This window comes from Xylaria bambusicola (genome assembly GCF_022495145.1).
Source record: "Xylaria bambusicola strain CBS 139988 unplaced genomic scaffold F5B22scaffold_15, whole genome shotgun sequence".
In the NCBI taxonomy this organism is placed as follows: Eukaryota; Fungi; Ascomycota; class Sordariomycetes; order Xylariales; family Xylariaceae; genus Xylaria; species Xylaria bambusicola.
The window spans coordinates 1-128,840 of NW_025953568.1; the positions used below are offsets into that span (position 1 = coordinate 1).

The window sequence follows — 128,840 nt, forward strand, 5'->3', positions numbered from 1 at the left end:
TAATTTATAATTTATTTATTTATTATTTAACTATTTTTTATAATTATAATCTTTTAATTATTTAATATATTATTATTTTTATATTAAAGTATAAAATAATTTTTCCTTATTAAAATAATATATAGTAAAATAATTTAATTATATAATAAAATTATTTAAATAATTATAAACTATTTTAAATTATTTAATTAAATAATTTATAGTTTTTATTTATATTTAATTAAAGTTATTATTATTTTAAATATAATTTTACTTATTATAAACTTAATTTTATTAAAATTATAAATATTTTTTTTTAAATATTATTTTTATTTATTATCTTTTATATAAAGATAAATTAAATATAATATTTAATTAGATTTTTATTTAATACCTATTAATAATTAATTTTTTAATTAAAATATATTTAAATATTTAAAGTTTATTATATAAAGTTTATTATTTAATTTTTTTTAATTAACTTTTAACCTTATAATATTATTAATTAATTAGTTATATCTTTTATATAACTATATAAAGGTAGAAATAATTTTATTATAAAATTAAAGATATATTATATAATTAATTTTTTTTTATTTAAAATTAATTAAGCTTTTAAAGGTAATATTTTACTTATTAATTTAAAACCTTTTATTTAAAGGGTAAATATTATATAAAAAATATTATAAATAATAATAATATATTAAATAGATAATTTTAGGTTTTATTTAATAGTTTAAAATATAAACTATAGGTTGCTTTTTTTATAAAGGGTTTTTATAATTATTGTTAAAAAAATGAAGGATTTTTTTTATATATATATAAAGGTTAAAAATGTGGCCAGGTTAATTAGGTAACTAAATTAAATAGGAAATATATTATATATTAATAAAATATATTATAATAAACTTAATTATAATAATATATTTTATTAATATATAATTATTATTAATATATAGTTATAATCTTAAAACTTTTTACCTTTACATTTTAACTTTTATTTTTTTTACCTATAATAATAAATAATGCGTTAAAAGAAATTAGGCTATAAACCATTATATATACTTTTAAACGAAACCCTTATCTTTAAATTATAATACTTATAAAGATATATTACATTTTTAATATTATATTACGTTATTAAATTATTAAAATTATGCTTAAATGTAAATAGCAGCCTATTATTTAAAAACTTACTAAAATTAAAAAGAAATTAATTATCGAATTTATTATTAACTTAAATATATAAACATGTCCTTTTTAAATATATTATATTTAAAATATAATTAACCAATTATTAATTAAATATAAAGGTATACTTATTAAACTAAATTAGGTTATATATTTTATATAATATATACTTATTATAAAAGTATATTTAAATTATTAAATTAATTATAGCTAAATCCTTTATAAAGATCCTAATAAATATAATATATATTTTAAATATATAAGGGTAACTATTAAATAGAAAGGTATTATAAAGGAGGATATTTATAATTTTAATAAAATAGGATTTATAATAAGTATTAAAAGGTAAAATAAACTTAAATAAGCTTAATTTAATAATTGGAATTAATTTATAACTATTTATTTAATTAATTTTTATAGTTAAATAATATTACCTTTCCTTATTTTATAAAAAAAAACTTACTTAGCATTTTATAATTATAATAGCTTTATATTACTTAATTAATATATTATAGTTTTAAAAAATAGCTAGATTAATAATAAACTTAATTTAAAATAGATTAAATATTTTAATAAATATATTAAGCTATATTTAATTAATATAAAATACTTTTTTATCTTTAATAATTATAAAAGTTATTATTTAAAGGTTTTTAAAAAATATTATTAAAAAAATAATATTTATACTATAATAATATTTACCTATTCCTTTTATAAATTTTAGCCTTTAAATATAATATATTTTAACCTTTTAAAAAAGGCTTATAATATTAAAATTAGCAATTTTATATATATAAATATAATGTATATTTTTAAGGAGAACTTTCTTTTAGCATTTTTTAAAGTATATATAAAGTTAATAATACTTAAAAATATTATTAATAGATTTAAAGCTATTAATATTATACCTTTTAATCCTTAAGTTATAATTTTTAAATTAAAGGTTATTTTAATTATTTTTATATTGTTATTACTTTTTAAGTTACCTTTAATTATTTAAACTTTAAAAACCCCTATTAATATTAAAGAAGCTATTTTATAATTTATTTACTTTAAAGATTAAATTAAAAAGTATTAAAATAACTTTTTAATTAAAATTATTAATATTATAACCTTTTTATTAAAAGCTATATATTAAATAATTTATAAGTAAATATTATTATTAAATAAAGTTATTAAGCTTAAAAAGGTTAATAATATTTTTAATAAATGCTAGAGAATTAAAAATAAACGTTTATAGGTTAAAAAAATATTTATTTAAATTAAGGGAATAGAACTTTAGGTTGTTAAAAAGGGTAATGGTATTATAGGTTAAAAAAATAATAAAAGTAATAGTTATTAAGTAAGAGTAATTAAATGCGTATACCGTTATAATATATATAGTAATATTAGTTATAATATATATATATATATATAATAAATGTAAAAACATTTAATAAATTAAATTTTAATTAATTTGAATTAATTTAATTATATTATAGTTATTTTTTTAAGATATAACTAAAATAGGTTTTAAAATTATAACTATATATTGGTAATAACTATATATTAATAAAATATGTTATATAAACTTATAAAAATATTAATTATAAAAATATTTAATAATTTAAATTTTAATTAATTTAAGTTAATTATATATATAGTTAAAGGTTAAAAATATAATTAAGTTAATTAGGTGGCCACGTTATATAGGAGATGCGTTATATTTATAATATATATATTTTATAAGAGATCCGTATCTACTTGCTTCTTTATAATCCCTCTTACCTTTTCCCATGAATTCTCCATGAATATCACCCGTTTCTCCTTATGCAAGAGATCTTTGAACTCTGCAGGGAGTACTTGCTCGTTGAAATTGAAGTTGGAGTCGTCTTTCAGTGCGGCCTCAACAGCACCCGAGAACTTCGCGGGATGGGCTGTCGATAGCGAGATGTGTTTCACATCAGCCTCCGCGATTGACCTTGTCGCCGCTGCTACGCCCACTGCTGTGTGCGGGTCCAGTACGTATTTTGTCCGGCTATAGCATGACTGGATGGTCTTGAGTGTCTCTGCATCGCTCACGCGCTCGCTTCCAAATGTTCGCCTCCCGGCTTCCAAGATGTCTGGGTGCACTGGTCCAAATCCACCAGACGCCTTTAGTGACTGATACCACGATGTGACCTCTTGCCCCGCTTGCTTTTTGTTAAATTGCTCATCCATCCCGACAGTGGAAGCGAAATCTGTCTTGGGTTAAAACAAATCGTGTAAGACAAAGTAGATTAAGCTGAAACGAACCTTCTGCTAGAAACCACATCAGCCTCTCAAAGTTGCTGGATACTAAGATATCCATGGCCGGGCTAAGAGTCTCTTTGCAGCCGTCACTGTGTACATGTCCTTCTTTGACCGCTCCATTCGCGGCAGGCTGCTTCTCGTAGCGACCTGTCTTCCAGAATCGGTACAGAATGTCGTTCCTACGGATTTCAAGTCAGCAAGCGAGGAGACACTGGCATGCGTATGCGAGCAGCGAAGCATTTCCAATACAACAGAAATTTTATTATCTGTGGTATGGGTTGCATATTGAATACCCGTGGAATATGGTAAATCGGCGTAAGTCTTGAACTCACTCATTTGTTGCCACTGTAAGCATATTAGAGATGGCACATGGTGAGTTACGCTGCGAGGTCACATACCAATCAGCTTGTCTGCAGGAAGTCCCATCCTAGTAGCTAAGTATCCAGCCAGGATATTTCCAAAGTTGCCGGTGGGGGTGACGAATCGGACTTGATCTCCTACTTTGAAAGAGTCGGAGGTCATCGCAAGCGAGAAATAGGCATGGAAATAGTAGACTATTTGGGCGAGAATCCTCGAGAAATTGATCGAGTTCACAGCACCAAGTTTGAGTACATCATTGGTCTCCGGGTCGCCGAAAAGTGCTTTCACAATATCCTACACGCCCAGTTATTGGCTAACCGCCTCCAAGGCTGCTGGGCTGCCGACGTACCTGGCAGTCATCGAATGTCCCGGTGACGGCAATATTGTGCACATTGGCATCAAGGCATGTTGTCATCTGGGCCTCTTGGATCTATTGTCAGAGTATTCGCATTAGTACTACCAAGCCCATCTGGATGAGGATAGCCTAGTATTTTCCCGGGTATGATTGTATTGTTAAGGTGACTGTGGCCTTGTAGCTCACAATGATACCCTCGTGATGGAAGATTGACTTACTGGGCTAACACGGTCCTTCGGGTGTAAAATGAACACCGATACATCTTTCTTGCCTCTAAGACCGTAGATGGCTGCGGAGCCAGTCTAGCGTGTTGTTAGGTATACCACTGGGTTGCGGATTCCATATGCAAGGGTATTTACATCACCACTGGTTGCACCAACGACTGTCAAGTGGTGTCGGTCTATTTCCTAGTCAGACTTCCCTAGGTTTGGGTACGTCCTGTTGCAGGGGCTAGGGGTTGTTGCATCTTGCTTAGGAGAATTGAGCGGCACGAGAATCCTCACCTTTTCCCTCTTTCCCTTGATTTCTTCGCACCAGAAAATACTCAAACAGGTTGCCAAGGAACTGCAGAGCACCTATGAGATCTGTGAGCGTGGTTCGATTGGACGGCAACAACAGCAGGATGCGACGCACAATCCTTGAAGGAGTAGCTGGGGCCGTGAAACAGCTCGAGGAGGTACAAGTTGTTGTCCTGTAAATGGATCAGGGGTGCTACATTGTCGGCTCGGAAAGTAGAGTAGCTCCTCTCAATGATTGCTTTCAAGTCGTCGGATGGAATTTCATCGGTCGAGATGAACAGGCTGAAGATGCGAAAGGCAAGTTCGGTGTACGAGAGGTCTTTCCACTCTTGCTAATGGTCGATTGTCAGTGGCTTTGTGCCATGGCGCGTCCTGAGGGATGCGCAGAAGTGAACAGTAGTGGTAACTATACCCAATTCTCTACCCGAGGTATTTGATGGGGTAGAAACAGGCCACCGTCGGCGGCAAGGCCTTTTAGAACGACAGTCTCGAAGGAAAGCTAGGCAAGCAGGCTGATCAGTAACGGGGACCCAGCACGGGCCGTGATGCTAGGATAGATGAGCGAGGACATGCGTACGCCATAATCGCCGCCTCTGGTGGAAAGGTAGCTTTGTGAGGCAGTGTGGTTCGGGCTTGCTGTATCCTGATACATGTTGACGTCGCTGCTATGCGATGTGTCTGTCAGGGTTGCTTGTCGTCGTCGATTGGGATGCGAGAGACGAGAAAGTGACTCTCCAAGTAGGTGCATGAAGGACGAAAATGCGTCCACTAGCATCGATGCTAAGCCGGTCTAGAGCTATATAGTTATAATTTCCTTTGCCCCTCCAAGGTGAGGTAAGGATTCGAGCTCCTACATCGGCTGCCCCTCCGGAAGATTCATCACCCGACCGACAGCAGCTGTCAACCTTCAACCTTCAACCCTTCAATTACATACAGTATTACCTATTACCACATACTAACCTGTGCTATATGACCTCGCAAAATGGAAAGCCTCCTTGTGAATTATCATCAGCCACCAGCTCATCACAATATAAATTCTGAGATTTCACAGCTCTGACTGGCATTCCTGTATTATTGATAGGTTAGATATCTACATTAACCCGTATGTTTTGTCCGAATTGAAGAATCTTGTCATAAGTACGTGTTATAAGACCACTACTCAATGCTAGGGTTGATTTCGTGTAGATTGCCATCTCGTTGTGTTTATTTTGGCGTGTCTATATATACGATTTAGGGCATATAATATGAAGCAGCTAGCAGTTGATGTCCCAGGCGGCCATTTTTCTTCTACCCTATCTATAGTAGCCTTGGTCTTGAGTTTTCTTGTTTTGGAGTGGAAGGGGTATTGCCCAGCACATCTCTACTAACCCATTTGCTTCTGTATCTGGTCAAGTTGAACATAGTTCCCCAACGTAGCAAGTGGATTCTTACGCTATATATCTTAATATCCCAACATTCTGCAACTGGACATTTCAATGCCATCTTGCTCTTCAATTTATCTTCTTCTTCTTTTCTCACTTTTTAGTAGTCTATCGAGATTGCGACCCAGGAAGGTTTTAGGAATGTTGAACATTCAATAGGTCGTCACTATTATTGTTGGCTTCAATATCCAGTGGGCTAGAGTCAGAATGATGTCCCCATAATATGACCTGGCTCCATTTGCCCGTGAAGATAACTACGGCTATATCTGGCTCGGGATCTTAAGGAAATTACCTCAACTATACTATATCTTTTTTCGTTCATCCTTGCATGTGCAGGGAGTATCTTAAATAATTCCTCGCCTGACGGGTCATATAGGCTTCGACATGACCGTTATGTAAAAGATATCGCCCGACAATCATTCATAAAACTATGAAGCACAACTTCCCTGGACTGGTTGCTGGTTTCCCGTTATGTCTTGGGCGCTGTTGATGACCTATAAGAGAAAAGGAACTGAATGTATGTACCTGTAAGGGTCTGACTACCTTTGCCTCTAGTATCTTAACCCTCGTGTGGCAATGAATGTCTGCTGTGTATTTACGCCCCTAACGCGACCCATGATAGCCAGTATGTGGTGTCAAGTCTATTAATACCAGGTTCATTACCACTAGGGTACTGTGTGGGAAGCATTATCGTATAAGGCTTCTACGAGGCCTAGTGTTATAAAATAGGCGCTGTCTTTACAGACGTCAAGAGCCGTGAGATTCACTCCGAAGTCCAACCTATGTAACTGATGATAGGTGATTGGATATCAGGTATGTCAGCCAGGCGCCCACTCGTCAGTTGGAATTATTGGTGGCTGTTACACGTGCAACCTCTGTGCCAGCTTAATATGCAGTTCGCCTTACACTTCGGCCGTACGAAGGACCATTGCAGGCTGTTCATGATCTTTCAAGACATGCAGGCAATATTGGGCAACATTGGAAAGTGAGGTTATACAGACTTCGCCTCTTGAAACAGACCCCAGAGACCTAGGCGGTCTGCGCTGGCAGACCATTTGTATATAGAGGCAAGTCAAGCCACCAACAACCAAGAAAGAGTTGGTTGGCCAAGGACTTATGCAGCCCTAGTTGGTCATTGTAATTTGAATTGCCTAGATTCCAAGCCCAGTATTACTGCCCTTGTTATAGTGGCTCATGGCATCTTTATTTATTCCGCAGGTTGGTAGTGATTCTGGTTACGAGAAAAATACAATCAGTATTGCAATACAAAAGTAGACAATATTGCGCCCTATTATCACGTAAGGTTTTCTCATTTGCTGCATGGGTGCCGTCCATGTCGAATGCCGTTCTTAGTCCACGGGTAATAGAACCGTGGCAAATAAGAACATTTCGTGCCAGTGTACAATGAGAGCAGATCTAATTACTAACATCGGTTTAGTGTTTCGTAATATAATTAATCACGATAGTTAGTAGGCTCTCGTCGTCTTCTGGTTCCGGAGTTTCCAAGGATACATAAGCATAGTCCCATATCCGTTGCATCTTCAATCGGGTTTGGAGTACTGCCATATACACCATGGACTGGCTCTTAACATAGATTTTTCACCTAATTGCCTTGGCTACATTGTGAATTGGACGTGTAATCCTATTGCGATTATTTTTAGACGGCAGCCATGTCGAGCTGTTATATGCCAATACATTAGGCGTATCTCATCCTTGACCTGCAACCGCTCAAACTCGACGCGACCCTTCTGTTAGTGTAAGGCTGTGGATGAAGAGCGTAGCTGATAGTACATCTATCGGACCACGAGATCTATTCGAGTCCCTTGACGCTTTTTCCACAATTCATCTGGACGTATGATCACTACACGTAATTCCACGGAGAGAACCAAACAGAAAGTAAAGATAATACCGGCACAGGAACATAACACAACACCACACACAATCAAAACAAACGAAAAGATGTCGACTGAGAGGTGACCGTTTAATTTCATCGTGTCTACAACTTTTTTTTCTCACATCTAGATCTCTTTTGTTGAAAACTAGGTACAAGGTTTGAGAGAGGCTACCCTGGAGAGCGACCCAATCGCTAGCAACGCAACCCCTCCAGCGCAACTTGTCATCAAAATACATATCCCTTTAGACTACCTGATATACATGGTTGTCTCAAATACTATCACATACCGCCTTTAACACAACACACATGGCCACTGCCCACCTATCTGCCTATAGTGAATACAAAACTGACACCACAAGTAATAAGCCTGTCAGCGCAATATGAATTGCATCATAGCGATGGGGCACTGTCAAGAAACCCGCAAACGCCAGAGCGACCACAATGTTATATTTTACACTCTAGATAAACATTACTTGACGTGACCGAATGAACAATGTACATCCCATACAAAATGCCCGAGTCTTCTCTTATAGTAGCATCTTACGGGGATCCTCGATATACTCTTTGATCTTCACCAAGAACTGCACAGACTCCCGGCCGTCCAGAAGGCGGTGATCGTAGGTTAGGGCAAGATACATCATGGGCCGCACCTCGACCTTGCCATTGACTGCGACAGCCCTGTCCTTGATGGCATGGATGCCCAGGACGGCGGTCTGGGGCAGATTGATGATAGGTGTACCCATCAGCGAGCCAAAGACACCTCCGTTGCTTATCGTGAACGAGCCGCCGGCCATATCCTCGATTGTCAATTTACCGTCGCGAGCCTAGTCCATTAGGTTAGTCATGAGATGTAGTGGACAAGACCAAAAAACCCGACACGATGGTGTTAGGATATCAAGGAGCACGTACCTTCTTGCCCATATCGGCAATAGCCTTCTCGATGCCAACAAGATCCATGGACTCGGCGTTGCGAACGACAGGTGTTACCAAACCTTTTTCAGTGGCCACAGCTACCGAGATATCAACGTAATCCCTGTATACGATGGTGTCACCGCCGTTCTCGCCCTCTATAGACGCATTGACTGTTGGGATATCACGCATGGCCAACACAGCAGCGCGGGCAAAAGCGGACATGTATCCAAGCTTCACACCCGTCTTCTGAAGAACTTCGTCCTTATACTTTTTGCGGAAATCTATCAATGCCGACATATCGACTTCGTTGAAGGTGGTCAACGATGCAGCAGTGTTCTGCGACTGCTTTAGGCGCTCAGCAATGCGGAGACGCATTCGGTTCATCTTGACACGCCGCTCTTCGCGGCTGCCAAGTGTTGGGCCGGTAGGAGCCGAGGTTTCCTTGGGAGGCTGCGATTGCTTAGGAGCAGACTCCTTCTTTGGTGTCGACGGGGCTGGAGCCGGGGTAGAGGGCTCCGATCGGGACTCTTGTTTAGGTTCCGGCTTGTTCTCCTGCTCGGCGGGAGCAGGCTTGGCCTCAGTAGAAGCATCCTCTTTCTCGGGGGCGTCTTTGGACTCGGATTTTTCAGCACCCTCAGGGGCGGCGCCAGGCTCAATCTTGGCGATTTCCTGGTCTACCGTGACAGTGTCCTCTTCGTTGGCGAGAAGCTCTTTTAAGATACCAGCCTCAGGCGCATTGACGGCTACGTCGATCTACAGCGAACAAGGATCGTATTAGTCAGTTGGCGGCCGACGGCGGCATGCATGGAAGCAGCAGTTGCTGGAAATCTCGACAGTAACATACCTTATCAGTCTCGATGGTGGCGATCTCTTCGTCTAGCTCGACGTAGTCACCAACTTGCTTGTTCCACTGCTTCAAGGTACCCTCGGTAATGGATTCGGCCATCTGTGGAACTTTGACAATAGTCTGGGCGTACGTTCGGACTTGGGACATGAGGACTGGCAAAGGAAGCTGGCTTCGCAGCGGCTGGTGCATGGGCTGACGCAGGACGCGCGCAGCTGTGAGAAGCCGTCTTGACATCATGTTGAATGTGGGAAGGTGGGAACAGCAAGCGAGTGTGTAGATACGGCGGATAGAACAGAAATAACGTTTGTCGAGCAAGTTTCCGAGCCGCAGCCTCAGCCTGGGGTTGATTGTTGGTGGGTTGAGAGGATGATTATTTTCTTTTCCCTGTCTTGTCCAGCATGCAAGGCCGGGGAAAGCGACGGCGACGAGGGCGCAAACAGCAGCTCCAAATGTATCGTGGTGACCACAGGCGCAGGATACAGTGCCGTAAGATATTATCCGCTACGGATGGTGAAGGCCGGGTGGAGGCGAATGCAAAGATGACGGAGGAAAGGAGAAGAGGAGAGAGAGGAAGAGAAAGGAGGATGGAGACCCGAGGCACTTGGAGAAAACGAGGCTATTACGTTGGGACGTGCGAAGATTGAAACGTGGAAACGATGGATTTGGATTGGTTTAACACTACCGCAGATTCCCGGCAAGCGACACAGCGGCCTTTTTTCTCCTTCCTGCCTGTCGCGCCAACCCTGTCTGTCTGTCAAGCCTAGCAAGCCTAGCAAGCCTAGCTACCCAACCCTGGTAAGTGCGTAGTGACACCAAAGCGACCGGTTGACGGCGAAAGCGCTGCTGTTTACCGAATTTACCCGTCGTCATACACAAACTAACCCACGAAAGTAGGTGGCTAGCATCGCCATGATGTAAAACGCATCATCGCAGGTGCTGTCAGCTGTGCGCTCCTGCCACGCTGTGCGGCTGTCGAGGAGTTGGAGATGAGCCAATGACCAGTGGCCAATTAAAAGCTTATGGGGCACCCCACCCACCCCCAATCATCGTGCGCCTTGGAAGGCCTACCTGCCTACCTCCAACTAGAGACGATATAGCTTCAACAGACGACGCCTTTGGCCCTCTCCCCTCCCCGACATCTCGTCAAACATCTCCACTCTCCGGGCTGTCCGACCTGCCATCTGCTGCGATTGGCCTGCCCCCGAGATTCGCATGAAAGGGGCTCGATCGTCTTCTCATCCACGCTCGCCCCAACGCCGTCGAGGCATCATAACACCGCACTCAAGTACCCCCCATATCGAGACCCGCGACGTAGGACGTCTTAGCCCACCATGTCGAACGGACGAGCTGCATTGTGAGTTTAATTGGCCTCGCATTCGCTCGCTGTCATCAGCTTTGTCTGACCCAGTGCATTCGCGGCCACCCATAGGTCACTTTACCGGCGTTCCCTTAAGCTCGCTCTCGACTGGGCTGTTCACCGACACCTGTGGCGTGGTCAGGCGCTCTACATCCGATCGCTCTTTGAGGCCAACCGCAATATTGTAGATGTCAGGAAAAAGAAGGTGAGCCGCCCCCTGTCTGTGCGCGCAGTTTACACATACTGCGTGGATGGATTTGGCAAAGAGTTGCTAATGACAAGGGAATGCTCCAGGCGTTACTGAGCGAGACGGAGAAATTGCTCGAGACATGGAAACACCCCGATCCTTATTGTCACCCGACTGCTCCTGGAGGTATGCTACCAACAAGAGCGAAGACCTCCTGTCTCGTTGTGCTCCTGATTGAACCAGGGATACGGCGGGAAAGAGAGACATTCTTGGCTGACGCTATTTATCAGGATCCAAATTTGAGAGAAACCTCCCAGTACATAACACAGCTCGTAAGTTCATGCTCTAATTGTCAACCATTTTTCTAAGAAACCACGGAGGTGCTAACTGTGACCATCACTAGCTCCTCCACCGTTGAAATTTTAGACGAGGGGACATCAAGACCCGGGGAAGCATAGGTACCTTATATCAACCTGTACATAGACTTGTAATCTGCGCATAGAAAAAATATTGTCTCGAATTACACCACAATATGGGGTTCGTGTTAGACGAAGTGATGAATATACGCAACTTGGCCTAATATTTGAATTCACCGCCAACTCTTCATCTGGCTTTCCCTGAACTGTGAAGGAATGTTAATCACCATCATGCGTAAACGCCATACATATCTGCCACCCAACCCAAAGCCCGCGAGAAACTGCTTCAGATATCGACATTATCGCAAGCGTTGAACCATTTGGCAAATCACTGTGAAACAAGGAGAATGAATAGTTTAGAAATTTGTTCTCAATTGTGCTCATTCGTATCCATGTACCAATGGATTATGTGTAATGTACAACCCGTACGCATGAAAAAGCAAAACCGTGCCCAGCCGTGACCCCGTGGTTCATGAAGCATCCCAAACGACCAACTAGAAAACAACAGAAATCAACGCATCCACATTACAACTCTTGACTAGCATTCTTACCGGGCTTTCCGGTCTTCTTGGGTAGCAAGTCTGAAATGGCAATTAGTAACTAAACACACGAATACAAATAGCGATGAAGCTTACTCTGGTGAATGTTGGGAAGTACACCACCCTGGGCAATGGTGACGTGGCCGAGAAGTTTGTTCAACTCCTCATCGTTTCGGATGGCAAGCTGAAGATGACGGGGAATGATACGTGTCTTCTTGTTGTCACGGGCGGCATTGCCAGCCAACTCGAGAATCTCGGCAGCCAAGTACTCGAGAACAGCAGCGAGATAGACAGGAGCACCTGAAGGCATGTATTAGAAGTGAACATGGTGGAGTGTAACGCAGATGGAGAACATACCGGCACCGACACGTTGAGCGTAGTTGCCCTTGCGGAGGAGACGATGGACACGACCGACAGGGAAAGCCAAACCGGCCTTAGAAGAACGGCTATGGAAGAGTTAGTTATGTTCGAGAGAAAAGACTGATGTGTGCAAGACGCGTCTTGAGATCCGAGAAAAAGGGCGAAAACACGCGACAACGTGGGAAATGCAGGCTGATACACAAAAGCGAGGGAGACATACGATTGAGAGTTCTTGGCACCGCTGGCCTTGCCGCCGGATTTGCCGCCTCCAGTCATTTTGATGGTTTGTGGGTTGGTGAGGGAAAAAATTGAAGATTTGTGGTTGATCCGAGATCGTGAATGCTGGATTCTAGCAGATGATGCGTAGAGATGGATGCTGGTAGCAGTGGTGGTGGTTGAGAAGCAGATGGATATGGGAGAGGAAACGGAGGAAGACGTTGAAGGTTTGGTGGGGGAGGAGCTGTTTAAGTATGCCCGGGTCGCGTCTGCAGAATCAGAATCACAACTACCAAATCACGGTGTCTGGGATCACTCTAAAAAACCCAGGGGTGGATGGATTCAACGCTAACCCGCGTTGGGATGGATCTTATACAGAGGTACATGGGGTGGCAGGCGCGACCTTGTGGAATGAATGGCAGGCGGGGTTTCTTACCACCTATCTGTGCCTAGGTAGGTACCTAACCAGTACGGTAGGTACTTACGCGCGCCCATGCACAGACGCCAGGAGATAAAGGCAGATTGCCTATCTGGCCTACCGCACGCCTCTAGCTCCAACGAGGAAAGAAAGACCTTGCTGGACATGTAGGTACCTGGGTACCTACGGTCAGCCAATAGGTATCTGGAGACACTTCGAGCTGTGAGGCTTAGGCTTAGACGCATGCAGCAAGAGACTCCCCAATTTTGCATGTTGACTCCCGAGATCCCCAGACAGCCGAATCCATCTCTGTGCAATTTATGATTGGCTGAGGCGCAATTACAAGTTTCGCGTTAAGCCATTTATGTTGATAGTACCTAACATACTACATACCGGTATGATATCACTAGTAGCTTACCTGCCGACCTGCATACCTGCATACCTACCTACCTACCTACCTACATACCTACCATTTAAATTTGCTGCAATCAATGGTATCTCTATTGAGAATCTCCATTGTCGTCTACCTAGGTTAGGCAGTTGCTCCCCTATCTCTGTATAGTCTGCATTTCCTCTTCGTTCATGTGGGGCTAGATGATCCTCGTCCCGTGCGGATATAGATCTGGAATCACTCCATTTGCTATGATGGACCACTTGAATCTGATTCACAGCTCGGCGCGGTAGCTTTTTCTCATCTAGTTGAAGTTCTACTAGCAAGAAATCGTTGTCCTACCCAGCCTTGAATGTCCTCAATGATTCTCTGATTGGGGAGAGTTCCGATGTTGCTGTGTGTATAAGGTAGATAGCATAAGTAGCTACGATGCTCATATACTTGGACTTGACCTCCATTACGACGTCCGGCCTAGGTTTTGAAGATATGATCTAGATTTGGTTTCCCGATAAAGTAATGGATTTTATATCATAGCCCTCTCATCAACTTTAAAGAACGACGCCTGTAATATTAGTGTACCCCATATTTACCCCTGGCTTCCTAGTGTATAACGGGATGCACTCAAGATATGGGGTATATCTAGCACGGGAGGCTTATGAAGCAGCATTGGAACACTACAGTATTTACTATACAACGATTCAAATGAAAAGGTAAAAGGAAACTACCGAGGTAGGATCTAAGGGGAAACCTTAGGCACACAGTATATGGATGCACCAGGTCTTAGTTGTGCAAGCTTGCATATAGCAAATGGGTAGAAATGTCACGATAGCTTCGTGTTTCCCAGATTTGGAGCAGGACGAGCCACACCATCTATAGAGAGCCCTTGGGCTATTTGGCCAGTCATGTTGATAGGACAAGTACAAATATAAGCACATAGAGCTACTCCATTTTCGTGATACAGCAGGATGCATAGAGATAATTCGATGGCCTTACTGCGCCTTGAGCATGCGCCTGGAGCAGATGGTGTCACAGTACGCATGCCCGGCAACTTGGAGTTAATCATGATACCTAATTGTGCAAGGAGTGCCTTACTATCATGATGCAGTGCTACTGCTCCAACAAATAAAAGAGTTTCTCGAATTTGTGATTGGCCGCCTTTCTGGCAGCATTCTCGACTATTACCTTATTGGGAAGAGAGATTGTTTTTCAAAGTGGGCTACTTACATACCTAGGTAGGTATGTTACGGCGCAGGTAGTGACTGACCCTGTGGCTCTTGCATCTATGTAGCCTGCTAATGCTATTTTGGCATTTGACACTTGTGGGAAGGTTTGACTGAACGCGTACCGAGTAGTAGGGATTTCGCAGGGCTGGCGCAAAGGACGCGTTGCGCGTGTCAAATGGATGTCAATGTTGTCAATGGGAGGATTTACTTGATTGCACGGTAGTGGGGCCAGGGTGCGAGGCGCCTTGCTACATGGAGCAAGGTACAGACTACCTACAGCTACCTAGTAGGTAGTAGCGTCCTGCTTCAATGGCGCGGTACGGGGGTACCTACCACACTAGCCCCAGCCCAGCCTTCTTCCCTCCGTCCCTCCCTCTCTGTCCGCTCTCTGCTCTCTGCTCTGTTCTGCAGGGCAGGCAGGATCAAGCTGGATCGGGCTAGATCAAGCCCCGGGCGCAACGCGTGCACTGACTCCCCGGAGCCAGCCATCAGCCATACACTGCTGCACCAGCCAGTGCTGCTGCGCTGGGCTGTAAATCACTGCAAATCAGTAACCAGGCTAGCGCGACCGCATCCCACCTACAAAAGGACCTCACCACCCGCACCCTCTCTTCCGCCAGCAACTTTTGACTTCTCCATCTGCATCTCTCATTCTCCCACCTCATCACACAACAACAGCACTCGGATAACCACTTTCATCCATCTCTACTCAACAGTAGCAGCTTTTTGCATTTCCATCCAACACAAACCAAATCCACAGTCATCACCATGCCTCCCAAAGCTGCCGACAAGAAGCCCGCTGCCTCCAAGGCCCCCGTTGCCTCCAAGGCTCCCGAGAAGAAGGATGCCGGCAAGAAGACTGCTTCCACTGGCGAGAAGAAGAAGCGAACCAAGGCGCGCAAGGAGACATACTCCTCTTACATCTACAAGGGTAAGTTTGGCACACCAAAACAACACACACGCTTTTGTAGCGACGCGTCACATGAGATGTTTTCTGAGCTTCGGTACTCTAAAGCTTGGGACATCGCATTGTGTGCCCATCGTGTCTCATCTTGACAGTGACCCTTCCTCGACCCCACTTCAATTCCTGGGCGCGTCTTCAATCGCTTTGACCATTCACTAACATTGTACTTCTAGTTCTCAAGCAGGTCCACCCTGACACTGGTATCTCTAACCGTGCCATGAGCATCCTCAACTCTTTCGTCAACGGTAAGCATTATCGACCTGGTTATTGAAACCACATTGCCTGACATTGCATACAGACATCTTTGAGCGTGTCGCCACAGAGGCCTCCAAGCTGGCCGCATACAACAAGAAGAGCACCATCTCTTCCCGTGAAATCCAGACCTCAGTCCGCCTGATCCTCCCCGGTGAATTGGCCAAGCACGCTGTATCGGAAGGTACTAAGGCAGTCACCAAGTACTCCTCATCAACGAAATAAGTGCTTGCGCGTGTCTGCTTTGTTTGTGTTTTGGGCGTGGGTTTTTTCTTTGCTTTGGCATCATGACGAGACCTGGCCAAAGTTCACTCCGGGTCCCTACATTTCGGGAGTCTCATAATGCGTTACGGATGGTCTGCTTTTTTCTAGGGGGCAATGTCTTTGCACACAACACGGTCTGGGGTTTGCGGTTGTACAATACACTTTGCCGATAGGGTTTTCGGAATGAGAATCTGGACATGAACAAATTTCAATTAAGATCTTGACCTACTTGTGAACCATGCTTGCATTTTGAATCTAGGGACATCGGCATAGTCCGCGGCGTTCGGTTGCAACGAGCCTCCCTCAAAGTTTTCGACCCTACAAAGCGATTGGTGTTGGGCGCAAGATAATCGCTGACATTGAAAACTCATTTCCGCCATCAGTCGTTCTTGCCCTTGCCTGAGTACCAAATTTTCGGACGGCAATATACCAGTCTAGCAATCAAGGCATAAATTGATATTCATGACACGGATCACTCGTGGATAGTTGAGGCATTCACGTCATAGTCCGCAGCGTCAAATAATTTCAAATGCAGCGGATACTGGGACGCCTTGGTGTCAAACGTTCAAAACTTGTCTAGTGACTACAGCTCTGATATGGCGAGAGAGACAGCATTTCGAAATGGCTGCAAAGAACCGCATGGCCAAATCGGTGGCTGGGCATACAATTTATTCTAATTCAAGCCTGTTTCGCTATATAATTCAGTGCGTCGCAGCTGCGGTCAAGTGTTTTGTACGGAATGCTACTACGACGTCACCATGTGGCTAGGATATAAATGTTCAGTGTTGTAACGCAGTATCTTATATTTCTCGGCTAGCCGGGACATGAGTTTTCGATACAGGTGATTTCTACACTGTTCTGTTATCACTATCTGTACCATCTGCGTAGGACGCCCCCTCTATCTATGTATTCATGTAGTCTCGTGACAAGAATATGGAACATGGCAATAACACAATGGGGCAAGAATCAAATGCAGACTCTCGAACATGTGTACAAGAGTTGCTTCCACCCTGGGGGAACGGCATAGATTCTCGTCTGGCGATAGTAACGATGATGTTAAAATAAAGTCGTACATAGATCAGATATCGCCCAGACCAGCCTTTGTTTTCTTGATGACGTGTGTCAAAGGCACGGTAATGCCTTGAGTTTCAACTGTGCCTAGGGACATGCCCTTGCTCCAGCCCATCTTCTCCAGCATGGCTCTGCCCTTGTTTTCGATACCAATTTCAGAGGCATGCTGCCCGACGATGTCTCCCTCGCGGAGAATAAGCGACGATCTGCCAGCTTTTGATTTGCCAGCACGGGGTTCAGCTCGCTTGAGGACACGAGCCGCATGGACTACCTTCTCGTCTACATCTACACGCGGAAACCATGTGCGTCTCACGCGGCTAAAAGCTTGCTCGAACAAGTCTTGATCATATGGCAACGTGGCTTTAGAGCGGTAGAGGACGGGGTACCTGCCACTTCCCGCGCCAGCTGATTTGGATTTGATATTGAAGGTATTGGCAATGGTGTGGACAATTTTACGAGCCCCTTTGTCGAAGGGCGGCAGGATGAGCCTAACTGGATTAGCCTAACGATTTAACAATAGTTCATGTATGCTCTGGAATAACGCACTGTTCTCGGGTGCTCAACATGAACACCTCAATTTCATCAGCCAAGTCATCGAGGGACATGCCTCCCTGATACTTAACTCGAAGATCGTGAGGATTGACGTTCTTGCCCAGCAGACCTTGTGACCGAAGTTCCTCACGAGCCTTCTTCTTGTCTGCCTTCTTAAGGCGATCTTTTTTGATGGCAGCGTTTAAGGCGTCTTCTAACTCTGAGTCTGATAAGCCGAAGGAAATAGGGCCTTTCTTTGATTTTTGTAAACGAGAGCTTTGCATGTCCATGAGATCTAGTTCATCAAATGCCTCGGCCATCTTCGTGGCGTTCGGAAACTGACTGCCTCCCTGGAACATCCTAGATTTCTTGGACCCACGTTTCGACTTACGGCGAGGCATACCCGTGGCAGCCATCCATCCATCGTCGGCATCGGCGCCATCCAAAAGCATGACATCACTTCCACCGAGACCCAACTCTTCTTGTTTAGCAGGCATATGTGCTAGGCGCTCATCTTCGGACTTAAGTTGAGGATTTCTGTCTTCTTCTTCCCCGTCATCATCCATCTCATCTTCTGAGTCACCTTCGCTAGAGGGCTGACTTGAGAAGGCATGGCTATCCGTACCACCCAGATCACGTAGTATGTTGAAGGAATAGGAGCCAAGACCAGGATGTGTGACATCTTCTAAGTGATCATCTTCGTCATCATCAAAATCATCCTGCATGTTAGCGATATAGTCGGCGATAATGGCAGCTTCTTCATCATCCTCGTCCGAGTTCCTGTTCAGGCGGTGTCTATGGGAGGATATAGATCTGCTGCGATCCGGTTTCAGGGATATGAAATCTGGCTCATGAGAACCTGGGCTGGAGGAGATGGTAACATCCACGATTTCTCTGACTACTCTGAAGTCCAGGCTCACCTCCTGCGGCGAAGCGGCTCTAGCTTTCTCGACCATGCTGCTAGTAGGTCTTGACGGGAAAGTTTTCTGTTGTTGACGAGCGGCATCTCGACCCTTGAACAAGATGACCTCCTCGCTTGAGTCCGAATCGACATCTGATTGCGCCGCTGGGTGCTCATATTGAAGCTGAGAGGACTTGGGCTCAGCTACCCGATCAATGACCGGCGACTGGATGGGCGAGACTTCAGGTTCGACGGCATTTGAAGCCAAGCTATTGCTCTGATCATAGATAGAGCTTACTGCTTTCTCTTGTACTGGTAGACTGGAATGTTTGGGTATTTCAAAGTCTTTAAGGGGGTCCATGACTCCCGAAGAAATGAAGAGGACTGGTTGGTATCTTAGCTTGGCATCGCGGCCACGAAACCCACGACGGTTGCTAGCCGTATTCCTAGCTTCTTCTGCAAGGGTATAGCCTGCTGAGGTTAGTAGAAGCTCATGTCCACCACTGGCGGATGTTGATGGGATAAAATACCATGGGAACGAGCAAAAGGCGAATCACTACTGTTACTGGCCGGGCCAAATCTTTGGCGTATGTGTTGTGGCGGCGGTCCCTTCGCTTTCGGATGCGTCTTCGCTCTTGGCTTATTCTTCTTTTTGACCATGGTAGCAGCAGACCAAAAGCAAGCAATAGGCTGGTATGGACGAGTACAAGGTCACCAGTAATGGGTGATATTACGTTGGCGTATATGAACAAACCGTAGTCAAGACCGAGGAATACCTAGCACACATTTCCTTCGTAGGTTGTATATTTGACAGGTGTGTTTCCCCTGGTTGAGGCTGATGTCGCCACCTGTAGTTAGACGGACGGTTGAAAGTTGCAAGTCAGAGGCAACAAAAGGAGAGAGAAAAAGAAACAGAACAGCTGTATCGCTCAATGACCTAATTGTACAGTGTATGGAGAGGCGAAAGAGAATGGGTTGAAGGCACAAGAGATTTAAGCTTGTGTGATAGAAGGACTTGGACACTAATTCCGGGGCTGTTTACGTGTAGCTTGACGAAGGTCCATATGGAGCAGAGCACTCGGTCGGTATATAAGCCTACTAACCTTTGAGTTACTGGTATGATGGATATAGACATAGTACAGTGCAAACTTACAGTACGATGAGTACTTCTTCATACAGTGGGGTGGTGGGGGACGCGGGGGGCAAAAGGGAGTAAGTAGTACCTACTACGTACATACTTCGTACCCGTAGCAGCTTTATCGATAGGTAGTCACGGCCTACCATTATCGTACCCTCTTATAGTGTACCTACTTAATACCTCTCAATGCCTTCGAAGTATGACGGCATTCATAAAGCAAGTAGACATTATGCCAACCCGGGATGACTTATCTCTGGGGAATATCAAGTGTTCGAGATTCAGAATGTGAAGGTTTGACTGACTTACCCAACTTCTAACTTGAAGCACGTTCATATGGATAGGGGATGGACCTACCTAGGTACTCACTTATACATATCTACCTAGGTACCGGTACCTATGTACTTAGCAGATTAGGTACTTAGTATGTATGTACATAAGTAGGCAGGCATGTATGTATTGGGTACCTTAGGTTGCAAAAGCCTTCACCCCGCCACGGTTTAGCATGAGTTGCACCGCCTATCTAGGTAGCCTGGTATCTGGTATGCAGACAGGTACCTATCTGTACTTACTGTACTCGAACCGATGCCTCAACTCTGGTGGTGAGTCTCAGAGTCTCAGGTGACTGATTACATACATACCCATACCTCATACCTGGGTATAATACCGAAATACACAAGCCTACCTACATACATACCTACCTCTTGCCTTCTTACGAGTCCAACCTTGCTGTTCACTTGACCTTGCTGCAGCTCACAATCCCATCATTCTCTTTCTCATCCTTATGTATAACACTACGCTCTAACAACGATATCAACCGCATCCCCTTGTGTTCACCGTCGGCCCGGGGTTATTATCTAGTGAGCGGACAGGCGAAGGAGTCCATCATTAATGCCCGGGCTTCCTCGCCGTGGCTTCCTTACGCCACCTGCTGCCGGCTCCATCGACTACTAACCTATCTTTCACGGTAGTCCTTCTCCTTGGCAAAGTGGCAGCTTGTTCTTCTTCCTACTTGTCTGTGCTAGTCACCAACTCCAAACCATCAGATTCGACATCCGTTTCTGTCCCACTCAGACTCAAACAGCCGAGTAGTTCATCGAATAATCGCTTCGTGTGATACTACGTAATACGTGGACATCCTTGTGTCAATCGCCGCCCTCTCAGCTATCTATTTCTATCCTATTCTAGGTCGCTTGTTCACGCTTTGCGTGACCGTGACCGTGACTCCATTCAAACCCCAATCCCCAACTTGGCCAAGCCTGACCCAGATCCAGACACCGACTGAAGCTGTAATCTGTTTTTGAACGATCTTGAACCGGTGTCCATTTGATCAGTATGGATACTACGGTCGATATCGGACGACGCCTCGTCCAAATGTTCTGGGACCCGGAGCCCACCAACGACGTCATCCGCGATCAGCCCGTATGGTGTCTCGGCTCGCGTTACACTCTGAATAACAACAACACCGGTCTAAAACGTGAGCCTACCGTTGCTACCGCACCCGACCCTGAAGATTCGACGAGGAGACCAGACCCCTCCCCCGCCCAACTGCCCGAAACCCCACCCGACTCGATATCCAGTAGCTTCGATGAGTCCTTAGCTTATGAGGAAGCCCCTCGGGACGGAGGTTGGCCCCCAGCCTTCCTCGATGATTTCGAATCTAGAATTTGGATGACCTACCGCTCCGAGTTCGACCCCATACCAAGGTCCCATGACCCAAAGGCCCTCGCTGCCTTATCATTCTCCATGCGAATCAAAACGCAGCTGTCTGACCAGACTGGCTTTGCCTCGGATAGTGGCTGGGGCTGCATGATTCGGTCTGGTCAGAGTCTACTTGCCAATGCTATGGCTGTACACCGACTTGGCCGAGGTTCGTTATGCCTCAAAGACTCCTCTGATCAATAATCACCTCCTCTAACCCTTTTGTAGAATGGCGACGGGGCGCGCGGGAAACAGAAGAAAGAGGGATCTTGGCCTTATTCGCAGACGATGCGAGGGCTCCTTATTCAATACACAACTTCGTGCGTCACGGTGCGTCAGCTTGTGGTAAATACCCGGGTGAATGGTTCGGACCCTCAGCGACGGCTAGATGCATTCAGTAAGCAGTCGGTAGTCTTATCCTATGTATCGTCATGGCTGCTAACCAGTTGGGTCCATCTAGAGTTCTGACTAATACGCAAGACCAAAATCTCCGTATTTATTCTACGGGTGATGGTCCAGACGTCTACGAAGATAACTTCATGAAGATCGCGAAACCGGAAGGTACCACTTTCCACCCCACCGTCATCTTGGTGGGAACGAGACTCGGCATAGACAAGATCACACCTGTCTACTGGGAAGCGCTGGTGGCTTCGTTACAGATGAAACAGTCGATAGGCATAGCTGGGTAAGTGTTGCTCAAGAGTACTCGGAATTTTAAGCATAATAATCTATGGCATCTAACGATAAAGATAGCGGTCGGCCGTCCTCTTCCCATTACTTTATCGGAGTTCAAGGACTCCACTTCTTCTATCTTGATCCTCATTATACAAGACCCATCTTTCCATATCGCGAGGACGTCACGCAATATACTAAAGAAGAGGTTGATACCTGTCATACCAGAAAGTTGCGCCGCTTACACATCAAAGAGATGGACCCTAGCATGTTGATCGGCTTTCTCATTCGCGATGAGGAAGATTGGCTAGATTGGAGGCGTAGCGTGCAGCATGTCCAAGGCAAAGCCATCATACACGTATCCGACCATGATCCCGTCGCTCAAATGAAGGAGCGCGGGAGCATTATAGATGATGTGGAGATTTTGAGCGACGAGGACGACGCCGATGACCAGGACACAGCCTCAAACGATGATCAGTCAAGGGATGAGCAATACCCATAGCGTGGAATGAATGCTCTTGCCATTAACGAGGTATACGATAAGATAGTATGAGGCGTTCCTGGGTTGAAATGGTTTTTTTTCCACAGTGGCGCTGAGTCACGGCGGCTTTTCTCTGGATATAGAGCCGTCCTAACAAGATGTAGGGCGAGTAGAGCAAGTTCATGCTAAACAGAAGCCCTGCGGAGAATTCGCGGTTGAGAGAAGCATTGTTCTGAGTTGAAGTAGCATAACACCATGGAACATGGAGGAGCTTGAGAGCGCTGGTGTGGTACCAATTTATACCAAAGCTGCGATTCGGCCTGCTGCTGACTGGTGTAACCCAGGTGATAATGGTTGTGTCTTTCATTGCCCATAGTAGCTAGTTGACGTAGCCGCCACCCGCGCATATTATAATAATAAATATCCCACGCCAGGCTCGTGAACGTAATTATTCCATTCATATGATCTATTAAATGGAACGAAGGAGAAAGCAGCCCGTTGGCATCTCGGCGGATAATCTGGCTTTCTCGACAAGTACATTCACCGTCTTTTGCCGCCCGATTTACCGGGCTTACTTGTTGACTGATTTATCTTTGGTGCTGCATGGTCTGGATTCTCTTTGATATGCTTGAAGAGCCCGCCTTTTGAATCATATGTAGAACGACATGTTAGACACTAAGTGATAAATATGGTGAGTATAGCCATTCATTGGAAAGGTTGCGAAAGCGAATGTGAAAGATCAATAAAACATAGACGAGGAAAGAATGAATTACCCTATGGCCCTCTTGTTCGGCGGCAGCTTGCCGGGCAGCCCTCTTTTCTTTTTTGGCCTTGGCCATACCCTTCTTTTTCACATTGCGGTTTTCCTCGACTACCACCTCGGCCATTTCAGTGGTCAACCCTTCAATAGTCGTCTCATAATCGCCGGTTAAACGTGCCTCTATGGCATCCCGCGGGGCATAATCGTCCTGTTCGCTTTCGTCATCCGATGCGGACGTTGCAGTTTTAGGCAGGGCAAAGTCGACATGGGTGCGAGATTCAGCTTCAGGTGAACTATTGGATTTCTGGATGTTATCGTTCTCGGCATCCTGAACATTACTATCTACCCCTGGAGCTGCATCTTTTAGCAGACTGTCTGTATGTGGCCTTATCTCTTCATCCAGGTCAAAGTTCGCGTCCTCCTTCCTCATCTGACGTTTCAATTGCTGGACGGCCTTTATGTGCTTCTTACTCTTCTCATGAGCCTCAAACTGTTTCTCACTCTTGAAGGTCTTATTACAGACGACACATTCGATTGCCTCGACCTCAGATTCGTCCTCACTTTCTGAGAACTCGCCCGCGTGGTCGTCATCGCCGCGAGACCGGGCCCATTCAGGGACCGCTTCAGCACTGTCCATCTTCTCCTGGTGAGCAGCGCGTGCTCGGGCGGCCTGGGCGGCAGCCGAGTCCCGCAAGATCTGCTGGCGCTCAGCCTCAGACTGGTTGTTCGGAACGTAGCGCGGATCCCGCTTCCGCACGAAGATGACAAGGGATCGCACAGCGTCGTTGAACTCGCGGATGGCGTCGTCGCGCAGCTTCTTATTCTCCTTCTCCATGAGGCGGCGGACCCTCCGGTCAGGAGCGTCGGACAGGCGCCACTTGTCCTTCCACGAGAAACTGAGGCGCGTAGAAAAGCTAGACCAGCGGCCGTAGAAAGTCTTGGCTACGGCATCATTGTCGGTAGACTCGCCAAACGATGGGTATTCTGGCGTGTCGAGGCCTTCCCAGTCAGCCGCGGCCAACTCGCCATCGGCCAGGCGATCGAAAGTCTCGCGTAGTATAGTGAAGAAGCTGTTTGGTGAGTCGTCGAGGGGCACGGACTTGTTGAAGCGGCCCATCAAGGTGTATATCTCGTCGGTGGTGGTCAGGCGCACGTTGCGATACTCGGGGGCGACGCCGGAGTCAGCGGGGTCGTCGCCACGGAGGATGGCATCACTGTGGGAGTCGTACCATGCTCGCTCTTGAGGGTCGGACAGAACCTCGTAGGCAGCCTGGACCTCGGCGAACTTGCGGGTAGCATTGTCGACATCGCCGAAATTTCGATCGGGGTGTAACTCTAGGGCCTTTTTCCTATAGGCTTTCTTGATTCTGATGTGGTCGAAGGGACGGAATCAGTCAAGAGAAAGGGAAAGGAATGGAAGGAAAGGCAAGGGAGAGGAGAGGAGAGGAGAGGAGAGGGACGTGGGAACTGACTCGTCGTCGGTAGCGGTGCGGTCGACCTCAAGGAGCTCATAATAATCCGTCTTTTTGGGCGGGCTGTTGGAAGTGGCAGTGCCCCGCGCAGACGACTGTTCGGCACCCATTACTGCTGATGGATATCCCGTCTACACTCGGTTGCGCGGCCGAATAAGAGGCTTGGTAATCCTCTACATAGGCTGTAACTAGTGTAAATCGCTATCGCGAAAGACGGATTTTTTCGGATCGGCTTACATCTGCACGAAGCTCGCAAGATGAGAATTAGGTACATGGGGGTTGCATACTTGTAAGTATGCATGCATGGGTAAGGGTAGGTTACCTAAGGTACGGTGCTGGCCCTCTTGACCCCTCCCCCCTCCCCCTCCCCCAGAGCCTGTCCGTCAGGGGCCAGTGACCTGTAGTGCTACATAGACCCTGTATCACATGCATAAAGAGGCGCATCATGCTACTACCTACCTACGGTACCTACCTACCTATGTACCTACAGTAGCAGGGCTTCAGTCTCAAGCACCTCCATCGTCTAAATCGAGCCATCCATCCTAATGCGTTCCCAATCATCTATGACGTTTCGTTCTTTTTATGGCCAATTGCTACGTGGCCCAAGATAGCTGTCCTATTCCAACACGCATCCAACGGGAGAAGAAGAAATAGTATATCTACCTACCTACCTACATATGTAGGTAGAAGCGAGTTAGGATGAAGTTTGCTCAGGAGTTTCGTAAAGCTCTTCAACGAGAAGGTAGCCTCCTCTACCCGCTTGCTTTTTTGCCCTTTTTGCTTTTCATTCTCAGTTCCACACTAATACACACACACACACACCTCAGCCTTCCCGCGCAGATGGGTAGATTGCGCCATTCCCTATGGCCAGCTCAAGAAATGCCTAAAGAAAGTCACCAAGGAGCTTGAGGAGATTGGCCTAGACAAAGAAACCTTGACACGCCTAGCAGTCCATCAACAACAGCCCTCATCCGGCGACAGCAACGCACCCGTCGACCCTGGCTTCAAGTATCAGCTTGCTATCGACGGCAGAGATGATGAATGCGGCAGCGGTGGAGAGTCTGTCCACTTTCGCCCAAAGTTGACCGTTTTTGTCAAAGTAGAGGACGGCATCGCCGTCGACGCCACATTATCACCATCCACGAGGGAGTTCTTGCAGAAGCTTGCGCTCAGCAGCACAGCGTTGACGACGGACGCTCTACCTTTGGCGGACACCTCGTCTGTGGCGTCCACCGCGCCGCCATCCCTGACCGCTAGCAGCGCCACCGACATCCGCCAAGTTGAGGTCCCGCTAGTATTTGATGCCGAATTCTTCGGAATACTGCAAACCGATGTGTCCAACATCAGGACACTAGAAGAGGAGGAGCAAACGAAGCTGGAAGGCCAGATCGTCGCGCTTGGGGAAGAACTTGGCCATGCTGTAGAACCATCTCGTGGGCGAAGAGCTAGAGGTGATTTGGAAGTCTGGCGTCAGATCTTTGAGCTTTACTTGGACGCGTGCATCTTCTTCTCTTCTCGAGAAAGTGATCATGGCGCTCGGACGAGTACCCAGGCCGTTGAACAGCTCCATTGGTTTCAAGACCAGGTAGTCCAAAGGAAATTAGTACAGAGACTAAGGTTGGACACAAGTCATAATGCATTTAACAACTTTGTCAGCATCAATACAGCTCTGCTATCCATCCTTAAATTTCAAGAGATCAATCGCCTTGCCGTCACCAAGATATTGAAGAGTATGAGACAAATACCCAACTGATTGTTATGTGCATCAACTAATCATGATTATCCTGTTGGGTAGAGTTTGATAAACGAACATCTCTAGGTGTTTCGAACAATTTCCTATTTGTTGCGAGATCCGATCGCTCTCTTGCCAACAGCGTTGCTCAAGATGTCTGTGCTCGAAGTATGTATCACTCATTATTCCTTCCCGTCATGACCATCTTCATTTAGTTAGCATTCATGCTCAGTTCTGTCACAGCCTCTCTGTGAAGCTTGACTTGAAAACTCCACTGCTAACGCTTAGTACCGAAGTGTCCACTGAGCTTATGTCTGTTGTCCCGCAACTAGACGACTATCTTTGCCCTATATGTTTCGCTATCGCATACTGGCCGGTTAGACTGCATTGTCAACACGTATTCTGCAGTCGATGCCTGGTCAAGATGTCACGAAAAGGCGAGAGACATTGCCCTCTATGCCGCGCGGACACCATTATGCTGGCAGGCCTAGAAAATTTCGATGCTGACCGGGCGGCATTTCTCCGGAAATATTTCCCGAAAGAAGTCAAGGAGAAGGTACGCGCCAACGAACGTGAGCGTAATCAAGAGATATTTGGCCCGTCTTACAGGACGGTACATTGTTGTATGATGTGATTTCAATGCTCTCGGCTTCGTGTATAACGCCCCGTATCAAGCTGCCCATCAACTCGTTAGGACAGGTCATGAGCATACTGTAATATCATGGCACATGGGCCAACTCTCCGAAAGTTCAATTCCTCGCAATTCGTCTGCTTATATCAGCAAACTGCATCTAGCTGCTTTACCCGTGGCATGCATACAGTATCCAACAACAAACATTCATTAGTGCCAGCCATATCAAAGGTGAGGTTCAGAAACTAAGAAGCCATTCACCTCACAACGGTTCGCAAATTCACCTCTGGCGGATCCCAGACAATATCTTTGAGATTTAAGCGTTGTCTCTGGGCAATAGTCATCTTAGATCGACCGTGGCGACCTGGAAGTTCCGCCACCGACTCGTTCCGCAACAAGAGATACCCGCGCAAGTCTTGGCCCTCATGAATTGGGTCGTATCGAGAAACATCCTCCAACCCGATAGCCTTCCTCGCCCTGCTACTGATACAATCGTAAAGAAGCTCCGCATCCTCAACAGTACCAACTTGATAGATTCCTACGGCCCACGATGCAAGTTGTAGTGGGTCCCCAGTCCCAAAGGGTGTAAAAGCATTCCCGACGTTGTTTATGCCCAGACAAGCGGATAATCCGAGTTCTCTGATCATGGAAGGAACGTGCATCGTCCCGCGGGGTCGATCGTGACTCCTGGATTCGGTTGATCCAGGCCGGCCCATCATGAATATATCACTAGTTGGCAAACCAATGAAATGGATAGGAAGTCTACTTGCAATGACGAGCTCAGCTAGTGCTTTCCTCTCAACATCATCAAACATACTAAGCTGGGTACAGTGACCGAGAGCAATGGTTTTAGACTTGTCGGCGATCTGTGCCCAGTTGTGCTTGAGAAGCAACTCCACTGCAGAATAGGTGAGAGGCTTCTGGGAGGGGAGAGACGAAGGGAGCTCCAGCGTATAATCCAAGTGAAAGTCGAGGTGTATATGATGCGCTAGGGCCTTTGTGATGGCCCATTCGATATTTGACAACGAATCTTCCCTGGACATCTCAACGTAAGGGGTTGTCCCGAGCGCCCCAATGAACGGGGCGAATTTGGCAAGTGCCTCGTCGATAATAGCCCTGTTTGTATCGCCATGAGTAGTTGAGAAGATGGGATCTTGGGCAAACGCACAGATCTGTACTTCGAGCAAATGGGCAAAATCCTCCTTGAGACGAATGGCGGTGGCTAGGGGGAGCAGGCCTGTTACGTGGTCTAACTCAACGAAGGCTCGCATAGACGTCACGCCTTGCGCATAGCTAGTAGCTAGCAACTGCGATCCGCGCAAATAGAGATCCTCCTGGGTGTAACGTTCCTTAGCTTGTGATGTATTTGTCAAGGCCTCAGCGAAGGACCCTGACTTAGGACATAGATCCGAGTAGTCCGGATGCCGCGAATTGACACCATTGTTACAGGTTAGGATATAGGCTTTGTCAAGGTGTATATGAGGATGGCAAAGGGGAGGTAAAATGAGCTGTGGTGGCTTATCAAGGCTCGATCTTGACGGGCGAACGATGCTTTGGACGCGTCCATCATTTATCTCTATGTCCCATCGCGCCCCTATGCCATCTCGAGCATCAGAAACGACGACGTTGTCCAACATCATAGTTCACGATCCGATTACTCTGCGTTCCTATTTGGTTCGGTCCCAAGGTCTGGTTATTTGCTTAAAGCACTACAAACTACTGTATGGCATGGGAACCTGTGGGGGGTGGCTTTGTGTGACGTCGAGCTTAAGAGGTGCACCTCGTCCTCCACCCCTCACGTTTGCTCATGCCTTAACCCCCCACACTATAGCTAGCTTCTTCTCCGACTTCGAGATATGGGTACTCAAAGCCAATACATAGCAAGTTCAGGAGAAGGATTCACAGAAGGGGATGTTTAGCATTGTATAGCATTACGTAGGCTGAGAGGAAGATGCGATTTCCCTCTGTCTCTTGTAGCTTAGTGACTTCACTTTAGCAGGGTGATGCCTTTCAGATTTGCACCTCGACGAGTCACAATTAAGTCACACACGTTCGATCCCGTGAGACAGAGGGGAACCACATTCACACTCAAAACCTATGCCGTTGATGTTTAGCGTAGTCTAACATTGTCGTAGGAGATTACTGCAATGCGATCACGGGGATAGTAATTAGATTGGTAACTATGATTCGACCAAAAGAAAAATTGCGGTCGATGAATGAGAACACGAAAGAAAGATGAGCCACTAGGCTACTTCATCGCGACAGTACAAAGCTTTTGTAGCCTTTGGTAGCATCTTTCCGCTCTGGATGGCTGGAGAAGCTACCCTAGGTTAGACAGACCATAGACATTTGCTGGTCACGAGCTATATCGCTAACGAAAGCAAAAGGGACTAACAAAAAGGGTAGACGAAGAAGAGGGCGGGGGATAGGTGGGCAAGCCGGTTTGGAGTGCGCCTTGTCTTTCTTAGCTCCGATCCCGGCAACGGCGAACCACGGACCCGATTATTATCGACGGTGCGTGACAGCCTCTTACATGAATACAGTAAATCATTGAATTGGATACACATCGAATCAATCTCCTATATCAATCCCTCCCTACCTTTATTCCCTCGAGAGTAGAAACGTAACGGGTTATCTAGCCTGCCTAACCTGAGTTCAAAGGCGAATTCGCTTAGAAATATCCCTAGGGAAACATCCTACTCGGGCAGCTCTATCATCGAGACAGAAGGCAACGGTGGCGCGAGGAAGAAACAAGGTGCTATAGGGGACTCCCAGGCTCAAATAGAAAACCAAAAAAGAACAATTATCATTCACAATAGGTTGTCCAGTCGCCAACTCTAACAAGAAAGATGCCGTTCATTGATCTGGGAGAGTCAATTCCTCCCAACACTGCTCACGTGAGTTGCTATCGTGGCGCCTCAACCTGCTCCTCATTGACATTCTGCTGCAGGCTGTCAGTGTCTCGCTTCCGACATGGAAAGCAAATATCGGCTATGAGGAGGGACAGGACTGGGTCGTCGGTACCATGGTCACGGGCTACCCTAGATTTTTCATTCACAAGTCAATCCAGGCATTGAGCACCGACATCGTCGCCAAGTACTGCCGTCCCGGCCAGTCAGGCATGCCATCGGCCATGCTCTTTCCCACAAGGCGGACCGCGCAGCGGTGCGTCGACTTCATGCGGGAGAAAGCCGAACCATCCACCGTGGCGGAGCTCTCCATCCTGCGCCTCGTGCTGGATCCGACGAAGGAGTTCGCTGAGCCGCTGCGGACCATATCGCCCTCTATCTCTGCCGTCATCTTCCCGGAGCACCTCTTTCCTATCGCGAAGCAGTATTGGCAGCACTCCGGCGCTGGAGTCTCTAGCCGACGTGCTGAATTCTGCCATGGCCTGTTCCGCGACGATCTACTGGTCCTCGACGACCGTCCACCCTCACCGCATCCGCCACAGCTGAACAAGCTGCGCCGCGGGCCAAAGCGGTACCAGCGCACCGCCTCCATCGACGAAACGAAAAGCGCCGGCACAAACGGCCGGCCCAGTCCACCGGCGGAAGAGCTCGCTGACAATCTCGAAAGCTCACGCTTTCTCGAGGAGCGCTTTGGTCGCAATCTTGACGTCTCGCTTGTGGAGAATGCTAAATCCGCTATTCGGCGTCGTATCGCGGGCGTGCTCACGACAGACCTGGACCTGGCCAGCAAGTCGCTGCCCGTCATGGAATCGAACGCGCGCGGCGTGTCAAACCTGCAGGAGCACGACATATACTTGACGCCGTGCGGCATGAACGCCATCTTCACAACGCACCAGGCCCTCCTAAAAGCGCGTACGCCGGAGAAGAGCATCAATTTCGGCTTCCCTTACGTCGACACACTGAAGATTCTGCAGAAATTCGGACCGGGTGCCATGTTCTACGGCCACGGGACCTCAGCGGATCTCGACGACCTCGAGGCCCGCCTCAAAGCCGGCGAGAGATTCCTGGGCCTATTCTGCGAGTTCCCAGGCAACCCGTTGCTATCGTGTCCAGACCTGACACGCATACGGCAGCTAGCAGACACGTACGACTTCGCCGTGGTGGTGGACGAGACGGTAGGCAACTTCGTCAACGTGAACGTGCTTCCCTTCGCCGACGTAGTAGTGAGCAGCCTGACGAAGATCTTCTCGGGCGACTGTAATGTCATGGGTGGGAGCTTGATTCTGAACCCGTCGGGGCGGTACTACTCAGCCCTGAAGGCGGTCATGGGCGAGGGCGTCTTCGAGGACACGTACTGGGCCGAGGACGTCGTTTTCATGGAGCGTAACTCTCGGAACTTTGTGACGCGCATCGACCGCGTCAACGCCAACGCCGAGGCCATCTGCGCCGTCCTCGAGGCCCACCCGCTCGTGTCCAAGGTCTATTATCCGAAGTGCAACGAGTCACGGCCCAACTACGAGGCCTGCCGCTTGCCGAAGGGCGGCTACGGCGGTCTTCTGTCATGCACACTGAAGACCCAGGCCCACGCCGTCGCCTTCCACGACGCCCTCGAGACGGCCAAGGGGCCGAGTCTCGGGACCAACTTCACCCTGACATCGCCCTATGTCATATTGGCGCATTACCACGAACTGGACTGGGCTGCCGGTTACGGCGTCGACCCAAGTCTCATTCGAATCAGCGTTGGGTTAGAAAGTAACTTGGGTGAACTTTTTGCCAAAGCGCTCAAGGCGGCGGAGGCAGTTCAATGAGTTAGTTGTTAGCTACCTAGTTGGTGAGTACACCATAGTAAATGATCTTATTGGACAGACAGCATCAACTGCTGCGCGATGGAGAGTCAATAAACGAAGAATGCTGTAGGCGTTGGGCCACTGCCAACCTCTCCTTCACCCGTGCCAGCCGTGCCCTTCTCTTACTCTGCTTAGTAAAAATAGCCCAAAGCATAGACAAGAAGCCAAGACACTCCATGGCCATTGTGGCAGGTAGTCGTCAATCCTGGCAATTATTTGGAAGATTATGGATCTATATCCACGCATTCTTACTACAAGTGCCATTGTATATGTATTGGGCCTGTACTATGTTAGTTAGAATCGAGTTGGTATGCACCGTGTAAAAACGAGGGCGGATTACCCAAGAACTGGAGGCAATTTACGATGAGGGGTTACCCAAATAACAAACCTTAGTCCACGTGCGTTTTTTTTTCCTTTTTCTTTTTCTTACATAGCTTCCGCATCTTCTCATAATACTGACTTCAAATTCACTGGATGGAAGTAGACTTTCATTAGAATGAAGTTATATTCAAAATGCCAAAAGCAGAACTATGTGCAAAGCCCAGCCGACCTAGCAACAAAAAACGCCTCTATGGTCTAGACAAGATCTGACTTATATACAAAAGGGAGTATCTCACAGAGAAGATAACTCGACGAAAAAATATCCAAAGAGAAAAAAAGAAAGGTGTTGCTTGCAATGCCTCGAGACTCGGCTACAATTCTGCGCCCATTCCGCTACATCGTGTATATATACTTGACAACTAACGAGAGTAAGCGTCATCAAAACCAATAAACATGTAGTAACATATGCGAGTGGCGTGAAATTAGAAGAGGGCAAAGAGTCCGAGATACAAAGTAAAGGTTTTGCTCGTATCTTCTATTCTGCTCTTGTCTCCTATGGTTGATGTTTTCCCATCTTCTCTGCGAGTTGGGAGTCATGCAGCATGTCCTATTGTGACCAAAACAATCAAGGACAAATGCGTATAGTTTCTCTGTGGGTGGGGTATCTCATAAATAAAAGGTCGCCTCGTCTTGTCTTGTGTCCAAAATGCGGTGGAAGAATTAATGATGTGCGTTGGAGGATTTCATAACCTATCTCTTGTTTAAAAATTCCACTGCTTGAGCCAAAGATCTACCCAGTCGTTGGTGACGGGTGTCAATTTCCGCATGGTCTGACTCTTGCGCGAGGTGACGCCAGTTTCTAGGTTGAATGGTGTGATCTTGACATCCTCAGGCAGAACGAGGCCTTCGTAGAATTCAAGTAGCTTGAGGCCGGGAAGCTCCTTGGCTGTGGCGGTGCGCTGTGCATCCTTGAGGGCCTGCACCCATTCCGCCCAGGGAACCGACCGTGTACCTACAGGCATCTTCTTCATGATTGTCGGTGAGATAACTTGCCAGTAGCTGAGTTTGGGGTTAACAGCGTGGTAAACCTTAAGCTCGTCGTCATCTTCCTCAAATTCACCTTTCTTTGCACCAACGCCAGCGAGCTCGACGACCATGTCTGCCAGCAAGTCCACAGGCACCCACTCAATACGATCAAGTGTGCCGAGATTGGACGGAAGCATTTTAAGATATTTGGACGATTCGACGATGGTTGGGAACCACTCCTGCTTGTTCCACTCACCCTTGTCGCCAGTTGTTACGGGACCTGCAATTTGACCTACACGGCAAACCGATGCGTCGACACCAGAAACCTTGACGGCCTGCTCGAGCAAGTTCTCGGCCATCAATTTAGATAAACTGTAGCCTTGCGCTCCGGCAATGGTCAGGTCATGGATGGGTTTCTCGGGAACGGGTGAGTCATCGGCCCATTTGGTGATGCTTCCAATCGACGAAATATAGAAGAGAGATGAGCCGTGTCGGCTCTTCTTGGCGAAGTCGACAAGATGGCGGACACCCCGAATGTGAGGTTCGAACGAAGAGAGATCCAGGTTGAAGTTGACAGGCCATTGGTTATGAATGATCTTGGTAACCCCCTTAAGAAGGACGTCGTATTTGCCCTGGCCGAGGCCGAAATCAGGCTTTGACAGATCAGCGGTGAGGAACTGGACCTTTTTGGCGGGCCAGACCTCAGTCAAACCCTTTGTCTTGAAACCGGCCCGTTGCCTTTCCTCTGCGTCGGCAGATCGGTTGAAACAATAGACACGTCTGACGGCAGGGTTTTTGACCAGTGTATTCAGGAGATATGTTCCCAACGAACCAGTCGTCCCGGTCACAATGACAGTATCACCGTCGATTGGAAGATCACGGGTATACTTGGCAACCATATCCTCTGCGAGCTTGAAAGTGGCTGTAGCAGGGTCCTCGCCCGTAGCGTCGGAATACAGAGTTGAGTAATAGGCCTGCGAGAGCTTCTCCAGGGTCGGGTTGCTGTAGATCAGAGTTGGGCCTAGCGTCACATTGATTTTCGCACGCTCGGCGGCGGTGCGGAGACTACCCAAGATCTGGAAAACGAGGAGTGAGTCGAAACCAGCGCTGAATAGGTTATCGTCGTCATTGAGCTCCTTCTTGAGCAAGACGTTGATGATGTTACGCAGACTATTGGCAATGCCCTGAGCGGAGCTGATATCCATGTCGCCTGACAAGGCCTTGGCCTCTTCGGCTTCGAGCTTCTCATAGAATTCATCGATCTCCTTTTCGTACGACCTTAGCATAGCAGGACGTTTGACCGTTCCCTTATCTGTGCGAAGGAAGGGCTTTCCAGGGACGGTGAGCATCATGTTGGATCGGAAGATACGAGCATGCGAGGGGGAAGCGGCGTTTGCTTTCTCGACAACCTCAGCGTAGATCTTGTCGAGTAGCGACTCTAGGCCTTCGGCAGTTGGTGGTGGTGGGTTAGTGAGCTCTAGGAGCACGGCCGGGTGAAATCGTCGGTTTCCAACTACTAGAGCAGCCTTCACTAGGGGATGCGAAGAAACACAGGCTTCAATATCGACGGGCTGGACCTTCTCGCCGTTTGAAAGAACGACGACGTCGTCAGCACGACCGACGCATAGCCATCGTCCAGGTTCCGTCGGGTGCGGTGCGAAGAGATCCTTGGTGGAATACTCCGTGTCATCGGGGAAAGTGTAGAAGAGACCTTGCCATCGCTTATACTGGAGTTTTTTAACGAAGAACAACTCATAAAGGCCAGGGGTGACCTCCCGCAACTCGGTGCCCAACTCTGGAGGGAACTTGAATGTTCTCCAGTCCTTGCCCTTCTGAGGTGCTACCATAGCCCAGATACCTCCTTCAGTGGAACCGTAGACATTTCGTACTGGAACCACGTTGTTGACGACATCGCCCAGCTGAGATGAGAGAGAACCTCCTCCCGTGATTATGTATTTGCAAGCACCCAACTTGGGTAGGGTCTTGGGTGTTTTAGCAAGTTCCTCAACAGTCGATGGAGGAATAAAGAAAACCTTCACTGGAAGGTTAGAAATAATGCGATCAATTGTATCAGCGCTGATCACTCCATTGGTGGGCTCTGTAACTACGGTCGAACCCAGCCAGAAGTTGAGGCCAAGCTTTACCATGAGACTGGCAGCCTACAGCATGTGTCAGTACAACTCGCCGCATAAGCTAGCCCTCGTAAACTAGGGTACTCACGTGGAACCACGGGAATGGGTTGAAAACTAGGTCTGAAGAAGCCCATGAAGGTGTGATTTCTTCATCTTGTTCAAGAGCGATCTCTCTGATAGCGTCGCCGCTAGCAATGGTGCCGAGGCGCATAACAATGGGCTTGGGGAGACCAGTTGAACCAGAAGTGTGAAGAACAGCGAGGGGGTCCAAGTTGGCCTGTTCCCAGGTCTTGGTGTAAGGATACTTGGCAACAGGACGAGGATCCAACAACTCTTCGAGAGTGGGTGTCTGGAGAACTTCCATAGGCCGGGTTTCAAGGATCTGGTTTACCAGGTCACTGTTTTCGGTCGACTTGGCCCAGATTCGACATTCCGTCCTGTCTATGACAGCCAAGCTACCTTCCAAACTGTTTCGAGGCGATACGAGAAGCGCCTGAATACACCATGAGTATTGACGAAATATTTCTCAAGCACGTGGTTACGCAAACATACCTTGTAGCCGGTCTTGATACAAGCCAGCACCAAAATGGGATAGGTCAAGTTGTCTAGCAGCGAGATGAGCATTAGAAAGGGACAAAAGAGGCATCTACAAAAGGTAGAAATGACGTACGGGGTCCAATATAGCCAATGGCCTCGAAGTTCTTGCCCTTGCCAAGAACACCCTCGATCCAGCGACATGCCCGGTTTACAGCATTGGCGAAACGCAGAGCGGTGATGTCCTCGAAACTGTCGCCATCGTCGGTCAAATGCGGGATTGTGTAAACGACCCGGTCCGGGTTGTCGCGGGCTGCTTCGTCGACAACATTGGGAATTAGGCGGTTGCCAGCAATTGTGCGAACGTAACCCATTGTGACTTGAATCTTTCTTCCTTCTTTTTCTATTGAACGGCGTCCTCCGTCTATAACACCCTGGTTGCCCCGGTATTTCGTCTTAGGCGTCGTCTATGAAATTTCGATCCGAGGTCCCGAGACGAATATACGAATGAATGTACGGCTGTGGTGAATAAGTCCTTGTAAACAAGAATGAGAATACAGAAATGAAGTGTATAACAAGAAGTGAAAGTGAAGTAAAGAAAACACCACGGCTGACGAGATCCAGATTGACGATCAAGGGGGGTCAGGGAATCCATATTATATAGATTCCGAACATGCCTGGATAATGGCTAGGCCCCGGCGGCTTTGACGCGCGCGACCTCCGGGGATAGGATGTAAGTCCCTGTTCTCTACGCTGAGTACGCTACACCATAGTATCGCATGCAAGTCACGTATGGAAGTATCCAGGTGGACCTGGGCAAGCTGAGTGTGTACAGTACGCTTCCCGGGACCAAAGATTGACGCTACGGGCCCATGTCCCAGTATTAGTGTGTAGTGTACACTCTATTTCGATGGTCATTGAAGGGTTGTCTCGTCTAGATCCGGTGTGCAGGTACGGCGAATACCTATACTAGTAGTGTACCTACACTGCAGACAGGAACAAGAACCAGACAGCCACATGGTCCTGGGTTCGACGGAGATACCCCTTGGCCAAAGATCCAATCAGAGGATGAGGACAGGCAGGCTGTCACTGAGGGGGTAGTGCTCGGGGCTCTATGCGGGTTAGGCCCAACAGGCCAGGGACACGGACATGATGGGAGAGACTGGCCGTTGGCTTGACCATCAGTACTGGATACAGTATGGGCGGTGGCTGTGGGAGGTCTGTACACTCTACCTACCGTCCACTAGCTAGTGGTCGTGGAGTGTCATGGAGGGAGGCAGCGATGGGGACAGAAGGGGGAGGGCAAGCTGACTGGATACCGGCCCAGGGTTGGGTGGGCTAGTTGAATGATTTGGAATGCGTGCCGGTTCGCTGACAGATGAAAAAGGGCAGCGACACGAGGCTTATTGTGCCGCCAAGAGGCCGGAACTGCATGCGTGGTTCTGTTCTTAGGTTCAATGCCACGCGTGCGCCGTCATTCCACTTTTCCGTCTGGTCTGAAGAGTGTAAGCAAGCGGAAGGGGGAAAGCACAGGAAGCAGAGGAAACAGAGGAAGCCAAACGGAGACGTGGTGGTGTGTGCAGTGTTTACTAGGTAAGTACCATGCAGCCATGATCATCACATCATACACAAAATTAGCATTGCGCTTACAAACAGTTGGTTACCCACATAGCAGCACTCTTCAAGTACTGTAAGTAGGTACGGAGTAGGGCAGACAGAGAGAGATAGAGAGGCATGTGACAAGGAAAAGGCGGCTCGTTCTCTATTCCGGACCTTGTACTCTGTCTGTATCTGTATCTGTACTCTGCACTCTGTCCGACCTCTCTCTCTCTCTCTGTGCAGGCACGTCATTGCCCGGAAAGCGTGGGCTTCGGCTGTCGGCGGCGGGGCGTGGAGGGAATTAAGTTAGGTACACGTACTTACAACTACTAGGTACTGTAGTACGGAGTATGCAACAATGAAAAAGGAGACGGGTTCGGCACTCGCGTTGTTGTGCGCTCATATGGTGGGCAGGTCGTAATAAGCTTAAAAGGTTGCTTCAACGCGAAGGATGGCATGCTGGTATCGGTACGCAGCTGTTGCGCGTGGTCGAGCCGCTGTTGGCGGCAGCTGAGAGTAGCGGTACATAGGATCATTAAGTATAATAATAGCATGCTTCAGCTCCCTAGCGCGGCGCAGCATACTTACTTAAGTAGAAGCCTGTCCCCAGATTTCTCATAGTATCCTTCACAATTCACACAAGTAGCTTTGCGTCATCCACACATGGCCCACTGCTACGTGTAGATGTGTACCATGCATGTACCTTATCCAGCATATGTCTTTTTATATTGGGCATGTATCTCGGTGGTTGATCTCAGATTTTCGATGCGCACTTGTTCTCGAACGATAAATTCCGCCATATATGGCAACTACTCTGTAGGTAGTGGGCAACAAAGCCAACGTTGGACCTTTCCTGTCCCGCCAGCCATGTTGCCTATGCAAGTACATGTGTATGGTATGTACTACATAATATGTACATATATTTATGTATGTCGATCATTGCTGTACCCATACTAGGTAGATAAATAATCTACTAAGAGATACATAGGGAGGTACTTACCGCCGACGTACCCACTGTACGACCGGTAACCCCGGTAGGTCGCAGTGTACACTAGGTACTATACCTAGGTACCTAGTGTACATGTCTGTGTCGCATGTGCCTGCAAGGTACGCCTCTGCTGAAGTCTACTTAAGTACTGTAAGTCTGCGAGGGGCGGATGGCATTTGTACTTCGTACTAGTACACAACGTACTCGTCGAGAAGGCTAGTTACAACTCTTCACGACGCCTGCATGATGCCCACATGCTAGGTATAACCTATAACCACTCCCTTGTTACTACTTAAGTAAGTATGACTTTTGCCGTATTCCCTTGAGAGGCCGCGCTATGTCGTGACACGGGCCTGGGAGTGAGGGACCACACGATCGGGCCCGGTCCTGCATGCATCACTAAGAGAGAAGGAAGCCGAAGAGAGAGGCACATCACATCGCACGTGTCGCGGAGTGGCATGTGGGATGTTGCATGTGTACAGTAGTGTACTTGGTGTAGGTAGGTACCTAGTGTAATGTAGTTAGTGTAGACCTCGACCGGCACGGTTCCCTCATCTCTGCATCCAAAAGACCCCTCCAGCATCTGCATTCCTCGTATGGAACAGAACGCTTTTTCACTTTGCCTCCTATGTATGTACTGGCCGGCGCGTGTAAGTAGGTACGTAGTAGTGTTCGACAGTCCATAAACTACTCAGCAGGCTGTGACGTCCACGGCGTCGCTATCTTCTTCGTGAAACCTACAGTAATCGATCCCGTCCTTTGCTCATTGGGGGAGTGTACTATGTTGCTCCTTTTCCTCCGTCCAACGATTCACTATTATAGAATCGGACATCGTCGCCACGTACGATACCAGTATGGTTAGGTACTACGTTTGCCCCTCCAAGATTGTGATCCATGTCTCACTACTACCGTCTTTCTGCAAGAGGTTAGGTACCTACCTATTGAAGTCTGCCAATGGTCTGCAAGATATGTATAACTTGCGGATTATGAAGAGTCCAAGGCTGGATCAGGTACTTAGTTATGGAACAGAGTATCACATACCCTGCGTTCAACTCTAATACCTACGAAGTAGGTACACCAAAGTGGCATCGGGACGACGTCTCTGCCAATATGGTACAAGGCTACCATTCCCAGCAACCCTAGTGATGGTTTGCGATCAACACATGGGGTTGTACGATTTGCCATAAGTAAGTACACTACAACAGATGCTAACTACAGATCTAATCAGGGAACCACAGTAGGTAGTCTGTATACATAGTAGGTGTACGCCTGCTACGGCTTGCCTAGCTTCCTTAATGTGATCTAGAGCAGCGCAGTGCCTGTAGGTGTATTGGTCGGTGTACGTTGACAGAGAGAATACCTACTGTTCTAATAATAAAAGGCTGGTTTGAATATTGAGGAGACAATCTAGGTTCTACCATTGACAAAGCTGGTCTAATCTGCTCAATCTAACCTATGCACAGCACACAATCTTGGTCTCCTGCAGCTACTCTATGATGATTGGGGCTGAGGAGAGGAACTACCTACCTACACTACCCAGCTGCCCACTCGCCCTGCCTAGTAGGTAGCTGTACAGGTACACATACTTGGGTGATAATATCGGTGTGAAGTGGAAAATTCCGCGTCGATATAAAACTTGGCCACGAGGTTACATACGCAAGCCTACTTAACAGCGGGGTTGCGAAGAACGAGGAGATTGGCACTATGATGGTATGCATAGGTAACGTAGATTACCGCTAATTTTGTACAGAGTACACTATGCCATGCCCAAGCGATCAGCCTACCGTAGGTAGGTGCTCAATACCTACTAAATATGTTGTATCCTGATGTCGCTGTTGGTTGCCGTTTGCATGAAATCGAACAGGGCCAAAATTACCAGTAGGTATCCTTATTATATGCCTGCCATATCAGTCGGGTAGTTAGGTGCACAGGCGTTCTCTTGCCGGCCGGCAAAGGAAACCAACCACTCGTAGGAGAAAAGAAAAAGCATATGACACAGCTGCAGGGCAGACTGCGTTATCCCTCGGTTCCCTGAATTGTGTTGTAATGGAACCGCGGCGTTGTGCGTTGTACTACCCAAGTAGTGGAATGATGGATGGTTCTGGTTGGTGGCTGCAACATCATGGCCCAGCCATGCCCATCCATGCCTGCAAGTCGATAGGTAGGTAGGACAGGTACCTAGGAGCAGATGGTTAGGAGGAAGAGGCGCGCATGTCTCGTCTGGCTCATCTGGATGGAGTCTGGATGGAGTCTGGATGATAACACCATGTGGCAGCCATCAGCTAAGCTTACAGTAGGTACCTAGCTTGCCTGGTATGGGCGTATCTCGGTTGGCTCGGTCTCAGCCACCCGATAGCTCGACAAGCGGATAACGACCGGATAAGGTAGGAGTCCGGACGACAACGACAACGACAACGACGACGTCTGCGGTGGTTCTGAGGTGGTCAGGGAGGGGACGGAGAGGGCACACGCATGGACACATCTACACTAAGAAACTACGTTGTTGCTTTACTCGAGTAGGTGTAGCGTTCTCGGCAGATCGAGTAGCGCGGGTGAGCATCTCAAATACTGAAAACCCAGCTAGACTACCTAGTGCACGCCCTATCGCCTTCTCGAGCGTCTAATCGAGAGCTGCCTCTAGCGCAAACGTGTAGAGGCTGGGCTAAGTCGAGATAGCGCAGAACCCGGAGCTGCACGGCTCGTGAGGAAAAGAAGCTTTTTTCTGTCCACATCTCGCGCCTAAACTACACTTCACTACATACATAGTACACACTATATTACGCTAGGTACAAGTACTCAGTACCAACGTCACTCTCAAGTTAAACATTGCTGAGTGTAGTTCGCAGATCTGCTAGAATTAGAAGGGGCGGTACGTTGTTAGATAGCTAGATTCTGGCAGATCAATTTGATGAGTAAAAGAAGCGGAAAGGTGCAGCTTGCCTTTCTTGGCTCATATACTTGAAGTACTATCATACAGTGCCAACGGGCAGAGTCCAGGGAGTACTACCTAGGTATGTACTAGGTAGACTCTGGTAGGTAGTGTGCACTGGAGTCAGAGCTCGGTCTCAACGGTCGGAAGTTTCAAGTTGCAAGTTTTGTAGCAAGAAATACAGTGCGTCATACGGTATATGACACAGACCCGGAGGTTACCTACGATGATGTGATACGGTACCTAGGCAGTACCTAGGTAGCGTTGTGCAAAGTTAAGCTTAAGCTTACTTTAAGTAGTCATACCTTAGTATCGCCAAGCAAATTGAAACCACACCTCTTCTCGTGCAGACACGCAGTAGGTATTCTGACCAGTACCAGTATGGACACTTACCAACACAACCAACACGACTAACACGATACGCAGACCGTGATACCAACTACTGCTGTCTGGCTCGTGTACCGGGTTTTATCAGTTCTCGCCACTCGCGTTTCTCCTGGACCCGAACAGGCAGACTACTAAGTTACTAACTGAAGTGTGCAGTTAGCCTGAGTTGGCCCCATCCAGGTCCCCGTACAGACCCCCATAGTCGCTGCTGGTTGCAGTAATCTAGGTTCTTATTGACGCAGTACATACCTACTGTTGGTGATGGCGTCTTCTCGTTCGCAAAGGAATTTCCCGTACCTCTAGCCAGCCCACCACTTAAGCACTTACTTCGTAGGTACTTGCCAGTTTCGTTACCGCTCCTCTTTGGGGATCGACAGCTATATCCGGAACACCCAACCAACACTCTGCAACACCAAAACAGTACAGGGTTACTGTTTGAGAGCTGCCACTTTGGGAAATGACGTCTGCATTGTACAGTGCACCTTAACATGATTACTTACGACCGTTGAGCCGAGCTGATCCAATCACGGGCAAGATGCTAGCGAAATACCACCAGACAATCTCCCAGCTTCATCTCGTCTCGTACCATTCTCCATTTGATGTCCGCCTATCCTTAATGTCTTAGTAATGTTCACAGCAGATGAAAGAAACAAATTGCCTACCATACTTAGTAGGCCAAAGTTGCCGCCCAACTAGCAAGCATCAATAAGAGACTGGCCAAAGCAGAAAGGGAGATATGGTAGAAGGAGTGACACGGCTGAAGTCAGTCACAGCAAAAGTGTTGCATACTTCCTAGGTACTTATGTGCTGCGTGGCCCACATCCCCAAGAATTTTTACCTTCTTCTCTCCTTCTCTATGAGAAAAGAGAGAGAGAGAGAGAAAGGGAAGAATATCTCCCTATCTTGCTGTATCTTGGCTCGATCGCCCCGGTGCATGCTACCCCATACACAGCTAACCACCTTCCTACACAAGTACGAGGTTGCACAAACAGCGAGTATAGGATACAAACAATGTAACATTGTAACAGTAAATGCATGAGCGACATGCTGAAGACGTTGATTCAGTTCAACGACGTTTCGTCGGCTACAGGAGACCTGGTATGCGCTTCCCGCGCATTCCATCCATACCAACCATACATGTCGTCGGCGAGCAGTGGACGATCATCGCACCACATGCCGCCGTACACTAAGTAACAGTCTTGGCTGTGCTGCTGGCACAGTCATCTTTCTTTTGCAAGCTTTGGAACAATAGACGCTGATTCTGGTAAAGTTCCTTGATAGAGAAGTTGGAGTCTATACTAGGTACCGAGCCTTGACCTTGGCTACTGGGTACGCAGTCCGATATTCGAGCTCTCCATATAGATGCAGGTACCCAGCTACTTCGCATGCAATAGGTAACGCAGACAGATGCATGGCAGATGCGAGAGACTATCTACTCGAAAAACGCGACGCCGCACGACACATGCGAGAGGAGCGGTCAAAGTCTTCGTAGGTATACATACGGTCACATTGCAAAAGGGATGGCAATACGTGCAGATAACTTACGTAGCAGTGTAAATTGATGCCCTGTCACATCCGACTGCTGATAATGTAGGTATGTAGTAAGCCCATAACGGAATACATATATACCTACCACGAATAGTTACAAGCCCGAAGATGCAGGTTTTTATCGGTCGGGGAAATTACTTACGAACGTAGAGACGGAGGGCCACAGAAGAATACCTAGGCACCAGAGAGAGACTAGACTCTACCTTCAACCGATTGATAACTGTCCATGATGAGTAATTACCCGTTTCCCATCCTTGTTAACAACAAGCACCCGAGGTAAAAATAAACAGATATACATAGGTAGGTCTTATTAAGACGGGAAGCCCCTTCTGTGCATCCTCCATCAATCTACCTAGTATGTACTATGTATAACCCTCAACACCAAGCTTTTTGACCTTGGGGTCTCCACACACACACATATATACCTACATTACAAAAGCTTGCCATGGAAGAGCCCAGCCCATGAGAGAGAGAGAGAGCCAGGGCTGAGTTTCAGCTAACGACGCCGGACCGAATCGGACTAGCCGGAGCCTGCGGGAAAGCCTCAAAATCGAGAAGGCGTCTGCAATTGGTCCGATGACGAATCAGCCACACACGCTAAATCCAGCTGCAGTCACGCACCACTACCTACCACCAACCATCGACATCATCAAACATCAGCATCACGAACCTCATTCTCCTCATCGTAATTCTGTTCTAACCGTAAATCATCGCGATCTTTCCACTAAGTTTAACTAACGCAGCAATTATCATAGTGATAGGCAAAGTAGGCAGGTATAGATCCAGCTGAGAGATAGGTAGTTAAAGTATGGTAGCGTTGGGAGTAAAGGGCGTTGGGATTCCCCGACTTCCCAATACCTAACACCAGAAATAACTATTCACTAGACAAACACATGTTATCGAATGACAAACGGCCGTTTACGGTTTAATAAGTCGCCAAACACACTCACATCTCGCAATATATATACTAATTATCAATCCGTCTGGGATATACAAACCACAAGATCGCCAGTTGGTTGTAGTGTGTACAATGTGGACAAGGCGGACACAATTTCACGAACGGAACAGTTGGTTGGCTAATACTGAATACACAATTCGAAATAATACTATATCGTAAGTTCTATGCCTGTAATAATGCTCAGATCTAAATATAAACAACTAGTATACCCAACCTACAGCTTATCAGGTTATTTATTATTCATCTTCAAAATACATACGTACGTCAACCCCTACACACTAAACAACAACACCGAGCCGGAGCCCCAGCTTACATCGCAAAACCACGTGGTAGACTAGTATCCTAACCTAACGCCCCATTTTCTAGGCTTGTTCAACGGCCATGCCCCTAAAGGGCTGACCGTATGCAAAACCGCATAATGGTAGGTCGGTCGGGAGATGCTCCTGCGGGACAGTCTTGTATAAGCATGCTAGAGTGGCCTTAAGAGTCATTCTTTTTGATCTCATGCTGTAATAATGTACACCTTGACACCGTTGCTAGTCCTAGCCTCTTGCGCTGCCGCTAACCCCCGTCACCGTCTCTATTATGTCTACAGGACGATTTAGAAGTGAATCGCCTTCGAGTATGTCGCCATGGCCGCCTCCTTGAAGGCCTCAGCTAGTGTCGGGTGTGCGTGGCACGTGCGGGCGATATCCTCGGTCGAGGCTCCATACTCGAGAGCCAGGGTAGCCTCCGCAATCATCTCACCTGCATTGGGCCCGATAATGTGGCACCCCAATAGTCTATCGGTTTCGGGATCGGCCAGCATCTTGACCATGCCATCCGTGTCAAGGTTGGTCTTGGCACGCGAGTTGGCACTAAAGGGGAAAGTGCCAACCTTGTAGGGAATGTTCTTCTCCTTGAGCTCCTGCTCGTTCTGGCCGACCCAGGCAACCTCAGGGTGTGTGTACATGACTGAAGGGATCACACCGTAGTTGACATGTCCGTAGCCCTTCTTGATGTACTCAACAGCGGCCACAGCCTCCTCTTCAGCCTTGTGAGCCAGCATAGGTCCGAAAGTGACATCGCCAATGCAGCGGATGTGAGAGGCCTTGGTGCGGTACTCGGAGTCAATAACAACGCGGCCACGTTCGTCAACCTCGAGTCCGGCATTTTCGAGGGCAAGGCCGGACGTGTAAGGGCGGCGGCCAATAGCGACGAGGACGACGTCGGCATCAAGCTGTTGTAGGTTTAGGTTAGATTCAATCATATATGTAACGGTTACAGAGAAGACCTACTGTTTCAGGCTTGCCTCCTTTGGCAGAGTCGACCTCGAGTTTGACGGTCTCGCCGCTCTGGTCGCCGCTAACAACCTTGGTGCCAAGCTTAAACTCAACACCCTGCTTTTTAAGCAGTTTTTGAGCTTGCTTAGAGATTTCGGCATCCATGCCGGGGCCACCAATCTGGTTTAGGAATTCGACGACGGTAACCTGAGCACCCAACCTTGACCACACGGAACCCATTTCCAGACCAATGATACCACCACCAATAACAATCATTTTCTCAGGTACCTTCTCAAGGGAAAGAGCGCCAGTGCTTGTAATCACACGCTTCTCGTCAATCTCGAGGCCAGGGAATGGGGTGGCCTCACTACCGGTAGCAATGAGAATATTCTTGCCCTTGACACTGGTCTCGCCACCCTCGTTTAGGGCAACCTTGATTTCATGTTCGTTGACGAACGATCCAGTACCTTTGATATATTCTACACCGTTCTTCTTGAAAAGAAACTCGATTCCCTTGGTCAATCCCGTGACGGACGTCTCCTTGGCCTTCATCATAGCCTCAAGGTTGAGCTTGACATCGCCGACCTCGATACCACGGTTCTTGGTATCATGGAGAATCTGGTGGTACAGGTGGGAGTTGTTGAGGAGCGATTTTGAAGGGATACATCCGACGTTGAGACAGGTACCACCGAGGGCTCCGCGCTTCTCGATACAGGCAACCTAAGGTGAGGACGGCGTGTTAGCAAGGAACTTCGTATCCGGTATCGGGTTGTGCCAGGAGAGAGGATCGCGCAACACACCTTAAGACCCTCCTGTCCTGCCTTGATAGCGGCAACATATCCAGCGACACCACCGCCAATGATGACTAGGTCCTTCTCCTCTGTAGCTCCATCGCGCTCATCAGTGAAATGTTTTCGGCTAAATCGGCGAGGACATAGTCCAAGAACACATTGCGCTTACCTGCCTGGCTGGCATAGCCTCTTCTCCAGCGCGACACGGGGGAGACGACTGTGGGGAGGCTGTATTCACGTTAGCAGACTCGTAGATGGTATAGAAGCGCCATTGGCAAGGATTGTCTAGGTACGTACGAGCTCTGGGAGCGGAATGATGATCGGATGGCGGTCCGCGGTATTAAACGGCTTGAGAGCATGGCGGATGTGATGGGCAAGGCGGAGGGCGGCGATAGAGTGATTCGCGCAAGACAAATAGGGATTAGAAGTATACGGATACTGCAAGAGAGGGGACTGGGTCGCGCCGGGCGGAAATGAGGGTATCTTGGTTAGAGTCGGGACTACAGGTACGTGGTGATAATTTGGTGGATGGGTCGGGTTGACTGCTGGGAACTGGGAAATTTTGGGGGTCCGAGTCGCTGGGCTAAAAGGCCCGGAAATATGGGGCCTGGAGGTGAGTTCTGCCACCTGCGCGCTCTCCAATTCGCTGGGGGCAAAAAGCCGCTGTGGCCAAGCACCGAACATAGCCGCGTGACGGGATACGTACAGAGACGGCACGGCCTGCTCACCTTGCACTCGGAGCTGAATACACGATGATTAATCGGAATGCGTGACCTCATTTCTTGATATACGGCCAATGACTGTTCACCCAGGCCACGCGAGGTTTGCCCAATCTTTCCGTGGAACATTCCTTCTGATAAAGCACACATATCGGTATCGAAGACAAGAAGGTTCCCATAGTTCAGAGAAGGGCCATTACACAAAGAACATGGGGCCTGATCAATCGCACATCACTCTTATTAGAGCCTCGGAGGCGGCGTAAGCCAACTGATCATGGGTAACCTGCAAAAAAACTGGACACACGCCTAGTACCTATACTCGAGACCTTGTACAATAAGTAGCTTAGCTCTGTATCGGATACAAATCATGCGTAGTTTGCCTGTTCTATCTATGCGCAGCGGTAATACAGCATCAACATATCAAAGCGAAAGGCAGATACTATGAAGAATATTACGCGTCGTCGATGATGAGGTACCTAGGTGCTAGTATAATTTGGAAAATGGCATTTAGTACTAGATATATGTCAGTTTTTTTGTTCTCGAAAGTGGATATTCGCTGCTGGCTTTTCGAACACCCCTCATTAGACCCAAGCAAGTCAAGACTATCTACAATCATTTCACATAGGCAAATACTGAGGTTGACTGTAAATATTTCGAAATAACTTTCCAATTTACATGCTAACTTCCCCATTGAAACGGCTTGTCTAGACTCAATGGTGATTGTTACTCAAGAGATCGGAAACAGTTGACGTCGACTTTCACATAGAATATGATGACATGGTAATGTTTTTTCCGCTATGTTCAAGGCGTCTTCTCTAATTGTCGTCATTATTGATATTGAGGGTGGATGAGACCTAGTCTTCGAACACGAGCGTCGTTATATACAATAATCAAATATCTTTTCTTACCAAGGGCCATCGTCTCCCAGCGTCGCTTAACGCTGCTCAAGGTCTTCCTGGACTAGCAAGGAATCCAACAACTCAAGTACCTCATCACAACGCTTCCTCGCAAGTTTCACGGCCTTCCTATCATTCTCAACAAGCTGGGTTGCACGGACATGCCGCCTTAGGAAGTACTGCACGCCACGTCCAACGTCCAAATCCGTGGCCAGACCTCCAAATATCTCTTTGATATCTTTTGCCCTGGCCTCTTGCAGCACGGTAAGCAGCAACACCTCGGTGAAGATGTGCGTCTTCTCTTGAAGGGCCGCAAGATTCCGATATTTGAAGACATCAGCGAGTTTAAGCGTTCGCCATGTAACCAAGTAGGCAAATAACTTGGCTGTATTGAATAACCATCTCACGCCCTCGTCAGACTCGCCATCTAGCTCGTCATCTCCGGTATCACCATCCCCGGTATCGACGTCTTCGCCCATCTTCTTATAGCGAATGGTCAGACACCGGCGAAACTGGAAACGCATCTCTTTATCATCGCTGAATCTATCAGCCAAAAGGGCATAATAGTGGTTGTATACGTTCTGTCGCTCACCGCTGCGGACGATAACCTCGGCAATTTCTTTTCGCTGGTGCTTGTTGAGTCGTAGTTTCTGCACAAGGAGGTCGGCGCCGTCACAGTCCGTAGCCGCGTGTAGAGCCACAAAGATGCGTTGCCTAACTTCTGTGTTGAAACCCTGCTCTCGTGCTAGTTGCCAAAGGTCAGGTATACCTAAGTCGTCGCCTGCCTGCATGATAGTCTCATTATCGAGGCCATCATCATCGTCCTCGCTGTCATCATGCAGGCTCTTATCCTTTCCCTGTCCACGCTGGTTTCCCAGCCAGCTAGCACCCACGAGCCACCATTTACCTTGTGTCTCCGAGTCCTGTATATCCTTTAGACCGACGCGAAGCGGTTGCACGTCATGGCTACCCTTAAGTGTACCTATTTTCTTCCTTAGTAGAGTGCGCTGTTCCGCAAGGTCTTTATTCCTCGCGACGGCCTTGGCCTTGTTGCTTTGCAACTTCTTCATCTCGTCAATCATAAACTTCGTTCTGACTGACATATCCTTCGTGTTATTAAACTGTAGGCGATTAACGATGTCGCGTAGCGCGCGTGGGTCATCGCGCCTCAGAGAAGGCCCGCAGAGCTGGATAATCCTGAGCAAGAGCTCTGTATTGAGCTCCGATGGTTTTTCTAGGAACAATCGAACGTAGTCGAAGATGAGGTTACAGCTGATGACTTGCATATTGTAAAGCTCGGCGATCAATGAAACCAAATGCTTCGATCCAGCATCAGACTGATCCCCCGATGCTGCAGCGGAACGCTCCTCCAGCGTCTCAACGAGCTGCTGTACGAACTGGGCGCTCACAGCCATTCCCATGGTCTTGTGCACTGCAGCAATGAACCCAGCAATCATCGTAAAAAAGGAGTCTGGTCGCTTCTCGGGAGAGCAGACAAGTGCCATAATCAGGTCGATAAGGGTAGAGGTCACGATCTGCCTAGGGTTTGTCTGGTACAAGTCCGTGACGTCCTTGAGGATGCCTGTCATGTTATCGTTTGTAAGCCGGTTGATCAATCCCTGGATGCGCCTCTTGAGCTGAGCTTCGGATTGATCGGCTGATCCAGACTGTTTGCGAAGTGAAGGTGGTACGTATTTGGCAACATTAGTAGTCGGCGCAATATACGGGTTCTCCCGTTGGCGTGGAGCTGGCTCTTCTTCTTCTTGTAAGCTTTCGAACCCATCAAATTTATCTTTGTCATCTTGACTGTCTTCGTCGTCTTCACCGTTACTATCGCTGCCCATGAGAGATACATCGTCCTCATCATCGTCCTCCTCGAATCCATCTTCGCCTATGCTCCCCTCAGTGTCCTCGTCATCCTCCGCAATGACAGTGGTGACAGCCGACGAAGCTGCCGCTGCTGCCTCGGCCTTTCGCCGCTTTTGAGCCAGCCATTCTTCAGCTTCAGCTTTGCGCTTGGTCTTCGACAAGGGCCCAGTCTCATCATCACTATCGATTCCGTCTAGGCCTTCCAATAGACCGCCAAGACCGTCTTCGTCAAACGACTTTGGCAATTTTTTTTTGCCCTTGATCCCAAGCTTCTTTTCAAGTTTTGCGATTTCCTTTTCGTCCTCCGTAATTTTCGCCATATCTGATTTGGATAGCTTAGGCTTGTTAAGTTGTTTTGTTCCACTCCCCTCATCGTCATCCTCGTCTTCAACCTCGCTCTCGCTCTCATCCTCGTCTTCTCCGCCATTGATACCATTTTCCTCTAAATATTCGTCATCAATGTCAAAATCGTCTTCATCGAGCTCATCGTCGCTACTGAACGGTAATCCGTTGTCCTCGCTCTTGGGCGAAGCTTTCTGATGGCGGGATGCAGGTGACTGGCGCGCGGGTTGTGTGGTTTGCCGAGACTGTGAACTCCTAGCATATCTCTTCTGAATGCGGGCCTCTTTCCTTTGATCTTTCCTTGAACGCTGGCGTTTGTTACGCCCTGAGCCCCCTTGCTGGATGTCGAGCTCGTGAAGCAGAGAGGATGGCAGTGACAGCTTTCTCTTAGCACCAGGAGCCATCGTGGGAATTTATAAAATAATACGTGTTTGGTACAGTTTAAGTTATATAGTTTCCTCCCTAATCCACGATCTCGGTTTCTTACTATGTAACTGTTCAAATTGTGGCTTTGCTGTTTGACATTCTCGCGGGTTTCAGGGGATGAAATTATAAAAAAAATTAAAATTTACGCGACAGATGTACCTACTAAGGTACTTAGAGAGAGTTACTCCCACGGTACTTAGATGTGCGGCAGACCCATAGTTAGACTGCGGCTATTTACCCAAATGATTAGGTGCACTTAAGTATTTCTGTAGTACCTACCTTGCTTATCTGTATCTAGTACATACCCCAGGTTACTTACTTACTGCCCAGTATTACCACAGCAATAGTACCTAGGTTAGGCATTTCAAAGTCTCCGTGAATCCGTCGCATTGATATGTTTTCTAGGGATCTTGCCTACTAATGAGAGTCATGTATAGAAATATGAATTATTACACCTTACTTCTACATATCTCAACCTTGATCTTTCGAGTCTTCTTGAAAGAGGTTTGCTTAGTTCAAATATGGTCAAGACCCCCGCCACTCAAGGCATGAGCTCAATCCACCAACCTTATAGTATACCTACACACGTAGGTACTTTTGGAGGCGGGCGGCATAGGCAGCCCACAATTTCCTCCTTCACTCGACCGTTCGACTAGTAGTGGGACATATAATACAGGTTACAACGCACCACGCAATACACTCGTACATTTCACGAGATTTCGTTTCAAGCTGAGCGCGTGGCGTATATTCCACTCGTAGCTGTATTCGTAGCCCTCGACCATCAGCACATAGATAGCGACGAGGGCATAGCCCGCATTGACTGTTCGCCATGGGTCACCTGAGCAATGACGAGGTATCCTCAACCCTCTCCTAACCTGTAGCAGTACATTTATGGAGAGAGAGAGAGCACATGGTGTAAAACCTACACAGAAACATGTTCTATAAGCTTCTGCTGACCAGCCTTCCGCATCATTCCAGTTCTTCGCGAAACTCACCGGGCTCTTCGACTCGGCAAAAGGCAAAGACCACGGGTCTATCGTCCTAACACAAAAGAGATGTACGACGACATGGAGAATCATACCCAATAGCAAGTTATAATACCCTGGATGGACGTCCGATGCTAACGAAGCCATCTGTTGCTTAAGTATCCTACGATCAGCCTTTCCCCGAACCCACAAGCGATGGCGTCCTACCGGACCTACAACCTCCCCGCCCATTACCGATCCTGATACGCGCGACAAACAGTAAGGGCAAAGAGGATCGCAAGGCAAATAAGAAGATCAAGTTCTCAACCGTCGTAGAGCCTGATGTGCTCCCGGCTTTTTTCGAGAGGTACGCTGAGACGTGCAAGCAGGGTATGGGTTCCCTCAAGCCTAGAGATCGGAGCAAGCGGAAGGGTAAGGCGAAGAAGAAAACCAGAACCGCCGTTGGGGCCACAACGACGACAATTCCCTGAACTATTCACTGTCGGTATACATTAAGTTGTTCATCTGAATCTCAGCATCTGCTGCGGAATCATCAATGCTGCAGGTACTTGCGACACAATGAAGGGTTGTACTACGAAAAATGAGAGGGGGCGCGTCACTTAATCCTGGATTGCTGCTGATTGTCATCAACGCCACCCGAGTCAAAGAGGCAGGAGGGGGAGATAGGCATGCAATTTAGGGCCCTAGCGGTTAGATCGAGTGCGCGTCCACTACGCTGTGCTATCGGCGGATGCGACACCAACATAGTCGAATCGTGACAAACCATATTACAAGTGCCCAGACCAAGTGCCTCAACAACGTATTCAAGTGTTGATCGTACAACCGGGATAGGGGCTGTCGCCGGATCACTGTCTCCGCTCCGCTCAAATAGACGCAGGGTATCGCATCGATCATGCTTAGGCTCGGGGTCGAGGGGTAGTGTGCGACCCGTCTATGAAGACTCTTGGAAGACACAGGGAAAGGAAAAGTAAAAGAGAACCTTAGTACATACGATTGGCGGTATAAGTCATGAAATGACACCCCATGTTGTGAACTCAGGAGTGCACAAGTTCAGAAACCCCGAACCAATCACTTAGATCGTCTTCCTTGCCTTCTCTCTTTATTTCCACCCACCTCCAATCAAGCAACATGTTTTTCAAGCTTAGGCCTCGCAAGTAGTACTGCATGGCCGGCAGGTATGCATAGGAAGGCAAGTTGTGGATTCAATATATCTATATGGCTGTAATGGTGCGCTTGTCATTCAGCTGATTATTCGGTCGCAAGCAAGTAAGCACGAAGTAGATTACCTGTGTATTTAGAAACATACTTTATAATGCTTAACCTGGTCTCCAAGGAAATATGGGTGAAGTCATCCAGCAGCATTCCTCACCATGTCTTCTTGCATCACTAGGTAGGGACCAACAAGCAGAAAGGGGTTTGGGATATATCAGACATTGCGCCCGGTACTGATTATAGCATCAATACACTTGGACGCTGTACAACATAATGAATTTTTTAAAAAAAGAGAATACTATTCGGCAAACAATCTATTTTCGCGCATCCTCTCTTCTCGGGCCCCCACGCCGCACCACTTATGGAACCCATACACCCCACTTGTGTTTGGCTTAACACAGCAAACAAGCAATTAGCAAAAGAAAAAAGTCAAGGAAAATTATGAGGCCCGTAGCGCCTTAGTTGTAGACATCTCAGTTTTTGTAAACCCAGTTGGACCCCAAGCCAATGCTGTAAACACGTGCGCCTTTTCCCCCGCTTTGCTCAGTTATACAACCGCAAAGCGCTGCCCACTCCGAAACCCTGGCATCGGGTCGTGATTCTCTCTCAAGTCGTAGTTTGGCCATGGCGATCAAAGACCCTTGACAGAAAGCGTTTTACAATGACCAACCCCCAGGGAAGGAATATGGAAACAAATACGATGTACACGGTTGGTTATAGCAGGCGTGAAGCTGGCCTCGGGATCCTTAGAAAAAAAGAAAAATCGTTGGCTTTTGGTACTGATACTTTTGTCCCAATGGCTTTTGGTTCATTCGCGTCCCTGGTGAAATTCGTTCCATCCGAGGCTTAATAAAGGTCGAAACCTGGGACCTTACATCATCTGTTCTTGTGAGAGGCCACCATGAGGATCTGTATCCATGCTGTCACCACCACCAGGGGTGATGTACTTGACGTAACTTAGACCGAGAGGACGGCCGCCATACTGGTAACCCTGGAATTTAGTGATCGATGTCTCGGCGGTTGTCTGGCTGTCAAACCGAACGACGCCAGTTCCTCGGGAACGTCCGCTTGGTTCATATTGAATCTCAGCTTGGTCAACTTTTCCAATGGTAGTAAACAGCTCGACGAGGTCTTCGTTGCTTGTAGACCATGGGAGCTAGATCATAAAGTTAACACCGAGTCGAATTCACACGAGATAAAAGTCTGTAAACTCACATTGCGAACATAAATGGTATCGCTAGGCTCGGTACCGGACGTTGCATGATCAGTGAAAGGGTTCGGTGCAGCAGCAGCGGCAGCGGCAGTGTTTTGGTCGTAGGGTCCACCTCCAACACCACCGCCGCCATAGCCACCACGTCCACCATAGCCTCCAAAACCACCGCGTCCTCCGCCAAATCCTCCACGACTACCGTAACCGCCAAATCCTCCGCGGCCGCCGCCAAACCCGCCTCTGCCATATCCACCACTGCCACCTCCTGCGGAATTAGCAAAGCGATCCTCACGGACTTCTAGCAAGCGGCCTTGCCATTCATATCCATTGAACTGTTGGATGGCACTACGGGCATCATCTGGGGACTCGAACATAACAATCCCAGAGCCCTTAGGCCGACCGTCCGGACCGAGGTGAACATCAGCGCGAATCACAGTACCGTTTCGAGCTATATTTCTTTAGTTTAGTCGGAGGCCTGTAAAATGATAACCAATGCAAAGGGGGCGCGAACCTGCTTGGCGGAAGAGGTCTTTCAAATCTTGCCAGCCCACGGTGTATGGAAGCTATAATTACAGTTAATACAGAGGCAGATGCGATGGGGGTGTCGACATAGGAGCGGAAAGACAAACGTTAGCGATGTAAAGCTGGCGACTACCGCCGCCCATGCCGCCCATGCCACCACCGTAGCCGCCGCCACCACCGCCGCCGTAACCACCTTGCATACCACCACCGCCGAAGCCACCGCGGCCGCCGGTTGCTCCAATAAAGCGTGGCTCGGCCTCACGGTCCTATTTCCCGTCTTCAGCACAATATCAAATAAACGTTTCCATCGGAGAAGTCTTACTTCGCGTACGTAGACGAGCCGGCCCATCAAATTTTGGTTGCTGAGGGTGGCCACAGCCGCTTGTGCTTGCTCCCTTGTAGCATATTCCACAATTCTGCAGTCCAAGTTAGTTCAGGATCTCAACCCCTGCCACGTGTGGTTCGCCGAAGGCATAGGTGCATTACTTACCCGCATCCCTACATGACCCCATGGACAAAGGTCCCAACCCGTCAATCCATCGATCCCAACAAAGGCCAGAGAAAGAAAAACCAAAAAGAAAACCAGCCAGAATCACGTGTAAAGGCCCACCTTCGACATTCCATTCGGAAGCTGTAAAACATCGGCAAAGAGAACCTCTCCAGCTAGAATTTTTCATACGTCAGTCAAACATCCCATTAACACTACAATATAGCCTCGAGTGTGGATAACTCACCCTGTCTCATGAAATCCTTAAGATGATGCCACTTCACATCGTATGATAGGTTACCAACGTAGACACGCCGGTCCTGTTGCGAAGCGTCTCGAATGTTACTCATCATCTGTTCGCGAGCTGCGGCACGCTCCTCGAACGATCGTTGAGGTGCAGCTCCAAATCCCGATCCCGAACCTGGTCCTCCAGCCGGTGCTCCAGCGCCAGTCATGGGAGAACGCGACCGCCTGTCTGCTCTACGATATTCGTCCCGGCTCCTAGACCGGCTTCGAGGGGTGTATGAACGGCGTCGGCCCGAACGACCTGGACTCCTAGATCGACCGCGGCGGGGCGAACGAGTTCTTTCGCGCTGCAATCTAGTATTAGCATCCTGCAATGACGTACTGGACCTTATTTTGAACCTTGTCCGGCTGTAGCCGGTGTGATTAAGGGTAATTTGCTTTTGACGTTATATGGAGAGGGAAATGGTCAGGAAGAGAGTCTGTGTTCGGCTGAGGGAATGCATCAATTCAAAGCAAGGCGAGGCGAGCTCTGGGTGCTGCGACTCCCTAACAGGACTCATTGGCGTCATTTTTCGAAAGCTTCTATCGATTGACCCAGAGCCGAATCTACCTTGCCATTTCCATATTCATGTTTAGGGTAGGGTCAAGCCTGGCGGTCATGGCCACCAAGGTACTCAAAGTTTAGACTAGCCTCATATGATTCAGAGTCTTGCTTTTTAGTACCGCAAGCACCTTGCCGTAGCCTAGGCAATGTCATACCGATGGGTATGCCGACTAGGATTTTACATGGAGGGCAGAAACGTATACTCTTTCCGGGAATGCTGAGAAAAGTATGATACTTACTGGGCGATAAGTGTCGCCAGAATCAGCTGTTGAGACGGCCAGGTTAGAAGCTAGATTCCACAAACGAAGAAGCAGGGAAATTGCTCAAGAGTACAAGGAACAGTCAGGTAATATGGTTTGCGGTAGTCCCGCAGAGAACAACCAAGAGCGTTGTGAATCTCTCGGGCCGTGCTTGCATACGGGGATCAAGAAGGTCAAGCCCGTTAGTGGATCGGGGAAGGGGGCAAAGGGTTCAGGGAGTGGGGGGAAGCAAGTAATGGTCGCGAAGTATAAAAGGAGAGGCGAGATGTATATGTAGAGTGGCTGCTAATAGGTATAAGACAGCCAGAGTGAAATCTGTAGAGCCCTGTGGAAAGTCGAGTGGAGGATGCTGATTGGGCAGAGCGGAGAGCGGGTAATACGGTGATGTGGGCACTGCTACCACGGCAAACGATAGATATGCCCACGTAATGGTAGGCCAAAGCAGTAACACGTCAAGACCTAGGCAGGCAATGGATTTTGCATCCCTTGAACATGCGGCTAAGGGGAGGGGGGGATTGGTGGGAAGCCCCGGCGCCAGGTTGGTGGCCAGGTAGGGCGGGATTAACAACGGGGCCTGTGAATGTGAGTGCAGGAGGAATATGTAGGCTGTTATGTACGTGTACGCTTACAGCTTCTACATGCGCAATGGAGGCAGGTAGGCAGGGAGGAACATGCGGGAAGGAAAAGCGGGCAATAGCATACACACTCACTCACTCGATCTCTCTCACTCACGCACATACACACAGACACACAGACACAACTGTATCTGTCTCTTGGGGAGGCTTAATGAGTGAATAAGGCTGGTCAAGGAGCCGAGAGACGATATGGGTAAGGCGGGGAGCAAAACTACCGAGATAGAGAAACAAGGTACACAAGGAAAGGGGATTGGCTGACCGTAGCCAATTCTGATACAACACAGACGTATGTGCAATGAACTGCGATACTCTGTCGATAATCCAATGCAGGCAGGACAAGGATGAAAAGCGAAGGGCGAGGAAATGCAGAAAAGGACAACCGTGTAGACAGGTGTGTAAGAGAGAAATGATATGCGACTTACCCATGGTAGCAAGTTGATAGGAGGTCCTGACTTCTTGTCCTACTTCGCTGCCTTTCGAGGAAAGAAAAAAAATTTTCTTTTCTTTTCCCTAAACAGAACAGGACTTTGGGGATAGGACAGCACCAATAGCAGCAGCACTCAGGCTGTGTAATCTGTATGGAGGGGTGAGTGAGCCTTTAGAAATGACAAGGAGCAGGTCATTATGCAGGTGTTGGGGAAGAGCTGGGAGTGGGTGAAAAGAACGGGACGGGGCTGGATAGGGCCTCTTCAGCGCTGTAAGGTACCTCGGTATGTGTGTATATAGATAGGCAAATGGAGTACCTAAGACAAAAATATACATCAGAAAAGCCGTACCAGCCAGCGTTGTGTCCACCATCTACTGTTATGAAAGCAACGACGGGAGCGCCGCTGCGCCCCTGTGCATTATGTGGCTCATCACATATGCAATTGTATGGGTTGGGGGCCGTCCATCCAACCCAGAGCCGGCAACGCGAGCAATAACATGAGGTAGGTATGTGGCCATCGGAGCAGCGAGAGCCCAGGGTAGGTAGGTGGTAATGTGCCATGGCATGAGGGTGGGAGCTGGGTGAGGGGGGAGCAGGACAGACAGGCCGGCCATGGGAACACAATACGAGCACACAGGCATTACACTATAGTGCGCAATAAGGCTGGATGGCTGAGTATAGCGTGTATCGCATGGAAGCCGGATGGGATGTGTTGGGATGAGCTACCGGGATTGGGCAGATGGGGTCTGCAAGGCAACGCCAACTCCTTAAGCTCCAGAGGTCCCGCAACAGCTGGGCGTGGGCGTGGGCATGGGCGGATGTATCGAAAGACGTAGGTAGATGGGGAACTGTGGTGGTGTAGGTATGTGAAGCGCACGTAGGTATTGTATGTGTGCGTGTGTGTACGTGCTAGTGTTGCAATGGAGGAGGGCGGATCATGCAAAGTACGAAGTAGGTAGGGTCATGTACCAGAGCCGGGCGCATATGCGGCCTCAAATAGGGCCCTCCGGATAAGACTCGACGGATGGGGAATGGATGGGAAATGGATGGTGAATGGATGACGGAGCACGCAGACTGGCAGATGCCCAGCAGCAGGCGCAGCAGAGTGGTCGTGAGAGGAGACGCAAAGAAAGAGAGAGTACATACCTTTTCCAGCAACCAAGGTGGTGCGCGGTAGACAGAAGGTGACGATGAGGCGACGAGATAGGTAGGCAGACAGGGACGGTAGACAGGTAGGCAGGTAGGCAGGTACTACCAAAGGGCGACACAAGACCCCAAGACGAGCTGAGTGGTGTAGCAGGCGTTGTTGTACACACACTCGCAGACACACACGGAAAGAGGCACACAGAACTCTCCCAAGCTTCAAGAGATCCACGAGATCGTCCAATGAGAAGGAGAAATGGGCGACTGGGAGATGAACACCCTGCCGATAGGGCTTAGGTTAACTTCTGTACGAGATGGGACGGAATGAGAGGTATGTAGGTATGTAGGTATCGCGTTGATGATGGTGCGTGGTGTGGTGTGGGTGGTGGAAGAGCGTCACGTCACGTCACGTCACGTCGGTCAGACAGAACAGTCACTGGCCGGTCAGAGACTGTTGTAGGTAGGTTAGGTAGCTCTGTTGACTTGGCCGGTGGGAACAACAAGGTGGGCAGCGCTGGTTACTTAATCAGCGACTCTCGCTCGGGTATTAGGTAGATAAGTAAGTAGGTAGGTGGTAAGTGGATAGCAGGTAAAAGTAATCGGGCTAGACAGCTTAGGGTAACTGGGCATACGAAGTAGGTACTTTTGCTCAGGCTCGGCTCACCCTGTTGTCAGTCAGCTAACTTCCAAGGCTGAGTGTATAATTTATGCAGAAAGAAACAGTCCTCAAAACGAACCCCCGAGATTTAACGGCCAACTAACGATTGTACACAGAATATACACAGAGTGAAGAGTTCGTCTTATCCCGTGCCCTCAGTTTTGGCGCTTATGGCCATCATTCTTTTCGTTTCGTGTACCATTGGTCACGAAGTGGACCCTATCATCAACCTGACGAGACGTGGATCACTGCATCTAGCTCAAAATACAATGCCACCCCGTTTGTTAAATCCTTCAACAAACTACTACTTGATTGGACGATTTATTGAGAGCAAAATACAATCCTAGAGTAGGTAACATGATTTTGTTACGAACCAACAGAGCGATGGCCTATCGGACCTAGATCAGCAGACAACCCGCAGCCGGGAACGCCACAAAGTCACGTGATCAGAAAAAGATCACAGAAGCTCGGTGATCCAAGCCATTCAGGCTCACCTACGGGAGAGTGGATCAAAGAGCTTGCTAGTCTATTAGTAGAGGAAGGAATGTCGATATATTGATATATATCTTATATATTTATCATTACGAACCAACAGGAAGCCGGCCTGTGTCACAGCCAGTACAGACTTGTAACGGTCGTACCTTGAGCTTGGCAGCTAGTGGTATCCATACTATCTACAAATATTCTAAGCTAGAGAAAGGAAGAAAGAGGCGACGAGGCTTCTGTTATGAACAAAGTCATCATAGAAGAAGTGCGAAGGAGGTGGACCAGCTAGCTGCCGTCCGTTCACACCCGTCAGGATAGTCAATTCATGTCCTAACCGTTACAAAACCTCTTACATATTAAGCTACACCCAGATGAGGAAAGTATTTACATTTACACGGGGCAAATATGGATATAAAGAGATACTGTCTCGTTGTACCTACCTAGTTATTCTTTTCCCTTTCTGTCTTTCTTTCCTTCCTTCCTTCTTTCTTTCCTTCTTGACTCTTGATGGCTTTCGTTAATAGAGTAGTAGCTCCTACTACTAGCTATATCCTAACTTTTAGTACGTTCGCCGTGACGTGATATTAAGAGCCCTAAATTATTGATCAGAGACAACTTTGGCTCCTCAATTGTCGAAGACGTTGTTGCAGCGTGGTTTATCTCGATCGAAGTGTTGCAGCCGCACTTCGCAGATATTAATTTCATATCCTCAACAGTACAAAGCGTAGAAAAGAATGCCAGACCTCCACTTCATCCACCGGGCTCATGATCTTAGGCAAGTATTCCCGCTTCCATTCCAGCTCATAATCGTAGTAGAAGCGGTCGTCTGGCACCTTGAATTGTCGCGCCTTGCAATACTCCCAATATGCAGGATCCCATCTCACCTAACCCTAGTCGATGATAGCTGCTAAGTTCGGACTGTTTCTCTTCACGAGAATGTTGCACGCGACGAGGCCGTTATGCGTAAACACGACGGGTCCGGGATTTGTAACATCGATGCCAGGTGTGTCCTGAAACTGCTCGACTGCACCTACACCTGGAAGGGACCCATGACTTGTTCATTCATCGTAAAAAAGATATGTGTTAGTGGCTGTTTGTGTATACTCCCTGATTCGTGGTTCAGCCATCTGAGTCAAGAGTAGTATAATATGATGTTGTATACATGCATGTTCGCCATTGACCAATGTAGCAAGCGCCTTCGTCCTGCCTCAAGTTGCGCCACGCAGATACCGCCGTCCTTGCCGTCCTTCTCGTTCAAAGCACGGATCTGAGCCGGTGTTGGCAACGAAGCGGCTCGTTTCTCGTGGGCTGATCATTCCTATAGTAAGGTAAGGTAAGGTAAGGTACCTAGTATATTTGTGTCTCTGTATGTCTTTGCCAGGTTCCTGGTAACACACGTTACGGGAGACTGGGGAGGTTGGGAGGTAGCGAGTACCTACATACTATAGGTAATATGTAGTTAAAGGTAGATACCTAGGTAGGTCGTGATGAGAAACATTGGTACTGTGCTGGTCTAGACTTCTCGATCCCAAAACTCCATGCCAGATTGGACTTTGCCCCGTTGCAGGATGATGCAGCCTGGCAAAAGCGGAAATGCGTAAAAAAAATTATGCTGGCTGATGCGCACCTGCGCTGCGCACACACCTCATTGGTAGTGGAGATGCTGTGGGTAAGTATGTATGTAGATGACTCCATGAATACCTCCGGTAGGTATGCCGCTACTAGCACATCATAGCAAGGGCATTGGCCTATCATCGTGCGCACCAGCTAGCCCGTACGAAGTACTGCCCGGCGATATGCGGTTCGACCATCTTACAGAGTACAGATTTCAGGGACTCGCATGCCTTGCCGAGCTTGCCTAGGTATTGTGAATTCTCTGGTGGGCTCGTACTTAACACTCTGTGTCTAGTTAAAACCGAGTCATTTTCCCCGTTATTGTTTCAAGAGCTCCATTTGTGCATGTTCACCCCTCACTTTCCAGAAGTGATATTACATCAAGTATACGGGTGCATATAGCTTTAGCTCATATCTGTGGTATCTGATTAGACTTTTGGTCGTTTGCTTTGTTCTGTAAACTCAGGTATGTATAAGTAGGTAGTATATTTTCGCATATATATGGTCGTCATATAGGAGCTAATTATTGCTAGCCTTAGATGTCAGCCACATAATTATAGACAACCAACATTGACAAGTAGCCTGTTTGGGTCTCCCAGGAAAAAAGAGGCGTGATTTGTCTAAGGTGAGCCAGTTGAAAGATGATTGGACCTGGATCGAGGGCATTTCATGGAAAGATTTCAGGTTGATGGCTTTTGAACATGCAGCCTCGGGTTTCCTAGAACTTACTTACCTTACGACCCTTGTCTTCTTGCGAGTTTCCACTATCGGTCTCCACAACTTAGACCTGCCTACTGTACAATATGCTTGTTGCAAGTCAAATTCTTCTTCAACCCAACCATCTAAATGGAGGCGATTCACGGCCACGTGGGTTGAGGATACCCGCAGAGAATACGACTGTGATAAGATTATGGCCATACGGGAGTCGATGAACAGCATATGACAGTCGGGCTTTTCTTGGCGCTTATCCATAAATTATCTATCTCTGCTACAAGACTGCATATGTATGTAGCTGCCTAGTAGGTGCTCAACTACCTTTTGCTCTGTTAACATTTCCCTTTGCTTCGAGAAATAGCTACTATGTTTACTGGGTTATACTTAGTTTACACTATTAGCAGCCGAAGTTGTGGTCCGTGTTTGCAGGCTACAAACCACAGTCAGTGTGAGTTTACGGATGCTACTTATTGCACGACAATTTTCCGGGCGAGCGAGAGATCGTCAATTTCCGTGTATTGTGTTCCACGCAAATCTCAACACCCTATTCATTAGAATATCCCTCGGATAGTGGCCCAGTGGCTCTGTGCGCAAGGGAAAAACACTTGGACGCTGTGCACCTCACATCACCACTCGTTTTGACGTTCCTTGCTCGCCACACAACGTGGCATATGGCCCTGTCAATCACTCATACAGATGCTATGTGACATTGAGTTTTTATTACTATTATTTTATGCTCAACCCCTGTCCGAGAATCCATTGGGGAAAATCTTGTGGCCTGGTTTGGCCGTACTAGGTACACATGTGAGTCACTCCTCTATTAATCAGTTCCCGTAATTTGACACTAGAATTACTGTACTAGCACCTGAAAGAGGCGCTGACACAGCATCTACTACGGCTTACATTGGTCAGCTCTTCCATAAGACTAGAATATAACTAATCGCAGGGAGAATTAACAGTGAGTGAACAGTGTCCAATATCTATCTCCTCTACTATATGTACCGGTCACCATAGAAGAGCAGGTACCTGCTTATATTAGAATTTCCAGCGTTAACATAACACTGTGCTTTGGCTTTCCGTACATGTGCAATTATCTACACCGGTAGTATCTAAACTTTTTATTGGTAACAGAAGGGCTAACTGATCTTGCCGTCGTGGCCAGTGATTTGTCAATTTTGTCACTGTAGTTTCTAGGCGCCATGAGATACTTTTCAGTGCGGGAATAGGTAGTTGCATGCCACCCACGCTTTGGTCTCGCTGTATGGGGGCATAGCTTGAAAGAGGGTCACCCTTTGACGCACCTAGTATTATAATCTATCGATGGAGTTAGGACACCGGCGGGAGTATGCAGAGTTTCGTACTGCAAAAGACACAGATTATTACAGTCTCCTGGATACTAATAATGAATACATGCAGGATAGTGGCCCCCAAGCCATCGAAGCACTCCAAAGATCCTGCAGTGGCACTCACAAAGAGATTACGAAGGCCCATCTATGCCTAGGTAGACGCCAGGAGGACGCCAAAAGGAAATGAGACATCCTAGGTCCTACACAGTGGTGTACTGACCAGAGCGATGTTCATGCAGCACATTGATAATTACTTGACAACAAAACTTCTCAAATACGGCCTCGTAATATACCTACAACCCAGTGTGGGACGATAAGTAGACGATCAAGAAAGAAATTGAATCGATTCTTCCCATATGAGCCTTATATCGAGTCGAGCTGCGGTAGAAATAGGACCCTCATCAAATGCGACTATTAAGACAATCGGGTTTTTAGCGAGACACTGAATTTGCAGCTTTGATCTGCATTATGCATTGTACAAATTGTTGGTGCACAACCACCGATTCTCCGGTAGCTTCCGTTGTCTAAATTCCATATATTTAAGTGTTTCGGTTACTGGCAACGATATCTATCCAAACCTCATAAGGTCCAACATTGACAGTCTACAGTTCAACTAGGCACATGTGCTGACTCCGAGTAGCACTCCGCTCGATTGCGAACTTAGGAATGCTGTATCAATAGCTCTGTTGAGTAGGGCCTGCATGGCTAACACCTGGAACGAGACTGACAGATAAACAATGTCGAGCATGAACTCACCGCCTTCAGGCAAACGACTGCCCTGCTGCCTACAGCTAGCAGGTCAATATACCCGTTATCCCTGCCGACCTACCTACGAATGTCACCATTGGTGTGGGTTGGAAAATGAACACGAATTATATCTCGAAGCAGCCGCTTCACCATGCTTTAGTGAGATGTGGCTAAAGACTCTCCAGGACTCGGTACCTAGGTACGCAACCAACCTGCAATCTACCTGCTCAAATTTTGAGTAGCAGTGGTAATACAATCATTTCCTGGGCAGGCTTGTGAGCCATGTACCTGCCATGTAGTCTCATTTTTCGTTCACCGACATTGAGACACGGTCCATATAACCTAATCATTGTGAATGAATGCGTTATGGTTTTCACAAGAGATAGGACTGACCTATCCACCTCGGAGCTGGTTCTACAAATTAAATTAAAGTCGTGTAACACTGCCTTATTAAAATTGAAGACATGGGGATCGATCAATATTGAATCTTTCAATATATTCTTATTGGGAACGGCACGTTCAAAGGGCCAAATGGCGGATATTAGGGTAGTTACTTTTTATATGGCACAATTCCTCCACAGCTCCGGCCGCTTGAACTTGCTATCAAAAAAGGCTCTTTGTATGGTAGATCCTGCTGAGGCAGAGGGTGGTTGGCTGTCTATGAAGAAATGAATCAGTAATACATACCTCACAGCCGCCGATGTGCTTCTCCATGGCCCTCCGCCAATAATGTCATGGAGCCAGGTATGTGGTGAGTCACCTCACCTGACCCTGGCCCAGACCAATCATCCACAATAACCTATATAACCCTTGCTTCAACCTACCAATAGCTGGGGCGCCGGCTGCTTGCTCTCATGTACGTCGATGAATTGTTAGTTCGATTACCATGGATGGCAGACAGCCTTGTACGTTGGCTTATTTCTCAAGTTTCAAGATGGTCTAGGTATATTATAGATGGCTCATATAAATCTTGTGCATTACCCGTAGCCTAGTTTTCCTCCCCAACAGTAAATGATAGTACCTAGCTGTGTTATGATAAGACACCTTGCCATGATCCTAAGAATGTGATGACTAGACGTATTTGTACCGTAGCTTTTTAGCATGTAGAGCTCTTGGCAGAAAGATCCCGTGCTTCGGAACATGTTGAGGCTTGGCTTGAAGGACGTTGTTGAGTAAACACCCGTGAGCTGACGTACATACATATGTAATAAGTGGATACCGGTGAAGTACATGGTGCGAATCTTAGTGGCTTATCGGGGTATTAGAACTTATCGGATAGGTATTCAGACAATCCTCATGATGTGATTTCGGGAGTATTGAGGTTTCGCTCTGAAGTGGCCAACATCAACGCACGTAGTCATTGGCATTCCTCCACATACATCTACAATGGCACCGTCGAGGGCGCTCGCACGCCTAAACCTACTTCGCCGAGCCCAGCCAGCAGTCCGACGGCCCTACCATTCTTACGACCACCCAGCGCCCCCTGGTGCCTTCAACACATGCGAGCAATCCATCCTCTCCGCGGCCTACAAACACGTCCCCGAACACGGCTTCACACAGCACGCACTGTCTCTTGGCGCCCGAGATGCTGGGTATCTAGATATTAGTACCAATTTACTCCCCCAGGGCCCCTTCAGCCTGATCCAGTACCACCTCGTGACGCAACGAGAGGCGCTGGCGCCTCGTCGCGACGCCATCTTCGCCGAAGATGCGAGCGCTACCACTGTTCCTGCGCGTGTGGAGCGGTTGACGTGGGAGAGGTTACTGGGCAACCAAGAGGTGAATCACAGGTGGCAAGAGGTCTGAGCAATGCCCATCTCCCTTCACATAACTCGAGACTAAAGTGCCCAGGCCCTGGCTATAATGGCCCAGCCAACCCACGTACCGGCATCGCTCCATGAGCTCGCGCTCCTGGCTGATGAGATACACTTTCAGGCAGGCGACACCTCCGTCGATCCTTCGTGGTACACGAAGCGCGGCGGCCTATCCATAATCTACGCCTCGTCCGAACTGTTCATGACGAACGACCAATCGCCGGGATTCAGAGAAACGCGAGCCTTTTTACAACGCCGCTTCGCTGAGGGTAGCACTTTATCCAATGCTGTCGGTGGTCTCACACAGTGGATTGGCTTTACTGCCTCGGCTGGTGTGAATGTGCTGAGAAGTAAGGGTGTGAGGATATGAAAAAGACTTGGTTTGAATTAGAGAGCTTCCATTAAACTATGTACTATTAATTGTCGATATGAATGATGGTAGATATGGACTGCTAGATGGAGCTATCCCGTATATGTATAAAGCATGTCTATTTCTGTACCAATAGCAGTTGGGAAGAGATTTTCTCACCATGTGTCACATATGGATGCATAGGAGCAGCTTCAAACATCTTGTTGCATATCAAATAGGCGATCCACTAATAGTAAAGCCATCTCGATATAAGGCTGAATCGAAGCCTCTTTATCTATGGTACTCACTCTAAACATGTCATACCACCAGACGCGCCAAAAATGCTGCGCGTGGTCTATCAGTGGCATTTGCCGCGTAGCTAGCCCGAACATACCTGCTTTCCATGAGCGAATATTGACCTCCGAAACGAAACCCGGGTCCCCAACTCCGTACATAAGCTATCGTCAACCAAGAAAGAGAATTCACGGATTCGATCTCAAGACATTGATGGATATTTATTGCATCATCTCGGGGAGACGTTGTTGACGAGGGTCAGTGAGCCTGTCAGCATATTAGTTTACGAGTGGCTTCACTCTTTGAGTTTGCATCCATACCTGATGATCTTGACATCCTTATCAAGCTTCGCTCTGCCTTCAATGGCGTTAGGTGTAATTAGGACAAACTGTTTGCCTACCGAGCGACGAGCAGCACCAATCTACCCATTGGTTAGTTTCACCGTTGTATCATTGCATCGTGTCGTAAATGCTTTACTTACAAGCATGTTTGTGCTAATTGCACGGTTGACGTTATCCATGAAGACGTCAAACTCGTCCAGGCAACGTAGTGGAGAGCCCATGGCATCCCAAATAGCGAGAAGAAGACAAATAGACGAGAAAGACTTTTCGCCGCCCGAGAGCGTCTTTGTATTTCTTCCTCGACCGTTCTCTCGCGTCTTGTCTGGCTCAACAATAACCTCAAGTTTCCGGGATCTGTGGTCGAGGAGAAGCTGGCCCCTAAAGCCACGTTCGCTTAAAAGATAGCCAAAATTGCACCGTGCTTGTGCCGATACATGCCTCTGAAATTCTCGATACTTGGCCAGGCGATCCATTAAAGCCTTCTTCAGCGAGTCAGACGTCATCCGGATGTTCTTGACACCCTCCTTGGCGTCACGGTACTCCTGAGTCGCTTGGGTGGCACGAGTGTTGATTTGTTCCTCCGAGGCACCCATCTGTTGTCTTAATTTACTCATTTGCTCACGTATCGACTCATACTTGCGCTCGATGCTCTGGTAGGTTTCCCCTTCGGGTATGTGTACCCGCGTGGGCGCAATATTACTAGCTTTTTCAATATAGTCCTGGACGAAGTCGGCTTGGCGATCCCGAGAAGTTTCGGCTTGTGTTTTCGCCACCTTTGCAACCTCATGATTTTCGTGGGCCATATTCTTCTCACTTAGAGCGATGTGTCTGGTTTCCTTAAGTCTGTTTACCTTATCCTTGGCTTTGAGGACCTGCGCTTTATGATCTCGCGACATCAGTTTAGCGTCATTAATCTCTTGTTTGAGATTTTCGATGTCCGTATTCATCTCTCGCTTCTTGATAGCAACTTCGGCATACTGATTGCCATAGTGGTCTTTCTTCTCTTGCGCTTCTTGAAGATCATTTTTGAGACCTTGAAGCCTATCGTCGATACCTTCAAAATTGTCGAGCTCTGCCTCGATACGATGTATGGCAACTTGGGCATTAGTGAATTCGTTGTTTAGCTCTTTGCTACGTCGGCGGTGCTGTGCGACTGCTTGCCTAGCACGTTGAACTGCCTGCTCTGCAGTTCTTTTCGAACCTTCGAGATCCCGATATTCAGCCTGAAGTTGCGTCACCAGATCCTTATAATAAAGAACTTGACTATCTTGATCTGTCTTCATGCGTGGTTTATGCCCAATATTAGTCGTAATAGGACTTGTAGAAAGATTGCCGCGAATGTTTGTGATACGGGTACCATGGCCCTTTTTCTTTTCCTGGAAAGCAAGGCATACCCCTGAGTTTTCGGGAAGGCCATCAAACATCACATTTTCTGCCTCAGCTCGGTTTTCAATAAGAAGGGTTTGCTCGATTTGATGATTGATGATCATATGATCACGCACACGTTTGTCGTCAAACTTCAACACCCTCAGTATAGTATTAAATCTTGCATCTGGCTCTCTCAGATTGTCTAGAGATGCCTTCCCTATGAAGACAGGACATCCTTGAATCCGTAATCTGTCCATGTGACCCATGAGACGTACCTGATCTGGCTTACTTTCGACGATAAACCCACTCAGACTTGGTCCAAGATACTTATCAAGGATAGGCATCCACTGGGTTTTGGTGAGTTGTACATACGTCCCCAATGGTCCAATAGGTTTGTGTATGAAACCACGGTCTTCCTCGATATGTTTGAGAAGTTGGCGAAGTCTGTTATCGAAGGCATCAAGTGGATCTTTTCGTCTCTGATCGAGAGCTCGCAAGCTTGATTCTGCAGCTTGAACGTCGCTTCGCTTCTGCGCAAGAATGCTGGTGGGCTCTTTCGTCTCATTGAGTGCTTCTTGTTCTGCCTCCTCCAGGGGTTTAAGGCCAGGTCGATGTTCTGCTATCATCTCCTTGATTCTCGCTTCGTGCCGACGAGCTTCATCGAGTTCCTTCTGTTTCTCAGTAACTATCCCACCATTCATCTTCTCCAGCCTCTGTTCTTCTTCACGAATCGACTGTTCGTACTTTTTGACAGTCTTGGCCCAATTATCAAGACTGCCGTGCATTTCTCTTTCTTGAGAATGCAGTGTTGCAATAGCTTCCTTTGCAGTTTCAAAGCGTTCCTTCACTTCTCGTACTACATCATCTGCTTGGCCATCTTCTTGGGTACCGGTTTCTAAGGCTTCTTCAGCTTGCTTTATCCTGTTGTCGATGGATTCAAGTATGTGGGCTTTCTCAGCTATTATCTGCAATGTGTTGGTGATTTGCTCTTGTGCTGCAACAATAGCATCTTCTTTTCTTTTGAGTATTTCCTCTTGCTCCTCCACTTGAGCCCATGCTAACTGATCCTTGTATACATGAGCCCTGTTGCGCATTTCATTCGATTTGCTGGCGGCATCCCTCAGCTTGACTGCCTTCTCGTATTTGTCTTTCAGATACGCGAGGTTCTCCTCAAGCTCAGTTAGCTTATTCTCCTGGTCCTCGAGATATTGGGTCAATGTCTTATAATCATCATCGAGTTGTTCAAGCTGAGTACCCTTGACAAAGTATGAATATTTCATTGCAGGTGTGGCGGCATTTAGAAACTGTCTAGCGTTATCCTGAGACAGGACATTCAGAGGGTTGTCGACTTGGAGACAATACCACTCGACTATATCATCCACTTCGGCCTTTTTGGTGGACATTATTCGGCCGGCGGCTGATTTGACCTTGAAGCCGCTAGAACCAGTCTTGGTGAACCATCGCTCGCAGACGATGGAGTCACCGTATAGATCGGGCTTGTAAGCGTCTTCGCCCTGATTCTTGAGCCTGACTACCAGGCTCGCATGCTCGGTGCCTTCCTTGACGAAACTTTTCAAACTGCCACCACGGTTTGTAGCACTGGCCTTTCCACCGAGACATAATGTGATGGCGGTCAAGACAGCGCTTTTGCCACTACCATTCTCGCCGACAATGAAGTTTAGGAGGGGGCCAAGCTCGACGTGGAGCTTGACGTGGCACATAAAGTTGATGCAGGTGATGCTCTCGATAATGGCATTGTCAGCTGCATGGTTATCGCCAATGATGGTGGGGCGTTCCCTAAGGCGCTGAGTAGCGCGCTCGTCGTCTTGTTCGATGTGCTCCAGATGTCTGAAGTCCTGATCGCGGATGAGCTCATACTGTGTTGCCGGAGGGGGTGTTGGCTCATCTTCGGCTTCGGGCATAGGCTCGTCATTTTCGTCATCCACATGGTTGCGCCTAGGAGGTTTTCGACCTGCGTCGTTGGTAGAGAGACGGGCTTTCTTTCGCTGCTAATGTATGGTGTTAGTTCATCTGTGTCTTTGGAGCTGCTAATAACATGACAGGCTAACCGTCTGGTTTCGAAGACTGGAGCTCGCTGCGGTTTCGGTGATAGTGTAATCATCGGTAGATGCGTCCTGGTTGAAAGCGACCTGGCGCGAGCGTTTAGAAGAGGTTGTAGAAGGCATATTGATATTGGCCCGGTTCTAGCGAGGATTGATGCTGAGTTCGTAATACTAGGTACCTTAAGTGCCCGCGGGCGAACAGCATCATGGGTCTAGAGATACTTAAAAGCGTATTGCTCTATCTCTCCTGCTCTTCCTGGACCGTGGTACGTAGTAGCAATTTCAGATGAATGCCAAATCGTTCGAACTATCAATTCCAAGGTTCTTACTAGAGGAGTAGGTGCATGTGAAGTGTAGTGTAGTTGGCGTGCAGGTAGGGCGCAACGCGTAGCTGGCGTCCGCGCTCTGCCTAAACGCGACGGGACGCGATGAGCACTGAGCTCCCACTAAATATGCCCCAGTTGCCTGTAAGTAAGTACCTACCTAGGTACCTGTATTTAATCTCAAAAGCCACCCTCACCCCACTTCTGCAGATCAGTGCATAGGTACCTAGGTAGGTAGGTACCTAATGTACTTACACAGTACTTACATTATTGCTTAGGTACCTACTTACCTAGCAACCTTATTATACTTACTTAGCTTCAAAGGTTTGGTTAGTAAGATACCTACCTACCATATGTAGGTAGATATCATGGTATATGAAAAATTAAGTCTTGAGGCGCCGAGCTCTCTCTCTCTTCGACCCAAGGGGATGATCTTTTTCATATAGCCCTTCCTAGCACTCTGCTACCAATCTCGGCGTCTCCTTGTCAACCTATACCATCAATAGGGTTTCTCAACCTTGCTATCTTAAGCATGGATCTCCAACAAGGGAACCACCACATGTTTCAAACTGGATCCGAACCATTTCCTAGGACTCTACCCGATAACTGCGTTGAGTACATGCTGTTCATACTTGAAACTGCGTCCGAGCCTCGTGCCTTGTTGGCCGAACTAGAAAATATCCGTAGGAGTGCCATGCAGTTGTGCCTGACCACAACCAAGGACTACATCTGGCAAAGAGATTCCTTCCAACTCCAGGTCAAGAGAGCAGATGGATTAGTCTATCTACACGGAACGACAGATTACGGCGATTCCATCGAGGATGAGTGGCTAATAGTCTACTTGCTAAGGACCCTGACCACGACTTTCCCATCTTTATGGGTTCGAGTGTTCGACAGTGATGGCGAGTTTCTCCTAGTCGAAGCAGCCAACATTGTTCCAAAATGGCTGAGCCCAGAGATTGATAGTAATCGCACTTGGATACACCAGGGAAAGCTGAAGCTTATTCCCCTGTCCGCCAGCTCGGGGGAGAAACGGCCTCTTACCTTGATAGAAGCAGTCAGCTATATCAGACTGCACCCAGACGCTTTAGTGCACTCTCCATTCATAGAGGCTGAAGCATTTTATCGCCTGGAGAAGTATCCGGACAATATCAGAGCCTTGATGCATCATTCTCTCATCACTATACCCAGGAAGCTGGTATTCATTCTTCATGAGCAGCCTGCAGCAATCGCCCCGGCTACTGAGGCCTTTTATTTACGAGATCCCACGGCTTTGAAGCCACTGATGACCGCGTCCCCGGATTTGCATTTCCCTCCCAAAGACTTAGTAACAGTTAGTGTTAGATTCACTAAAGTAATATTTGCACAATTCAAATCTCAGCAATTCACTGTGCCACCGCTTTGGAGTGATATTCTCAAGCGAACTCAAGAAGGCTCGAGTCCTATCACGGAACAGGAACGAAAACAACTAGCCCGCCTTGAGCTAGGAATGAAAGTGGCCAGCGGCTTTGAGATCCTTGCTGCAAGCGCCAGTAAGAAAGATAATCGTTTAGCACGCGAATTCGCAATTCTTCTTGAAGATGTGGAGGAAGATGGCGACAATGCTCTACCTACTGACGAGGACATCACAACTTGGCCAAACATCAACCGAGAAGATGACGAGGCTTGGCTGAACATCGATTTCGAAGACTTCGACAATGAGCTACAGGGGAGGCGGAGAGGCGGGGCGGAGAAACATAAAGGGTTTGGCGACTCCAAAGCCCAAGCCGACCTGCGCAAAATAGTGTCTCGTTTCCAAGACTTTCTTAACGACGAAACGGCAGGTATTGAGGGAGCCGAGCTAGACGATATGGACGAAGATAATGATAGCTCAGATGAGGGCGGTGAAGGGCCCGAGCTTGACGACGACAGCAGTGAGGATGAAGACAAAGCAGTCAGCTTTGATGAGGACCAGTTCAACCGAATGATGAGGGAAATGATGGGTATGCCTCCAGAAGACGTGACAGATCTTCCAATGGCGACCTCGTTGGAGAGATCTCATGAGAGGAAGGGAGACACAAAAGTGGAAGATGAGGGCGGAGAAGAGGAGGAAGATGGAGAAGCCATTAGACAGCTCGCAGCACAGATGGAGGCTGAGCTGAGAGAGTATGGAGCACTGGGTTTGGATGTCAAGCAAGAAGGAACCAGGGCTTTGAATTCTGAAAAAGACCTGGCTGTTCAATACAAAGGTGAAGATGCTGAGGAGGCGGTCGAAGACAGTGGTGACGAAGAAGTTGACATTGACTACAATTTGGCAAAGAACCTCCTCGAAAGTTTCAAGAGCCAGGCCGGATTAGCTGGTCCAGCTGGCAATCTGATGGGGATGATGGGGATGAAGCTACCCCGGGATGAAGATGAAGATGAAGAGCCGGAAGATCAGAAGTAGGTAGACCTTGTATATAAGATAAGTAGAGAAAGAAACCCCTGAATATCAAGTCGGTCTATATTGACCTTCACAGGTAGTTTCCCGGCTACGACACCCTTGTCTCGGTACGAGTAGGCACTGTGCTCGTCTGCCTACTGCAGCACGTATCCCGGTATGTATTTGCTGCGCTGCATATGTATCTAGGTGCTTATAGGCGTGGTACCTAAGGCTTGATGTTGGAAGTCTGTATCTGCTTTTCATAATGAAGCGGCAGTATGGGTTGTGATGTGGTACCTATGGAAGAAGGATTGCCCAGGTGCTAGGTACCTATTATGGTACCTAATATAGAGGTACCTACAGGTATTAACTGTAGGTAGGTAGGTAGGTACATAGTATGAGGTATGTACAGGTGTACTACCTTAGGTAGGCACCTAGTAGGAACATGGCATTAACCCCCGCCATTAGTGCCGTAAGGCCGCTGTCATCTACATACCTAGTACAGCCACCTTAACGATTTCCTACGACGTCACAGGGTGAGTGGTAGAAATGATTGCTACATCAATTCAATTCTACTTTGTTTACACCACGCCGGTGGTGATTGGTTTAAAGAAGACATTCGCGCTCCTTCACAACATATCAGTTCACAGACTAGGAATACTATCCATGTCTTTCCGTAGTGAGCCTTGCAAGCAGGCGAGACTGGTAGCACGTTCGCACTATTGTCGTGTCCTTGCCGCTTCCCGGGGCCTCGTCGTGCCGCCCTACGCTCAAAGCTTGTGATCGTGTACCACAATTGCATTTGCGACAATATATAGTACACCCTTTTACGACCATATTCCAGCGACAACGGATAGAGAAGGAGTGGAAAATAATAATCAACCAGTGTCTTGGCGATTGCCTCGGTGCGATCATGTGGTCCAGCAGAGGCTTAGCAAGCCTACAGAAGACATACGACGAGAGCTACTTGAAGTGCTCAACCGCCGTCTATTATGAGAGTCAGGTATCCAGTCAGCTCCCAACGACGATACTTGGTGTCTTGCTTACTAACAGGATTACCCACAGGGTGATGAAAAGGAGGCTACGCTTTGCTGGAAGAACGCGCTTGAACAGATTCGAACCGGCACAGCCAGTAAAAAACATGGCGACTACGCGCCTAAATCCGAGACCGAGCGCACCCTCGTTCAGAGCTTGCGCGAGCTGGAGTCCCAATGCAAGGAGAGGATAGATCTTCTCGAAGCCCTACGACTGTCCCGGCAAGATTTTCAGGTTCTAGACCATGCACCGCAACGACAAGGGGTTGGGCAAGCTGGGCAAGATGACCGTCCATCTCAGTCCTCCACACCGAGTAAAGGATGGATCGGGGATGGAACCATACCTGCCATAACATATACTGAGCTATCAAAGCCACCTCTGCCCCAGCGCCCCTCTCTAGCCTCTAGGAGCTCTTCAGATCGGGCGGCTGTTGGTCGCCGTTCGTCAATAGACCAAATCCTAGACCAGTTCGAAGCTACATCCTCCGCACAGGCACCGTCTCTGCCTCCCTACAGTTCCATACCATCATCATCAAAGGGTGTTCAAAGGTCATCTAGTCCTGATAAGAGGACAATGCGTACAACACTCCGGTCAGGCATGTCAGACAAATCACTCAGGTCCACCCGAATGACTCCTTCTAAATCCAGCAAAGGTCCTGGTGCCAGTAAAGCAGCCACATTAGCATGGAGCAGCCGTAACTCGAGAGCCAGTCTAGATGCTACAACAGATATCCGCCATGCATCACCCCAGCCTGCCGAATTAAGGCATTCTCATGATCAACCACGACGTAGCACAGCGACGAACCAAAGCTATTGGGACAGCCATACGAGAAGGCTGGTTGAAACACACAGCCAGCCGACAATACCGAGCACCGACTTCTTATCAGACACTGAATCAACTCCACGCATATTAGGTGACGACGCCACGACTGCACCGTCGCCACTTGCTTTAGGCGCGGCTTCGAGCGCTTTGAATGCACTTTCCTTGCAAGAACGTGCAATACCAAACTCAGCTGGTAAACGGCGGCCATTGCCCAAAAGTTTTTCAAATCAAGACGTCCAGCATGGGACCCCCAGGGGCTCCAGTTCGGGACCAGCAAAAGCCCCAAAAGGGGACCACCAGACACACAAAGGCTTGCAAGTGGAAGACAAATGTGATGAACCAAGTACTAGCTCAAATAAGCTTAGTCGTTATCACTCCAGCCGTCAACGAGAAGAGGAGCCAACTTCGTCAAGCGAAGATATGGCACCAGGCTCACGTCAGTCACAACGAAAGGGCAAGCAAAAGACTACACCACTGACCGACGATTCTGATATCCAGTCGCCAGATAACCCTAGGGAAGATGAACACAGTCACAGCAAGAGTCAATGGGAAAGGGAAAAGAAGAAAATTCTTAGAAATCTCCCACCTGGTATTGACGAGTCAGCCGCAAAGGCTATATTTAACGAGATTGTAGTGGAAGGGGATGAAGTTTATTGGGGCGATGTAGCTGGTTTGGAAGTGGCTAAAAATGCCTTGAGAGAGACCGTAGTGTATCCTTTCTTGCGACCCGACCTATTCATGGGCCTACGCGAACCTGCCAGAGGCATGCTGCTCTTCGGGCCCCCAGGTACGGGCAAGACAATGTTGGCTCGCGCAGTTGCAACAGAGTCGAAGTCTACGTTCTTTTCCATATCAGCGAGTAGTCTTACGAGCAAATACCTTGGTGACTCAGAGAAGCTAGTTCGTGCTCTGTTTGCTCTGGCAAAGACATTAGCTCCTAGCATCATATTTGTTGACGAAATTGATTCCTTGTTATCCCAGAGGTCGGGGTCAGGCGATCATGAATCAACTCGGCGAATCAAGACAGAATTTCTAATCCAATGGAGTGATTTACAACGAGCCGCAGCAGGCCGTGAAAGCCCAGGAAGCACTAAAGATCGAGGAGACGCGAATCGAGTCCTCGTCTTGGCGGCGACCAATTTACCATGGGCCATCGACGAAGCTGCCAGACGTCGGTTTGTAAGACGGCAGTACATCCCTCTGCCGGAGCCAGAGACTAGAGCCACCCAATTCAAGACGCTACTCGGACAGCAGACTCACAACCTCACAGATGCCGACATTTCAACATTGGTCGACTTGACAGATGGTAGGATTACTGCTAACCAGAAGATTGGTAACGATAACATACTAACGATATCGCACTAGGCTTCTCTGGATCTGATATTACAGCGCTGGCAAAGGACGCTGCTATGGGTCCGCTCCGTTCTCTCGGTGAAGCTGTCCTCCACATGACCATGGATCAGATTCGGCCGATCGAACTGAAGGATTTTCGGGCCAGTCTTCGAACAATACGGCCCAGCGTGGATAAGGCAGGACTAAAGGAGTACGAAGAGTGGGCTAAGCAATTCGGTGAACGTGGTGGTTGAGATCAACCCACTCGGTGGCAGAAGAGTCATATCTGCCTTTTATACGTTCCAACAGAAGACAAAGCTTCGTAACCGTGTTCAGCTGATTAGTGCCATCAATACTAACTTTAACATATCTGCTGGGCTTGAATATTGGTCTCCATCCATCTTAGCCAATGGTATGCATAAGTATTGTTACATTATTCGAATATATCATGTATACACACACGCGTATATATATATTCATATATATTGATTCCCTGCCATGTCTTCTAGCGGGTCTATTCCTACACATCTCTCTCCTCACTTCGGAGACTGAGGAAGGGATGAAACATTTTTCGTTATACCGGCTAATTGTCGAATATAAACAGTCGCCATTCGATTTTGCGCGTTTGATTCTCTCCCCTGCCTCAGCTCTTCAGTTATCATCCGTAATCTTCAGCAATATCAGTATATGGTAGAGTTAGCTGAGTGACTACCTCTTAACGCCAATACCCAGTCTGTCATTCATTCATATCAAGCGTCACGAGACATAGGCAGTACGGCTCTTCTTCAGAGTGCTGCTATACGGATAGCACTGTTATGAAGCCGACGGCTCCACGGCTCTCCCCGCCTCCTCCAAGATTTTATTAGTACCGCTCGTAGCGACGCCCGCATCAGCGGCAGAGCGGCGAAGCATCCTCTGCTCGTCTTTGGCGTTGCGCTTAGACATGCGCTCGGAGGCTCGCTCTTCTAGGCTCGGGATGGGCGGCCGCTCGTCGATGCCGACGCCATACGGCGCAATGATGTGCTTCACTACGTGTCGCACGTGCTGCGACTCGCGCCACGACGGTGTGATGGCTACTACGTCGCCCTGGCGCAACGAGTTGGCTGGATCGTGGACGAGTTTGTACCGCGGGGCTTTGAACCACTGTTGGCAGACGAATACATTAGTGATGCGCATCCAGTCAGGAAATTCGTTAAGGCAAGGGTGGTGGTAGTGAATAGATGCTCGTAGTTAATTGAGAGTGGAACATACCTTGTGAACTCTCTGCTCCCACCTCTGGCCACCCAATCGTACCTTGACGGTCTTGTCCATCAGGCCAGCCGACACAACGATTCCGTGCATCTCCTTGGCCGCCCTCCGCAGCCCGGCGGCGATTTCCGACGCCATCTCCTTTGGGTGCCTGTCTGCGGCCCTCTTTTGCTTTTGCGATAAGGTCGGTTTCGTTATTTTTATGGTTGTCGGAAGCTAGAGGTTGGCTTGCGAATCGTCTCGGCAGACGGCGTGACTGATTCGAGGTAGTCGTCGATTGATGTGTTCTAGAATTGTAGCTCAAGGATTAGCGGGTCCCTGGAATTTTATTTGGAGGTTGCGGCTTATCGCTCCAGCACTTAGAGTACAGTAGGTAGGTACTTATGATTGGTAGGCGCCCACACTACCTTTATGTACTCCGTACCTACGAAGGATTTCCTGCCGACGGCCAATTATCTATAGATACATATGAGCATCAAAGCCCAGAGACTCGGTAATGATGAAATCAACGTGTAGATGCTTGGGAAGAAAAAAAAAATGAAAATGAAAAAGGCTTTTATCAGTCACTCATCTCCCTTGGATACGAATGAAGTACAATATGCCACGCCAATGCGCCTCTTATTCGGAACAGTGTATACATGGATTGAAATGGATAATATCTTTAATTGTTCGTCCTAACTTCATGTCATGTACCTATTATGTGTGCTATGCCTCACCTTGTCTCCTACTGGATCCCAGCAAGCTAGTCTCCTCATCAATAGGAGCAGTCCTTACTTTTACCTCGTTTGGCTTGGCCTTTTGCAGACTCAGCCATATCGCCGCGCCGATAATCAAAACGCTACCGACGAGACTCAGCACCGGTGGTGTCGTTCCCCAGATGACTCGCTCGATGATAAGCGCTAGCACCATTTGAAAATACTGAGAATACGGTGAAAGTTAGCAGTATACTCTGACCATTTCACGTTACTCCTCTTGCGCCTTACCGTCATATTCGTCGCTCTACCGCCTTTCTCTCGTTGTAGTCCCTCGGTCAACAGAAATTGTAGAAGGAATCCAGATATGCCGATGATGAGCAATAGGGACCACTGCAGAGCTCCCCTGGGAAGGATGAATTGGAGGTCTGGGTGAACTAGGATAATCAGGCCAGAGGCAATCGTTGACAATCCCGCAAAATAGTTTACACTAATCAGCGAATGGACTCGTTTACCGATGACCCGGATTGTGCTGTAAGCCGTTGCGGCTGCGAAGGTGCCAAGGATAGAACAGATTACAGCAAGCGTCCGCCGCGGTGAGGAAGGAGAGCCTACGACTGGTGGGCTGTCCAGAGATCCGTCTACGATGAACATCGTCACTGCAAAATTTTCCAGATCTGGCGCTGACACACTTGGATTTCTAACCAGAAATGCCGGTCGCGCGATAAGGAGAACGCCAACTAGGGAAATGAGGCCCGAGACCGCCTCTTGGATGCGATATGGCTCCTAAATAAGGTGTTAGATATCATCTATTGCTTCCCACAGCAGACACCGTTAATCCCCAATACAACTCACATGTAGCCAGATATAGCAAAGAAAAGCAGTCCAAGTTGGCACTAGGAAGGATATGGCGGTAGCATCTGATATTTCCAAATATGAGAGCGAGTCTATGAAAGAACGTTAGCAGACTTGATACTCATTCAGTCATGTGCCAAGAGATATGCATTCATTTCCTGTGAATCCTCCTCAAGGATCGAAATAGATGCCACTCACAGTACAGGCCGAAAAGCCCCACGAATCCAGAGGTTCCACGCGCGACCAGCAAACCAAACATATTTCGCGGGCCCATGGGGAAGTTGGGGACTTTCTTATACCACATGTACAATGTGCCCAAAATGGCCGTCGCTAACATGCGGACAAAGATGATGTGTAGGGCATGAAACTGGTTCGGCGAATCTTTGGCTGTCAATAGCTTTGCCGCCGTGTTCATCTACAATAGTACACACACACCATTAGTAGACTATAGCAATGATTGACTTCGGATCAGCAAGAAGACCAGGGTCGTGGCCGTCTTCTAAACAAGGAATGATTTTAAGCATAGGATTCATCGACAGAATGGGTAGCAATCGAATTGGATGGTAACAGTAGAGATAGAACGCACCACTGAGCCAAAAGTTTGCGCCGAGAACACCAAGAACAGCCCAAAGTTCCTCTCATAAAATTCACGTGCACATCTCATATAGCTCCTGCATTCCTGCGCGGATGTCAAGTCGCCATCGCCACCGTCAGGGTGCACGGCAGGCGGCGACATAGATGTGACCGGGTTGTGCCGGTCCGGTCCGGACAACCCCTTATGCCCGCCGGCTTGTGTTCCATAACTCATTCTCGGAAATACTCTCCTGGGGTATTGTGTAGTCTTATTCGGTGAATTGTTTACAAATGTTGTTTCCTCCCGGTCTGCTTCCTGGCGTTTACTGGAGGGGAAGAAAAAAAAAAACGAGAACACGGCGACCCACAGTTTATATCACAAGGGTATCCGGCCCGAAGTCGGGAACTCGTAAACCTAAAGCCGACTTACACCATCTAATACCAGCTCTCGTTATATATAACAATCCTTGGTTGATATTTTTATACTACTAGAAGCATCAGAACGTTCAGCTGTACCATCCATTATAAGAGTTCGCAACGATTCAACACGTAGTGGAAGATTGAAATGAGCTTCATTTTCGAGAGTATTTATTCATTTAGTCCATCGCAAATTGGCCATACTGGTAGATACACTCAAGCTTTTATGACTCATCAAGCTCGAACGGTCTACTTATCCACGAGCGATTCTGAGGAGTCCAGCCATATCACCGTTGAAAACCTCGCTGTCTCCGCCGAAGCTATAGGCATCGTTGTACTGCCAGAATGTGTAGTACGGCCAGCCGCCGGGAGGAGTACCGGCACTGCTGCTGTACCGAGCAAGGACCAGTGGGTTGGTGTTAACAAAGGCGTTAGAGTTGCCGGTGCAGGTTTGCCAGTAGCTTGGATTTGTATATATGAGAGGATATACTCCTGTCTTGGAGTGGTAGGTATTGCTAAAGTCCCTGATCCAAGCAACAGTGGCGCTAGGCGAGAGCACACAGCTACCTTCTAGATCAAGCATACCGGGGAGGGTGATGCCATCACCCGACCATCCACCTCCGTGAGCAAGGAAGTAGTTCGCCTGGGTTGCACCGGAGCTCACGTCCAGATGAGCAAAGTGATAACCCCCACGAATAAGGCCAGCATTTGTGGCACCGGTGTAATGGGAGCTAAACTTGGGATCGCGGTAGGTTGTGCCCTCGGTAGCCTGTTCGCAATATTAGCTTCTTGCTAGCTGTTTTTCCAATAGTAAAGCCGTGCTAGATGGCCTCACCTTGATTATGACGAATCGGGCGCCGGCGTTGTAAGCTCCAGCGAAGTTGACGCTTGACTGGTAATGGGAGATATCGAATCCCTGGACAGCTGCCAGAGCGCCGTTGGCAAGTCCCAGGAGGGAAATTATACAAGCCTTCATTGTTGGTTCGAACCGTTGCGGCTATATCTTAGAACTGAGGTGATTGTCACGATCAAATCGACTTTGATGGGGGCGAAGGTCGAGCTTTATGCTGTGCTCCCAATAATCGAGTCGCCATCGCGTAACTGCTCCTTTGTGAAGTTCCACATGATGGCGGCGAATCACAATAAAGGCGTTATCAACATGCAAGCCAATGACCCTGTAATTCGCTCGTTACGGTAACGAATACCTCTTACACAGGTGCGATATGGCATGGGCATGTCGAACTGCCGATCTTCCCTTAGTCTGTGGATCTTGTGGTGGAAGTATTCCGACTAATTGAGATGGGTTCAAGGATCTGGATGGTATCGTTTCTATTTATCGAGCGCATCCCATCATGTCATCCACCGTTGAGGCTACACCAAGGCAAGCTTCGTGGCGCTCACCTGCCGATCTTGGAACAAGTGAAACTAATGAGGCAGTTCATAGGGTTTCATTGCGCTAGTGGTGGGCGGCTGAATTCCGCCCAATCTCTATCGTCTATCGTCATGAATGGGACTCAACATTTGGTTTAAAGCTCTACGTTAGCCCTAGCAGTAGACGTCGTGTTGAGTTAGATTTCAACTGCTCGCTCGAGATTGGTTCTGTGGTCTCCTATACTTGATTACCTATGTTTCATAGGCGAATAGCTAGATTCGAGGACCGGGGGAAAATGACCTACCTTGTTTCTCCTGCTAATTCATCGTCGATGGGCTGTCTTACTGTCTCTAATGTGTGTGATACGATTAAGGACTAATAGATAATCTCATATAACCACATTCCTGAAAGGGACTGAAACTTGTGTAGAAATTAATGTAATGTACCCCGAGGGTATCCGCTCCGAACTGGGAGGAGTCGAGGTTCGCTTGCGTTCTTGCGAATATTCCGACTGATAATGAGAGTTTTGATATTCATGGGTGACAGTCAAGACGTGTGAAGCGTGTGACTGTTCTGTGGGAGCTCTACCTTCTTCTCGACACTCGTTTATGACAACGAATTAACGGTTGAAGAGGGTTTTGTGTCGGGCTTGTGAGCAACGTCAGAAGCGTCTTGAGGATATTACCCAAAAGTACTACTAACTACCTAGGTGGGATGATGGACAAACTCACTAGCGGGAATGAAGGCCGATGCCCTTGCCCGACAACATCGTCGAAGCTCCCGCTGACTGATACGAGATACGAGTGATAGTGCACATGTCATGATGTACCTAGGTATTGAAACATGCCCCACCTCAGCCGGAACATTGAGCATACCTGCATCTCCAAGAACGCAAAGATGAGTAGCTAATTGAGTTTTCCCCTTTGAACACTTCTATAGCTTTTCGACAACTGTAATTCAATCGGGTAGTTCTTCTAGTTTTGGCGAGTATGCTGCTGGGTTCATTGATCACGGCGCGGGACACCGGCGCCTTCTATGCAATGTGGCATCGAGTTTGACTTCCTGGTCTGTGTTGTGCCACAAATCTCAGCGGACTCATCTATCTCACTCTCGCCAACAGAAGTATAGCAGATCATGGCCTAGCTAGTATCTCGTGGACCCAACATGACGGTTTGTCCTCTCTCGCAAGAGACCTGACACAGAGTTATATCGTCTACAACGTATACCCAATCGGCAGTCCAAAAGTGAGGATGACGCCGAGAACTACAATAAACACCGAATGGTGAAGGATACCAGACGAAGACTTCGGCTAGATATGACACTATCTCGGGACTAGTGGTTTATGCAAAGTGGTCAACAGTCACGAGGGAAAAGGCGGACATCGGAGGTTTCCTTTTCGCTCGGGGTTCACTCACCTTGTGTTGTATTGCACACGTGAAAATCGCCGACCCGCCGGCCCAAAATCATACGCTCGACATAACATCGAGACAGCATAAGCAGCGAAAATCACTACAGGCAATACTATGGTACTCAGTTTGAATAGGAAACAGCCGAAAATCGCCGTCATGCCGGAGATTTTCGGTCTCCGAATCCATAGCCGATCTAATGCTGCAGGGTCTCAGTATTTGTACGTGTACTAGGTAGGTACTGCATGTGAGTTCGCCGGGCACAATAGGTTTTGATCGGCCGCAAGGTTTGTCCGTCAGGACTTCTACAAGGTGCTACAACGTAGTAGGCAGACCAAAAAAAACAATCGGCCGAATTCGCTCTCTTGTGCGTGTGGGCATGCATGTATTGTCGCGGACCGGAGTAAATCTGAAAGCTTCCAAGGCCGATCGACAACCCCAAGTATACTATGTAAGCTGATGTTTCCTCTTTCGGACTTGGCCTAGTGCCATGCAGTGTACTTTCTAGGTACATACAGTAAGTTAAGCACTGCCTATATAGCTACGTAGCGTAGCATATCATAGCAGGTATTCTAAAGGTACCTATGTTAGTAGTTTGTGGTAGGAGGCTTTCTTGAAAAACCAAAGCAAAAACCCGGCCGCCGTCACTCACCGATTCTTTATTTATTTTTGTCTGCTTTTCCTCTCCTCTTTTTCGCCATTTGGGAATTCCAATTAATTCTAGAAGTCTTAGACTTTGATCATTTTCGACTAAAGCTACTTCTCATCTAGTGTCTCGAGTCCGCATCTATCACAAATACATACCTGACTTCCTATCTACTTATTTTTTTATTATTATTACTGGCCTACATTGGTGTGAGCGCGCTCCAACGAGAGGGGTAAATTGAATACATTTGTCGGTAGTGACACAAGCATCTCGTTAGACGACCGGGAAGCGAAGAAAAGTATAATCCCCAACCCGAAACGACCATCAACATGTCTGCCTCGCCAGAGTATCCCCGCGCAGGGAAGCGTCCTCGTAAGTCCTCGGATTTTCTTTCTGAATTCTTCTGCGTTAGCCTTCCTCGGCCCCTCTTCTCTCAGTCCTGCCAACCTACAACCTACGACCAACGACCAACTACTACCACCACGACCACCACCTACCTACCTACCTACCTACATAGGTATCTGACCTACCGGTAGGTAGTTGGTGTGAGCCTCTACGGCCGCTACCCCTCTTACCTAAGATACCTGAAGAGGCAAAAACCGAGTGATAATCATAACATGGTCGTTTTTGTTTCGTCTTAATGTTTTTCTTCCCCTTCATTTCGTGATTGCTACCGCTACCTACCCGGCCTATGCATTCATCGGCTACGCTACCTGCCTACCATCACGCCAGCTGCACTTGTCGTGCTCGGGTGGTCTAAGCTCACGAGGGGAGGATTACCTCTATGTAGCCTCGGTAGCTTAGCGTTTCAATCCTCTCTCCTTCTGCCTTCTTTGATCCTCCGGCAGATCCTTCTACATTTGCTTGCGCAGCATTCTTAACAATATGGCTGCAACCACAGGTACCCAGTCACTCCCGCCTCCCGCCCTCCCTCAGCTCGTCGCCGAACAAAATGTCCCCATCGCTGCGAGCGATAAGGACACCCAGAGGCTTATCGTTGTGCTCTCCAACGCCAGCCTCGAAACCTACAAGGCTTCCCATGGTGGTGGTGCCGGTCGCATGGGCATGCAGCGCGAGGACAAGTACTCCCTCCTCAATAGCGATGAACATATCGGTGTCATGCGCAAGATGAACCGTGATATCAGCGACGCGAGGCCCGACATTACGCATCAGGTGCGTGGTCCCGCCCCTATTGTTGCCCAACCAACATTTCTCTGTCCTCAAGTCTGCATTCAACATGCTGATGGCGACCAACTAACATAGTGCCTCCTGACTCTCCTCGACTCTCCCATAAACAAGGCTGGAAAGCTCCAAATATACATACATACCGCGAAGGGTGTCCTGATCGAGGTTTCGCCGACGGTGCGAATTCCGCGAACCTTCAAACGCTTCGCTGGTTTGATGGTTCAACTTCTCCACCGCTTGTCTATTCGGTCCACAAACTCGCAAGAGAAGCTATTACGTGTCATCCAAAACCCCATCACCGACCATCTACCGCCAAATTGTCGTAAGGTTACTCTTAGCTTTGACGAGCAGATCGTGCGACCGAGAGACTATATTCAAAACCTTAAGCCCAAGGAGAGCATTTGTGTTTTTGTTGGTGCCATGGCTAAAGGTTCCGACAACTTCGCCGATGAGTACGTAGACGAGAAGATCGCGATCAGTAACTACAGTCTGTCGGCTAGCGTTGCCTGCAGCAAGTTTTGCCACGCTGCTGAAGATGTTTGGGATATTATATAAGCCCGCTTCCGGATCCTCCGTGAGACATTAGTACATGTCTTCATAATGTGTGGGATGAATGGGCGGTGGTGCATATGAGGTTGCCATGAGCGGTCGACGGTCTCTGCAGGATCTGTCATACAACATTGCGGTGAATGCAGGCGTCCCTAGAGCTTGGGTCCACGAGTTTTTCTGTCTCTGTTTTTACAACCAAAACATCAGGCGTTCAACATGAGATCCAAGACGTTTTCACCGTCTCGGCGGGCCAATTCAACCTAGCCCGCCATTTTCCCTTCGTATTCTCTTGTCTTCTATTCTATAGTAGACCGTCGGGACACCCGCACCCATCCCCTCGTTCCTAAATCGGCGTTCTGATATGTACCGGCCCCAGGGTTTGACCTTGGTCCATAACTTACTATATTTTAGGAAGCAAGGCATGTACTTGGCCAGGTCTGCTGAGGATTATTGCTGTATCACCGAGGCTGATTAGACAGGTCGAGAGAGCTACGTATTCTCAGGTGGTAGTTTTGAGCAGAGACGGGTGTGAAACGGAGTACATCCCAGTCGAAGTTTGGGTCGGTAACTCGTGCATTGGGGGTGTGCATCCAACACATCATCTGCTTTGCTACTACGTACTATGGCTCAATTAACAGGGCTAAGTCTACCGTCTATCGTTATGAATACATGAGAAAAGAGACAAGAGGTGGCTCTTCTTGACGTTGGCGTTAGTTCGCCATGTCGTTGTCAATCAGAGCCTTCTGCAAGAATAGTCGATAGCGAAGAAAGGACATAGAATGAATCATGGATCCGATTTGTAACCATGCAGAACTCAGACTGGTCGCCCTGTGTTTCCTAATCGCTACCCCAGGACTGGCGGAGACAAGTGGGGGGATATGTCTGTTGTGTAAAGGGGAGCGTCACGGCGCAGCGTCCGGGCTCCACCTACAGACAATCGCTTGTGTCTTGCGGCCTACACGTGTAAAGCCCCACGGCCAGTCGAGGGGCGAGGGGTGAGTAGGTATCTAGCGTAGCGTAACGGAGAGGGGATGGTGAGGGTTTATATCGATCCAATATTCCCTCTAGTGCTCTGCCTATGCCACCAATGGTTCCCGGCTCGCCGGCCTCACTCTGCTCTGCGCGTCCTTTGGGCTGTGTTAGACGGGCTGCGTTGATTGGACCACGACAGGCCCACGTCTGGAATCCGCATTGCGGCTGTCTTTCTTTGGAGCAGTCTGCAGACTGTCAACCCCTACTATCCCGGTTGTGAGGTGGTGGCCTCACATCGCCTCGAATCGTGTGGGCAGTATGCAAGCACCATCTCGCTGGCCCCAAAGGGGACATGACATGCCCCAGTTCTAGAAGTAAGGCATCAATCAACGTGGCAGCCCCTCCGCTGCCAAGAGACCCATATGCCACTGGTCACCGGAGGGTTTGGAGACTTCACCCGTGACGATGGAGATTTCCGGAGGGCAGCAGATTGGTCCGATTGGTCTGAAGGAATGTCGGTCTAGCTGAATCCTCAAATGCAGACCGTTTCTTATACTTAGTCCAACATCATCAAAACATAACGTCTTGACATATCACGAGCTAGTTGTAACCTTGCCACCATCTCCTATTCGCTCTCGTATTATCTAGTTAATCGAGAAGTATCGGTACGTGGGTCCGTCTTCTGAGGAGTGCTTGATGGCACTTCAGCTAATATGGGAACAGGTAACGGGCCGCATCAATACCCGGGCTGAAGAACTCGTACCTGCCAAAGCTACCCAGCCTGCATCTATACCTGATAATAAGCTGCCTCGCCAATACCTGGTTCTGACTTGGCTAGCTATTTCTTTAGAGGTACTCCTGGATCCTTTAAGAGACGGTGTTGTACACTGTTGCTAATCTCATATTTGCTTAGAACACTTGACTTCCTTATTCCCTTCACCCTTCTTCCTTTCGTCAACTCGGAAGATTGAAAGCAAAGCTCATTGGCACACATTAAGGAAGACGCCGAACTCACTATCTTCACATCCGTCATTGTTGCCTCCTTGACCGGCAAGGACGCGGGAGTTATAATCTCAATTTCCAGGGCTTGTATAGTATAGCTAGCTCAGTAGAGTCTACCCCTGTCTCGGCTTATATATATCGGTCAAGTAGTCGCTCCATTACCCAGCACATTATATCTACATATCAACGACCTCACATTGTCGAAAAGAGGGGCATTGATACATCATCCAACCCACTACATTTTCTTCCAGATCGTTCACTACGCCGGTTGCATCCTCACTCGGCCCGCCCCAAATGCAAGCCCTACCGTACGTCCAAGTCAAGAATCTCCCTTCTTCGGCCTCCTTCTACTCGGCCGTCACTCAGCCCCTAGGCCTACGATTTACCTCTGCGAACTCATCCGCTATTGTTTTTGGCAACTCGGAGCCTATTTTCGAGGTCAAGACTGGCATCAGCGCACCCCGGCCGACACGTATAGTCCTCTCGGTCAGCTCGCCGTCCGCTGTGACCGCTTTTCACGCTGCCGCAAGGAGGGCTAACCCGAATGGTAACTCTAACATCCTCCTCAAGGAAGACGACGGGTTGAGCGGTGAAAGCCGAGCGAGCGCAACTGATCTCGAGGGCAACATTATGGAAATCGTCTACCTTCCCCCGGATCGTACAGGCTCTGCCGCGCGCCAGGCTACTCGAGTCCTTGAATGGAATTTGGACGTCGCCACCTCGACCATCAGTGCCACACGCTCCGTTGTTAGCTCAATTTCTCAATCACGACCTGGCCTAGCGACCATCATGCCGAGCACGGATGACGAAGCCTGTAGAATTATTCGACGGAGTTTCACTACATCTACTGTCGAATCCTCTCCACCCCAACAACAGGCCTCAAAAGGCCTCAGCACTGGTGCTACAGTAGGGACCGTGCTAGGTGCGGTTGCGGCAGGTGCCATAGGAGCCGGACTTGCATATGCTTTTATAAAGAAGGACCGCGAACGCGCTCCTCGCCAGGAGTTCGAGGCACCGCCCTTTCAACGTCGAGCAACGTACCCTGAGCCGCATCAGGACCACCAACCACGGTATGTCGAGTTAGAGAGGACCGTTGAGAAAATGAGGTATCCAGAGCAGTACCCCCCTAGACCAAACCAATGCCCACACCCTTCTTATACGACACGGCGTCCGGAAGCTGGTAGTCCACCTGTGGAAGTTGATGATCGGGCCAGTCGCCATAGCCCAAGTTCACGCACGCGGGACCGCTCCCCCCGGAAACCTTTGATGATCACTGAAACAGAGCACAACAGCAACGTCGGTTTGCAACTTCCCGAGCCACCTCGTCCCGCCACTGAAGTTGAGCCAGTCAGCCAGGCTGAAACTCGACACACCACGAACCCCAAATCTCAGCTTCATGCGGAATTATTCAAGCGACACCATCCAGTCGCTTCCAAAGCTCCGTCCAAGGCCCCCTCGCAGGCACCAGACGCTCGTAGCCATGTGTCATCACGATCAAGGCGCGGTGATGATGACCGGCGCAGCCATGCGGGCTCCAGGCATAGTACCGTGCGCCCGCCTCGCGACGATGCCAAAACATATGTTTCGGCACGCACCGATAAATCTGCTACTACGGTCCGGCCAGCTAAGACACAGTCCAAGGCACCTAGCCGCGCGGCGAGCTACGTATCAGCGCGCAATATTCCAACGCCACCGAAAGAGAGCGATTGGCAAGATCTCGTCGATGAAGATGACAAGGCTAGCGTGGCGCCAAGTGACAGTATTAGCTGTGTCGGGGAAGAACGACCCAGTAAGTACTTTGGCTTTCCTCTATTCTTACTACCAACAGCAGCAGTACAAGAAGAAGAGTGGAGAGATTCTATATGACCTGAGCTCGGAGTACACACATGTGTGGTTACGAGCTGTTTCTAACTTCATTTCTTCCTTCTAGAACCTCATGCTAGAGATATACCCTTCCTGCAGCGCCAAGAACGTATCATCATCCAGTAAACCGGTGCACGGGACTGGACATTTCCTTCTACTTAATTCTGCATCAGAACTTCGAACCTATATAGGTTCGTCTGACAGATTTTTCGCCACAGCCGCCATCTGTCAGTTTCATTTACGGCAGTATCGTCATCCGTTGATATCGGCGGATAACCAACTCGATAGACGGAACGATGAATCTCCTAGTTGAAAGACATAGACTTAGTGGGCACTCAGATAAGGGATGGAACAGAACCAGCGAGAGCCGCGTATCGCCGATGACAATTTTGCTAATATGACTCAACTTGACGACTGTTTGGATTTAATAGTTGAAAAGAGGTTGGAGATCTAGAGAGAACGTGAAAGTGTTATTCGGGCTTATATTATAATAATCAAACAACTGGAAATTGATATTTGGGATGGGAATGTTGGCCAGTTCTAGATTCTTTTTTCGACATCGTATTAGAAGTTACAAGGCGGGATATAGAAGAAACAAGACGCTGTATAGAAATGGTGCATATCAGAAACGGACAACCTTTGCCTTTCTTTTGTTTCGTCGACTGAGCAGAGCGCTTACTTTAGGTATCTTAGTCTGGATTTGAGGAAAACGGGGTGTCCAACGCGAAAGAGACGGCGAGGGGCCATGCGCATGCATATATATACGTGTGTGAAAATATGTGACACTGTGCCGATAATAAGAGATACTAACTTAATCCTTTAAGGGGAGATGTTTAGGGTTGAATTGATCTATTGTAGGTATTCGAATATTACTTAAAAGGAGTGTTATAACTTACGTGAATGCACATGTGACTGAGGTTTTTCACTACTGATTCCGATGGGAGTAAGCTTCTTGAGATACTAGGAGCCTGGAGAAAAGAGGTGTCTTATCATGCCATTGATACGTTCTCATACATGAAGGTTGGTTAGCCTTGAAGGAGTACCCAATCATAAATCTCAATGTCATTACGAGGAACTCATAACGATTCTTACAGCAGAATAAGAAACACTGGTTCTTCAAACGATGAGGGACCTGGTTGAAACTTGAGCTCCATGCTACCATACACATGCAGCCATGGTCCTCGATCACCCTTGACCACTCACTCTCTTAGTTAACTGGACCTCTCACACACACAAATATTTACTTACATATTAAGTTGTTCTCATATCTTAAAGTATAAGGGGTCACATATGCTCCCCAAGCGATTATTGGTAGCATTGGCATGGGCTAAGCGGTGTCCCAGCATCTTTGATTTTATATATAAGTATGGTAGTCAGTCTACGTAGTTATTGCACAAGGTATCATACTCCCGTACCAGGCCGGACTGTCCCGTAGAACAATCGCTGCTGCCTGATAGCATCCCGATCTTCCTAACTGGGTAACTTAACGAAGCAATGAAAAGGATGGAGTAGGGATGTCTGATATTGGTAAGCTACAGTAGACGTGACGTGCTCGCACTGAAGCGGTGAGAAATGATGGGCCAGATGGGCAGATGACGGGTTCGCTATTGTCCATGAGGTGGTCAGTAGAGCATTACGCAGCGGAAAATAGAACCAAATGGCTGCTCATAACAACATACGATGGCCCGCGATCCCAGTTCATACATATATCCAGAGCCGATCTCGAGGTAGGTATCAGTATGCTGTAGAGTATGTAGAAGAGAAGTAGGTAGGTACCTAAAGTAGGTACCTAGGTACTTACTGTAGCTCACTCCCCGAGTTCCCTTTCCCCCACCGCTTCTTTCGGCTACCCCTGTCAGCGCCCCTGTCTAGAACCAGTCCTAACAGTGCTAGCTTCCCCAACCTGCCCACTCGCCACCCACCCTCCTCCGCCGCCGCCTCGCCGCCTCGGTGGATCAGGCGATAAAGTTCAAACCACACCCAGGTTCCCAGCTCCCAGGTCAGACCTGGTGTTTCCAAGATATTTATTTGGTCCGGCACATACCAATTGGAATGGCTCTGCACACCACTGCCTTTTCACACTGAAGATACGTGGAACACTCATAGCTGGTAGGAGCTGGAGCTGCCGCTGCCGCTGGACCAGCCATGGCTCCCAGGACTTACCCGTCCATGTCCAGGAGAGAGATCGAGGGGCTCGTAGCCGATGGCCGCATGGTTTTCATTCTCGATCAGCATGTCATCAAGGCTGATGCATGGGCGCCATATCATCCTGGCGGTGATAAAGCCATTCGCCACATGATCGGACGGGATGCTACAGATGAAGTGACTGCGTGCGTCTCCCCCTCTCTTTGCAATTGCCGCTGCCGTTGCTCAACCCACCTTGCCTGTGACCCTCGCTGATACCGTTCTCGACTATGCTATATAGTCTCCATTCCCGTGAAGCGAGAGAGCAGATGAACCGGTACCGCATTGGAAAGTTTGAAGGCAGATGGTCCAACTTCACCCCGCCCATCCAGGGAGGCAAGTTTAGACGGCTATCCGAAACTGGCCCCGAGGGAAAGATCGACAACGACCTAGAATGTCCGACTACCTCTGCCGCCTCCACGGCCTCGTCGAGCGACTCGGAATCTCGGCCTCCTTCTCCCGTTTTTGACGTCAATGTGAAAGGAGCTCTTCGGAAGCGCCATACTCCAGTGACCTCCTCAAGCGCGGCATCAGTCTGTTCGATCTCGTCTGTTGAGTCGGAAGATAGAGGCATGTCCTTCCTGAACACTCTAACCCACGAGAAAATCGCCCTAGACTTGGACAAATACCCACCTATAGATTCTGCAACGCAAGACAACATCGTGACCAAATACCGGGAACTGCACCAGCGTGTCAAAGACCAAGGCCTCTACCAATGCAATTACCTGGATTATGCTGTCGAATGCTTTCGCTATTCGCTGCTTGCTGTTACCTCGTTTTTATTCCTTCGCTGGGGTTGGTATGCTACCAGCGCTGCATTCCTGGGGGCATTATGGCACCAGTTAGTCTTTACAGCTCATGACGCCGGTCATATGGGCATCACCCATGACTTCCACACCGATTCGGTCATTGGCATTATCATTGCCGACTTCTTGGGTGGTTTATCTCTGGGCTGGTGGAAAAAAAACCATAACGTTCACCATGTTGTAACGAACGCACCGGAACATGATCCAGACATCGAGCATATGCCATTCCTGGCTGTTTCTCACCGTCTTTTCCAGTCTTTGCGCTCTACATATTACGACCATGTAATGGAGTACGACGCCGTAGCCAAAGTGTTTCTCCGGATTCAACATTACGCTTATTATATCCTTCTCTCCTTTGGTCGCCTCAACCTCTACCGTCTCTCTTGGACCTATTTAATCCTTGGTCAAGGTCCCCGGAAAGGACCAGCCTGGTGGCACCGCCACTTGGAGATTGTGGGCCAACTATTCTTCTGGACTTGGTTCGGATATGGCATTCTGTACAAGACCCTCCCTACCAATTGGGATAGGTTTGTCTTCTTTCTGATTAGCCATGTCGTTCCCATGCCTGTACATGCCCAGATCTGCCTATCACACTTTGCGATGAGCACATCTGACCTAGGCCCACACGAGTCCTTTCCGCAAAAGATGCTTCGTACCACTATGGACATCGATTGTCCAGCTTGGTTAGACTTCTTCCATGGTGGGCTGCAGTTTCAAGTCATCCATCATCTGTTCCCTCGAATCCCGCGCCACAACCTTCGTCGGACCCAAAAACTGGTACAAGAATTTTGCAATGATGTTGGCATTCCTTATGCGCTATATGGCTTCGTAGATGGAAACAAGATGGTTGTTGGGACACTAGCTGAAGTATCAAGACAGGCTGCTATCTTGGCAAAGTGTCAGGAGGTTATCACTGCAGGCGGGGACCCTTTGCATGAGCATAGTCACTAATTTAGTGATATAGATGTGGCTTCTGCACATAGATGATTGCATTATTCAGAATTTTGCTTCTCATGCAAGCAACCCTACTCATGTCTGTTGTCATATATGACAACTCAGCTCTTAGTTCCTTAAGCATGTATTATTGGATAAGGTGTATCACCACGGGGATGAGCAACATTGTCCGATATGTTCATATGTGGGCAGTCAGAGAGTGTCGAGAAAGGGTTAGACCTGATGACACATGCTCCCTTACCTTTGTTAGGTCTATCTATACCTAGTACCTAGCGTGTATTCGAATCGAGAGGCGTGTACGTAGGTAGATCTATCTCATGGCGTACAAGATGCAAATGAGCATATAACGTGTTCCGCCCAATGTTACTAGCCTCACATGTAAAGCTATCGCATTAGAACTTGTGATGTCGCTAGAAATCTACATTTACATAATCCTTAATTATAACCACTTCTCAAATATAGAATGTATGGAAACAATGCTTCCGCAACCTCCTAGCACTAAACTGTTTTTGTACTTTCCCTTCTAGAAGTCGTTATCTATCTCATCACGCTCTACCGCAATAAGCAAATGATATATCGTATCCAGCAAGGTTTTTCTATTGGGGTGAACCTTGGCCTTCGCTTTGGGAAATCACTAGACTGTCAAACTTGTACTGATCCGGTAATTTTGTCTGCAAGGCTTTCAATGGTTCCAGAATGCTGGGTTGAAACTAGACGCACGCTCATCACATCACTCAAATGCATGTCTCCCATTGTATGTTGTTATAGACGTGCTAGGTATATTAATGTTGGCTGCATGTGGCCCTCCTTCGTCCTAATATGGAAGATAGTGAGGAGATCAACAAAATCATATAGATAAAAAAAAGATATAAAGAGAGGAAGAGCGCGCGCTGTGGGAGTAATCAAGGTGCTTGACTACTCGTCAGTCCTCTATGCCATTGCTACATTTCTCACATTAAAAACAGAACACAATCCTTTTTTGCGTCAAAGGCGAATGCAATTCGCATGAACTAGACGACTTCTCTTTGTCGTATGAAGCAGAAAAGTGGCCTTGTCCTTCGAGAATAAGATGCCACGCAACATGGATGAAAAGGCTTCCCAGCGTATCTTGAGAACCAGGGGTCGTGACGTGAGGATACTATCAACCTCTACGCAGTCTATCTCTCTAATAATCTTTAATACATAGGATCCTTTCTACAGAAGAGCTGCTATGGCTTCTCGAAATAACAGTGGTGGGAAACAAGGGCAGCAAGGGGAGTCAGCTCAGGGACGGGAGCAGCAGGAAACCAAGAACAAGAACGATAAGACGTCAGAGTCGGAAAGTAGTCGTCAGTCGTGATTAATGTGAAGCAAGGGACACACTTGGCATAAGAACTAGAAAACCAGGGGGATGTTGGGCATGTCTGGAACTAGCTATGTATACACAGATGGAGCTACAGTACGAGACTTCATCACCAACAAGAAGTATGGCCGAAGTTTCTATTACTAGCTCTTTGATACTTCCAGGTGATACCATAACTCCCGCCTGGCCACTTACATGGCAGCAAGGGTGTGTATACGACCCAAATGTTCAACTGTTGGCTGCAAGTGTGATCGCGGGGGTGCCATGACCTGTAAGCGGGTGCTATCGAGTTAGGCGTAGGATCATATGACAAGAAGGAACCGGTTTCGACCTCCCGGGGCTATGTGCGATATAGACGGCATTCGACCGGTCGGCCCAGTTGTTCCAACTAGACTATAAAAGGCGTGCTCAACGGGGGAGCTGACGACAAAAGCAAAACATTGCGTCGTGATATACCCTGTAGTGTAGATCTACATTGTACATTACATATGAGGCTTTTTAAATTTTCTCTGCCGCTGCAAATAGAAATAAAACGAGGCATCTGGACTAAGCCAATGGCGGCAGGGTGAGAAGAGAATGTAATGCTGCATGTGGAACTCTGTGATAGCAAGACCCCGGTTTCTTCCAGGCCGCCGCCGACTTTGCATCAACCAAGACCAAACCTACGCGTTTGATCTCACTGCGGACTACGCATCAATGATAGATTGAAATGAACGGACTAGTAAACACTGATGTCGCATGGTCTTCCCAGCCCTCAGCTTGCTCTCACACCACATCATGATATCTCCACCCAGTTCATGGATAAGTGATACACACCGAGATTGGTGGCATTATTCGGGAGAAGATGCGAGGTCAAGCCTTTGATCATAGAATGCAACCTCATGCTGACGGTAGGCCCAAAGGTTCTTTAGATGCGTGGCTGGTGATCTTGCACCTTTATATACCACTCCTGTCACATTTCAAGAGTGTCGCTCGGTGTAGTTATAGACCGAGCAATAGACTCTCTCATATGCGCACACCTCCAGCCTGGTATATTCATATTGAATTTCTTGGATAGGCAATAGAATACACATGAATATATTCCTTTTCACAGAAGGAGCTTAGCTGAGTTTAGGTTAGCTGTCTGCGATCAAGGACATGCCTTCTCTTGTGTTGAGAGACTTTTCGACGAGCAAGACCCTTTCGTCACGACAAACTTACTGATCTATCTAATTAATCAAAATCGACCTAACAGTACTAACAGGTTTCACTCATGATCCCATTTGCTAAATGTATACGGAGCTTTGTGATATAGTCTGGCATCCTCCTCCGCTAATATAATATCATCATAACGTGGTTGTTGAAATCGAGGATTTTTAGCGATACTCTACCATCTATATCAGGTTGTGATAGTGATATATATCTTTACGGTCATCTCACTGCTCAAACTAGGTGAGCCGTCAAGGAAGATCACAGGAAAGAAGCGCACGCGGATAAAGAAGTGAGGTTAAGCATGGATTATACCCACATAACCTCGGCTGTTAATATCTTAGTAAACATGAAGCTATCTAGGTTATACACTTTCGTCCCGTATTGCATGTAACTTCACTACTATACTAGATGGGTTCGAGAATTGAGCAACACCAGTGTCACAGAGGCTGTACCTGTAGGTACTCATATATGTATATCTGATGCTTACGTATACCATCTACTTACAATACCATGGGCGTAGGTATTGGCACGGATCAATGCTGACAAATCTCATTGCAGCCCAATCTTAGCATGCGCCTACTTACTTATCCTACTTTCATCTCGAAGTTGAGGTTGTTCCCGTGAAATGCAGCGGACAAGAACCCCCATGAACGTTCAGGCAAGCACCCTGACTTGTCGTGTCTTCAATGGGTTCGTAGGTCTGAGGCAAACAAGACAACATTCGCTCATGTTCTGGTAGCGAAACTCTAGGAAAAGTGTGGTAGTGAGAGAACCTGGTAGGTGGTGACGAAGTTACTGCAAGCTAAGCATGAGTAGACGAGGGCTGGGCTCTCTGTCCTTCTGGGAGCATCGCAGAACTTGGGGCAAGCCGGATCATTGCTCGATGGTTGCTGCTTGACTTTGCGATGCCCGCCTAAAGCAGGTTTGCTCTTATGTGGCGACACAACAAGTGCACGGCACCGCGGCAATCGCACGACCTTACGGCGGCGTCCAACACGCAGCTCTCACGAGTGCTCGTAACAGCTACATCATGAAGGTAGCCTCGAGATTATCTGGGCAGCCTTGGGTAAGTTTGTTGGTAGTACTGGATTCACATGTTGGCCTAGTCGCCCGGTATCTTGATTTTCTCCGTGGACGGCGCGATTTCTTTGACGCATATCTACGTATACCTGTTTAAATATCTAAGTAAAACTTCTTCATATGCCTATCTAGGTTTCTTAATGTAGATAAGATAGCCTTTGGTATGGTTAGGTAATTCCTTACCTGAATTGAACATTCAAGGTTGTGGTATCACGGGCTGGCAGAGGCAGGACCTATCACTCAGTGGGAGGGCCACTGCGCTGTACTCCCTACTGCCCCGCCCCTTCTGTCCCCCCCCCCCCAGTTGCCTTTTAGTGCGTGCTCTCTCATCCATCATTCACCCTATATCTAGGTACCTATCTATCTTGATCCCGTAGTCTTGCGTTCACATATCACCACCGCTTCAATCTCAGTGTATCAACCTACTGTCTGTGCTTGGCACCTTATTTACATATCAGATCAGATCAGTTCACTTAGAAAATACAAGATATACCCAGCTATCCAGCTCAAGCCAGGGCCCTGTTTGTCGAAATAGCGTTTCGTACGAGATTCTCTCTTCCTGCCAGCGGCAGTGGTGGCTAGGATTTCCAGTCACTGTCTCTGCCGCGGCGACGAGAACGTCCGCCTCCCTCTCCCCAGCTGCATTTTGCAGTTCCCGTGGAGAACTAAGGCTAAGTGTTCTATTTCTAGGTGGTTCAGCTTATTCTGAGAGCTCAACCAAGAAGTCGGCCATGGACGCCCACATAGCCCGCCTTCTCAATGATAAGCTCTATGAAAAGCGGAAGACTGGCGCTCTCGAGTATGTATCTGACCACCCACTCATTTCGTCATACTTAGCCTCGAGCTGACCCCGTTGATGAGGCTTGAGCGATCTATCCGTGAGCAGATCGTCGCAAAGGACTATAGCAAGGTCCAGAGTATCATCCAGCAGCTGTGTGACGAATATGCATACGCCGTACACCAACCACATGCGAGGAACGGTGGCCTTATAGGCTTGGCCGCGGCAGCTATCGCCCTCGGTCCAGTACGCCACAACCACCTTTCCTGTACCCTGGCCCCGGCACCTACGCTGTTTTTGCTAACCCCGCCGTCGTAGGAGCTCCCCAGATATCTAGAGACAATTGTGCCCCCTGTACTCGCTTGCTTCACCGACCAGGATGCTCGTGTTCGCTATTATGCATGCGAGTCTATGTATAACATCGCAAAGGTTGCTAAAGGAGAAATACTACGATATTTTAACCACATATTTGACGCCCTATGCAAGGTACATATATGATGACTCCCCTTGACCTCCCTCGATTAGTGTTTATTCACTGATATGGTGGTACGTGTGTAGCTAGGCGCCGACTCGGAGCTATCTGTTAAAAATGGCGCGGAGCTTCTCGATCGCCTCATCAAAGACATAGTCTCCGAATCTGCTGCTACATACGTGTCAGTGTTGGAGTCCGCCGATGAGAAGGACTCGGATACCCAGGACGCCCAAAATATCTCCAGCCTTCCGACTGCCTTTTCCCTGCCTAGATTTATTCCCTTGCTGAAAGAGCGTATATGGGTCATCAATCCATTCACTCGTACATTCCTTGTAGGCTGGATTACTCTCCTCGATTCCATTCCTGATCTTGAACTTGTGACATATTTGCCAGAATTCTTGGGCGGTCTGCTCAAATTTCTTAGCGGCAACAACGCGGATGTTCGAGTTGCGACACAGAGCTGTTTAGATAAGTTCCTGAACGAAATTAATAGAATTGCTCGGGTGAAGAAAGGCATCGCCGAGAGTAAACAGTCCAAAGGGGATGGGAAGCGGAAAAGGGAAGACTCCATCGAAAGCGGAAGCGCGCGAGTGGCTCCCGAGGATGTCGAAGCAGAAGGCTCCATCACAGCTATAGACGATGCTGACGAAGATGTGAGTAGTGAAGATGATTGGATACCGGGACAAGATGTTCAGGTCAACTACAAGGCGATTCTCGAAATCCTAACTGCAACTTTAGATTCGCATCTGGGTGAGTACACCGACCTACCGGCGGATAAGGAAGAAGTTATGTATCTGACATATAACGTAGAGGAGGATGGCCTGCTGGAGAGTTTGCGGTGGATAGTCTCATTTCTAGATATCTGCCCTGAGGAGGTGCTACCTTTCACGCCCAAAATCCTGGCTCACCTGCTGCCGGCCATGGCTAGCGGTGTAGAGCCCATACGCCAGGCCGCAGGGCGGGTCAATACTTCACTCATGGAATATGTGGTTTCCCTAACCGACGAGTCTGACGCGTCACCCAGCCAGCCGCCATCGCGGTTACCAACGTCTCTCCCCGCTGACCGTACCGAGGGCACGACTAGTGCACGAGCCTCTCTTTCTAGTTCACGGGAGGTTGACGTACAAAGTCCGACACCAGCAAACCACCCCAGAACACCGACACCAGCCGGATCTGTTGTGAATCCACAACCTGATTTGGATTACGCAGCTGCCGTACAATCACTGACCTTGTTATTTCTCAATGACCACGAGGCTACGCGCGTCGCGGCATTGACATGGCTCATCATGCTACACCGCAAGGCACCACGCAAAATTGTTGCCTTCAATGATGGTACATTTCCTGCTCTGTTGAAAACCCTGTCGGATCCATCCGACGCTGTCGTGAAAAAGGATTTGCAACTTCTGTCACAGATATCTAGGAATAGCGAAGATGACTATTTCTCCAACTTCATGGTCAATCTCTTACAGCTTTTCTCTACTGATCGAAAGTTGTTGGAGTTGCGAGGCAATCTGATTATCAGACAACTTTGTACCAACCTTAGCCCAGAGCGTATATATCGTACGCTAGCAGAGACAATTGAGAAAGAAGAAGACCTTGAGTTTGCTAGCATAATGGTTCAGAATCTCAACAATAATCTCATCACTGCGCCGGAACTTGCCGACCTTCGCAAACGACTTAGAAACCTGGAGACCAAGGTGACACGGGCCCCGAAAAAAAGTACGTCTCATGTTAGGATGGCGAGCTAACAACATCGCAGGATGGACAGATGTTCTTCGTTGCTCTGTTTCGGTCCTGGTGTTATAACGCCGTGGCCACGTTCTCTCTGTGCCTGCTTGCGCAAGCATACGAGGCTGCATACAACCTGCTCCAAATATTGTAAGATCACAGCCAAAGCTACAAAAGAGGAGTATTGCTCATGAATTACAGTGCGGAACTCGAAATGACTGTCAATATTCTCATCCAAATCGACAAACTCGTCCAGTTGATCGAGTCTCCCGTGTTCACATGTTAGTATCGGCATGATAGTGATTCTGTTTCATCTCCAGCCATTTCATGCTAACTATGTCGTACGATAGATCTTCGTCTACAGCTTCTTGAGCCCGAAAAATATCCTTATCTATATAAGTGTCTATATGGACTACTCATGCTTCTACCACAATCCTCTGCCTTTGCCGCGCTCAAGAATAGACTCAATAGTGTTAGCACCATCGGATTCCTGCACACTGGCCCACGACCGTATGTATCTTTACCCAGTACTCCTATTATTGCTAGGCCCACCATCACTCCAAAACATACGCTCACTTCTCTCATTCATGCCGACACCACCGTCCCTCCAAAACATCTGCCCACTACCCCGGACCCTTTTCATTGCAAATTCAATTTTCCCACTAGAACCCCTAGCAGTAGCCAGCATCCACACCTTCGACAAGGTCAGGTAGCGAAGGCTGCTGCCACCTTTGAGAGCCAACCCCTTCAACGTAGAATTCATGACACTCACTTTTGTCCCACTAGTCCTGTCTCCACCCCCAGTACATCTGGCTATGATCGGCCGAATAGGTTAGGTAAAGGCCGCGAAGATGGTATCATTCGCTGGGATCAGCTCCTCGAGAAATTCAAGAGCGTGCAAGAAAGAGCAAGACGAGCTCAGCGGTCGGTGGGTGGAAGAAATTTCGATGACAGATCAGACTTGAACGAGTTGCGAATTAGCGACAGCGCAGGGGCCAAGGAAACGGCGCGTCCTCCTACCGTTACAGGACCACCTGTACCACAGAAAGATGCTACTACGACGGCGGCGCCACCTAGACGTATCGGCCTAGGGAGACAGTTTGGTAGACTAGGGGCAACAGTAGCGGGCCGCGGGAAGCGACAGCCATAGCGTTAACTGGGGCTGACCTCGGTTTGTGGTTGGTAAGGGAGGGATCGAGGAAGATTGCGTGGTTTGGCTACCCTTACATGTACAAAAGCGACGAAGAGTTATTTGTCATGCGACATCATTGGAACATCACGTAGAACACAGCGAAGATACCCAGGTATAGCGCATAAAACCAGGGGGTATCTTATTCACACTAATAAAGACTTGTTTCTGCCTTGCTCATGCTCGTCATTCATCTTCTACTTTAAGCTCATGCCCAGCTAGATTCTTCGCGAAGCCCGGACCTTGACTGGACTCTCGCGCTCAACTAGCATCTCAAAGTTGGCGTCTCGTCGCTCGGTCGCCTCACGGAGCTGAGTGCGGAGGTTTTCCAGCTCAACCCTCGCGGCCTCAATATCGGGCGGTAGACCGGCGAAGGCCTTGACCTGGGCGTCGAGGTCTTTTTTCTTGACAAGGAGGTCCAAGTACGCCTCCTCGTCCAGCCTGACCTCCTCGACGGTCAAAGCGGGTATGGCGACCTTCTTCTCCAAGGCCTCGACGCAGCGGCGCAACTCGGGGAGCCTGGCAGCCATGTCCTCGACGGCGTGCGGGAGGGCGTCCGAGTCTGCTGCGGCGGCGGCGGCGGCGGGAAGCTGATACTGAGGGCCATGGCGCAGGTCTTCGAGAAACGCCTGCAGACGCGCCGACTCGTCGTCCAGGTACGCCTGCAGGAGCCCCACGCGGTGTAGCAGGTGGGACGTCTCGTGGGCCGCGCCCTGCAGGTCGACGAAGACGCGGCAGAGGTTGGACGAGCTCGGGTCCGCGGCGGCGTTGAGACATAGCGAGACGTCGGCCAGTGCGTCTAGGGCTGTCTGTCCGTCCTTGGATAGTCCCGCGTCGAGGGCCTGGAGGAGATCTTCGGCCAAGAGGTCCCCGTGGATCGGTACCACGGCACCACTGCTACTAGCATTGTCGCTGCTCTGACGTCGACGGCGGCTGTCTTTCTCCTGCTCTGCGGCGCGCACTTCATCTAGGGCGGCGGACTCGAGACGCGCGAGCCGGTGGCGCTCCTCGTCTGCTTCTTCGTTGGCGGCTATAAGAGAGAGCAGGACCTCGAGGGTCTCTGGGTTTCGCTCGAATGACGGTGGCGAGGTGGAAGATAATGAGGCAGCGGCGGCTTTGGAGAGATGGGTCCATTGGCGGCGGAGCCAGGCGTCTACGTAGGCCCAGTCTTTGGCTGTCGATGCTGCTGCGCGGGCTATCGAGGGGGAGAATATGGCTGCTTGGGGAGCTAGGTGGGACATTGTGTGCTCTCTCTCTCTCTCTCTCTCTCTCTCTCTCTCTCCATCTATCTCCTTCCCTCTTTTCGTCTTTGATTGTTCTCTCCTCTCTATGTACGTGGCTATTAGCGAGTGGTTGTTGGGCCACGGCTGCTCATTATATTTTTTTTCTTTCAATATGCAGTGATTGTCGCAAAAGTATGTGTGGTTTCGTAGCGAGCTTGAGGAAGGTGTACAGAGGTTACAATGGTTCATGACATTAGTTGGCTACCTATATTATCTACTGCAGATAGTGGGGTATAGTAGAGAGGCCGGCGGTGAGAACACGCAGGTTTGTTTATATTTACATAGCTACTCTGTATACATACAATAGTCACTGTCTGCCTATATTCAGCTAGACAACCAATGGCTACGGGGGTGATGATGATGGTGATGCATGTAGAATGTGCGCAGAGTTAATCTTTTGATCGATAACTAGGTTTATATTCAGTCCATCAAGATATATCGCATGTACCTAGGAATCCCTTTGTACCTATTTTCTTTTGAGCCTCAAGAATCAATCACAAGCCGATTCTCGTCGCGGTAATGAGCGACCCACAATAGACATCGAGTCCGCCGAAAACGTGGGGTAAAAGCCAAGCGCCCAAGCTAGGTCAGACTACCTAGGTGTACAGAATACTTGGTTAAAATAAATACCTACATATATGTAGAGAGCTCTGTAGGTAGGCGTGGCATAACATGTACCTACGTCATATACCTATCTACGGTATCATATATCATCGGCTCTGTGGGAGGTGTCATCAAGCCCCCTGGTCTACATGGACATCTCACTCTACCTACATGTTGACATAGGTACCTATGTAGAATACCGCCTCTAGCGTACCTACGCCAGCAAATGTAATACACAGCATTATGGATTGTAAAGTACTTACTTATCTCAGTAACTTAGGGTTTCACTGAAAGTTCGAACCAAGATCAAGATCAAGATTACGTATCTCCGGTAGGCACCTCCTCGAGTGTCTACAAAGTCTCGGTATGTATATCAGTGGGGCAAGAACATGCATGTGTCGATAACAAGTACATACCAGATACCTACCAGATACATACCCAGCCTGAAGTGGCCAGCTGGTCAATGCAACCTTGTGCCGGGTTGCGTTACGCAGATACCTCTGTCACATGCTACTTGCCCACCCATTCCCGTGTACTTTCCTACCACTTTTACTTCTCCGTTCCCAGTCTTCTTCCAGGCCACGTTGATACCTTCAAGGTTACCTCTTCCATTGTCCCACCTATTATTATAGACCTCCCGACGCCCAGTTTTCTTTTCTTAATCATCTGCTGTCCTGTTCGCATAATTCCAACGCTACGCAGGGCACATCAAACATCGCCGCGCCGCGCCGTGGCTGTCCACGCATTTGATCCGTCCCGTTGTTCTTGGTTAGCTGTCGTTGCATCGCTCTCCCGACATGATTGTTCCTCTATCGAGGCTGGCCTTTGCCGCCGGCCTTTTGTCGACATCGAGCCTTGTGAATGCCCTGTCGCCCTCCGACATTCCCTCCGACACGCCCATAACCTCCCTCCTGTCGTCCGCCCAGACGCACATGGCCAAGGGCGAGACTATCGAAGCCCTCATGTACTATGATGCTGCCATCGCTAGAGACCCCTCCGACTACCTGACCTTCTTCAAACGCGCCACCACCTATCTCTCCATCGGCCGCACATCGCAGGCTACCTCCGACTTCAATAAAGTTCTAGAACTGCGACCCGGCTTTGAGGGCGCACACCTGCAGCTCGGAAAGCTTAAGGCGAAAGCTGCCGATTGGGACGGTGCCAAGGAGCAGTACTTGCTGGCGAAGCACAGTGCAGACTCTCCCGAGTTCCAGCAGCTGCTCGAGGCACAGGGTGCTGCCAAATTGGCCGAGGATGCTGCCACTGCTGGAAACTGGGAGGAGTGCGTGGCTCACGCCGGAAATGCCATCTTCGTGGCCAATCGAGCTCCCCAACTTCGAGAGCTGCGCGTAAGGTGTCGCTTAGAGCGAGGCGAGGTTGAGGAGGGCATGAGCGACATGCAGCACATTCTACAGATGCGCCCTGGTGATACCAAACCCCATCTCAAGATTTCGGCCACGACTTTCTACGGTCTTGGTGATATGAACCAGGGATTGGCACAGATCAGAAAGTGCCTTCACTCCGATCCTGACTCAAAAGCTTGCAAGAAGTTGATGAAGCAGGAGAAGAGCGTGGAGAAGACGTGGGCTAAAGTGAACAAGTCGCTGGAGAAGAAGCAGCCCATGACGGCTGTCAAGTTTTTAGTTCCTTCGAATGAAGAGAAAGGGCTAATTGATGAGCTCAAAGAACAAGTTGCGGAGTTGAAAAAGGACGGTATAATTCCAGAAAAGGCCCCGAACGCTTTATTGACACAATTTGTTGAGGCCGCCTGCCAAGCTTATTATGAGGCGAGTATCTATCTGGTTCCTCAGTATAGTGACAAAACAACTGACTCTCAAATCTCTAGGCCAATGGCAAGAAAGCAAGCACATATTGTCCTGAAGCCTTACAATTAGATGAGAACTCAATATATGGTCTATTATATAAGGCAAAGACACAGCTAGATGCTGAAGACTTCGAGCCTTGTATAGCGACGCTGAAGAAAGCGTCCGAAGTCAGACCAGACAAGAACAACATCATCAATCCGTTGATGCAAAAGGCCCAGGTGGCGCTAAAGCGCAGCAAGACGAAGGACTACTACAAAGTACTCGGGGTGCCGCACGACGCCGACGAACGCCAGATCAAGTCAGCATACCGCAAGGCATCGAAAATACACCACCCAGACAAGGCCATCAAGCAGGGCCTGAGCAAGGAAGAGGCCGAAAAGAAGATGGCTAGCATTAACGAGGCGTATGAGGTGCTCAGCAACCCGGAGCTCCGCGCGCGCTTCGACCGCGGCGACGACCCAAACTCCCACGAGCAGCAGAACCCCTTCCAGGGCAGCCCCTTTGGCGGCGGTCACCCTTTCATGTTCCAGCAGGGCGGCCAGCAGTTCCAGTTTAAGTTTGGGTCTGGCGGGGGCGGTGGCGGTGGAGGGTTCCCCCACGGCTTCCCGTTTTAGAGTATTTATATATAATAACAAATGTAATACAAGAAAAATTCAAGAGAGCTACCGTTAATTGTATTTGTTTTTTTCTTCTCTTCATTCTAGGATCAGTAGTTAATAGGATTTGACTTACTTGAAATGGGTTTGATTCCCCGGGATACCCCCTGGTTGTGTACTTACTATGGCGATACCGGTATGATATGTAGACATACGTTTCCACAAATGGAAGAAATACAAAGCAAAACTCACTCATCCGCAATACGCAAGTGTGTATTACAAATCAGTAATATTCAGACTGGATTGATACACATGCATGGACCTTCGCCTAATCACTCTTGATATAACACACAAAGCCACAGAAAAAACAGACGTAGTAGAATCAGCGATGACGGGGATAAGACAACAGCAATCCTGTTAAGTTTAAGTTTTTTTTTTGTCGTGAGGGGCTCTATATGTACAATAATTCGTCCATGCAAGATATTCGGATTGAAGAGAAAAAGGTTTCCCATCCACCGTTGTCAACACCCAAAAACCAATTGGCCAGCCCATCATCTGGCCAACCAGACAGATGTCAAACGGTCCATTTCTATCGTCGGCGCCAAAAATAAGATATTTTCCGCAGTTGACAAAATAGTCACAAGACCGAGACAGAGAGATGGGGGGGAAGGGGGTTAGCAAAGTGTTCTCGTCTTGATCTCTGAGATTCAGGGTTTCTATCCATGTCCTCTACCTCACGGCGATCCGCGAAAGTAGATTGTGTCTTCAACAAGTCGTCCAGTTGAAAGACTCGCCAGGAATACTGATGGTTGAGGTTTTTTTATGTACAAAGTCAGGATCTCAGGAGGTTTTGAGGTGTTTACATGAAGAATTCAAAGGCCATTGTCCTCGCTTTTTTCATGTTCTTAACACGGACATTATTAGCATAAGTCCGGGTGGACCGGATTGTTGGGGTTATGGCTAATCCTTCGGAATTACCAGGATCCTAAACCAACCCCCCGACTCTCGGAGATTTCCCGAGTAAGGCTCGGACATGGGATTCCGATATTGAGTGAGTTTGTCAGTTGTCGGCTGTATTGTTCGGCTCCACTGATAGGGCCGGCCCTTCGGCGTAAGTAGTCGGTCGGACTTCGCAGTTGTAATTCAAATCTCACTTGGCGTTGAAATCCCAGGACAAGGCTAATTGCCCGTAGTGTATCACGCAGTCGTGTTTGTGCGAATAAAGTATGCCCTGGTAGATTAGTTGTTAGCTAGAACAGGCCAATCAAAGAAAATACGGATTTTCCGCCCCCGCCAGGTTCAGAAGCTAGGGACCTATGCTTACTTGGACGCCTCGTATGCTGACCAGCATATCGCGGTGCTTGGCATTGTTGTGACCACCCTCGGCCGAACACCCTTGAAGAAGCCGCGCATCCCTTCCCTTTGGTACAACAACTTGCAGCCTGCTACGAAACCATTTACAGACCTAAGTTCATGGTCGGTGGCTGTCCCTCGCGTCTGCAACATTGTCTTGATGACATCCATGGGCGTGGTTAAGGCAGCGGCAAACCCTCCAGCCACCGCGCCGGCCGTACAATGCGTGAATGGATCGTACGCTTTGTTAGGATTCATGGCAGTTGATATAGATTCGTAGGCGAGGAATTGGAGGGCGGTGAAAGGAACTGTCATGGATAAGGTAGTCGGATAGGAGATATAGAAGGCAGAAAGACCTTCAGTTTTATAAACATATTTCGCACAGTCGGTCATAGAACGATACATTTTGCTCGAGTTCTGTATTTGCATCCGTTGCTTGATGACTGCGATGGCAAATTAGAAGGAGTGCGAGCTGTGGTGAGTCTGATCAACATACCGTCAAAAGGGTTCATCAGCGCATCGCTCGCAATAGTCGCACAAGCTCCGCTCGTAGCTGGGGAGAAGGCATAAGCATTAATGGTTCTTTTCCGTTAGAAGGAGAGTGTAGCATACCAGCTGCTAGGGGATGATGTGTGCCAGTCTTGTTGCCACCCATTAAATGCTTGACAGCCTCGTAAGTAGCGAAGTAGACGGCGTGTGCAGGGCCTAATCAGAATGATTTCCTGTTAGCAGACAGTCGGGAATATAGAATGAATAGTGATGATATCGATGGTTCTATCACATACCAGCTCCTACAACAACGCTCGACATGCCTCTCCACAGGTTCATAAAGCCTTCGCCACTAGCAATGCGCATCGTACTCTGAATCATACCCTTGTAGACCGTGCCAGCTGAAGGGTTGATGATTTGCATTCGTGTCTGCGCATTCATTTCATATCAGCTCCTGGACAGGAAAAGGTGATAGAGGCTGTTTGCTATAGAGAACTCGTACCTTGATAGCATCGATAGGGTACATAACAGTGTGTTCCTGAGTAGATGTGAGCTCACGAGCAAACTACAGCCCGATAGCTGGGCAAATGGACGTTCATCATACCGCTATGCCGGCAAAAGCGCCAGCGGCCATGTTCTGGACAAGGGAGAAGTTGGGCGGTAGCGCTTCATAGCTACCAAGGAAGACAAAGTTAGCTAGTTGATCAGTCTATGCGCCGGTGCACATAGAACGAGAGGGGCGCGGGGATGGTGTCAATGGGGACATACTCGTAGTCCTCGACCGGCTGGGCAGTGGGCTGGGCCATTTTGGCCACAGCTGTCGGGCCCTCGCCGAAGGTCTGGGGTTGAAGCGCCAGGGTTGCGTTGGGGGGAAGGAAGGGCGTCGTCGCCGAGAATGCGGGAGCCGGTATCAACTACCCTCGTAGACTCGGAGGTAACCAAGCAATTGGTCAATGCTAGAGGACGCCGAAGATGCCAACCTTGGAGCTCGAGCAGCCCGCGATGAGTGTAAAATATTCTGAATATATTCGAGGTGGGGAAGACTGCTAGGGATGAGGCGGAGGAGGTGGACAAGGGATCGTCGACGTCAGATGGGGCCTGCTAGCTAGAAAATGTCGCGGTACTGCGTGGACTCGTGGATTCGAGTATGATGGGATTCGGAGGTTGCGTAGAGTGAGGCTTCAGAGACTGCGGCTTTCTGCGTTCAACGGCAATGATGACGGGCGCGGGAATATCTCGCCGACTTGACTACGTCGTGGGTAAGGCAAGCCGGGATGGATGCACGCAGTTAGAGATACCTAGGTCTTTGATTAATTGGATTTCATCTGATAACTTTTTGGCGCTACGTACTATTATGGCATAGCGCGCACCTAGTCACGGCGCTGTCACTGGCGGTGCTTCTCCTCGGACCTCCACTGGTACGGTTCTGTCACGAGAGTTGTTACCCACTTATTAACAGGTACCTACCTAGTTACAGTACGCAGCCTCCCAAAACAGAAGCCTGTGCGCCGGTAACAATTGTATTACCTCTCCCGCCGGTATCGCAGCTAGCAGGGGCGGACACGCTACCGCACTGTCCGCATCCGCACACCCGCACCTCTCCCACAGTACTCAAAATGGTACAGTACGAAGTACCTACCTACGTAGTAGGTTTCTGCTTAGGTAACCAGCTTGCCTCGGTCTCGGGCAGTAACCACGGATCTCGGCCGATAGAGACCTCACCACTTGGGTGTCCGTGACATTAAAAGGTTGAACGGGTTTAGAGTTTCGTCTCTGGATGTGGACAAATTGCCTACGTGACTCTTTATACAGCATCTGAGCAGGCCATCCGATAGTACAAAAACGACCCAAGAAAGGAAAACAAACCATGTACGGCATTCATGTTCAATCAGTACTAGTCCTCTGAACGTCTAATGCTTGGTGTGGAATAATGCGTAGTGGTATCACAAAATGCCAGAAACACTGCCTTGAACGCCAATGACCCATGCCTAGTAATCCCCGCCCGCCAGCCATGCAAAAACCCGGGTGCTGGGAATCGGTCTCTTCTAGTGCTCACATCACGCCTCTGTGGTTCATATGAGCCTGTTGGAATTGCTTCAACATTGTAACAACCCCGGGTCCATCGCCCTCTTCGCTCACGCCGCTAGCCTCCCTACTCAGTCCTTTGTTAGGCGAGCCTTCCCATGTTGATTCGCCTAGACGGGCAATGCTTTCCTCGATCTCACCGTCATCCGTATAGGCCGTCGGCTGCCGGTGCAACGTGGCCCCGCTAATAACCCTATCTTCTGTTGGTTCCTCAGCGATACCTCTATCCCCCTGATACGGACCCCGCTGAGCGCGTGGCTTTGGAGGTGTTCGTCCGACAACTACCGAAGATGAAGGTTGGTTATGCGGATCTAGCAACATCGATGCCATTGGAGACGGCGCTACAGCCGGTCTATTTCTTGGTGTTCTCCCAGGGTGCTGGGAACCTGGAGGCCCCCGTGTTCTCGGTGCATCATTTCGCCCCATGCGAGATGCTCGCATGTCTGCAGCTAATGTTGGCGAAGTCAGGCCTGGGAAAGCCGGCGGTGGGTGGAACTGGTGCCTTCCACCTGGCCCAAGTGGGTGGGCCCCTGGGAGTCCACTTCGAGGATTGTAGACATAGTTGTCCAAAAATCCATGCATAGAAGCTTGCATCTTGCCATGTTTTGTCGCATAGTAATCCTCACGGGCATCGGGGACGTTATTCTGCTGGGGGCGTGTGCCGCGTGCATCCCTCTGGAAATCGAAGACGGCGAACGAACACACATAACCAAGGCCATCAACATGGACTGTGAACTCGCGGAAGAAGTCCACGATCTGATCACTGCATTTTGGCAAAGACAGAAAAAGTATCACAGGGGTCACCAGAACGCCGAGGATCTCTTCGAGAAAGATGACGATTCTGGGCTTATAGAGTTCAGCAAATTCAGTCTTGACATCGAAACTGTGCAGCCGACCCCTCCAGTGGTCTGGTTCGTAATGCGTCCAGTCGATAACACTCTTCATAGCATATTCTGGGTCAAAAACATCGGTTTCCTCCGAGATCATGCCTCGAGCGACTGCCCATATAGTTGTCAGGATGGCGACGAAGGCAAAGGCATTCATTCCAGGAAAAATCTCAAAGTCTACAAACATCTCGGGGTCTGAGAAGCCGACAATAGCAATGACAGCTATCAGAGCGCCCGCAAAGAATTGGACTGTCCGAGCCGCTGACTCTGTTTTCTTCTTAGGGAATTGGTCCATGTAGTGCTTGGCATATGGATATGACATGTTCAAGCGATCTTCAAACAGATGAGGCAGCTCATTAAACTCTCGAAATTTCCATCTCGCGAGAGGTGTATATTGCCGAGCTCCGATAGAGGAGGTATTGGTTTTAAACTCCTATAGAATATTAGTAAAGAATCAGCACTCTCTCCGGATATGACGTACATTGTAGTATGTGAAGATAAAATCCACCAATAAGCCACAAGCCACAAAGGGTGAGAATAAAAGACTCATGAAAGCCGCGAAACCGAATCGAGTCCGCATCTCTTGACTGAGCTGACCACGGTGATCAGCTTTGAGTACACGTTGGTGAACTTGATGGTGTTCATCGAAAATGAGATCCAGTACTCCAAACTGTACGGTCCACTCCAGTGACCTCGAAAAAAGCTGCCTACTATTCAGAAAAGGGATGGTTAGATTTAAGACGTCCTTGTTGAAGAGCGCAATGATATAGTTCTCCCGTCTCATTAGCCTATTAGCTATGTCATGTGCGTCTAGTCTTTCCTTGGATTGACTTGCTACGTGAGAGCCGAGTTGCTTAGAAAGAAATTTGCGCTGAGACGGTGTGATATTAGTTGCCGTCTTGAAGTTTTGATCCCGAAGAGAAGTGATTTTAGAGACGACATCTTGCCATGAGACGGTCTGCATGTCTTCTTCGGGGATCTCGAGAAGATAAACGTAGAAGTCACGGATATGCATAAGCCGCGGCATATCAAGAATCCACTGGATCAGCTTCCAAACGAAATAAAAACTACAGAGCCAGAGGCTCAGATTCCAGAGACCCCACATATGCTTAGTACATTGAGGTATTAGGATCTGGGACAGACTCTTGCTCTGCCTGATCTTGCTATAGTCTATGCACTGGGTTAGGAGCGTCAGGAGGCTTGCAACAAAAGCAACCTTACTGCGAGGAATCAGTTTCTTGGCTTCGTAACAAGTTATTCTCAGTGACACCTACAGCAGATGTAATATTCTATCCAGCATAATACACCACAAACCAGCGCCGAGGTAATAGTCATAAACATCACGAATGAATACATCAAGGTTAGAGACGTTAGCCCATCTAAACATGGCCTTATCCTTAGGGCTGGCGACAAATCCGGGCCGTCTGCTGCCGGGGAGGCCTGTGTAGTTGCCGCGCCCGTGGATCGGGCCATATTCATCGTCTTGATGTAATCTTTGGTGTGCTTGTGCAGTCTCCCACTGCGCTTCTATCCTTCTCCGGTTCGGTTGCCCGCCACTATTTCCTGGACGGTGTGATCGGCGAGAACTCGATGCAGCAGCTTGGGGTCCCAAAGGTGCCCTACTTGTACCCTCAACCAGTAATGACGCAGGAACGTCGTTGTCGCCGTCATCGTCATTCAGAAGCCATCGTGATTCTGAATGCTGCCCATCTCCTGAGGAAGCGGCATCTCGTGTACTTCTTGCCTGCTCGATTGGACTCCTAGTAGAGATGCGGCTATCATCGAGGGCAAGGTTTTCTGCATGGTCGAAATCGTCATTGTGGAAGTTATGGGCTAAATTCTCCTCATCCAAATCTGAGGGAGCTCGATTATCGAGGTCACGATCGTCTCGCAGTTGACGGTAGAAAGACTGACTGTCCTTGGGAGGTATGAGGCGGGAGAAGAGGTCACGAGGCATCGTGTAGCCCCTTTTGTGGCCGTGCTCGTTGTTGCTGGCTATGACGGCGGCGCTGTAGAAGTGAGAAGTAGGTGTACCGCGGAGGAGGCGCTTTCCAGACCTTAATTTGCAATGAGTCAATCAATATACGTTCAAAAACATGGTTAACCCGCCAGGAAGAGTGATAACGAGCAAGATAGCCTGTAGAAGAGGCAAAACGGATGAGATGGTGACCGTCGTGTTACGAGATGAGTCCACAAGTCGGCACAACACAGAACGACGGGGACTTGTCACACGGACTGTGAGAGAAAGATATGTTATGGCACGATGTCTTGCGGTTCTCCTGCGTAAGTAGGCAATCACAACATATAGATAGCAGAGTGCCCAGATATTGGTGTGATCATTTGAATCAAAAGGTTCACCAGCATGCTGATGATGGCTTGGTGCCTTGTACAGGTACCTACAGGCTACCTACCTACCTACCTGCTTAGTAGCTCCCCTACTGTGTACGCCCACCGTCGCCCAGGCAGTTACGTGGGAAGAGGCACGTGGTGCTGTAGCAGGTAGCACATGCGCCTTATCGTTATCAAAGACAGACCCCACAGTGAAGTCATCTGCACCAAGGTTGGAGCCAACAAGGTACCTACTACCTATATATGTACCTACCTGCAGAATACCGGTACCAAGAACATAGGTACGGTACGGTAATGCACAAGCCCATATAGTAGTATATCGATGGCATCTATGAGGCCAATGTCAATTGATTATTAAGGATGAAAGCTTTACATTGTAGATATTCTTGGATTGACCAGTAAATTTCAACACCCTTTTACAGGATCCCGACATATCACTTTCCCAGATCTCGATACAACAACGTGGGACGCTACCCCCGCAAATCTCCCGCCTAGCGGTGTGCCAGCCGTTTCTTTAACTAAACTACTAGTCTAGTAGCAGGAATCAACATCAGCGAGGCGTTGAGCAAAAAAACTGGCACCACCTATTCAACCATCTAAGTAGAGGGGAGAGGTAGTGCTAGTTTTTTGCTCACCGCCTCGATCGGATGACCGACGACTCACGAAACTACCTATACTACAGTACTAGTCATCCCCTTTGGCTAAGATTCCTAACTAAGGTACGTACGGTTATGTGGCGTGTCGCAAGCTTGATAGCCTGGGCCAACGCTAGGTGAGGCTAGAAGTTGGTTGCTTTGATTGGCTCGCGATCTTGTCCAATAGTCTTGGCCCGTTGGACTATAAGCCTCACATATGTTCTCATACAATCCTCTACATGCTGACCGTCAATCTATAACCATGTCAAAGCCTCTGATTATTTTTTATATATTCCTCTATGAGCGCTTATCATGTACGAGTATCATTCTGCAAATGAAATACCTACTGTGTGTGTGTGTGTGTGTGTGTGAATTATCCGCTTTACTGCCATGCTAACAGTTGATTCTACATCATCTAACTCAATCATTCTGATATGTATACCTACCTAGTGAAAGCTTACAACTCTCCAGGCATGCTCCGTAAGCTCACATATATTGCTGATACCTGATGCTGTCTTTGGAAAGGCACTGGTGCCGATGTTTACAAACTTTTTCTTAGATAGACCTTCAGGCTACTATACATAACCAAGTATAGCCCCCAGTTTCAGATACCACTCTATAGCTTTTACCTTCATTAGAAATTTGACAGTTATTCAAGCTGAGTTCAAGAAGCAGTAATAAATGCCAGGTTGCAATACGTGGAAACCATGTTTCTTGGCCTTTGTACACGTAGAGCCCAAATTGGCGGACAGCTGCTAGCAACTGTCACGACGGCGCAGACGGATCTTTGTCGGTCAATACCCAAAACACAGTAACACATAATCCGTCTCACCAGTAGCTGGGCTTTTGATATCATAAGTGCAGAATGTAACTATTTGTGTCAAAGGAGCTGGAATCGAAGAAATAAGAGAAGGCAAGAAAGTACAAAGCCGAGGTGGTATCGAACATGGCCTCCAACGGTCTAGGGCTTCAGCTTCCGCAACGTGATGCTGCATCGCCAGGTCCCATATCCCCCGGCATATCTCTAGCTCCCGGTCAAGCCAGCAGGGTCATGAACCCCATATCATCTAAAGTCACCTCGGTACTCTCAACTTCATATGCGGACTCTGAATTCCGCGAAGCATTGATTCTGCTGGATGAACGGGGCATAAGCATTAGTGCCGAGACCAGAAGGCAGCTACGTCTCGACGTGCAAAAGGAAGTTATTGACAGCAATGGCCAGATCATCAATGAGTTTGGCCGTGTGGCAGATGTAAGCCGGCGGGCCATTCGCCTCACGGATAGTATGTGAAACTGACGCAACCATGAGCAGCAATTACGACGCATCGGCGCTACCATCGACAAGCTCAACAAGAACTATCAGGAGATGAAGAGCCATGTAACGCTATCTCACGAGGCAACTGTGGCTACAGTTGAAGAAGCTTCTTCTCTGATGACACAGAAAACGAATATAGAGACGAAACAACAATTGCTCAAGGGCTTCAAAGATCACTTCGTACTCACAGACGATGAAGTGGCGTCTCTAACCCTGACATCGGAGCCCGTCGATGACCGATTCTTTGCCGTATTAGCTAAGGCAAAGCGTATACGCAAAGATTGCGAAGTGCTCCTTGGCTTTGAGAACCAGACCTTGGGCCTTGAGGTTATGGATCGGACCTCAAAGAACCTGAACCACGCCTTTCAGAAGCTTTATCGCTGGATACAGAGAGAGTTCAAGACGCTCAATCTCGAAAATCCTCAAATACATTCTTCCGTGCGTCGCGCGCTACGCGTATTAGCTGAAAGGCCCTCCCTCTTTCAGAGCTGCTTGGATTTCTTCGCCGAGGCTCGTGAACAGATTCTCTCAGATTCTTTTTACCTTGCACTGACAGGAATGTCAGCATCCGGGGCGAAGGACCACTCTGTCAAACCGATTGAGCTTGCGGCCCATGACCCCCTTCGCTATGTGGGCGATATGCTAGCGTGGGCGCACTCGGCTACAGTATCGGAGCGCGAGGCCCTCGAGGTCCTTTTTGTCTCAGACGGCAACGAGATTGCCAAGGGCATGCAGGAAGGGAGGGAGAATGAGCTATGGCGTTTCATGGCCGATGAGGGTGATGATGGCCCACCCGAGTTCGACGCTGTCAAGGCGCTCAATGAACTTGTTGATCGGGATCTGGCGGGCGCCGCTCGAATTTTGCGCCAGCGCATTGAGCAGGTGATACAAGCTAACGAGGAGACAATCCTGGCATATAAGCTAGCTAACCTGTTGTCCTTCTACAAATTCACATTTTCGCGACTGCTAGGGGTCACCAACGCCGAAGCTATTCTATTACAGTCGATGACGAACCTCGAATCCGAGGCTCTGCGCCAGTTCCGCTCGCTCATGCGCGACTACATCGCTACGCTACAGGGTGAATTTCAGCACACTCCCGCAGACCTCGCACCCCCCGATTTCCTCCAGGAAGCGCTCAAGCAGCTTTCAGCCATTATGCAAACATACGAAACCTCGCTGGACACGTCCACGTCTAAAGGGGGGGGAGAAGACCAAGAAGATGACGACGACGAATTCCAACCCATACTCACCGAATCCTTCGACCCATTCATAGCAGGCTGCGAGAATATGGCACGTAAAATCCCCAGGCCCGCTAGTTCCATCTTTTTCCTCAATTGTCTCCTTGCCGCCCAATCCACACTGCAACCCTACTCGCGCTTCACATCACGTCGTCTAGCACGCCTGCGCTCCACCGCCTCCGAGCATGCGTCCAAGCTTATTGAGTCGCAATACAGCTTCCTCGTATCGGAATCGTCGCTGTCGTCCTTTTTTTCGGCCCTACAGCCGTTGCGCAGTGAGATCCGTGAAGATATTGAAAAAGTCTCAACGCTTGAGCCGACACAACCCGCTGCTCTCGCAAGCGCGAGCCAAAGTCTCGACGACTTCCTACCGTCAGCTATCATGGACGCCTTAGAAAACCTGAAACACCTGCAGGACGCGCGGCTTGCGCGTGAGGTCACGGAGGAGGCGGCCGAGCGGTTCTGCGCCGACTTTGAGCACGTCGAGGAGCTCCTTGTACTCGCTGACGAGTTGCGGGATCAAAAGGACAGCAATGATGCGGATGAGGAGCCGAGCTTGAGGGCCTTGTTCCCAAGGACAACGGGCGAGATAAGGGTTTTACTATCATAAGTCGCTGAATTACTAGAGCGATGCATTTGTCCGAGACGGGAATATACACGGAAACCTATGAAGATGCTGAAGATTAGGACAACCGAGTCTTACAAGTGCAGAATGCGCATAACCTTGCGGGTTATTTTCTTCTTTATTATTAATTTTCTTCTCCTGGCCTACCATTCACACATGTAGGGGCGTATCTCTCAAGTCAACGGAAGTCTTCTCCCTTCTCCGGCCCAATACGGTAAGCTCTGTAAAGCTGCGAGGCGATTGCTGCATAATTGAACCTATGTGCTAAATAAAACAAATCAAGACGTATAGGTATCACTCGTGTCATCCGTAGATAATTATATACTTCCACGGTCGATATCTTGCAATCTTGTGTTAATCACAAAAAGATTTCCTCCGGCTCTCGCTCTTCATGTAACCGGGGTATCACCTCGGGGCCGCTTCACCGGCCAATCGCCGTCGCTTGGCCGTCGTGGTCTCTTCCCGGCAGACTCGCTGGCATCGACGTGCTCGAGCTTCGCCAGCGCCGCCACGAGCCGCCGGCGGGCGGCGATCTCGCGCTCGCTGCTGTCGGCATCGGGCCGGTAGAACTGTTTGACGATGGCCACTGTGGCGTGGTAGCACTCGTAGAGGAGGATGCGGGTCGACGCGTTCTCTGGGTCTTCGATAATGTCGACGTCGACGTCCTGTTGTTTTTTCTTTTCCTCTTCCTTTTTCACCTCTTTGCTGCCTTCTTCTTCATCGCTACTAGTAGCATGATCTTCTTCTTTGATATCGTGGAGTTCATCAGAATCCTTGTCTCTGTTGATCTGACGAAACCCGTGTTCGAATTCAGGCGTTGTATGCGAGAAGACTGTCGCGAACAATGGGTCACCGAATATGCAGTTACTCCAGTCTTGTAGCCCCGTAATCTCGAGGACTCTTGTGTTGTGTTGTTGTTGGGACTCAGCATCAGAATCTTCAGGTTCCACTTTTATCCTGGCGCTCTCTTTCAACGTCTCGAGCTTGTCCTCTTCCTGATTGGTTTTTACTTTTTCTGGCTCCTCTACAAGCACGACTTCGTCTTCGTCGCCATCAATGACCACTAGTCGGGGTGTCGTGATAGCATCGAGTAAATGGGCGAACTTGCGGAATGTTGTCCTGACTAATTCGTAACTCATCGTTACTGCTCGGTCCTCGGCGTCTCTGAGGATGCCCTCGAGAAGCAGGTGAAAGGTCTTTCTCCAACCGTCTGCGCCGTCAAAGTCCAGTTTTGTTTCTTGAAGTACTCTCTTACTCTCATCAGAGACGTGAGGTTGCTCGAGCACTGTTGCTACTTGGCCAAACCTTCCATTTGGTGACTTGACATTGGCAATGCACCGTATGAGGCGACCCTTCTGAAAATCGACAGACCTCCGTTCTGCGAGCGTTAGAGGTTTCCCCAGGCTCGATATAGGGTCGCCTAGTGTTGGCTCGAACAGACAAAATGCAGAGCTAGTCTCTGTTGAAATGGAAGAGTGTACGATTAGAGTCGGCAGGTATCTTCGTAGTTGGCTCTCGAATGAAGATGGTTTAGCCGAGGCAGTCTGATCTGACCGCCTTGTTGTCGGGTACGCCTCGCGGGGGCGTTTACCAGCTCTCTTCTCGTCAGGGCTCTGAGAGCCCTTGTCGTCTCGCTCGCAAGCATCTTGTGATAACCACTCAACGACGGCTGCCTCTGATTGCACGAACCATTTCTCGTAGCGAAGCAACCTTGAGGGCGGTGGTAATAATTTTAATAACAAGGTCCGCTCGTTAGCGAGCTTGACCTTGAAAGCCCTCAGAAGTCGTTTTGTAGATATTATAGAGACAGTCTCAAGCCTTATGTTTGGAACGGCGCTCTCTATGATAGCCCGAACTGATTCGGACGGGCGAGGTTGAGTCATGGGTGTGAGGGAAACGGGAAGCTCGGGTTGTGTGACGAGGACTGTGTTGCGAGTAGGTAGCCGAAGCCGTCTTGTGGGACGTGACACACCAGATATTATCCCTCTTGATTGTGTCGTCTTAGAGTTGGTGCTGGTGGCCTGGGTAGTGTGGAAGGGCAAAAGAGTAAAATGGGGGGTTGTTTCTACACCACAGGGGTCCGTGGAAGATACCGGTTCTGTCCTTATACTTGGCCCCATGATTTGCATGGCTATTCATGTCGTTTCTTGATATACTGGTAGGCGGAGAATGCAATGGAACGTAAGCTCCGCAATGGGTGGGATTCGGGTGATTAGGCGGTTGACCTAGAGAGAAAGAGCCTGGAGTCGAGAGGGCCTTGCCCTTTTCTATATAGCAGCGATCCGGTACCAAATACGCCCAGCGGACGATAGAATTTCTGGATCTATAACAGATGGGTGACAATAATAGCAGTATAATGGCCGCCGGGGATAGTAGATACGATAATACGTACTAGAACTATTTGAGCTCACTACTAACGAGGCTGCAATGTGCAAGATGAGTAAAACATAGACAAGTGATGTAGGCAGAAATGTTATCGGCTAGTAGGTTCATTCTTTCGAAACGAGTTTTAAATCAAGCACTGCAGCCAGCAAAATACTTATTATGCGGATGATAGTAGAGAGGCTAGTAGAGTTTCGTACAAGAAGCGAGAGTGGTTTGATCACACACTACCAGAAGCGAGCTTAGGAGAGCTCTTGCTGGGTCTGGCACGTTTGGATCTTTGCGAGGTAAGGAAAGGCTACTGTCACAGGGTCGCTTGTTCAGCGAATAGGACTCGACGACGTGATTAGTAGAGTCGGGCGGAAACAAACAACAGCTCCCTAACCTAGATGTGTTATGGGGGCCAAGCGTTTTGGCAACTTTGTATAGCATGCTCGCTCGCTTGTTTACTCGACGAGAGGCGGAAAGAGGACTAGGCGATTTAGTCACGATGGACTAATGGTGAACAGTGAGCATGAGAAGTATGAGGTAGTGTACGGTGCAGGATTAATCAGCAACGATGGATGGGTGGGCACAACATGGCGGGCTAAAGGGACTGTTGAGGCGGACATGATCGATGGTATCCAGGCATAGGATGGTGATGATATAGCTTGACGGTATGATTCGCAGAGAAACGAGCAAGTACACTCGACTACATAGTACGTGCACCAGATATGCGGCCCAAGAAGGTAGGCAGACTAGGTAAGCTCTACTGTAGCTCCCGCTTCTGATGGAGGCAGTCGTTAGTCGATGAGCAACAAGCGAGCCCTGGTTGGGTGAGATGATCACGTCAATAGCATGAAATTACGGTTTCGCCAAGGCGGCGGCGGAAGCATTCTGGAAGATCAATTTCGGCGGAACCAGTGGACTGGGGGAAAATGCGGCGTATGCGTTACGGCAGGACTAAAAGAGCTCAGCATACACATACATACATACACAGTAGGCCGGGGCTGCTCGCTGCTCGCTCGTCCACCAGCTGAGGGAGCCATAGGCCGGCCAAGTTAGTTGCAAAAAGAGACGATCCAAAATGGGCGGGCCTTGGACCGCACTGGTGGGTCAGGAGGAAGAGGCGGCAGAGGGTGAGGGTCATGGGGAGGTCTCCGTCATTGGTTAGGTATTTGAGAATACCTACCAGACCTACCTAGGTATTATCAGAGCAGTGACTGTGTATCGATACTGTACTAACCAGGTAGGTAGCAGGTAGGTAGCAGGTAGCGTCGTCGGCGTCATGTAGTTGCGTGCTAGCTGTATCCTATAGTAATCTAACCTAGCCGTGGCTGAAGATGCTAATGGCAATGGCTTGTTGCGAGGCGGGTAACCTAGGCAGACAAGTCTATCAACGATTGGGCCAAGGAAGCGAGGTTGCATGGCCCGGCACACGAAGACTGCTGTGTATGTACAAGCATTGGCGGTCAAGCGGCAGTCGAAGGAGGGAAAATGGGATGTTACTTATGTTGGTTGAACCATCATCATCACCAAACCCGCGAAGGTGACAGGGAGCGAGCATGGCAGACATGGTATTCTGTACCACCTACCACCTACCTACTTACCTAGCATCTACAATGACCAATGATGGCCACCTACATTCCTAGCAGGACGGGAAATTCCCACTCGCCTACATAGTGCATGTACAATGTATATATGGTTTTGGTTTTGTTTGTGGCATAATTTGTGGGCGGCTCCTCTCTAGCCGCTCTTCTCCTGAGTTTAGTGTAGCTCAGCTACTTAGGTATTGGGCCAGGTTTGCCTTGCAACTCTTCCCGTGATGTACATCCTAGATCAGTTACTATAGGTACGCATATACATAGTACTATGGACTTAAGGAGATGGATGGTCAGGCATGATAGAGATCGTAAACCGGATTGAAGTCGGAGGCTTGGGTATCGGAGTTGAAGCTTGAAAAAGCAGTGGTTTCGGGACATCGGCTGACGCCTCTCGAAGGATGCCATCAAACCGACACATCAGCACGGCGAAAGTGGTAAAGCAAAGCGAGAAACACGACACCCGACGACGAGGCGATGTGAGACTATACCTACTTACACGTACTTACTTACATCCGTGCCCTACCTACATACTTACTTAAGTAGTACTATGTATATATGTGTGTATATATGTATGGAAATATGTAAATATTAAGTGGTAGTATGGAGAGCTGACAAAGGGGCGGGTCTCGGTCGAGAACGAGGTTGCATCGAAGAAGCGAGTCGGAAAATTTATCATTGGCCCACGGTAAGCGAAACGGTCGAAATAGGAACTGGCTTCCGAGAGCGTTAGATTTGCCAAGACGCCATGACAGAACCACCAGAAGCGCAGTCGATGGGGGCACGCATCAAGGTTCTCGGCACCGACGCCATACTATAACATGATCACAAGTTACAGGTGCATTCAGGTACCTACTTATATGTATCGAGTACGAAGTAGGTAAGACAAAGAAGTCCAAGAAGGGAGTAGCTTTGGAAGGGGGGAGACAAGGCGAGACGAGGCGAGGCGAGGGAGAGAAAGATGAGGCTTTGAGTTAGCCAAGTAGGTACAGCACTTGGCTGTAGATCTAGATAGGTACTTACTTACTTACCTACCTAGGTACTTACCTACCTACCTATTTGCGGGTGCTAAACTATATATGTACATAAGGTAGTCTATACATGCACCTACTAGGTATGTAATACAGAGGTAGTAGATAGATGGAATTCAAGGATAATTCAGCATTTACAATGACCACCGACATATGTGTATGTATGTATGTACCTACCTCTCTCCCTGTCCGTATAAGTACTGTCCGTATAAAGCATAGTGGCGGTTGCGTTTGCGCCATGTCGAGCCATGTAACGTGGCAGTCGTCGTCCCGCTTCTTTGCCCATTTCGGGACCCTGGCCAGTTTAGCTCGCCGGGGTCCATTCTGTTGGGTCTCGTCTTTTCGGTTGCCGTTGAACCCGTTCAGACCCGTTCAAGAACCACAACCGTCCGGTCCACGAACCACTCTCGCCATTGCCTCCCTTACTTACATAGTATATATAGTGCATATAGTGCCTATTTTAGGTCACTGTGTACATGTATATGTAACTGGCAAAATGATTATCCTCGCGCCATGTTTGGCATCACATAGTCACTCTGCGTTCGACAGGCCGAGCACATCAATCGTTCGCCGTGTCGTGCGCCTTGAATTACAGCTAAAGCATTCAAATCTCTTTCCACGTCACGGTTCACATGGAAGGATTTCTCCGGCTTGAAGCACCGGCGGCGTGGCGTCTCACGGCCCTGGTGGGGTCGCCGTGCCACCCTCTGCACTTCGGCTGATGCCCCATGCTCACTTACATCCTCCAGAATCTGCATACCTACACTACATATGTACATGTACCATCTGCAGCGATGACATGCTAGACACGGTAGACTAGCGGTACGCACAGCAGATCCATGGTACATCATTCGGCCGGTCCGACAAGATCATATATATATATATATATATATGTGTGTGTGTGTGCACTTGATAGGGTTGTAATATAGGTGTCTATAAAAGATCGTCGATGCAACAGTGTCGGGGGTAATAAGCGTTCCCGCTAGTCCGTCGATGAAACTCTTTTTTAAAAGAAAAGGGCAGGTTTCCAGACATCGTCATTTCTCTGCATCACGCCTTGCATCGAAGGCAACCAATGGTATGTCTCCCGTAGCGATGACTGATTAAAGTCATCATTACTGCTACCTCAGGCTAGGGTCTAGCTTACATCTCGTTAAAATTGTCGTAATGGGGCTTAGTGCTGCTCTCTTGAGCCTCATGATTCGCGCTTCGTGCAGCAAATGCTCTCTGCAATGAAACAGCGCGGACCCGGACTTTGACGGATTTTTCAAACCCCTCCTTTTCGTCTCCCGTCGCACGCTACACGAGCAACAACACTATCGAAGACGACAAGAGGAGCTTAGGCATTCCTCCAAGAGCAAGAATGAAGATCTAGGTGGAAAGTATATGCATGGTGGTCTTTTAGTGGATTCACTAGCTGGATATTGCCGGGAATAAGGCAAATGAACCAGACACATCCTCAAGTGCTGGTCTTTCCATCAAGTTTTGTCGTAGTAGCTCTATCTTGCCGCGTACTCGAGCAGATAAACATTGTCAGCCTAACCTTCACCAACTGAAATGGGAAGTGGCGTGAATAACATGATTTTTTTGGAGTTACAGTTACCCTTTTCATATAGGACGACAAGACTCCTCGTAGCCGCATGTTTCTTAGTGTCAAGCTCCGGAAATGCGAGTTCCTGGGAATTAATGATATAAAAGATTAGTAACGATAAGGGCCTACCGACAGATCCTGGTGCCACAAGTGTCCGTCATGATCTGGTATTACATCGGGCGATTCTGATGACCTTTCAATCTTAACCTAGCCGAATGTCGGACAAGGTGTTGGACAAAGAGTTGATCTAACAGGTTTCTCCTGATCTGTACCACTGAATATGTCAATTATCCCGTGTGGCAGATACTCTTGAACGTCCAGATTCTGGTACGCAGATGTGGTTCATCTGGGGTAATCCATATGCGAGAAGCGACATTGTGTTTCGTCCATCAACAATCCAGACTTGATCACCGGCTCGATACACCTGTTATGACCCTCTTCTCTGATAGTTTATATAACCATGAATTATTTACTACAGTACACAGAGGCTAGAATTGAACCAACATGAGAAATATCAGTAGAGCACCCAGCACTGTACCAGCGATCTTGTGGTGATGTCAGTAAGCACACAACATTATATCGCACTGCTTGTATATTTGGAATCAGGGTATCCGGAGTTCATGGGGACATGGCGTTTTGACTACCGGCGTCAAAACCCACTCCCACATCCTGCAGAGTACACCGGCCCCGATACCTTAAAACTAATTAGTTATAGTATACCTGCAGAGACGACAAATACGCACGACATTAGCTTCATGGCTAAGAAATGGGAAGTTCCGCCATGATCCAGAGGAGGTTGATCCTTTAGCCCCCAATTGTAAATGAATGAATTGGGGCTAACTCAGCAAGCTGGTTCTTGGAATACCCAACGTGAACCGGTTAATGACCGTCTTGTCTTACTATAAACTGAAGCACTGCCTTTCTATGCATTACTATACTATAAAGGTAGGCATGGAAACAACTATTTGGCATTCGGGGTAGTCGCAATTGCTAGGGATATACTTTGTTCTGCGATGAGAATGAATCATTATTCTCAGTGGTAGTGTCAAATTCACGCTCATGCCGTGAACTAATTACATAAGCTACAAGCTTACTATTCTGGCCATAGTGCTAAATTATTCCTAGGGCGGACGATCGATTGCCCTTAGATGAATAACGGTATCTAATATCTAGCGTAGTTTAATTCGACAACTTCAGCTCGTCAAGGATCATATGCCACTATTTCATATGTAAATTGTCAACGCTAGATCACTAGCAGTTCCCGCCACTCAAGACAAGGAAAAGGCGGCATAATATTTTGACTCAAATATCGAGCCACTTTGTTAACGGAAATGTAGGAAGCGGGCATTATTCCGCCAAACGCCTCACAGGCGATTTGGGAAAATCTCTGGTTAGACCAGATTTATACAGCTCCAGCCTTGGTTTTCAGATCATGTCACACGACAACACACGTGTTGTGTGCAGCCCAAGGCCCTAAACCGCGCCCATTAAGCCTCTTTCGGACTACACATCAGCCACGCTGAAGATTCGAAAAGCGCCATAACTGCACTCTGCCATCATCGTTGGTTCGGCTGGACTACCTATGCTGGGCACGACAGAGCTCTTCAAACGCGCGAAGAAATCGAGCTTGTCTCTCAACAACGGTGTGCTTGGCAAGGGAGTCACTGCGCGCAAATTCATCTGAGGGATTATAGACAAGATAAGTGGAGGAAGCGGTTAGGGTCTGCATGCAGGTAGCATAAGTATCTATAGGTAGTTGCATACATAGGCAGATAATTGACTATGCAGCCTCGCTTTCCGAGAGATACCGCCTTTTGTTCTTCACACGTTTTAGGAGTTCGCTATCCTGTCGTAGCGACGTTCTTTGTAATGCTATACGGCTGAGCCCATGGAAATTCCGCACCGTATATCTTTGACTCGACTTGTTGGTTAGTTCAGATGATCACCTGCAGCTGTAATTACATTAATGTGCATGCATACTTGGGGGTGTTGGCGATGCGCCTGGGACAAACGAGCATTCAGGCCTCTGTAACGCCCACATCAGCCGATCAGCAACGGTCGCCTTGCAGTTTGGAGGTTTTGGAAAATGCGACCGTTTGGTCTTCCCTGATCACTTACGGCACTAGACTAATTGTTGAGAATTATATGTAGTTGACTCATCGTTCTGAGAATGACTTGGTGTCAAAAATCGGAGCTGATGTACATATATCATTGTGCAGAGAGCGTAGAGCTTTCGACATACGCATATAATATTCTATCACACAAGGCTGCTCGATGCTACTAGCTTTATAACAAAACGCATCGCTTATAGGTAATAATGAGTATATTGCTAATTGAAGTCAAACGTTGCGAAGGCTGGTTTCTTGGCGTCACAATGATATGCAATGTACCACCGAAAACTCAACAAGTAAGCCGTAAGGCGAGAGTTGAATGTGGAAAGCAGCGACGGGAATCTATGCAATATAGGCTTCTAGAGTTGTTAGATCATTCGGATGTACAAAGATCCTACTTAGTCTGTGCATAGCCATTATAGATGTTGGGGGTCTCGCAATCAGTATCACACCTAGCCATTTCAAGGGATTTATATAACCAAGCTATGGAACGGATGGTCTTGTTTCAAGCTCATTTATGTCCGTTTACTTGTAGATCTCCTATACCAGTGAAAGATTGAGTACATCATCAAAAGCAATAAGACATAAATTCCTCAGAAGTAGGCACAGCAGAATTTATATGGATTTTATCTGCGACCGACAGTTGGGTAGGGTCCTAGCATTACCTAGGTGATGTGCCTGGTATTTCCCATGCACGTAAGGTGAGTCCAAACCAATCTCACAGTTGAGCCATAATCAAGTAATCGGTAGATTCAATACTTGTCTCAAAGTCTCTGTGATATCAAGATATGGATCTTTTGCGCTGGTCGGGATAACAACCCCACCGTGAAATACAAAGGTTCCATACCACAATATTTGTCTTGTCTGTATTGCTGTAGGGAAATAATACGGTGTATAAGTAAAAGGGGGACTGTATCACACGCGACGGATACTGTTTCACCAGATAATGTGAAGGGCAAACTGTATCAATAAGCGAGTTCCCATATGAGAAAATGGAGTGTGACGGATACAACAAATGTTGAAGGAACTAACGACCAATCCATGTCAGCTCACCGTGGAAGGCAGGTTCGATATGTCCTAGGAAGATAGCTCTCCATGATTAAGGACTCTGATCTACCACACAGATCCGTTATAACAAGGGCAGCAATACTGGCCTTGGAATCTAGGTAATTCAGATTATAATGAACAACTAGGGCTGCATGAGTCCTTGACCAACCAACCCCTTCTTGGCTGTTGGTGGCTTGACTCGACTCTATATACAACTGGTCTGCCAGCCCGGACCGCCTAGGTCTCTGGGGTCTGTTTCAAGAAGCGAAGTCTGTATAACCTCACTTTCCAATATTGCCTGCATGTCTATGGATGATTATTAACAGCCTGCAATGGCTTTTCGTACGGCCGAAGTGCAAGGCGAACTGCATATTCAGCTGGCACAGAGGTTGCACGTGTAACATCCGTCAATCTGCCCCTGAATACTTGTGGTTCTCGCCCTCTGAACAGTGCGATTCTCAAACAAACCCCTCGCTAACTCCCCATTGCATTATAACATCGTAAAGAGTATAGACATACGGGGCCCGTTCTTTTCGGTCTTTTCCCCGTGCACCCTCGACCGGCGAGTGCAAGGACTACGTACACTACTATTAGATCGCCTGTCAATCCTCCGAAGTCCCGGATTTCCATTTTCGGCAGCAATCATTGAATTCTGTAAACACATAGGAAGGCTGCTTTGTTGAGACACATTACCCTGTCAAGTATATACGGGATGAACTCGCGAATCCCGGAACGTCCGAGAGTATTAGTCATAGTTGAGAGCGATGTCGATGGCACAGAATGCTGAACTACGACGGGAAACAATGGGGATTTTAGCATGAGAGTAATGGCCCTTAGTGTATTGAGGGCCTCTGGACATTTGCCCGCACATTGTAACATGTCTAGTTTCATTGATATTTTGACTGCTACGGATCTGACTTCTAGATAGGGTTCTTACTATGACAAGGGGATTGGCAACTTTCATAATGGCAGGCCCTTGAATCTAAGCAGATAATCTGGCGCCACCACGAAGGGTGTCTATTGTTACGGCTAGGATATGCCTGGTCTTCGTGTGTGTTGTTTCCCGAGAGCCAGAAACGCAGCCCTGCGAGGTAACAACTGACATAGCGCCGAAATTTAGCAGTCAAGTGTGTTTTCAAATTGATGTAAAGCAATCCCCAACATGTCCCGTGCTTAATCGTGGTCCAGGCTATAGGCTAAGCTTGGCCATCCCCTTCTCCTTCTTTTGCTTCCTCCGACTCTCCAGGATCAGCTGCTGACTTGAGGGCTGCTGAGTATAGTTCATGTATATTGTATCTCTTCATGGCTTCCCAGTCCTTACCGACAACACTCATACCACAAAAAGTCTAAGAAAACTACTCAGCATCAGGCTCTAACTGAAGAGCAGTTGGTGTAAAAACGCACCTGGAAGATCTCTATTATAATAACCTTGTCCGGGTTCTTGAGGTCTACTTTATGTCGTTTCGAGATCATGTTGGCGACCTTATCGATTACCTCGGTACGCTTCAGCGATGAATGTGCGCGCAATGTTGGGCGAATGGCATACTGTTGCGCCTGGTTAGATACGGGTTTGAGATAACGTGGGCTTGAACTACTGAAGTGAATGGGTGATATGGGTGATAAGAAGAGAGTGATAGGTATGGAAAGAGGTACTGTCTTCCTGGCCTTCAACTTTCTACTGACCGAGTAGGCTTCATTTTCGCCGTCGTTTTCAGTGTCCGTTTCATCATCGGCCATACGAAAGTGATCAGATAGAATCTTCTTAGCGACGTCCTCCAACCCCTTCTCAGTAGCCTTTCCAGTGAGTGTAATGGGGGTTAGCTTGTTAATAAATCGCGACCGCAGCAGCTTCCTATCGTTTGCAACGGCAGCGTCCTTGCAGATCTCTCGGACCAACTTTAGCGGGTCGACGGGCGCACGCGTACGCATGAAGAGAACACAGTCGACATTCATCCTTATAAGGTCAAACACAGAATTCTTCGTCTTATTCGCTGATTCCATGGTCGCGATCTCTTTCTCGATGGCCACCTCGATGTCTTCGGGCTCATCATCCTCCGCAGCATCATCGGCGGCATCGGATGCTATGCCGAACAACCTCTGGCCGTACTATTCAAATCCCATTTCGCCTGAGCTCATGAATCTGGTACGTGTGAATGAGTTTCTCACCTCTTCACAGATAGAAAGTATCTCGTCTGCTGCCTTCATCTCCTTCATTCTCTGACAGGTCACCCAGAACCCCATGTCTCCGACCTCAAGGGTCCGACCTTTGATGGCTGCGAGCTTTGCCTTATGACTGGGTGTCATCCACTTCCCCTGGTTGCCTCCCTGCAGATTGTTGTTGTCAACTACGCCGTCCAAGGCCGATTCGGACCAGAGTACTCAAGTCTTCCGTACCTTGCTTCTCTTTAAGCTGGAGCCCTGGGCTCCAGAAGCATCATGCTTTCTCTTCCCATTGGTCTCCATTGTCGCAAGAATTTAGTGCCCGCTTATATTTCCAACCGCTCTGCTGTATATGCCGACGTGTTTGTCTGCTGCGGCACAGGCGGGTTTGTCTTAGTTCAAACTCAGAATCTAGTCGGACAACATGAAAGTCTGGGGGGTCATTCAGTGCTCGTGGTGGCCCGTGCACACCGACCATAAGCACCTACTCTGCACCTCACCTACCTCAATTTCTCATGGCAATACACAGAAAGCCGCTTAAAAGATATTTAAACGAGGATAATCGAATAGACAGAATGAGTCCGGCATCAAATTTGATGTTTACCGCTCGGATAGAAGTACAAGCCAATGCCTCTAGAGTTTAGGAACGAGAAACAGCCCTTTATTGCACTAACCCAATCTCCAAGCCTTCCCAGCCAAGTTTGACTGTGCAATACTGAAGTACATGCAAGATGATCGCATGTGTAGCTCTATCATAAGTAATATGTACGCTTCTATATACACAAGTAATACTGCAGCTCCTGCTG

General features: G+C 48.3%; 38 protein-coding genes across 38 annotated transcripts in view; 17 read left to right on the forward strand and 21 right to left on the reverse strand.

The window, feature by feature from the left end:
- Window positions 1-2,820: 2,820 nt before the first annotated feature.
- Window positions 2,821-5,489, reverse strand: F5B22DRAFT_601809 (tryptophan synthase beta subunit-like PLP-dependent enzyme). The gene is made up of 11 exons (XM_047974639.1): window positions 5,252-5,489; window positions 5,087-5,173; window positions 4,790-5,006; window positions 4,660-4,731; window positions 4,516-4,556; window positions 4,375-4,458; window positions 4,151-4,231; window positions 3,840-4,095; window positions 3,774-3,786; window positions 3,445-3,620; window positions 2,821-3,389 (listed from the first exon to the last, which is right to left on the reverse strand). Exons 1-11 carry the CDS (start codon window positions 5,447-5,449, stop codon window positions 2,893-2,895), a joined length of 1,722 nt encoding a protein of 573 aa, XP_047831778.1. The 5' UTR covers window positions 5,450-5,489; the 3' UTR covers window positions 2,821-2,892.
- A 2,573-nt stretch (window positions 5,490-8,062) lies between these two features.
- F5B22DRAFT_601824 (2-oxoacid dehydrogenase acyltransferase) lies at window positions 8,063-10,545 on the reverse strand. The gene is made up of 3 exons (XM_047974640.1): window positions 9,746-10,545; window positions 8,899-9,654; window positions 8,063-8,813 (listed from the first exon to the last, which is right to left on the reverse strand). Exons 1-3 carry the CDS (start codon window positions 9,983-9,985, stop codon window positions 8,517-8,519), a joined length of 1,293 nt encoding a protein of 430 aa, XP_047831779.1. The 5' UTR covers window positions 9,986-10,545; the 3' UTR covers window positions 8,063-8,516.
- Window positions 10,546-10,645: 100 nt separating this feature from the next.
- F5B22DRAFT_601828 (uncharacterized protein) lies at window positions 10,646-11,898 on the forward strand. The gene is made up of 5 exons (XM_047974641.1): window positions 10,646-11,102; window positions 11,178-11,310; window positions 11,400-11,478; window positions 11,583-11,624; window positions 11,696-11,898. The coding sequence occupies exons 1-5, from the start codon at window positions 11,080-11,082 to the stop codon at window positions 11,716-11,718; spliced, it is 300 nt and encodes a 99-aa protein (XP_047831780.1). The 5' UTR covers window positions 10,646-11,079; the 3' UTR covers window positions 11,719-11,898.
- F5B22DRAFT_601831 (histone H2A) lies at window positions 11,899-13,056 on the reverse strand. Its single transcript, XM_047974642.1, has 4 exons — window positions 12,828-13,056; window positions 12,605-12,693; window positions 12,344-12,547; window positions 11,899-12,289 (listed from the first exon to the last, which is right to left on the reverse strand). Exons 1-4 carry the CDS (start codon window positions 12,881-12,883, stop codon window positions 12,234-12,236), a joined length of 405 nt encoding a protein of 134 aa, XP_047831781.1. The 5' UTR covers window positions 12,884-13,056; the 3' UTR covers window positions 11,899-12,233.
- Window positions 13,057-13,614: 558 nt separating this feature from the next.
- On the forward strand, window positions 13,615-14,118 carry F5B22DRAFT_601832 (uncharacterized protein). Its single transcript, XM_047974643.1, has one exon. It carries the CDS (start codon window positions 13,639-13,641, stop codon window positions 13,801-13,803), a length of 165 nt encoding a protein of 54 aa, XP_047831782.1. The 5' UTR covers window positions 13,615-13,638; the 3' UTR covers window positions 13,804-14,118.
- Window positions 14,119-15,623: 1,505 nt separating this feature from the next.
- Window positions 15,624-16,296, forward strand: F5B22DRAFT_635591 (histone H2B; the record flags this gene model as incomplete). Its single annotated transcript, XM_047977168.1, has 3 exons — window positions 15,624-15,786; window positions 15,993-16,064; window positions 16,118-16,296. 3 exons carry the CDS (start codon window positions 15,624-15,626, stop codon window positions 16,294-16,296), a joined length of 414 nt encoding a protein of 137 aa, XP_047831783.1.
- Window positions 16,297-17,064: 768 nt separating this feature from the next.
- On the reverse strand, window positions 17,065-19,636 carry F5B22DRAFT_93659 (uncharacterized protein). The gene is made up of 3 exons (XM_047980711.1): window positions 19,369-19,636; window positions 17,953-19,309; window positions 17,065-17,894 (listed from the first exon to the last, which is right to left on the reverse strand). Exons 1-3 carry the CDS (start codon window positions 19,496-19,498, stop codon window positions 17,414-17,416), a joined length of 1,968 nt encoding a protein of 655 aa, XP_047831784.1. The 5' UTR covers window positions 19,499-19,636; the 3' UTR covers window positions 17,065-17,413.
- A 1,672-nt stretch (window positions 19,637-21,308) lies between these two features.
- F5B22DRAFT_654453 (uncharacterized protein) lies at window positions 21,309-23,345 on the forward strand (the record flags this gene model as incomplete). Its single annotated transcript, XM_047979800.1, has 4 exons — window positions 21,309-21,843; window positions 21,903-22,071; window positions 22,135-22,359; window positions 22,428-23,345. 4 exons carry the CDS (start codon window positions 21,309-21,311, stop codon window positions 22,846-22,848), a joined length of 1,350 nt encoding a protein of 449 aa, XP_047831785.1. The 3' UTR covers window positions 22,849-23,345.
- Window positions 23,345-25,377, reverse strand: F5B22DRAFT_93755 (DnaJ domain-containing protein). Its single transcript, XM_047980712.1, has 2 exons — window positions 25,060-25,377; window positions 23,345-24,954 (listed from the first exon to the last, which is right to left on the reverse strand). Exons 1-2 carry the CDS (start codon window positions 25,167-25,169, stop codon window positions 23,496-23,498), a joined length of 1,569 nt encoding a protein of 522 aa, XP_047831786.1. The 5' UTR covers window positions 25,170-25,377; the 3' UTR covers window positions 23,345-23,495.
- Window positions 25,378-25,448: 71 nt separating this feature from the next.
- Window positions 25,449-27,552, forward strand: F5B22DRAFT_93798 (RING-14 protein). Its single transcript, XM_047980716.1, has 4 exons — window positions 25,449-25,801; window positions 25,887-26,789; window positions 26,855-26,959; window positions 27,088-27,552. The coding sequence occupies exons 1-4, from the start codon at window positions 25,759-25,761 to the stop codon at window positions 27,423-27,425; spliced, it is 1,389 nt and encodes a 462-aa protein (XP_047831787.1). The 5' UTR covers window positions 25,449-25,758; the 3' UTR covers window positions 27,426-27,552.
- F5B22DRAFT_93792 (uncharacterized protein) lies at window positions 27,553-29,516 on the reverse strand. The gene has a single exon (XM_047980715.1). It carries the CDS (start codon window positions 29,060-29,062, stop codon window positions 27,680-27,682), a length of 1,383 nt encoding a protein of 460 aa, XP_047831788.1. The 5' UTR covers window positions 29,063-29,516; the 3' UTR covers window positions 27,553-27,679.
- A 781-nt stretch (window positions 29,517-30,297) lies between these two features.
- Window positions 30,298-32,669, forward strand: F5B22DRAFT_601851 (pyridoxal phosphate-dependent transferase). Its single transcript, XM_047974644.1, has one exon. It carries the CDS (start codon window positions 30,448-30,450, stop codon window positions 32,137-32,139), a length of 1,692 nt encoding a protein of 563 aa, XP_047831789.1. The 5' UTR covers window positions 30,298-30,447; the 3' UTR covers window positions 32,140-32,669.
- Window positions 32,652-37,069, reverse strand: F5B22DRAFT_93766 (uncharacterized protein). Its single transcript, XM_047980713.1, has 4 exons — window positions 36,328-37,069; window positions 36,210-36,262; window positions 35,746-36,150; window positions 32,652-35,684 (listed from the first exon to the last, which is right to left on the reverse strand). Exons 1-4 carry the CDS (start codon window positions 36,563-36,565, stop codon window positions 33,261-33,263), a joined length of 3,120 nt encoding a protein of 1,039 aa, XP_047831790.1. The 5' UTR covers window positions 36,566-37,069; the 3' UTR covers window positions 32,652-33,260.
- A 1,361-nt stretch (window positions 37,070-38,430) lies between these two features.
- Window positions 38,431-38,807, forward strand: F5B22DRAFT_601857 (uncharacterized protein). Its single transcript, XM_047974645.1, has one exon. The coding sequence runs from the start codon at window positions 38,475-38,477 to the stop codon at window positions 38,745-38,747; it is 273 nt and encodes a 90-aa protein (XP_047831791.1). The 5' UTR covers window positions 38,431-38,474; the 3' UTR covers window positions 38,748-38,807.
- Window positions 38,808-44,753: 5,946 nt separating this feature from the next.
- On the reverse strand, window positions 44,754-47,292 carry F5B22DRAFT_601866 (dihydrolipoyl dehydrogenase). The gene is made up of 5 exons (XM_047974646.1): window positions 46,951-47,292; window positions 46,823-46,881; window positions 46,663-46,742; window positions 45,878-46,582; window positions 44,754-45,819 (listed from the first exon to the last, which is right to left on the reverse strand). The coding sequence occupies exons 1-5, from the start codon at window positions 47,010-47,012 to the stop codon at window positions 45,202-45,204; spliced, it is 1,524 nt and encodes a 507-aa protein (XP_047831792.1). The 5' UTR covers window positions 47,013-47,292; the 3' UTR covers window positions 44,754-45,201.
- An 807-nt stretch (window positions 47,293-48,099) lies between these two features.
- On the reverse strand, window positions 48,100-51,051 carry F5B22DRAFT_601870 (uncharacterized protein). Its single transcript, XM_047974647.1, has one exon. It carries the CDS (start codon window positions 50,881-50,883, stop codon window positions 48,307-48,309), a length of 2,577 nt encoding a protein of 858 aa, XP_047831793.1. The 5' UTR covers window positions 50,884-51,051; the 3' UTR covers window positions 48,100-48,306.
- A 683-nt stretch (window positions 51,052-51,734) lies between these two features.
- Window positions 51,735-52,361, forward strand: F5B22DRAFT_645398 (signal recognition particle 14kD protein; the record flags this gene model as incomplete). Its single annotated transcript, XM_047978577.1, has 3 exons — window positions 51,735-51,758; window positions 51,884-51,962; window positions 52,051-52,361. 3 exons carry the CDS (start codon window positions 51,735-51,737, stop codon window positions 52,359-52,361), a joined length of 414 nt encoding a protein of 137 aa, XP_047831794.1.
- Window positions 52,362-53,974: 1,613 nt separating this feature from the next.
- F5B22DRAFT_635600 (uncharacterized protein) lies at window positions 53,975-55,777 on the reverse strand (the record flags this gene model as incomplete). Its single annotated transcript, XM_047977169.1, has 7 exons — window positions 53,975-54,259; window positions 54,319-54,761; window positions 54,825-54,876; window positions 54,943-55,101; window positions 55,158-55,251; window positions 55,432-55,498; window positions 55,570-55,777. 7 exons carry the CDS (start codon window positions 55,775-55,777, stop codon window positions 53,975-53,977), a joined length of 1,308 nt encoding a protein of 435 aa, XP_047831795.1.
- Window positions 55,778-65,588: 9,811 nt separating this feature from the next.
- F5B22DRAFT_645400 (ubiquinone biosynthesis protein COQ9) lies at window positions 65,589-66,386 on the forward strand (the record flags this gene model as incomplete). Its single annotated transcript, XM_047978578.1, has 2 exons — window positions 65,589-66,002; window positions 66,054-66,386. The coding sequence occupies 2 exons, from the start codon at window positions 65,589-65,591 to the stop codon at window positions 66,384-66,386; spliced, it is 747 nt and encodes a 248-aa protein (XP_047831796.1).
- Window positions 66,387-66,444: 58 nt separating this feature from the next.
- Window positions 66,445-71,025, reverse strand: F5B22DRAFT_94932 (uncharacterized protein). The gene is made up of 4 exons (XM_047980720.1): window positions 70,438-71,025; window positions 67,141-70,377; window positions 66,980-67,080; window positions 66,445-66,926 (listed from the first exon to the last, which is right to left on the reverse strand). Exons 1-4 carry the CDS (start codon window positions 70,552-70,554, stop codon window positions 66,881-66,883), a joined length of 3,501 nt encoding a protein of 1,166 aa, XP_047831797.1. The 5' UTR covers window positions 70,555-71,025; the 3' UTR covers window positions 66,445-66,880.
- On the forward strand, window positions 70,987-73,547 carry F5B22DRAFT_601914 (SGT1-domain-containing protein). The gene has a single exon (XM_047974648.1). It carries the CDS (start codon window positions 71,287-71,289, stop codon window positions 73,177-73,179), a length of 1,893 nt encoding a protein of 630 aa, XP_047831798.1. The 5' UTR covers window positions 70,987-71,286; the 3' UTR covers window positions 73,180-73,547.
- Window positions 73,548-73,556: 9 nt separating this feature from the next.
- F5B22DRAFT_94919 (P-loop containing nucleoside triphosphate hydrolase protein) lies at window positions 73,557-76,878 on the forward strand. The gene is made up of 3 exons (XM_047980718.1): window positions 73,557-74,158; window positions 74,221-76,318; window positions 76,378-76,878. The coding sequence occupies exons 1-3, from the start codon at window positions 74,069-74,071 to the stop codon at window positions 76,596-76,598; spliced, it is 2,409 nt and encodes an 802-aa protein (XP_047831799.1). The 5' UTR covers window positions 73,557-74,068; the 3' UTR covers window positions 76,599-76,878.
- A 219-nt stretch (window positions 76,879-77,097) lies between these two features.
- On the reverse strand, window positions 77,098-78,013 carry F5B22DRAFT_94926 (uncharacterized protein). Its single transcript, XM_047980719.1, has 2 exons — window positions 77,596-78,013; window positions 77,098-77,487 (listed from the first exon to the last, which is right to left on the reverse strand). Exons 1-2 carry the CDS (start codon window positions 77,728-77,730, stop codon window positions 77,158-77,160), a joined length of 465 nt encoding a protein of 154 aa, XP_047831800.1. The 5' UTR covers window positions 77,731-78,013; the 3' UTR covers window positions 77,098-77,157.
- F5B22DRAFT_94884 (uncharacterized protein) lies at window positions 78,014-80,153 on the reverse strand. The gene is made up of 5 exons (XM_047980717.1): window positions 79,726-80,153; window positions 79,338-79,554; window positions 79,140-79,231; window positions 78,576-79,070; window positions 78,014-78,510 (listed from the first exon to the last, which is right to left on the reverse strand). The coding sequence occupies exons 1-5, from the start codon at window positions 79,945-79,947 to the stop codon at window positions 78,298-78,300; spliced, it is 1,239 nt and encodes a 412-aa protein (XP_047831801.1). The 5' UTR covers window positions 79,948-80,153; the 3' UTR covers window positions 78,014-78,297.
- Window positions 80,154-80,164: 11 nt separating this feature from the next.
- Window positions 80,165-81,266, reverse strand: F5B22DRAFT_95310 (glycoside hydrolase family 25 protein). Its single transcript, XM_047980722.1, has 2 exons — window positions 80,965-81,266; window positions 80,165-80,898 (listed from the first exon to the last, which is right to left on the reverse strand). Exons 1-2 carry the CDS (start codon window positions 81,103-81,105, stop codon window positions 80,383-80,385), a joined length of 657 nt encoding a protein of 218 aa, XP_047831802.1. The 5' UTR covers window positions 81,106-81,266; the 3' UTR covers window positions 80,165-80,382.
- Window positions 81,267-82,507: 1,241 nt separating this feature from the next.
- On the reverse strand, window positions 82,508-83,224 carry F5B22DRAFT_95372 (uncharacterized protein). The gene is made up of 2 exons (XM_047980723.1): window positions 82,917-83,224; window positions 82,508-82,833 (listed from the first exon to the last, which is right to left on the reverse strand). Exons 1-2 carry the CDS (start codon window positions 83,066-83,068, stop codon window positions 82,641-82,643), a joined length of 345 nt encoding a protein of 114 aa, XP_047831803.1. The 5' UTR covers window positions 83,069-83,224; the 3' UTR covers window positions 82,508-82,640.
- Window positions 83,225-83,765: 541 nt separating this feature from the next.
- On the forward strand, window positions 83,766-85,683 carry F5B22DRAFT_95396 (essential for mitotic growth 1). The gene is made up of 3 exons (XM_047980724.1): window positions 83,766-83,925; window positions 84,455-84,726; window positions 84,817-85,683. Exons 1-3 carry the CDS (start codon window positions 83,883-83,885, stop codon window positions 85,291-85,293), a joined length of 792 nt encoding a protein of 263 aa, XP_047831804.1. The 5' UTR covers window positions 83,766-83,882; the 3' UTR covers window positions 85,294-85,683.
- A 1,178-nt stretch (window positions 85,684-86,861) lies between these two features.
- F5B22DRAFT_95398 (uncharacterized protein) lies at window positions 86,862-89,448 on the forward strand. The gene is made up of 4 exons (XM_047980725.1): window positions 86,862-86,924; window positions 86,983-87,111; window positions 87,173-89,050; window positions 89,192-89,448. The coding sequence occupies exons 3-4, from the start codon at window positions 87,556-87,558 to the stop codon at window positions 89,248-89,250; spliced, it is 1,554 nt and encodes a 517-aa protein (XP_047831805.1). The 5' UTR covers window positions 86,862-86,924; window positions 86,983-87,111; window positions 87,173-87,555; the 3' UTR covers window positions 89,251-89,448.
- Window positions 89,449-90,909: 1,461 nt separating this feature from the next.
- On the forward strand, window positions 90,910-93,514 carry F5B22DRAFT_601972 (fatty acid desaturase-domain-containing protein). Its single transcript, XM_047974649.1, has 2 exons — window positions 90,910-91,454; window positions 91,550-93,514. Exons 1-2 carry the CDS (start codon window positions 91,270-91,272, stop codon window positions 93,063-93,065), a joined length of 1,701 nt encoding a protein of 566 aa, XP_047831806.1. The 5' UTR covers window positions 90,910-91,269; the 3' UTR covers window positions 93,066-93,514.
- A 3,898-nt stretch (window positions 93,515-97,412) lies between these two features.
- Window positions 97,413-100,938, forward strand: F5B22DRAFT_654482 (vacuolar protein 14 C-terminal Fig4p binding-domain-containing protein; the record flags this gene model as incomplete). The annotated part of the gene is made up of 9 exons (XM_047979801.1): window positions 97,413-97,480; window positions 97,543-97,705; window positions 97,778-97,945; window positions 98,018-98,681; window positions 98,742-99,628; window positions 99,691-99,809; window positions 99,861-99,940; window positions 100,010-100,169; window positions 100,446-100,938. 9 exons carry the CDS (start codon window positions 97,413-97,415, stop codon window positions 100,807-100,809), a joined length of 2,673 nt encoding a protein of 890 aa, XP_047831807.1. The 3' UTR covers window positions 100,810-100,938.
- A 128-nt stretch (window positions 100,939-101,066) lies between these two features.
- F5B22DRAFT_645411 (uncharacterized protein) lies at window positions 101,067-102,089 on the reverse strand (the record flags this gene model as incomplete). The annotated part of the gene is made up of 1 exon (XM_047978579.1): window positions 101,067-102,089. One exon carries the CDS (start codon window positions 102,087-102,089, stop codon window positions 101,067-101,069), a length of 1,023 nt encoding a protein of 340 aa, XP_047831808.1.
- Window positions 102,090-103,106: 1,017 nt separating this feature from the next.
- Window positions 103,107-105,384, forward strand: F5B22DRAFT_601994 (DnaJ domain-containing protein). The gene is made up of 2 exons (XM_047974650.1): window positions 103,107-104,521; window positions 104,581-105,384. Exons 1-2 carry the CDS (start codon window positions 103,532-103,534, stop codon window positions 105,172-105,174), a joined length of 1,584 nt encoding a protein of 527 aa, XP_047831809.1. The 5' UTR covers window positions 103,107-103,531; the 3' UTR covers window positions 105,175-105,384.
- Window positions 105,385-106,298: 914 nt separating this feature from the next.
- Window positions 106,299-108,007, reverse strand: F5B22DRAFT_95820 (mitochondrial RNA-splicing protein MRS3). The gene is made up of 7 exons (XM_047980729.1): window positions 107,767-108,007; window positions 107,603-107,672; window positions 107,501-107,536; window positions 107,295-107,427; window positions 107,122-107,214; window positions 107,006-107,062; window positions 106,299-106,952 (listed from the first exon to the last, which is right to left on the reverse strand). The coding sequence occupies exons 1-7, from the start codon at window positions 107,802-107,804 to the stop codon at window positions 106,477-106,479; spliced, it is 903 nt and encodes a 300-aa protein (XP_047831810.1). The 5' UTR covers window positions 107,805-108,007; the 3' UTR covers window positions 106,299-106,476.
- An 886-nt stretch (window positions 108,008-108,893) lies between these two features.
- Window positions 108,894-112,073, reverse strand: F5B22DRAFT_95774 (autophagy protein Apg9). Its single transcript, XM_047980728.1, has 3 exons — window positions 111,245-112,073; window positions 110,452-111,190; window positions 108,894-110,403 (listed from the first exon to the last, which is right to left on the reverse strand). Exons 1-3 carry the CDS (start codon window positions 111,925-111,927, stop codon window positions 109,051-109,053), a joined length of 2,775 nt encoding a protein of 924 aa, XP_047831811.1. The 5' UTR covers window positions 111,928-112,073; the 3' UTR covers window positions 108,894-109,050.
- Window positions 112,074-113,757: 1,684 nt separating this feature from the next.
- Window positions 113,758-116,319, forward strand: F5B22DRAFT_95849 (oligomeric complex COG6). Its single transcript, XM_047980730.1, has 2 exons — window positions 113,758-114,206; window positions 114,267-116,319. Exons 1-2 carry the CDS (start codon window positions 113,901-113,903, stop codon window positions 116,115-116,117), a joined length of 2,157 nt encoding a protein of 718 aa, XP_047831812.1. The 5' UTR covers window positions 113,758-113,900; the 3' UTR covers window positions 116,118-116,319.
- A 202-nt stretch (window positions 116,320-116,521) lies between these two features.
- Window positions 116,522-118,015, reverse strand: F5B22DRAFT_635614 (uncharacterized protein; the record flags this gene model as incomplete). The annotated part of the gene is made up of 1 exon (XM_047977170.1): window positions 116,522-118,015. One exon carries the CDS (start codon window positions 118,013-118,015, stop codon window positions 116,522-116,524), a length of 1,494 nt encoding a protein of 497 aa, XP_047831813.1.
- Window positions 118,016-126,744: 8,729 nt separating this feature from the next.
- Window positions 126,745-128,425, reverse strand: F5B22DRAFT_602004 (uncharacterized protein). The gene is made up of 5 exons (XM_047974651.1): window positions 128,269-128,425; window positions 128,041-128,199; window positions 127,558-127,980; window positions 127,279-127,419; window positions 126,745-127,220 (listed from the first exon to the last, which is right to left on the reverse strand). The coding sequence occupies exons 1-5, from the start codon at window positions 128,335-128,337 to the stop codon at window positions 127,071-127,073; spliced, it is 942 nt and encodes a 313-aa protein (XP_047831814.1). The 5' UTR covers window positions 128,338-128,425; the 3' UTR covers window positions 126,745-127,070.
- F5B22DRAFT_602006 (Lecithin:cholesterol acyltransferase-domain-containing protein) overlaps window positions 128,426-128,840 on the reverse strand; it is a 2,871-nt gene continuing 2,456 nt past the window's right edge. The window contains exon 2 of the mRNA XM_047974652.1: window positions 128,426-128,840. This exon is cut by the window's right edge and continues 1,705 nt beyond it. The gene's annotated coding sequence lies outside the window, so the exon portion shown is untranslated.

What these genes read in the sequence shown, in the direction of transcription:
- F5B22DRAFT_94932 (XM_047980720.1), bottom strand. Translation starts at nt 70,554, where the DNA reads ATGCCTTCTACAACCTCTTCTAAACGCTCGCGCCAGGTCGCTTTCAAC. An exon ending in CCAGTCTTCGAAACCAGACG is followed by an intron (nt 70,378 to 70,437) that starts GTTAGCCTGTCA and finishes ACCATACATTAG; the next exon opens with CAGCGAAAGAAAGCCCGTCT. An exon ending in CAATTAGCACAAACATGCTT is followed by an intron (nt 67,081 to 67,140) that starts GTAAGTAAAGCA and finishes ACCAATGGGTAG; the next exon opens with ATTGGTGCTGCTCGTCGCTC.
- F5B22DRAFT_602004 (XM_047974651.1), bottom strand. Translation starts at nt 128,337, where the DNA reads ATGGAGACCAATGGGAAGAGAAAGCATGATGCTTCTGGAGCCCAGGGC. An exon ending in GCGAAAATGAAGCCTACTCG is followed by an intron (nt 127,420 to 127,557) that starts GTCAGTAGAAAG and finishes CAGGCGCAACAG; the next exon opens with TATGCCATTCGCCCAACATT. An exon ending in TTATAATAGAGATCTTCCAG is followed by an intron (nt 127,221 to 127,278) that starts GTGCGTTTTTAC and finishes TAGTTTTCTTAG; the next exon opens with ACTTTTTGTGGTATGAGTGT.
- F5B22DRAFT_601832 (XM_047974643.1), top strand. Translation starts at nt 13,639, where the DNA reads ATGATATCACTAGTAGCTTACCTGCCGACCTGCATACCTGCATACCTA.
- F5B22DRAFT_95820 (XM_047980729.1), bottom strand. Translation starts at nt 107,804, where the DNA reads ATGGCCCAGCCCACTGCCCAGCCGGTCGAGGACTACGA. An exon ending in CAGCCGGTCGAGGACTACGA is followed by an intron (nt 107,673 to 107,766) that starts GTATGTCCCCAT and finishes CTTCCTTGGTAG; the next exon opens with CTATGAAGCGCTACCGCCCA. An exon ending in GCGCTTTTGCCGGCATAGCG is followed by an intron (nt 107,537 to 107,602) that starts GTATGATGAACG and finishes ACATCTACTCAG; the next exon opens with GAACACACTGTTATGTACCC.
- F5B22DRAFT_95396 (XM_047980724.1), top strand. Translation starts at nt 83,883, where the DNA reads ATGTCTGCCTCGCCAGAGTATCCCCGCGCAGGGAAGCGTCCTC. An exon ending in CCGCGCAGGGAAGCGTCCTC is followed by an intron (nt 83,926 to 84,454) that starts GTAAGTCCTCGG and finishes CTGCAACCACAG; the next exon opens with GTACCCAGTCACTCCCGCCT. An exon ending in GGCCCGACATTACGCATCAG is followed by an intron (nt 84,727 to 84,816) that starts GTGCGTGGTCCC and finishes CAACTAACATAG; the next exon opens with TGCCTCCTGACTCTCCTCGA.
- F5B22DRAFT_95398 (XM_047980725.1), top strand. Translation starts at nt 87,556, where the DNA reads ATGCAAGCCCTACCGTACGTCCAAGTCAAGAATCTCCCTTCTTCGGCC. An exon ending in TGTCGGGGAAGAACGACCCA is followed by an intron (nt 89,051 to 89,191) that starts GTAAGTACTTTG and finishes TCTTCCTTCTAG; the next exon opens with AACCTCATGCTAGAGATATA.
- F5B22DRAFT_95849 (XM_047980730.1), top strand. Translation starts at nt 113,901, where the DNA reads ATGGCCTCCAACGGTCTAGGGCTTCAGCTTCCGCAACGTGATGCTGCA. An exon ending in AGTTTGGCCGTGTGGCAGAT is followed by an intron (nt 114,207 to 114,266) that starts GTAAGCCGGCGG and finishes AACCATGAGCAG; the next exon opens with CAATTACGACGCATCGGCGC.
- F5B22DRAFT_601857 (XM_047974645.1), top strand. Translation starts at nt 38,475, where the DNA reads ATGTGTACCATGCATGTACCTTATCCAGCATATGTCTTTTTATATTGG.
- F5B22DRAFT_601870 (XM_047974647.1), bottom strand. Translation starts at nt 50,883, where the DNA reads ATGGCTCCTGGTGCTAAGAGAAAGCTGTCACTGCCATCCTCTCTGCTT.
- F5B22DRAFT_601972 (XM_047974649.1), top strand. Translation starts at nt 91,270, where the DNA reads ATGGCTCCCAGGACTTACCCGTCCATGTCCAGGAGAGAGATCGAGGGG. An exon ending in GCTACAGATGAAGTGACTGC is followed by an intron (nt 91,455 to 91,549) that starts GTGCGTCTCCCC and finishes TATGCTATATAG; the next exon opens with TCTCCATTCCCGTGAAGCGA.
- F5B22DRAFT_601851 (XM_047974644.1), top strand. Translation starts at nt 30,448, where the DNA reads ATGGTCACGGGCTACCCTAGATTTTTCATTCACAAGTCAATCCAGGCA.
- F5B22DRAFT_94926 (XM_047980719.1), bottom strand. Translation starts at nt 77,730, where the DNA reads ATGGCGTCGGAAATCGCCGCCGGGCTGCGGAGGGCGGCCAAGGAGATG. An exon ending in GGGAGCAGAGAGTTCACAAG is followed by an intron (nt 77,488 to 77,595) that starts GTATGTTCCACT and finishes GTCTGCCAACAG; the next exon opens with TGGTTCAAAGCCCCGCGGTA.
- F5B22DRAFT_93792 (XM_047980715.1), bottom strand. Translation starts at nt 29,062, where the DNA reads ATGATGTTGGACAACGTCGTCGTTTCTGATGCTCGAGATGGCATAGGG.
- F5B22DRAFT_601809 (XM_047974639.1), bottom strand. Translation starts at nt 5,449, where the DNA reads ATGCTAGTGGACGCATTTTCGTCCTTCATGCACCTACTTGGAGAGTCA. An exon ending in TACCTCGGGTAGAGAATTGG is followed by an intron (nt 5,007 to 5,086) that starts GTATAGTTACCA and finishes ATCGACCATTAG; the next exon opens with CAAGAGTGGAAAGACCTCTC. An exon ending in TTGGTGCAACCAGTGGTGAT is followed by an intron (nt 4,459 to 4,515) that starts GTAAATACCCTT and finishes ACAACACGCTAG; the next exon opens with ACTGGCTCCGCAGCCATCTA.
- F5B22DRAFT_93766 (XM_047980713.1), bottom strand. Translation starts at nt 36,565, where the DNA reads ATGGGTTACGTTCGCACAATTGCTGGCAACCGCCTAATTCCCAATGTT. An exon ending in CATTGGCTATATTGGACCCC is followed by an intron (nt 36,263 to 36,327) that starts GTACGTCATTTC and finishes TCTCGCTGCTAG; the next exon opens with ACAACTTGACCTATCCCATT. An exon ending in ACCCATTCCCGTGGTTCCAC is followed by an intron (nt 35,685 to 35,745) that starts GTGAGTACCCTA and finishes CACATGCTGTAG; the next exon opens with GCTGCCAGTCTCATGGTAAA.
- F5B22DRAFT_601914 (XM_047974648.1), top strand. Translation starts at nt 71,287, where the DNA reads ATGGATCTCCAACAAGGGAACCACCACATGTTTCAAACTGGATCCGAA.
- F5B22DRAFT_601831 (XM_047974642.1), bottom strand. Translation starts at nt 12,883, where the DNA reads ATGACTGGAGGCGGCAAATCCGGCGGCAAGGCCAGCGGTGCCAAGAAC. An exon ending in GGTGCCAAGAACTCTCAATC is followed by an intron (nt 12,694 to 12,827) that starts GTATGTCTCCCT and finishes ACTCTTCCATAG; the next exon opens with CCGTTCTTCTAAGGCCGGTT. An exon ending in ACTTCCCAACATTCACCAGA is followed by an intron (nt 12,290 to 12,343) that starts GTAAGCTTCATC and finishes TTGCCATTTCAG; the next exon opens with ACTTGCTACCCAAGAAGACC.
- F5B22DRAFT_93798 (XM_047980716.1), top strand. Translation starts at nt 25,759, where the DNA reads ATGAAGTTTGCTCAGGAGTTTCGTAAAGCTCTTCAACGAGAAG. An exon ending in CGTCACCAAGATATTGAAGA is followed by an intron (nt 26,790 to 26,854) that starts GTATGAGACAAA and finishes CCTGTTGGGTAG; the next exon opens with AGTTTGATAAACGAACATCT. An exon ending in TCAAGATGTCTGTGCTCGAA is followed by an intron (nt 26,960 to 27,087) that starts GTATGTATCACT and finishes TTAGTACCGAAG; the next exon opens with TGTCCACTGAGCTTATGTCT.
- F5B22DRAFT_95774 (XM_047980728.1), bottom strand. Translation starts at nt 111,927, where the DNA reads ATGCCTCGTGACCTCTTCTCCCGCCTCATACCTCCCAAGGACAGTCAG. An exon ending in GATAGAATATTACATCTGCT is followed by an intron (nt 111,191 to 111,244) that starts GTAGGTGTCACT and finishes GATTCCTCGCAG; the next exon opens with TAAGGTTGCTTTTGTTGCAA. An exon ending in TTATCTTCACATACTACAAT is followed by an intron (nt 110,404 to 110,451) that starts GTACGTCATATC and finishes AATATTCTATAG; the next exon opens with GAGTTTAAAACCAATACCTC.
- F5B22DRAFT_601866 (XM_047974646.1), bottom strand. Translation starts at nt 47,012, where the DNA reads ATGCTCTCAAGCCGTTTAATACCGCGGACCGCCATCCGATCATCATTC. An exon ending in TCATTCCGCTCCCAGAGCTC is followed by an intron (nt 46,882 to 46,950) that starts GTACGTACCTAG and finishes ACGTGAATACAG; the next exon opens with CCTCCCCACAGTCGTCTCCC. An exon ending in CAGGACAGGAGGGTCTTAAG is followed by an intron (nt 46,583 to 46,662) that starts GTGTGTTGCGCG and finishes TCCTCACCTTAG; the next exon opens with GTTGCCTGTATCGAGAAGCG.
- F5B22DRAFT_601994 (XM_047974650.1), top strand. Translation starts at nt 103,532, where the DNA reads ATGATTGTTCCTCTATCGAGGCTGGCCTTTGCCGCCGGCCTTTTGTCG. An exon ending in CCTGCCAAGCTTATTATGAG is followed by an intron (nt 104,522 to 104,580) that starts GCGAGTATCTAT and finishes TCAAATCTCTAG; the next exon opens with GCCAATGGCAAGAAAGCAAG.
- F5B22DRAFT_601824 (XM_047974640.1), bottom strand. Translation starts at nt 9,985, where the DNA reads ATGATGTCAAGACGGCTTCTCACAGCTGCGCGCGTCCTGCGTCAGCCC. An exon ending in CCACCATCGAGACTGATAAG is followed by an intron (nt 9,655 to 9,745) that starts GTATGTTACTGT and finishes TGTTCGCTGTAG; the next exon opens with ATCGACGTAGCCGTCAATGC. An exon ending in TTGCCGATATGGGCAAGAAG is followed by an intron (nt 8,814 to 8,898) that starts GTACGTGCTCCT and finishes CTAATGGACTAG; the next exon opens with GCTCGCGACGGTAAATTGAC.
- F5B22DRAFT_95310 (XM_047980722.1), bottom strand. Translation starts at nt 81,105, where the DNA reads ATGAAGGCTTGTATAATTTCCCTCCTGGGACTTGCCAACGGCGCTCTG. An exon ending in CCCGATTCGTCATAATCAAG is followed by an intron (nt 80,899 to 80,964) that starts GTGAGGCCATCT and finishes TATTGCGAACAG; the next exon opens with GCTACCGAGGGCACAACCTA.
- F5B22DRAFT_93659 (XM_047980711.1), bottom strand. Translation starts at nt 19,498, where the DNA reads ATGGTCAAAAAGAAGAATAAGCCAAGAGCGAAGACGCATCCGAAAGCG. An exon ending in GCCTTTTGCTCGTTCCCATG is followed by an intron (nt 19,310 to 19,368) that starts GTATTTTATCCC and finishes TAACCTCAGCAG; the next exon opens with GCTATACCCTTGCAGAAGAA. An exon ending in ATGTTGAGCACCCGAGAACA is followed by an intron (nt 17,895 to 17,952) that starts GTGCGTTATTCC and finishes TAATCCAGTTAG; the next exon opens with GCTCATCCTGCCGCCCTTCG.
- F5B22DRAFT_95372 (XM_047980723.1), bottom strand. Translation starts at nt 83,068, where the DNA reads ATGACGGCGATTTTCGGCTGTTTCCTATTCAAACTGAGTACCATAGTA. An exon ending in CGTGTGCAATACAACACAAG is followed by an intron (nt 82,834 to 82,916) that starts GTGAGTGAACCC and finishes ATAAACCACTAG; the next exon opens with TCCCGAGATAGTGTCATATC.
- F5B22DRAFT_94884 (XM_047980717.1), bottom strand. Translation starts at nt 79,947, where the DNA reads ATGAGTTATGGAACACAAGCCGGCGGGCATAAGGGGTTGTCCGGACCG. An exon ending in TTTGCTATATCTGGCTACAT is followed by an intron (nt 79,071 to 79,139) that starts GTGAGTTGTATT and finishes CACCTTATTTAG; the next exon opens with GAGCCATATCGCATCCAAGA. An exon ending in GTAGAGCGACGAATATGACG is followed by an intron (nt 78,511 to 78,575) that starts GTAAGGCGCAAG and finishes CCGTATTCTCAG; the next exon opens with TATTTTCAAATGGTGCTAGC.
- F5B22DRAFT_94919 (XM_047980718.1), top strand. Translation starts at nt 74,069, where the DNA reads ATGTGGTCCAGCAGAGGCTTAGCAAGCCTACAGAAGACATACGACGAG. An exon ending in CCGTCTATTATGAGAGTCAG is followed by an intron (nt 74,159 to 74,220) that starts GTATCCAGTCAG and finishes GATTACCCACAG; the next exon opens with GGTGATGAAAAGGAGGCTAC. An exon ending in ATTGGTCGACTTGACAGATG is followed by an intron (nt 76,319 to 76,377) that starts GTAGGATTACTG and finishes ATATCGCACTAG; the next exon opens with GCTTCTCTGGATCTGATATT.
- F5B22DRAFT_93755 (XM_047980712.1), bottom strand. Translation starts at nt 25,169, where the DNA reads ATGGGTGCCGAACAGTCGTCTGCGCGGGGCACTGCCACTTCCAACAGC. An exon ending in CGCACCGCTACCGACGACGA is followed by an intron (nt 24,955 to 25,059) that starts GTCAGTTCCCAC and finishes CGACCACATCAG; the next exon opens with AATCAAGAAAGCCTATAGGA.
- F5B22DRAFT_601828 (XM_047974641.1), top strand. Translation starts at nt 11,080, where the DNA reads ATGTCGAACGGACGAGCTGCATT. An exon ending in TAGATGTCAGGAAAAAGAAG is followed by an intron (nt 11,311 to 11,399) that starts GTGAGCCGCCCC and finishes GGAATGCTCCAG; the next exon opens with GCGTTACTGAGCGAGACGGA. An exon ending in CCCAGTACATAACACAGCTC is followed by an intron (nt 11,625 to 11,695) that starts GTAAGTTCATGC and finishes GACCATCACTAG; the next exon opens with CTCCTCCACCGTTGAAATTT.